We start from the raw sequence: 144,179 nt of genomic DNA on the forward strand, positions 1-144,179 counted from the left end.
TTTGTGGTGCGACGTTAAATAAACTTCTACAACAACAACAACAACAACAACAACAACAACAACAGCTCAGGCGCTTACGCACTAAACAGTCCACCGACTGAGCGAGTACAAAGCAATGGGTGTAACAGTGTTACCTGCTGTTCACACTCCTATCCCCTCTATCCACGGCCCTTCGGCCTATCACCTACCATCCCGCCTATCTAGTTGACACCTTTACATCATATATAACCCTGTGCAGTACGAATAAAGATCATTCTTTTCCTCAACCCGCAGTAGCCGGTTACACTGGTAGCAGAGGATGGTTTCCATCGACCTGACTAGTACTGGCCTTCCGCTCCTGCTGACCGTCATCGCCGTGACAGCTTACCTGGCTCTACAAGAGTTGCGACGACTCGTGGCCGCCATCACTCCAACTCCTGCGAGACCATTTCAAGTCCCATCCAGCCCAGGGCTAAGCACCAGAGAACACCCTCGCGATAATATTACCAAGCGCCATGTCAAGGAGCCCCCAGCATTTCACGGTGAGGCAGATTTGTTTCGGGAGTGGGTATTTAGCATGGACTTAGCTATAAAAGCCATAGGATTTGCGACACAGGAGGAAGAAGTCACTTATGCCTCGAGTTTTCTTGTGGGCAATGTCCGCCTATGGCTTATTTCGAACATGGAGGCTGGGGAACACTACATCAACTGGCCCACGCTAAGGGATGCACTAGGAAGTGTGTATGGCCCGCATTTCAGCAATGAGCAAAATCGGTTGAATTTATTAATTTAGTGCTCGTCAGAAGGACACCGTTGCATCATTTATCACTGACTTTAATCGTCTCAGCCTGCAGGTACCCGAGTTAGACGAACACTCGCGCGCCCTGCTGTTTGTCAACGGACTCGGGGGCCATTTGAGGCGTGAAGTACTCAAGGAGCATCCGACAACACTGTCGAAGGCTATACAAGCAGCACTGACCGTAACGGCCGAGAATCGACACCAACCAGATGGCATAGCTGCAGGATCGCCAAATATCCGAAGACCAACCAGACTGTCGTCAGAAGACCGTAATCGCTTGATGAGTGCTGGCAGATGTTTCGCTTGCCGACAGCAGGGACATTTAGCCCGAGATTGCCCGCGAGTTCACCACCACCCAAACGCTGGACGCCAGTGACAGCGGTGCGATCACTGGCGCTGAGAAGAGCACCACCCTGTCCCACTGCCGCTCCAATCGCCACGAAGAATCGCTTCAGTGACTTATTGGTTGACAAGTCGATTGCGGAGAAGATGAGCCTGCCGCGGATGTTGCTGCTGCTACCGCTACTAGTTGTGTTGATTCCAAAAAACATGTTAAGAAGAGCCGCGAAGCGCACGTCGGCAGTGTCGTCGCTGAAAAAGAGAACGAGCTACTACGGGTGGAAGCCAAACTGTACGGCCGTGCAGCGACAGTGTTGATCGACTGTGGATCAACCCACGACTTCATTTCTGAGGTGTTCGTCCGAAGACACAAGGTGCCAACAGAGTTGGGATCGGAATTACTGAAAGTCACATTAGCGGATGGAAAAACGAGCTCACACGCTATGGAGACCACGAATGCCATAGATGTTGTTGTCAGCGACTCCAAGGAGAAACAGCAGTTTACCGTCTTTCCCCTCGCCCGCTACGACGCGATATTGGGCAAGCCCTGGTTGACTAGGAACAACCCACGAATCAATTTCCGGACCAACGAAATAATCGTGGACGGGAATGGCCTGCCAAGTGCACCTTCTCAGGACAAGGACGGAGACTCGCAAATCGAAAACATGTTCATTTCTGGCTGTCAGGCCAGTCATGCGCTCAGAAACGGCGAACAAGGATTCCTAGCATGGGTCACAGCTGAGGACGACTCCGGTCTTGATCCACCTCTGAGTATCCTCAACTCTAACAAGCCCGAAGTTGCTGACTTGCTTCGTGAGTATTCCGACTTTCCTGATGAACTGCCGGACGCACTTCCACCTGAAAGATCCGTAGATCATGAGATTCGGCTTGAAGAGGGTGCACCGCCGCCGTCACGTCCAGCCTATCGTCTCCCCAAGCCTGAAATGGACGAGTTGAAGTCGCAACTGGAGCAACTACTCGCAAAGGGTTTTGTTGAGCCTAGTAAGTCCCCGTATGGCGCACCCGTGTTCTTCGTAAAAAAGGCAGATGGCAGTTTGCGCATGGTATGCGACTGGAGGGATCTTAACAAAATTACTGTGAAGAATAAGGCTTGCCTTCCCAATGTGGATGATCTATTTGACACAGTCCAGGGGAACACGTATTTCACGAAGCTCGATTTAAGATCAGGGTACAATCAGATCCGTATTCAGAAGAACGATGTGAAGAAAACGGCCATCAATACACCGTTTGGGCACTATCAATTCCGGGTAATGGGTTTCGGCCTGACTAATGCACCGGCCACATTTCAGACTCTGATGAACAGCATCCTCCGCCCGTACTTACGAGATTTTGTAGTTGTGTTTCTGGATGACATTCTCATATTCAGCAGATCGTGGTCAGAGCATCTAAGCCATGTGCGGACGGTGCTGGACGTGCTCAGGAAGAACCAACTGCTCTGCAAGTTATCGAAGTGCGAATTCGGCGCTTCGGAAGTTCTGTTCTTGGGGCATTGCATCAACGGCTCTCATATTTCACCTGACCCGAAGAAGGTGAACGCTGTCCGGACGTGGCCCAGTCCATCGAGCATCACTGAGGTGAGACAGTTCTTAGGCTTCACGAACTATTTTAGACGATTCATAGACCACTATTCGTCTATAGCTAAGCCCCTTGAAGAAATCACTGGAAAGCACGCACGATTCGAATGGGACGATTCCAAGCAAGGGGCGTTTTTGGCCTTGAAGAATGCTTTACTGAATGCGCCAGTATTAAAGCTTCCAGATGTAGACAAGCCATTCAGAGTGCTTACGGACGCAAGTGATTTTGCGGTAGCAGGCGTTCTCCTCCAAGAAGATGATAACGATGGTTGGCACCCCGTAGCATACACTAGCCGCAAATTATCATCTGCAGAGAGAAACTACACAGCGGCAGAGAGAGAGACCCTTGCAGTCGTATTCTCGCTCAAATGCTGGAGAATTTACCTGTTCAATCAATTTGAGCTCCTAACTGACAATATGGCAGTGGTTCACTTGAGAACCAAACCCCACCTTACTAAGCGCGAGGCCAGGTGGGTGGAGTTTTTGGCAGATTATCATTATTCTGTTCACCACAAGCCAGGACGAGAGAACGTCGCAGATCCACTATCACGTCGCCCAGATTTGCACAGGGCATGCCAGGATGAGATTATATCTAGCATTAACAAGCCCACCCCAACAGCCAACGTAAATGCCATCGAGTATGCACTGCAGATTAACGACCAGCTGGCGACAACGATTTCGAATGCATATTCGCATGACAAGGATCTCTCACCTATTATCGAAAGAATGCAACATTCCGGTCCAGATAATATGTATGACCAATACTATTGGGATGAGCAAATGCATCTTTTATACCTTCGAGGAACCCCCAATAACCGTCTCTGTATACCGAATTGCAGTATGCGTTTGCAGCTTATCCAGGAGTATCATGATTGTGCAACTGCTGGTCACTCGGGTCGCGACCGCACCTACTTTCGTTTAGCACGATACTTTTACTGGCCAAGAATGGGACTTGATATTAAGAAGTTTGTTAAGTCTTGCGGAGTGTGCCAACACACCAAGGGCAGCCAGCAGCGTTCTGGTTTTCTGCAATCCCTCCCCATTCCTGACCAGCCTTGGAAGGACATTTCAATGGACTTCATCATGGGGCTCCCTCTCACCCCCAGAGGCTATGATGCCATTTATACATTTGTAGACCGCCTCACCAAGTGTGTTCACTTGGTTCCTACCCACTCCACAATTGATGCCCGCGGTAGTGCTGAACTTTACATTCAGAATGTATTCCGACTTCATGGTTTGAGTTCCACAATTGTATCAGATAGAGATCCTAGATTTACTGCCAACTTTTTTCAAGAAATCATGAAACAGCTAGGAACTAAGCTTTCTTTCAGCACAGCAAACCATCCTCAGACGGATGGGCTCACAGAACGTGTTAATAGGCAAGTAGAAGATGTTCTACGAGCTTTTGTCAATCATAAACAGGACAATTGGGACACCCTTCTTCCGTTGTGTGAGTTTTCCATTAACAGTTCCCAACGATCATCTATTGCTAACACTCCTTTCTGCTTGAATTATGGATTTAATCCTCGGTCCCCACCTGAATTTATTTTACGGGGAGGGGAGAGTTCTGCCTCTGTTGATTGGCTCCAGCAACAACGTGATGCATTAGACATTGCCCGTGATGCCTCAGTGGCCGCTCAAGCACGCCATGCGCTGTACGCAGACCGTGGAAGGGTTCCCAGCCAGTTCAAGGTTGGTGATATGGTGCTTGTTTATAAGGACTTCTTGCTAACGCCAGAGGCCCGTCTTCAACTGTCCCGGAAGCTGCGGCCAAGGTGGTTTGGGCCCTACCGCGTGCAGGCAAAGATTAGCTCAAACGCATATCGTTTGGAGCTTCCTCGCACGATTCGTTGCCATCCCGTCTTCAACATTACTGCCTTGCGGCGGTATGAGGAAAACGCTATTCCTGGCAGAGAGCAACCTCCACCTCCATCATTCACTGACCTCGATGGAAACACACGGTTCATGGTCGAAGAAATTCTGGATCACCGAGAACGTAGGGGACAGCGAGAGTACCTGGTCCATTGGCAGGGCTATCCTGTCGACGAAGCTACATGGGAACCCGCAACTAATTTGCGCGATGAGTCTGGCAGAGACATTGTGTTTTTAAGACGTTATTTAAATACAAGGAATCTTCACTGATATTGCAGCTGAGTTAACTTCTGGAATTCCATTGCACTGCATTCTGTGTAATTTTCCTCGCGATTTGACTGTTGGGTTCTGGACTTATTCCGCTTATCCACATGCAGATTTACCTACTTGAGTTGCTCGTAGAACCCTATGCTTCCTTTAGGGGAGTGGGATGGTGTAACAGTGTTACCTGCTGTTCACACTCCTATCCCCTCTATCCACGGCCCTTCGGCCTATCACCTACCATCCCGCCTATCTAGTTGACACCTTTACATCATATATAACCCTGTGCAGTACGAATAAAGATCATTCTTTTCCTCGACCCGCAGTAGCCGGTTACAATGACGGCTGGCCTTGCTTCACTGGAGCGGGTCATTGCCACGAAGCTCCTCCCAGCTCTCACTGGCCAGGAAATGAGCTATGAGCTCCGCACCTTTTCTCCTTCCCCTGCCGGAATGGTGGTCTAGGGATATTGGATCCTACCTCTCTGTCGGCCCAGTACCAATCCTCGCGTGCCATCACTGCTCCTATGGTTGCCAACATCCTCACCCAGAGTTTCAACCTGGGAGACTCTTTGGCAGAGGTCGCCAGCCTGAATGCCTCTAATCGCAAGGATATGAAGGCAGCTGCCACGGAAGCCCTTCGGCAATGCACCGCCCGAGCCTCCTCTGCCCTCCAGCTCCAGCACTCCATCAACCTTGGCAGTGAGGCGGGTGCGTCCAGCTGGCTCACTTGTCGCCCCCTCAGTCGGCATGGGTTCAGCTTGTCGAAGTGTGAATTTCGCGATGGTCTGGCATTGCGGTATGGCTGGCACCTGGCACGGCTCCCTTCTACTTGTGTCTGTGGTGCCACCTTCTCTGTTGAGCATGCTCTCTCTTGCCCCACCGGTGGTTTCCCGACGCTTCGCCACAATAAGGTACTGGACATCATCGCCGGCCAACTGAAGAAGGTGGCACACAGCGTAGAAGTAGAGCCTCGTCTCCAACCCCTCACCGGCGAGCTTTTCCGCTACCGGATGGCGTCCATCGAGGATCAGGCCCGTCTGGATGTGGCGGTGAGTGGCGTGTGGGGAGGACGGTTTGAACGCGTTTATCTTGATATACGGGTGTTTAACCCATTCGCTCCTTCGAACCGTTCCTCTTCTCTCGCTGCTCGCTACCAGAGCCATGAGCGCGAGAAGCGTCGCAGGTATGGTCAGAGCGTGCAAGAAGTTGAGCGAGCCTCCTTCGTACCAGTCGTATTCTCAGCCACAGGTGGAGCCGGTCGAGCTGCTTCCGCTCTTCTCAAGCGAATTGCTGCTCTGTCTGCAGAGAAAACCGGAGAGCCATACGCAATGGTGTCCGTGATGGCGTTGCTGCGTTGTCGTCTTGGTTTTGGTCTCCTGCGTGCCAGTGTTGCCTGCTTTCGCGGTGCCCGGCGGATGCGCCGCGTCAATGACCAGTCTGCTGTCCTCGCAAACGCTGAGGCTGCATTTACTTTCTTTGCAACTCCTGCCGCGTATCCCCCTTTGCAACTGCCGCGTATCCCCCTTTGCAACTGCCGCGTATCCCCCTTTGCAACTCCTGCGTATCCCCCTTGATTATCATCATTGTGTTGCTTTTTTAATTTTGCCCGGAAAAGAGGCTGTTGGACTACAAACAAACAAACAAACAAACAAACAAACAAAACGGTACTCGGACTGTAGTGTTCGAGGTGCGAATCTTTCCATTTCTTTCTCGGGGAATGTAATACTGATGTCCTAATTAGATTGTGAGTTGTTCATTCACATTCTCCTTGGCTTTGGGTTGGGAGGCAGTTGGCAATTGAAAAAGGCAATTTTCCCACATTATAATATAATTTTGTGCGGTCATTTCCCTTCCCTGTGCTTCATCATCTCTTTACCTCAAATCCCTTACGTGCTCGGGCTATGCTTTGGAGTAAATTGCCCCCCCCCCCCCTCCACAGACTAAAACCTCTGACACGATAAGCGTCGTAAAGCGAGTTTGCGGAACCTTGCAAAGACGTAATTTGTGGATGAGAACACAAAGATGACGCTCGCGTCGAACTGAAAGGGGACAGACATGGGCAAGGTTGTACAAACATTGGGAGGGATACATGCGGTATTTGCCAAACAGGATCTACAGAAGCAGTCGATGGTGTGCCTCCAAGGATTCGGTTAGATCTACTGATAAACCAGACCACCACGTGTCACAGCAGTCAAAGATTGGTAGGATGTATGCCTTGTGAAATAGGATTTTGCAGCCGTCATTCAAGTGGCGACGGTGAGGTTGCTTCATGCCTAGAGCAGTGCTAGTACGCTTTCGGATATAGTCAACTTGTGGCGACCAGGAGAGCTGACTATCAAGAATTACACCAAGATGTTTATGCTGTGTAACGATAGACACCAGGGAAATGCAAGGGTTGGCGGGATGGGGAGGGGAGCCAAACATAGCCTCCGTTTTGGCTAGGTTCGGCTTGAGTTTACAAGTTTCCATCCAGGTCACTGTGGAATTCACCCCAGTCTGCATCATCATAAAAACAAGCTGATCGGGAGAGCTATCAGAGCACACAAGGGCCGTGTCATCAACAAAGAGACGCCATTAATATGCATGATCTTTGATAGGTTCTACATGTATCATGCAATAGCATACATGCGGCATATGACATTTTCTAATACACTTGCAGCCAGATACAAATCAGAGTCCTCCGGCTCGGGATTACAGCCAGATAAAACATTTATCTGACTGTATTAGAAATCAGGTAGGCATCTTCCAAGTACTAGTAACCACTTGTTGAAAGGTCTGAAGAAAGTACCTCTATCATGCAGTATTCTGTTCTCGAGGTTCGTGGTTTCTCGTAAAAAAAGTGTGTTATTGGCGAGTTGTTGTTATAATCCGAGGTTGACTATCACCGTGACTGTGTACCCTATATTACACTCTCACAACAAGCCAAACGGGATGGACCAAACAGATAAGAGAGAATACAGAGGAATCGGAGGATGGAACGGATGGCGAAGGAAGCAGTGAGTCGGGGAGCGATGAGGAGAGTGGTCGTGGGAGTGCCGGTGAGAGTGTTGGTTCTGTGCGTAGATTTTGTACCTAGTAGAAAGTCTTCAGTGTACAATCATCTGCTAGCTAGTCCTGATTGTTGACTCTTGTTTCACTGTACTGTGCCGTGGTCGTCATGGTTATGGACCACAGATAAAGGTTTTGGCAGCCATTTATCAGCGTTTGTACAAGCCTAATTATTTGTGTGTACAGAAAAATAGTACACTTAGGTAGAAATGTTTCAAGTAACGTGTCGTGTTTGGTGTGGCCAAGCTTGGCCGTTAGTGTTCTAGGTGAAATATGCTGCTGTTATACGTTATCAACTTATCACTTTGTCCTCTTAAGCTCTTTCTTTCTCTTGTTTTTTTCAGTTTTCATTTGCAAGTTAATTGTTAAAAAAGGAGAAGGGCAAAATGTTACGTCGTTAACAGTTATGACAAACTGTCCACCAATGTAACCAGATCTTATACAGTCAGCGAGTGCGACAAAATGGCAAAAAACTGACCAGGAGTACCGAGATATTCGGCGACCTGACACCTAGCTCCAACACTTCTCCAAGGCGCAAACCAACAACCTTCCAACTTGGAAGGCTCAGGTTCGGAAAGGTCCAAGAGAAAGCGCAACGAAGTAGAGCATGAGCTACGCCCCATGGCAACAAAGAGTGCTGAAAGTTACTGGATGATGACGGAACTAGTGAGACTATTGGACATACCTTACTACAACTCGACGATGCAAAGCAACAGACCACCCAACTAACTTAGGAGGCTCAAGTGTATGTAATAAACACAGAAAGGGGAAGCTACTAAGCGAAGACGAATTGTGACAAACCGAAACGTCAACATCCCACTGAACTCCACTATCATGTTAATAACTTAAGATGGACTAGTTATGTACAATCATGAACAAGTAGTTCCACACGACGTACGTTTCGACGTATAGGTCATGATGGCTCATCAGGTGTGCAAAGTTGAACTCGGATGGTGAACCAATTTAATTATGATAAAAAGGAGAAGGACAAAATGTTACGAGTTATGACCAACTGGCCACCAATGTAACCAGATCTTATACAGTCAGCGAGTGCGACAAAATGGCACAAAACTGACAAGGAGTGCTGAGACATTCGGCGACCTGACACCTAGCTCCAACACTTCTCCAAGGCGCAAACCAACAACCTTCCAACTTGGAAGGCTCATTCAGTAACTTTGGGCATTCTTTGTTGCCGTGGGGCGTAGCTCGTGCTCTTCTTGACTTCGTTGCGCTTTCCTTTCCCTCTTGGACCTTTCTGAACCTGAGCCTTCCAAGTTGGAAGGTTGTTGGCTTGCGCCTTGGAGAAGTGTTGGAGCAAGGTGTCAGTTCGCCGGATGTCTCAGTACTCCTTGTCAGTTTTGTGCCATTTTGTCGCACTCGCTGACTGTAAGATCTGGTTACGTTGGTGGACAGTTGGTCATAACTCGTAACATTTTGCCCTTCTCCTTTTTTATCATAATTAAATTGGCTCACCATCCGAGTTCAAGTTAATTGTTAGCACACGCATTCGTGATTGCTCACGCTTTCATTGTTAAAATTCACACTTGTAAATTTCACTGCTGTTGTTCTTGGTGCTATTTCTCTAATTTAGGTTTTCTATGATAGTTCAATTTTGTTTCAGTGTCCCTTAGTACAAGGATGATTCCTGATAAGTGTTGTACGAAAACTTGTTTGACTCCTAATTTTTCTCTACACTATTTCTTCCCACCTTCATCGTTTTGTTGCATATTGTCTCCACCGTTTTACATTGCATGAATAAAGTACACACAAATGACGATTCAGCTTGTCTTATTGATTGCCGTTATTAAAATTGAATAGCATCGCATTATCTAATAGTTAATATACCTACATTCGGAGTCATGTGCTGCGTGTCGTATATGGGTACTAGACTGCAAGCTAGACCTACAGTAGGTCACATTACCGGATTCAGCTTCAGCTATAGCATAATTATGTCTCTGCAAAACACCAACGGTTTGCGGAGGATAGAGTAATTAATGGTAGCCCTCTGGCTGTCTTACATGATGTACTTCGAAGTAGACCGCAGTAGCCAGGGTCCAGCAAGCAGGTATGTGTAGGGCGATTACAATAGACCATGCATAACTGTTCTGCACATATCAATGCAACTAGGTTACTTGATGAACATTGAATGACACAGCTGCTGGGATGGACTTTAAAGTCGTCATTACGGCTTGTACCCAGTCAATTCCCAAATCGCCTTCATTTTGTAGGTGTCAAGAGGTTCGAACAAGTCCTCCAGCAAGAAGAAGCAACCATATCGGCTAGCCTCACCATTCAGTGTGAAGTAATTGTAGGAGTCACCGCCCAATGGCCAGTAGTTGTCACGTACATCATGGATTATGACTTGCGTTATGCGCGGGTCACGCTGCGCCAATATGCGATTGCCAATGTTGGTCCGGTTACCAACGTGTGTTCCTGTTCCTGCCTCGTACGAGCAGAGCTTCAGCTTGAAGTGTTCCTTGATGGCCGCCAGCGCTTTAGTGCGGTTGACATTTTTATCACTGTCGTCTTTGAGGGCCTGTATCACATCGGACACGCTCGCACCTTCACGGGCTGCTTCGGTGTCGGAGTAATAATGTGTTCCGGCTATGCCCCACAGGTACTTGTTCACATCTCCATAGGTCGCCTCTGCCCAGGACAATGTGTTGTTATACTGCTTTGGGAAGATTGACCACCAGGCGTAGATCGGTCGGATGCGCTCCGGCACTGAACTGGCTCCAAACACTTCCTGAAACACCTGCACAATTTGATGGATCCTCTCCAGGTGACGGCGATGTCCCCAGACCTGTTCATTGGACCCGTTGACCCAGGGGACCTTGTTGTTGTTCAGCTGGCTGCCTCCTTTCTGCACTTCTAGCTTGGCTGCAGCCTGATTGTAGCCATACTGGTGAAAGCCAAAGTTCCACACTTCGTTGCTGTGTTCAAAGTAGATATTCAAGCTCTTGTCAAGACCCTTGTTGCCAGTGAACTCGTTGCCGTTCCGCAGAAGAAGGGCCAGCTGGTAAATGTAGCTCTGTTTCTCGTCGGCTGGAGTGTGCGTCCCCTTGAAGCCGGCGCCAGATGCTGAGACCGGAATGTTGATCCAGATGTCCTTCTTAACCTGGTTGGCGAGTAGGATGATGTATTCCCACGGCTGTCCATGTGCTCCAGCCCGTACCTGCAACACAGAATACCACATCAACTCATGGGCACGACCGAGCCAGCCATAGGCATGCAATAGCAGAAGCACACTGAAACTGCCACACATGCAGTCAGAGGCTACTTGCGACTGGCCTTTCTTCAACTGGAAGAGTATACCGTATGTTACAGAATGCTTGATATGTTGAAGTCTTACGGAACGCTTGGACGTACATCAGCACAAAGGATTCAAATGTATGCAAGGCGGGATGTTTAAAAACTCCATGATCACTACTAGGCCAGGAACACAAACTACTTTGAAGTAGGAAGGTCAAGTTCCGATCGGAACGGTGGAAGAGTTTTCTGTTTGTGCGGCAAGTGCAGATCCGCGGGAGTGTATTACCTGGCACACTGACTGTAGTGTAGGAAGTGGCAGAGGAGTGGTGTGTGTGTGGGGGGGGGGGGGGGGAGGGGGGGGGGGAGGCTGATGAAGATGTCGGAGAAGGAGAGCCCAGTAACGCATTGTGGACCCTTGGCTAGCGCCAAACGCCACTAATCGTAACGGTCTTTTGCTGAGTTTTGGGAAGACAGTTCTGAACAGTATTCTTGTTTTCTTTCCTGTCAGCGTAGATCTGCTTATGTCGGTCTCCCTCTGTTTACCTCCAAGGCATTATTTTGTATTGTTGTTCGTGATTTTTTGTTTGTTTATAATGTTCATTTGCTGTCAAGTATCCCATCTGAAATCCCAGTGCTAAGACCCTGGATTTCCCACAAAACAATATCCTATTATAATTATGGCTTTTGACTGCACTACAGCAGGTAGGCATTATGTCATGAACTGCAGAAAATATCAACACTGCATGTTTATGGGAGGCCCAGTGCCAGAACCATGTCCGTGGGATAAGCTATACTGATACTTCAATGATCCATAGCTCTAGCTCTTATTGATACAAATACTTGTACAATGTTACCCTGGTCACTTTTATAATAATAATTATTATACTTACTGTTGTGTCTCCAAACATAGCATCCGTGGGCAAAGGTCTGTCCTTCCACTCGATTACGCTGCAGTATACGGCCTCATCACCGCCACACATCCAGGGTTGGTAGTTGGTGCCTGTGAAGCCCATAAATCGCATGTGATCAAATGGCTTCAGCGCCTCCAAATACGGATCAAGGAACAGCTGCTCTGTATTGTGCTCATAGCCGGGATAGGTGATGCGCAGGTTGGTAAAGCCGGTGCCGTTTTCCGATTTGCTGGTACGTCGGGTGTTCGTGAACTCGATCACCATCAGGTCGGGTGCACCTTCTGGCAGCGTCACATCCGCGCTCATCGTGTTCGACGACTCGTCATACTTAGCGTTGGCGACCGTGAGTGGTGGCGAGGCCGACTTCATGTCAGCGTAGCCCTGCAGCGACAGCTTGAACACACCGCTCTCCTTGGGCTGCTTCTTCTGCGGATCGTCCTCCGGCGGCGCCCAGGCGAATGCAGGCCTTTCGTCGAATATCACTCCTTGCACGTCTGCCTTTGGCCAACCGGATTCATCGATGGGAATAGGGTTGGCATCACTGTGCGAGATTCTTCTCGCACCATTGTGGAGAACTAAAATCTCACCCGGGTAGTTCCTCCGCGAATCAATGGTTTGCCCGGGAAGGACCTGGAGAGTTCTCTCCGCCTGCAGTTGCTTCTCGACCACGCTCATTGGTGTAGCCGGAGCGCTCCACATTCGCACCGAGGCTGCATGGTTCACATAGGCCAGTGGGTGGCCGTTCGTTGCCTCGACCCCGATTGGTCCCGTCTGGGGTGCTCGGTTATTGCCTTCTCTAGCCGCTTGCCCCGGCAACGTCAGACATGCTGCCAACATCAAGATGATTGGCAAAGACTGCATCATGGGATTTGGAGCACACGAAGGAATAGAAACTGCTACAGCTGTAGTCTGTCTAAATGTAGGTCAACATGATTCGTGCCAGAGAAGCTTTTGCGAAAGTGGACCATTATGATGAATATCACAACGCTACTGCTCAATGCTAACTACTCATGTGATCATGTAGCCAATACTAATTTTTATACATGATTGTAGTGATCATGATTCATGGTGATGTACTCATGATTATGTTGTCCCCGGGGAAAATCGCGATTCCGCGGCCGCGTTTTTTTCGCGTTTTTGAACTTTTTTGTTGCACTACACGTACACACAGTGCACTGTTCGGTCAGCAACGTTTCCTCGTGGCGGCTTCGTACTCAAATATGATGAGTGCTTACACCAGAGACTTGTAACTGATTGATTTCACTACCTACTAGTACTCACTGAAAATTGCCGCATATCAATAATATTCACCGCATATTTACCGCATATTTACCGCAAATTCACCGCAAATTATGCCATATTATGCCGCGTTTTTTGCGATTTTTTCCGCGATTTTCCCCGGGGACAGATTATGTCGTAATGTAGATCTACTGCCCTGGTGTGGTACAAGTGTAGATTTACAGACTACAGGGCCTTCCCTATCAAAATAATAAATTCTACTACTACTACTACTACTACTAGTACTACTGCACCGAGAACTGTTTCTTCCCAATCCGCCAGATCTTTTTTTTTTTTTTTACTACAAAGCACTGGCCAGCAACATAAAAGGGGAGGTAGACAAAAGTGGACAAGCGAACTTTGACAACACAGAGGAGCGTGGCATGCGTGCCGATGAGGTAGGTCAACCTCCCCCGACCTAGTGGTCTCGGGTTCAACAGTTGGTCTACGCATCAGGAAGGGGAAATGGACAGAGAAAGGGAGAATGAGCATGAGGAGCTTCCCAGGAGAGGAAGAGTGAGAGAGAGAGAGAGAGAGAGAGAGAGAGAGAGAGAGAGAGAGAGAGAGAGAGAGAGAGAGAGAGAGAGAGAGAGAGAGAGAGAGAGAGAGAGAAAATGATAATAATAATAGAGACAACCGGTTATTCTCAGTGCTGGTGGACTTCAGTGGCCCATAGCCAATTGGTCTGGCGGAGGTGATGGTAGGCCTTGGTCTTGAATGTCGGCAATTTCTTGAGAGTTGGGCGTTCGGCGAGAATTGGGGCAGGCAGTGTGTTCCAGCTCTCCAGGACAAAGTATGGGAAGGAGCGGCGGATGAACTCTGGACTGGAGGCTGGCAGAGGAGTTGCGAGTTGGAAAGAGTGGCCACCGAGGGACTGGCGTTGCCGGCGCGTCCGGGGTGCAGCGTTAACTCTTGCTGGGGGAGGTACCATGTTGGTAAGCAGAGCTGGACCTGGTATGCATTGCAGCTTATACAGGTAGCACAGCCCGTAAACATGCCTTCGGATTGCCAGGCTGGGGAGCAATGAGGGGCCAATAACCTTCATGGCTCGACGCTGGACCAGGTCCAGCTGATGGAGGTGACAATGTGCAGCACTTGCCCAGACGAGAGGGGCGTACTCCATTATAGGCCGTACAAATCCTTTGTACACAGTTAGGCGCCCTGCACTGTCCAGGATCCGAGATGCCTTTCGGAGCAGGCCGAGTCGCTGGTTGGCTCTAACGGCAAGGGAACGGATGTGGGCCCGGAAGGAGAGAGTACTGTCAAATAACACTCCTAGCAGCTTGAGCTGAGGGCTCTCAGGCACCTGCATGCCATCAAATGTGAGCTGTGGGACATCCAGGGATGGTCTGTGGCGGTCAAGGAGTATTGCCTGAGATTTTGATGGCTCGAACTTTATCTTCCATTGGGCACCCCAAGTCTGCAGGCGGTCAATAGATGCTTGGAGGCTATTGCAAGCAGCAGCGATGGTATCTGGGTTTCTGATTAGGGCATAGAGTGTTGTATCGTCCGCATAGACAGCTAGACTGGAGCCTGGGGCTAAACACTGTTCTGCATCGTTTACATATAACAGGAAAAGAGTGGGACCTAGGAGGCTACCCTGGGGCACTCCAGCCTTGATCGGGAACAGTGGGGAGGACTGACCGCCAACAACTACAGTCAGTTTTCGGTCATGGAGATACGACCTTAGCCAAGCCAGGAGTTGGCCGTGGATGCCACATTGCTGTGCAGATCTAAAATGTTTGTTACTACTATACTAGTATCATGATTATGGCTCCAACTACTAGCTTAGCCTGAGCCTGATATGACTATGACTCAATAATGAGGCTGGTCTACGTCTGCAGATGAGGACAGCAGGTCACCGCGATAGGCACCGGCGGATTATGGCGGCATAATTATTGGTATAATTTGGTGGTTGAAAATTTGGAGCCTAATTATTTGGCATCCTTTCGGTGTAGGAGCATAACTACATGATTGTACCACAATTCTGGTAGTAGTATGCAGGCTACACAATTGTGTACAATGCACCTGATCAGTCCTGGTGGTCTGCATGGTAAAGGGCTTGAAGTTGGAGGGCATGCACTGCAGATACTGAGACAGTGTTTTCAATGAAAAGCAGGGTAGAAATCATGGCAATACATTATTGTATGGTCGAACTCGTCTTCTTCAAAGTTACAGTAGTTCTTTCTCACACTGATGCAGTACATGTAGCAGAAGATGCGAGTGAATCAGCCTTTATCAGGTATCCTGGGGCGGACGAGATAGTGACGAGTAGTCCGCAAACTGACTGACTCTGCGTACATGTTCATTATTCATGATACGAAGTCATGACCTCTGGATTTTAGCTGCTATATCTGTGCAGGCTTCGGACATTGCTACGGTATAATAATTAAAAAAATTGAGGCAGTGTAGTTGGTGTTCGGTCATGATGGAAGGAGAGGTGGAGCTACGGAAGAGATGAGCTGATTATTCGCAGGGTGAGGGTGACATATCGGTTGGACGAGTATGACGATTACGAAGATAGTTGAACATGGTAATTTTCAAAGGTAACTCAAACTGATTTGGCAATGAAAAAATATTTTACTGAAGTCATGTTTTCCCTTTTCCATGATAATCACTAGCATGCATGGACACCTTGGTATAGGGATACTCGTGTAACATATTGTTGTACTTATGGCCCTTGCAAGTACAAAAAAGGCACAATTTTCCGAATTTAGGGGTTCCATAAGTACAACAAAGTGAATATGTATCCCCGCGTGCCAAAGCATAATATGAGGATTTTGCGAGCATAATGCGAGAATCCATGAAAGCATAATTCCATGATTTCGCGAGCATAATCCGCCGGAGCCTAAAGCTTGCCAAGCGAAATTTTACGGGCTCCACTCAGCTTGAAGCGGCTCCACACGTTCAAAGAAGATGTCCATAAGTACATGTACCTCACGCACCAACACTGGCTGATGGCTACCGACTTCTACTGATGAACTCTTGATTGTGGCACGGGTCATGTTCCTTGGTTCGGCTATGCTGGTGATATTGGGCTTCATTAAATTTTACCTTTTATTATTACAAGTAGTTAGTTTTGTTTGTTATGATTTCTTGGTTTCCCACCCGGTTTAGTTATAATTTAAATTATTATTTGGTGCAGCTTTAGCGCTATGTGGTTTATGATTTTCCTTTTTCTTAATTTCGTATTTACACAAGAGAGAGAGAGAGTTTGGAAGCTTTGTTAATTTCTTATTTAGCGCTTTTGGGCGTCATTATTTTCTTCTCATTATTTCGCACCAAGTTTTTATTTTTGTGGCATTCTCTAGCCGCTCTGTTTGTTTTGCAGTTGTTCTTGTGCAACCCCCCCACCCATTTTTCGATGCCTAGTTGCAACGCTGACGCCGAGACCTCTGGTCGGTTGAGTTGCTCCCAGCACATCAGCACGTCGTCCCTACATCCCCTATGTGTTGTCCTTTTCCTCGTTTCTTTTTGTTCTCCACCTGTTTTCCAGTAGGGGTGAGCTGTGTCAATAGTAAAAATAAATAAATAAAATTAGCTGAACTGACATTTGTGTACTTTATTCATGCAATGATTGCGGTTATCAAATTATTGTCTCCTCGCCATGTGTTTAAACAGTAAAATTCTATTAATTTTTTTGTATAATACACGGTGTAATAATATTATGCATTTACTTGAAGTAGATGTGGTCAAGTATGCTAACATGTATGTGTACATGGAGCAATTCATGAATATGCATGAATATATTTGGGTATTGTGTACATAAATCAGTGAAATCCAGCCATATATGCACATACAAAATGATATCAGTTATCCAACATGCCTGATTCCCGAAGTGGTCGGATAAGTGACATTCGACTGTACTACTACTAGCACTGTAGGACGCAGGAGTTGGACGATACCATACCAATGCCGGCAATGGTTTCAATGGCTTTGTCATCTCTGCTGTCCTGGACTCCTCACTCAGTCAGAGCTATACTTCCCATACATTTCACAGTGCAATGTGCGCTTGCGAAATCCAATGCGGCAATGGGACATTCAGCAGCATTGATCCCCACTCACTCTCGTGAGCGCAGAGTCGTCTAGTCTGGGAATTCTGTGAACGCGTTTTCGGTGAACGGTGGTAGATCCGCACCTGGGTTTTATTTTCACGACTCTAAGTCTCTATGCTTGTCGCCCATCATCGTCGTTTCGAACGCCATTTTCCTGCACGGGAGATGCAAGCAAGCTGCATTGCTGAGTGCAAGTGCAATGTCCGATTCATGATCGGACATGGTTATGTCCGATCATGAATCGCGCGGACCTACTAGTGCCTGCAAGTCCAGGTAGGTGGATCGGCGCCGCGCGACACGGGCTCACACGGATGTAGACTTTGCTGTTGTTGGTGGTATCGGACTCAGCACTGCAGCCGGCACGGCACCTATTTGTTTCCTGCACGAACTAACTGTTTCTTCTGACAACCTGTCCGGGGGAATTCCACAGTATGGGAGAACAAAGCAAGAACCTGTCACTCTCTTCGACTTTGACTTGCAAGCAGACGACATACAGACAGAGGCAACATCCAAGTGATGTGCGATGGCAACCTACCGCATAATCCTTGACAGATTCCCGGTTTCCATTGAACTTGGCTGGATAATACTAGATCGTTCATTGTCATGTGCGAGCTAAACAAGACAAGTAAATGTCGGAGCAAGGTAAAACCGGAGTTGTGTGGTCACGATGAAGTTGTAGCTGATCCGGCATCCACGGCTGCACCACTTGCAACCATGAGAACTCAACGACCAACGGAGCAAGGCCGATCCATGATCGATTCATGACTGTAACCGATATCTTGTCCTTGTATCCGGAGGCATATAAAGGAGAACAGAGCCTTGGAATCGTCATTTCAGTCCCCGGAACATTATCTTAGTTAGCGCAATTGGCTAGAGGACAACGGAGAGTGGAGTCAGCATCAAGGACAGAAATCTTCTCAACACTGACACCAGGACAGGAGTCACAGTCTTCGGGACGATCGAGATTAACAGGTAATAACACTAGGTCTGGTTTGGTAGAGTATTGTACTGTAGTTGTAGCTACAATTGTAGGAACTGAAATCCAGGTCTATTTACGTTTGCAGCGGAAAAGGCCACGTTGTGGCCTCGCACCCGTCCAGAAAGTGATTACAATTGGTTCCCGAAAAAAACCCAAAACCCAGTCCGAACTAAATTTTGTATGGCTGGTGACTGGTGACTGGTCTTCCTTCAAGGTACACAACATTATATTCCGGGTCAACAGGTCGGTATAACGAATTGCTGCCGGCACACAATCCGCTGTGGCTGTTCAGATTTCTAATACAACTTCACTATGACGTGTAGTGAGTGTATGGATGGATGGGAGAAATTATAGCGTTTGATGGCTGGGAATTTCCTATTTCAGTTCAGGTTTGGTCATATTCCATCATCTGCTGCTGATCTCGCTTGGTTGCTGCTCCGCAGAAACCAGCGTCGATTTCGGGCTACTCACGATGGCTGTCCTGCATCCCATCATCCCCGCCACAATTCTCCTGGGTGTTATGTCCACCATTGTCATGGCTGGCCCCAGTGACCCCAGTGGGTAAGTTAGGCTGTGATCAGCACATGTGCTGATCACAATGTGAATCATTGTTGAAATCTGTTTTTGACTTTACTCATAATTTTTCGTAACGAGAGAGCCTGGAAGCTCAGGGCCCTACGTAGTCCATCAGCCAAGAACTCAGAAGTCGTCAAATTCAAGCACCCTGTTGCACTTAGAAATCGAATACTTGATTTTGGCCTCAATGGGGAGTTTAGGTACCCTGTACACCGAATCCGCAAATAAAAAGAGTAAACGACTTGCACACTCTGCAGGGGGAAGCCGACAAAGTGACCATTTTTGGCATTTCATCGACAGCCATTGTTGTGACCTAAACCCAATCTCCAATCAGTGCCATGCGCGTTTCAGGAATGAACTTTCAGATTTTTGTGAATTACGGGAAAAATCTTGCAAATCGAGAAGATTTGCAGTGTAAACCATTGCAGTTTCCGTATTACACGTGTGCCTGGATTCAAATTACAATAAAATTGTTGTTCGCCTACTTGTAGAGTGTTGTTCCATTACACATCTCTTTCACTGTTCTATTTAATTGAGCATCCGAATACATACCTTCAGGAAGATTACAATGAGCTAGCATTGAACATCATCCACCTTCGGGTTTCCGAAGTATGCACCCCGAGTCATGTCAAGCAGGTTTGAAGCGTAGTTTTTACTGTTTGGCAAAAGTGATCTACGCTTCCACCCTGAATGGAATCACCCCGGGAAGGTCCTGATCCCTGGAAAAATAAGGAACGTGGAGAGCTAAAAGTAAGGAATCTGCGGCGATGGATGTTGTACATCGAGTGAATGCCCTGCAGTTCTCTTCTCCATTACGACCAACTAGCAAACGCCATGGCTCTGGATGCTGACAGCAAACAGTTGAAATAAAGGCAAGGCTGCTTTGAACATGTTGCAACCAGGTAGTAGTACAGTTACAGTTGTACTACTTCGAAGTACGAGAGAGATCTACCACACTCGAGATCACCCAAAGAATAAAGCGATTGAATTCAAAATCAAAACAATTGTTGGGGATCGTCTGAAGCATATTCAAGCGAGGTACAGTCGGGCTTGATGACTGATCAAAGCCCTCGGGCTGGTCCGTTGGGCTTTGATCAGCCATCAATCCCTCTGTACCTCGCTTGATTATCTTCTTCATACCATTGTAGTTGCAAACGAGTAACTACAACAATTGCAGTACAATAGTCATGTAGTTTTTTGAATTAGTTATTTTGAAAATGGTGAGCATCTTCATCTTCTTCCCGGTGCGCATGTACACATATTTTTTGAATCTGTACGTGCTCCAAGCCAACTCACCTCTGCTCAAATCGACGGCGATTTATTTCGCGATGTTAGGTCGATCGCCACGGAAAACCACACCAAACGTTGACAAAACTCCACGTTTTTCACTGAAGACGCATTGGATGTCATGATAAAACGGATGGAAAACCTCGTAATGGCTGATGAAGAAGAAGAAATTTGTCGAACTTCCAAGGCGCACTGCAAAAGGAGTGCAAGAGTTTCGCCAGGGAAAGTAGGCAGGTCGGATTCAGTGATGCTTTTGCTGTCGATTGATGTCTGTTCCAGGTGTTCGATTTGTAAGTGCAACAGGGGACTCACTTTGGCACCACTGGCTGATGGACTAACGCTATGCTTTTTTGCCTTGATAACCTAGGCAAAAAAACATAGGGATGTTATAAAAAATTTCATTTCTCCTATTTTTTTCAAGACATAACCTGGGATTCGAACCCGCACTATCGCCCTGCATGCATCCCCCGATACACTTCGCATACATACTAATTCTTCCAAGTATTATTAGTTGCTTCACGTTATGATCTTGCATTTGAAAGCCCTATTTGAATTTTGTGGCCAGCTGTTTGTGGCCAGCCATCTTTGATGGTACGGTACGGTACTGGACAGGTACGGTCGAGGGTAATACGACAACGTCTACCACCTTGATGACCTAGGCACAAAAAGCATAGGGATGTTATACATTTTTCAATTCTCCTATTTTTTTCAGGCATCACCTGGGATTCGAACCCGCACAATCGCCCTGCATGCATTACCCAATATACTTCGCATTCATACTCATTCTTCCAAGTTGCTTCACGTTATGATCTTGCATTTGAAAGCCCTATTTGAATATTGTGGCCAGCTGTTTGTGGCCAGCTGTCTTTGATGGTATGGTACGGTACGGGAGAGATACGGGATAGCGCCAGGCGTGACACACACAAACAAACAAACACCAAATTAAAGCTGTGTGGACCCTGGCTAGCGCCAGACGTTACTGAAGTAACGTCTTCTGCATAGCTACGGGAATAATTATAAAACTATACCGTTCACCAGTCACTGATTTCACCGCTTTAACCGTGTACAGAACTACATCTTTGAACTTGTTTTTCTTTTCAATGGGGACGGCTAAATGATCCGAGAAGCCTGAGAATAGTAACAATACATCAATGATTGTTGTGTTGTATACAGTTACGTTGATCAGTTTCTGATGAGAGTATTGTTAGAGAGAGAAAGAGTGAGTGTGAGTGTGTGAGAGATAGAGATAGAGATAGAGATCAGGGGCGGATACAGGGGGGGGGTTCAGGGGGTTCGGACGAACCCCCTAAAATAATTTCGACCATGGGTCCAGTCGATATTTTTGTGGTATCCACGTGCGCAGCCAGCGAAGTGTAGCGTACCGCGTAGCCAGCAGCTACAAGTACTAGTAGTAGACTTCACTGGCATGCATCCTGCATGCATGCAGTACGAGTCACGTACAGGCAGTGCAGGTACATGTACTAGGTCACTGCATGCATGCAGTGGTCGGGACTGTTGTACGCGTACCGTTCGAATCAGGGAGTCGTATAGACCCCTGGTTCGAATCGAAGTGTCTGTACGCGTATCATGTGACTTGAAACGATCGACAGTTCACTTCAAGTGGTGGAGCAACAAGCAAAAGGTGGAAAAACTGCCACTTGTCCTCCTTAGGAGTAATACCTTCCTTGTCGTTTTGTTTTATTTCGCGCTGGCTGGACTGTAGGTTTCCTCCGTCGCAGTACGAAGATAATGTTTGTGCTTGTCGTGTAGTTTGCCATGTCGCGGTGGAGCAAAAGGTGGAGAAACTGCCACTTTTCCTCCTTCCCTTCCTTGTCGTTTTGTTTTATTTCGCGCTGGCTGGACTGTAGGTTTCCTCCGTCGCAGTACGAAGATAATGTTTGTGTTTGTCGTGTAGTTTGCCATGTCGCGACGTCTGCCAAAGAGGCGAGCGGCCGATCAGTTGCCATTGAGCTTGGCTTTGTTCCGCCGTGTACGGCGCGAATGTGACGACACGGAGTCCCAGCCGGAGGACAGTCAGAGAACTTCGCCTTCCGTCAGTTCGGAAAATGCTGCAGTCACGGCCTTAGTTTCTGCCTGTGCTGCAGCTCTGTACTTTGTAAGGCTCTAAACGCATTACCCTCGTCTACCCAAGCAATGCAAGGGCTACCGTGACAATAAAGATTTTGCAACTTCCGGTGTACTCGTAGTGAACGAACCGAAAACAGTTTGAAGTGAATTTAATTCTGTGCACTCGAAAAAATTTGAACCCCCCCTGAAAAATTCCTGGATCCGCCCCTGGAGATAGAGATAGAGAGAGAGAGAGAGAGAGAGAGAGAGAGAGAGAGAGAGAGAGAGAGAGAGAGAGAGAGAGAGAGAGAGAGAGAGAGAGAGAGAGAGAGAGAGGGATAGAGAGACAGACAGAGAGAGAGAAAGAGAGAGAGAGAGAGAGAAAAAGAAAGAGAGCAAGTGTGTGTCCATTTTGTGTGGTGGTGCCGGGTGGTGGTGGTGGTGGTGTGTGTGTGTGTGTGTGTGTGTGTGTGTATGTGTGTGTGTGTGTGTGTGTGTGTGTGTGTGTGTGTGTGTGTGTGTGTGTGTACATGTACAATGTATGTGTTGGCTGAGTGCCTTCAAGATTACAAAACTACTGTACTAACATGCTTCAAGGGCAGATCGTTTCTCCGCATAGCATCCGATAGCTTCAATATTCAGTAAGCCAATGTACTCAGTTCTTATGCTACCACTGTGTCTCACTGTACATCTGCAGGCCGAACACGTGTAATTACACTGCTACAGGTGTCGAGAATCGGGTTAAAAAGCACTACCGGTCATGTGGCTGGTGGGGTCGCAGTAGATGCGTTCGGCACAATACGTGAGTACACAGTGTGGCTTGCCTTGAATTTTCACGTTCTTCTTCGAATCAGTTGGGATTAGGATTTACAAGTGCAGCTGCACTCTAGGTGTTTTGGAGACGCAGATGATTGTGTCGGAATGGGCACTGTCCGTGTAGTTCAACAGATAGAGGCCTTTTTTCCTTTGCAGTATAATACGTACTGTCCTAAATTAAAAGGATAATTATTATCATGATTAAAAAAGAGGACCATAAGTTTACAAGTTATCCGCTATCCTCTTTTTTGGCTCTCCATCCGAGTGTATTACACTGCCATGTCATGATATTAGACTGTACATATATGTCTCTTTCCCTCAAACTAGTGAAGTACATATATGTACGACTGAGGGAATTTGAAATTTGGGCTGCTAGCTAGTGAGCATGACCGGTCAGAGCTTGTGGAAGCATTTGACAGAGGTGGAAAATCGTGCCCTGAACACATTCAGTGACCGATAAACGAAAATGTGGCAACTCAAATTTTTCATGCCTCGGTATGGCAATAATCAGGCAGGTCTTGTGGCTTCAAGTATGCACTGTACTTTTATGAGAATGGTATTCTATGTTTTAAATTAAACAACGCCTTGAATGTGTGATTCGGGGAAATCATGCAATGCTGCATCCCCTGATCATGAGACTGAACCAGCTGTAGCAATCAGCATACAGCACTTGCTTAACCTAATCCTACTTGAGTGCGGAATCAATTTATTTCAATCAGCTGCCCCTTATCCTAAGGGAAGATAGGAGTGTAGGGCATTTCTGCATTCGATGATTAATGCTTTGAGTATTTTGTGTGTGTGTGTGTGTGTGTGTGTGTGTGTGTGTGCGTGTGTGTGTGTGTGTGTGTGTGTATGTGTGTGTGTTTGTGTGTGGCTTTTGTGTTCAGCAACTACAAAGTGTACTCCGTTGTCCATAGGAAACGTTGCTGTACTGGTGCTCGGCAGAGTGGCAACCAATGTGTTTGTAAGCAGCCTACAGCCTGAGCTTTGTAGACAGAAGGAGTTTGTTAGGAAGCTAGTGCTATTTGACGTCCCACCTCCCTGTTATAGTTCTTGCACTCCTTGGTGCAACGCACTATCATTCAGCCTGTGTGCGTTTCATCACAATTTTTCCGCTAATATGCTGCATAAATTGTCATTGTTGTGCTTCGTCACGCTATCACCATGTACGGATTTGAGAAGTAATGGTGCGAAAGGTCTCATCGGAATGATAGTCATAGTTATTGTGCTTTTTGCTTGGTGACCTCACAATCAACACCAGCATTGCTCTCTCAGTCCGTCCCATAGTGATACCATGAAGTCTCGGCTTGCGTAGAGTACAGCCATATCTGTGTACATGTATACAAACTGAGTAACAAAATAATTTTTCTTCTATTATCAGAAAATGCAGTCATGAGTCAGGCCAGTGTCAGTCTGCCGATGGGGAGCACTAGCTCCTATGCTAGCAACAGCCAACTTGTTCAACTGTCTGCACCTGTGGCTAGAAAACCAACCCCGGTCAAGATGGTGTTGTTCTGTCTTTGCCTGTTTCATGCTGCAGTGGACTGTCTAGTCACAAAGTGGGGTAGCTGGTCAAGCTGCTCTGATAGCTGCAATCCTGGAACGCGCCGCCGCTACCGCTGTGTGACCCGGCCAGCAGATCGTGGTACAGCATGTCCACCAGAGCACGAGACCAAGCCATGCAATGCTGGTAGAAAACACTGCAACATTGAGACAAAGTGCTGGGCGGATGGATACGTCAATGCGTCTCTGTGCGGAGTAAGGAACTTACCAGTAGAGATGCTTATTTGAACACAGCTGAAGGAAAATGAAAATTAATGAGTTCTGCTCTCGTTGCCCATTGGGTGTTGAGAGGCTAAGTCGCTCATCACGGTGCTTCGGCACACTGATTAAATACACATGCGGTATGAGTTCATGGTTTGGCAGCACACGTACATGTTTGCAAGGGCACAGCACTCTGTACTGTGTAGAGACACGGCACAGACCCCGGTCGAGTCAATTTACGCTGGGTTTATATCAGAACTGTTAGACCAACTTCATTAATGAGACTCAGTACACACAAGGTGTGTATGTGCATGAAGAAGATTGACCCGATCAGATAAATATACAATACAAAGTCTTGTCACGGGCTCTTGTACGGTTGCATGCCTACTCTTTTGGTGGGGAATCTACATTGTGCAATGCTGTGCAATGATCCTGCTGCCAAATATAACTGAGCATATTAAGTACAGTAGTTTCTCGATTCCAACCAGACTTTGATCAAGAGGGGTAACAGACTTTAGTTAAAATATGAAGAGTTTAGATACAAAATGCGACAAGCACCAAATTTGAGAAATTGAGGTTTTGAGCTCAGTGTAATCAATAGGGCTGGAGGCACCTTCATCCAAAATTTCAAATCCAAAATCTGACTAGAACTGCTTTAAAATCATCTGATGAGTGTTTTTTGAACACGAAACTCGGAGTATTATAAACGAGAAAGATTTTTGGTCTCTGTTGTTCTGCCTTGTGTAGTACGCTCTGCCCTTGTTAGGGTACTGAGCACTATTTGCAGCAAGGACTTCAGACACTTTGTCTATTAAAAATTTATACGAAGGAAAAAAACGATATACAATCCCATGACCATTGGAACCGTGGGCAGCATGGAAGCCCTTCAGCCACACTGCCTATAGTTGACATTTTGTGCATGACTGCCTCCTTGCCTTTTCTTCTAACCCTGCTGTGTAGTACTGCGATGCTGGTATTGCCACGCGCAACGCATGGCAGGATCAGTCTGGAGCTAAATGCGATGACAAAAACCGCTGCACAAAGGATGACACCTGCAGGAGAGGTGTGTGCAAGGGCAAGCCGCTCTCGTGTTTGTCTTGTGAATCCTGCAAAGACACCCGCTGCGTGGTAACCAAGGGCTTCTGTCAGATTCATGGCCACTGCTACCAACACGGGGATCCGAATCCAACCAATTCACGATGCCAGGTATTGCTTTCATTGTTAGCTGTATATCTCTCTCTCTCCCCTCTCCGGCCCTCTCTCTTTCCGGCCCTCTCTCTCTCTCTCTCTCTCTCTCTCTCTCTCTCTCTCTCTCTCTCTCTCTCTCGATTAGAGCCCTCTCTTGAATAATGCCCTATCTCGAATAGTGCCCCAGTCTCTAAGCGGCAATTAAAAATATAGTCCTCCCTTGAATAGTGCCCCCCCCCCCCCCCCCCCCAGGCCTGTAACCAAGTCCATGTGCAAGTTTGGTGTTCTTTTGGCAATGTTCTTGTTCATGTCATTGAACTGGTGGTTTCAGGATCAACATCACAGTTCTTGTTGCCCATTATGTCGAGTCGTGATACTTTACAGTAAACTTAAAGCTCTGTTTTTTTGCCATCTTTGTTTTTATGCGGGCCCAGATCACGTAAACGTACCAGCATTGAAAACATAGAGCCCTCTCTTGAATAGTGCCCTCTCTTGAATAGTGCCCTCTCTTGAATGGTGCCCCATCTGTGATGGACGTTGAAAAATAGTGCCCCAGAGGCACTAATCGCGCGAGTGTGGTATGTACAAAAGGTAGAAGCAAGGGCCCGTCCTTTCTCTTGATGACGAATCAAGTTTGTTTTGTAGAATCAGTTGACTACAATCTGAATTTGTCTGTCCGCGTTATGCTTTTATTGCCTTACTTTTCCTGCAGTACTGTCACAATCCCAAGCGACCACACACGGTTAAGGGCATTGTTCGACATAGACCCAACGTCTGGACCAACCGTCGCGTGGGGACAAAGTGCTCCAGGAACGGTCATGTGTGTCTTGCGAACGGTAGATGTGGCCGCCCCGCTGGCAAATAACAATTTTATTAACTGAATATTTCAAGATGTTCAAGAGCCTGAAGTGTCTCCTTCTTATACGTATGCATTGGAGATATGGACACTTTGCTTTCTTTGGCTGTGTGCTGTGCCTTGTTTCCGTGACACTGTATTTAAATTTCACATCCGAGGACTGCTCATGCAGCCTTATCGTGGAAAGTTCACAACAGTACACCCCCCCCCCCCCCCTCCATACACATACGACCTGATCACATAATAATACTATTATCTATTCCCCGCACCTACAGCAACTTAATTGGTTTGTTTCGAACTCCCCCACAAGTAGTAAAGTCCGTCTCCTCCGAGCTACCACATCTCTGTTTGTATCGTCCCCCTTTTTCACTGCTCTTATACTAAATGGCTGGCGTTGCCCGTTCATGTCCGTCAGGCAAAGGCGCTTGAATAGTCAATATACCTGTTTAGTCTCGGTCGTCTCACGTCGGCTGTACTGCTCCCTTTCCTCAGTTATTTACCATGGTATTGGTGCACCACCACACTTCTGATTTTTTCTTTCTACGCCATGGCTGGCAAACGCCCCCTCCTCACCTATATTGGCACTGATTCATCTTTAGCCACTGGAAGGTGTAATAATAATATGTACTCAAGCTTAGCATGAATCTTGCTAGATTCAACTTCATCCTGCAGCGCCAATCTCCATTCTATTCAGTCCCCTCCATTGAGTACTTGGGCTTGCTCAAACAAGTACTGGTCCGCTAGTATTTGTAGTACTCCAGCGATGCACTTGTGACTTCTCACAATATACCATGCCGGATTGTCATTGGCATTGAAAATCAATCATTTCTGTTGTGGACCAATAGATATTTTTAACGTATTGGTGTGAACTTGAAGAGGATAGAAGAAGGGGAGGGGGTAGACGATGGATGGTCCGTTGTTCAATTTTAAACAGTGATTACAAAGTAGACTGAGTGATTGAATATTAGCGTCCATTCAGCCATTGCTGATAGATCTTTTGAAAAATACTTTGAATTATGAAAATGAAGAAACAGCTTGAGCACTTCAAAATGGTGTGCACTGTGTCTTGACTAGAATCAGACGCACCAACAAGACTGCGATGTGCTGTGTGTGGCAAGTTATCTCAGTGTTGAAGACAGAGGCATATTTTGTACTTGTACAAAGCCGGCAATGAGGAACAAAAACAATTGTTCTTTCTGGTGATGTATGGCTGATTTAGCTTGACAAGCAATACACAAATTACTACTCTGAGCTACATGATGAGGTATTTTGATTGAGAATTATTGTTCGGTAGTAGAGAAGAGTTGCAGTATTACATCAGATACGTGATATTTGCTTCTGTCCGTGTTGGTCTAGCCAAACCTAGCAGGACACACAAGATCATCAATCGAACACAACTTTGCTCGGAGTTGCAGTGAATATTAACCGTATTTTCCTGGCTGTAAGTTGCCCTAGAATTAACCCAAAGGTCGAAAAAGGGTGCAACTTACAGTCGTGTGTGACGTATTATGCCAAATCGCACGCACGGAAACTATACAACAGAAGTCTGAAAATGGAGGTTATAAGGGGGAAAACATTATACAGATTGTACTATTATGGTCTCCGTATGGACACTGGGTGAACGTACACAAGTCGATTTGCACATGCCTGGCCATAGGTCATATCATGAGCATTGCCTAACTGCAACTAATCACAGGCCGAAGTACTAAATTCCTATCCTCAAGTTCACCTCCACATTTTCTTCATCATACTGAGGTATACAAGGGGGCCGGGAAGGTACAAGGGTAAATATCACCGGCTTGTACAATGCAATCGGCCCAGGTCTGGGGCGCCAGAGGTAGGCATTTTCTCGTTGCACGTGATGGCCAAACTGGACATGTACAACATCTCACGCTACCAGTAGTATTAATCTGCACGGTAAGCTAAACAAGCACTGCCCCCCCCCCCCCCCCCCACCCCACCCCCGGGCCAAAACAGTACGTGTTCATTGTATGGCAAACTGTGCGGTTGCCACCCAGGTATGTGGTATTTGAGCTTACCTGAGAACCTGCCTTGGACATTTACGGTATCCTGGGCAAGTTAGGAAGAGAGCGGGAGAGTCAGAACGAAGCATAGATCAGATACAAATGTAGCCCACACTGCAAGGAACATGTGTGTGTGTGTGTGTGTGTGTGTGTGTGTGTGTGTGTGTGTGTGTGTGTGTGTGTGTGTGTGTGTGTGTGTGTGTGTGTGTGTGTGTATGTCCCACATGGTACAGTGGTATGTGCAGCGATTTCCAATCGATAGGTTGCGGGTTCGATTCCCGACGATTATGGTCACACACGTCTTTCTTCTCTTTCTCACACTCCTCCTGACTTTTCTTTCATTCTCTTGGGCGGTTACCAACAGCCGGTGCATGCCGGAGTATGTGGTGTGATGTGTGTGCGGGGAAAGAAAAAGAAAAAAATGACCAAAAAGTAGGGATTCACTGGCCAGAAAAAGCCACTTCATAGCTGTGTGGTGTAGACCAGGCTGAATAATGGCGGTCAATTCTTCAGCCTTGCAAGCTGTTGAATGGTGCAATCCCAGTACAAGTTGCTATGGCTTCTGCTGTAGCGTCGCTATCATCGCCCTCGGCGATGGGCGTCAAATGGTCCAAATGGTGTGTGTGTGTGTGTGGGTGTGGGTGTCTGTGTGTGTGTGCCACTCTACGACCAGCTACTGCCCCCTCAAGCTGAGGACAAAGAAGTAAACTGGAGCCTGAACAACATGTCATTACATTCTGTTCATCAGGCTAAGCACATGTCGGACTCGGTCACTTTACGATCTCAATTCTTTTTGAAATACACTTGAGGGAAAGAACACACTGTGAATACACTTCCCAGTGTTACTTCACAAGTATAGAGTTGACCGTGGTCGTGATGGTAAGTTTTTTTTCAAATCTAGTCCTAGTAATCAACTGACCTCCTTTTTTTACACCAATTAATACAACAGCATAGGGACCAGGGCAATTCAAAGACTCTTCTCTGCTCCAAATACAGTCACCAGAAGGTTCCAACTCATTACAGATAATATGATAACCTAGAGAGGCGGGACAGTTCATATTTTCTCATGACTTACTTCATCCTCATGAGTGTTTGCGGGGTTGAGATGCTGGTTGTACCTTTGTACGTGTACTGGACAGGGTCGTCTTCCTCTACTACGCTGATGAGCGCTGTCTGGGAAGATGTTTCAGGGCTAAACGGACGGAGTGGGCTGTCGCCTCCGTAGCTTGGAGTTAGCATGGTTCCATCCATCTCCAGGTGACCAGTACCCATGTTCGAACCCATGCTAAACATAGGATTGTCCACTCCCTCGCCGTTCGGTGTCAATACGGGATCATCCATTTCCAGATGTCCTGCGTCGGAGTCGATGCTGAACATCGGGTTGTCAACTCCGACGTATGGTGTCTGTATGGTTTCGTCCCTCTCCATGTAGTTGTCACCCATTGAGTCGTCATCACTGGCATCCCTGAAGGCAGCATTGGTGACACCCGTGCCCTCAGCCGGTGCGAACATGTCCTCATCTTCAGTGCCAAAATCATTATCCGGAGTCTGCGGTATAGATACACAACAGAAGAGCATCACAGGTGAAATGATCCGCTCAGTACTATTATACCATACTAGAGTAGCAATGACAGTGTGACCATGTAGACCATGTAGGCTGGCATAATGGGATGACTAAAGACCATGGTTGAGGCATGAGAAATGCAAGGTTCGGATAACTTAATTTTCAATAGATTGGTGTAGGCCGGAGACTGTTTGTAAAGAGTGTTGTGAGTATGCAAGGTAACAAGACAATGGAGGCAAAACTTATATGGATAAGATCGTTCATCCTTATATGGATATGATTGTTCATCCTTATATGGATAAGATCGTTCATCCTCATATGGATAAGATCGTTCATCCTTTTCCATGCAGGCCGTTCTGGAGGAATTCATCAGTAGCAATGTGTAACCAGGTGAGCACTACACAGAGTACTTACCCAACTGTAGGCTGTTCCACGCCTTTCCTCAAAGCTGGACATCTGTATACGAACACAGTGACCCGGGAAACGGAGACATGAACTCAGCAATATCACATACGATCGAGTGGTGGTTTGCACTCTTCCAAAAGCTCCGTGGAATAACACGGCTGCTGAGATTCAATGGAGAATGAAAGCGATGATTGGACAGCAACATTGCTCCACGTCCACTATAGACTGCTGGAGTCTATGGGTAGTATAACCCCAGAACACCATCATGTAGCCAGCCTACGGTTTATTGAGCAGTGGTCCAGTGTGGCCTTTACTGCTCTGCATCCAACTCCAAATGGATAGTTCGAAAAAAATATGTAAAACAAACTCCTTTCCTTCATTTTCACCATTTTCCTAAGGGCTCTCCAGCTCCAGTGCGTTTTCGTTGCACTTGCAAGCATTCCATTTCCAGTCCCACGAACAGGCTCTCAGCTGCACAGAAGGAAAGACCCCGCCCCTTTGTTTCCCTCGAACTCAGTAATGGATACAGAGACTCCCAGAGTAGCATCCACTTACCTGAAACGTGTCACGGTCAGGCTGGTAGAGGGGATTGTTGACAATCGATCCCGAGCGAATGTAGAAGTCTACCCAACACAAAGTGGAACAGGAAAGAAACTTTCAACAAACTTACGACACTTTGAGCAAACATTTCTGCAAGAGCTGAGTGAGTACTTTATAAAAGCCATACAGCTTTCTGAATGCACAAGCCTCAAACCACCACCTTTCGGCATGACCGCAGAGCATCATGGTGCTTTCCGTGACATAAACCCAGTGCAGGTATAGGTGAGCTGATGAGTACGTTGTATCAGGTTTTGGGTCATGTGAGCAAGTTTCAGTGGGTTATAGTGTGCACTACGCTGTCAAGATACACAGATATACATAAATATGGTAGGTTCCAATAACTTTGTCAATGAAGCCGTGTCTGATCGTAAGCGAGCAAGGTGCTTTTCTCTGCCTCAGCGGCATGCTGCCTATGCATATCCACTGACATGCTATTGGTGAGTGGTGGCTTTTAAAACAGTTACTGGCAGCGATCAACAACAACACCACAGTCTGTCCTTGTCTTACCATCCGCCAGGTCAGGATGCTCCATGGCCTTCTTGTCTTTCATGATGCGTTTGGCTTCGCGACGCATGCTGTCATACACAGGGAAGATAGAATACGCTGCATTGTGACACAACCTACCGTATACCCTGCATGCTATGATATCACATGCTGTCAATCACATTCATTAGAAGTGGATACAGCCAACCCTGCAGTTAGAGAGCAGTCCCTCCCCCCCCCCCCCCCTCTTTAAAGATCACGGTGTCGTCGGGGGGTTTCTCAGTCGGTAGAGTATGATACTCTTAATCTCAGGGTCGTGGGTTCGAGCCCCACATTGGGCGCCAGTTGTCGTCCGTTTTTTTAGTCCCGACGATGGGCTCTTCTGATTACTCTCACTCAGGCCGCTCACGTTAGTCCCACGCACACCACACTCAGAAGACCTGATTCTTACTCTTGTTCCAAGAAGAGTCTCAAGAAGAAGCAGCCAGAAAGACAAGAATTTCTCCTGTGCATGTATAATAAATAAGGCGTATGCATACGGTCGTGCAACCTGCTCAGTCTGCGCGGACACAGCGCCAAAAAAGAACCTGCGCCAAAAGGGCACCTGCGCCAAAAGGGGACCTCGGGGTCACAAATATATACATACACGCAGGACCACATAGGTGTCTCAAGTTCCCAGGCTTTATAATATGCGGCTGCAGGCCAACACGCATCTTGATCTCCGCAGGAAGACAGCTTGCCTACAAGGACCCGATTCTACGCACCATGCCGGGTGGCTATGATCCCAGGCTAGCCAGTAAAGCTGCACTGGCACTCAGCTTGCAGCCGTCAAATGGTGTGCTAGTACTCACAGTGCCTTTCTCGGGTTGAGTGATACATGTAGCATGCAGAACGTGCGCCGAAAGGGACCTCGTCGGGGTCCAAAGGACAACAAGGACAACATCAGGGTCTGCAGCGGCTGATGATGGTTCTCAAAATTGTCGGCCCGATGATGAGCTACAGTGCCTGGGTTATGCATGACTGGTATAACCTCCTAAAGGCCTGGTGATGATGTGTGAAGTAACAGGCAATAAGTCAGTAGTGATCCATACTGTGCTGCGTTCGGAGTTTGCCGCGCACGGACTGCTCAGGTTGCGCCACTGCACTGCGCGTATGTGTACATGCATTTGTTGTACCTTTTCTCCTTTCTCCCGGGAGACTTTAATGGCTTCATCTTGACCTCTTCCTCGGAAACACTAGACGGATTTGTCGCTCTGAGTTGTGTGCACATGTGGGAGAGGGAGAAACGGAGAAGTCTATCGTCAGGTCCTATTAAAAAGGCCCGACGACACTGATACATTCCGCAATGCACAACACAACTCGATTCCACCACCACTAAGAGTGTCATCGTGAATTTTATCCCATTTCTACCAGCACGCGCATTAACATTACTCGCAAACAACCTATTGCTAAAAATGCCTACCTCTTCTTCTTCCTAGTTGAGGCTGTCTTGCGTCTCCAGACCAAGAACGCAATGAGTAGAACAGAGGCCACGCAAAGAATGACAATAATAGCAATGTGCCAGCTTTCTAGCACAACGTTGCTACGAGACTCCACTGCCTTGCCGCACATCAACTCTCCAGCATCCGCTAGGTCAATTGGTTTTATCTCGTAGTCAATGATGGGAGGTTTTCCACCAGTTGCTGAGTGGGCATGGCGTGTTACAACCACTTCTAGCAGTGTCCTGGATTAGAAAAGTACAACACGTCATCAGTCAGATCATGTAATGGTACAAAAATTGCCAACACTCTCCTTGAAAGGCATATTATTGCGATACTCCTTATCACCTCTCTCTCTCTCTCTCTCTCTCTCTCTCTCTCTCTCTCTCTCTCTCTCTCTCTCTCTCTCTCTCTCTCTCTCTCTCTCTCTCTCTCTCTCTCTCTCTCTCTCTCTCTCTCTCTCTCTCTCTCTCTCTCTCTCTCTCTATCTCTCTATCTCTCTATCTCTCTGTCTCTGTCTCTGTCTCTCTCTCTCTTCACACCAAGTACTGCAACTATACAGTTTGTCTGCACAGAATATCATTGGGCAACTAAAGTGCATTAGTAGTACTCGGATAGTACTCATTAGTAGTACTCGGATAGAACTCAAATCCAGCAACAAACCGTGACAAGCAATGACAAGTCAGCTGTGAACTATCCATGATCTTACTTGTTGGCTGTTGCAGTCACATTGGTAATGAAGACGCTTCTACCTCCCAGGCTTAGGGATTTTAGCTTGGCTTCCAGCATTTTCGACGTGTCACTATCCACTGTGTAATTGCAGGGAATCGTGATGAAGGTGGCAACAGATTTCGGGTATGTGAACACATTGGCAATGACGGTTGATGACAATGATGGTGTTCCATGATCGCGTGCCCGCACACTGAATGCAAGATGCACATATGTCTCAAGGACATCGTCTGTGGTGATCTTTCCGGACTCAGGAGCGACCTGAAATATCCCTGCATCGCCCACGTTGTACGTGACCAGCGCGTTGGATCCAGCATCAGCATCAATGGCGGTGACAGTCAGGATGACACCTGGTACGTGCTGTGTTTCTGGCTGTACCAATGCAGCCGCATAGTATGCTTCTTCGGTGAACACTGGTCGGTTGTCATTCTCATCGATCACGGTCACGTTGATGGTGAAGAGTGTCGAGATATTATTGAGTTGAGGATTTGTCATTCGAAGCGTCACGAGCAGGTAAGGGTTTTCTTCTCGGTCTATCACGTCGGGAGTTGTTACCATGAGTTCGTTGGTCAAACCGGACAGTGCAAAGTGATTTCCACTGCTCTGGCCGACGATTGTGAAGTTGGCCATGACGTGAGATGGCAAGCCGCCAGGCTCCTGTACGTCCGTTGTGTTCAGCACGTTAAAACCTGGCGCAGTGTTCTCATCAACGTCGGCTGATATCCTGACTGGTACGGGACCTAAGTCATCGGGATCATCGGGACCGAGGAATGTCACAATAACACGTTGGAAGCTGTACAGTCGAACAGTGCCATTGTCAGCAGCTTCAATGAACAGATAGTAAGACACGGGTCTTGCTTCTGTCGTCTCTTGCTCCAAGACAAGCTCCCCGGTCGGCGACACAGAGAACAAGCTGTATGCATCAACAAACAGGTCATAGCTGACGTCAGCAGCATGATTCAGATCTGGATCGGTGGCGTTGGTCTGGTAGATAACGTCTCCAGGTTGAGGTGTTCGGAGAGTCAGATGAACGTTGGATGTGTGGAACGTAGGATGGTTGTCATTGACATCCTTCAAGATGATTGTAATGACGCACACAGCCGTGCGCCGCGGTGCCGGTGCAGGAGCCTGATCAGTGGCAATCACCCTGATCACCATTCCCAGAGGATGTGTTTCTCTGTCCAGAGTCTTCGCCACGATCACCTCACCACTCAACGGGTCCACTGTGAAGTACTTGGAGTAGGTGCCATTCTCAATCGTGTAGCGGACTTCTCCAGATGGACCAGAATCTCCATCATAGGCCTGCGTCTGAGCGATAGTTTCATCAATCTTGATATCTTCCTTCACAGTAACAGTGTGAGATTTCGGATGGAAGAAAGGTGAATAATCGTTGGACGCCAGAATTGTCAAAACAAACGTAGATGAGTTTCCAAGGAGCTGAGGAGATCCCCGGTCGTAAACCTGAAGCTCATACATGATCTGTGAAGTCTTGTTCCAGACCAGTTGGTCCATCAGAGTTAACACACCGCTGTTGGGATCCAGTGATACAATTCTCTCCAGCCACATCGAGTCGTAGTCGGACAGATTGTTGACAGTCTCGTACTCGACCGCTAAGATGGTGTCGTTGTCGATTCCCCAGACTGGGAAAGCAAACCCGGTCATGGTCATGTTATACCACACCGAGCCATTGCTTCCAAGATCAGCATCCGTCGCGCTGACCAGTCCCAGCGTTGTACCGAATGCCGCATCCTCGCTGACTGCTATTGACCAGTTAAAGGTGGTGAACACAGGCTTATTATCATTGGCGTCTTCAATCAGTATGCTTACATTCGTTTCTGTTGAGAGAGATACTCTTGGCGGAGCTTCATTGATCCTCGCAATAGACAGGGTGAAGGAATACTCATCCAACGTCTCTCTATCAAGGTGTCTGTCCAGCCATAGATCTCCTGAAGCAGAGTCGAGATGGAATGGAAGGCTGTCTGCGTTTCCAGATGTGATGCTGTAAACGTACGAGTTGATTTCAAAGTTTTCACGCTTCTCAGGAAGAATTTTGGCGATTGAGCCACCCACAGGAACTGCTTCTGATACCTGGCGTATGGTGGGGTTTGTTTGATTGCACTGGAATCCCCAGGCATAACTGTCATCGCAAACGCACTCGTACATGGCAAGTCGATCAACACATGTGCTACCAAGCGCACATGGATTCGACTCACACTCGTCAATCTCCACTTCACAATGAGTACCAGTGTAACCAATGCTACACAGGCATGAATAGTCGCGGTCACCACTCAGACAGAAGCCATCGTTCGCGCACAGTCTGGCCGCAAATTCACCGTCACAGTCACACAGATCGCCAATACCATCTCCATCGCTGTCCACTTGTAAAGTGTTCTTGTAGTGTATGCAATTGTCAATCACATCCGGTATTCCATCTCCATCTTGGTCAGCTGCAGATTGAACAAGAACAATGACAAGCCCGAGTGGCCAGGAGTCAACAATAATGTAGAGGACTAGAATCGAATTTTTCCAGAAAGGAATGGATATACTCATTACATTTGCTTGTACTCTCAGTACCATGACTTTCATGCCCAGTGAGGGATTTGGACTATGGAGCATGAAAACATGTCCTGCTCTACAGCAAAAGAAAAAGAGAATGTGTGTGCAGGAGAGTGTGTGTGTGTGTGTGTGTGTGTGTGTGTGTGTGTTCACGTGAACATGCTTGCATGCATTCTCATGTAGTGTATCGAAAGAAAGATTAGGTTAATTCGCGAAATGAGACATATGGTCCGGGAATTTGCAATAATTTTATCCCAGATATGCACATAAGCAGATGCACAGCCTCAGTCTACAATGTGAAACCCACCTCCAATCAGGAATAGCATGCACATACACCAGCATATCTGTGTTGTATGCATGTCAACTGCTGTAATCCTGATCATAGAATAAGTTATAAAGACAGGTTTGGGTGATGCCGGCAGGTTTGAATTTGCTCATACGTCCGTATTTGGAGACCAGCTCCAAGCATTTTTTGAGCCTGGTATCCAAGAAAAATACACTTACCTAAGCAATCTGTAGGTAATTTGCTTCCTCTGCCAATGGTTGCAGTTCCGGAAGGACACCAGGTACAGTTGCTTTGTCTTGCTTGAGACTGGTAGGTTCCTCTTGGGCACAGCTGGCATGGATCAAGTCCAGTGTCGTCTTGTGACATTGTTCCTCGCTGACACACAGCTGGAAGAACGTGCCAAGAAAACCGTCCATGCACTAGTCACATTCTCAGATATGAGGTGCTCTGACCAACTGGGCTGTATAGTGGACACTAGATACACCCCAATATACCCTTCGTTTAAATAGATCACCTGTCAGCAAGGAGCCATTGAAAAGTAAGTGACTCCCATGCTAGTACCGGCACCCCATCGGTCCCCAGAGCTGATTCAGTGTTGGCATTTTAAAATATGCAGTTTGATATCCCAAGTATCATTCTGTTTTATTTCACAATTACTGTCATGTATCTACTGCAGAACTCGGAAGACTTTGAAGTTAAGTTGAAATAATAATCCCCTCCCAAATACATCCCCATGTCTGATGATTCGCTCGGCAACATACATCGTGACGCTGAAGTAATACTCGCTCCGGGCTCGATGTGTAATGGTATCACATGAAGCCAATAGCCATTTATTTTATATTTATCTTCACAAGTTTCTGTTTTCATTAGAAAGGCAACACAAACAAGCCACCAAATACGGTCTATCACGCAACATTCCCTGAAAACGACATTGGTGAGCCGGGGAGGAGGAAAACCATCCTTGCATGTAGGTGTGCAATGGATGCCACGGTGAACTTACCACGGCATTTGGACAGCTTATCGGCTGCGGTGTTGATGGTCACTTCCTTGTTAGGACACAATGTGCAGTTGGATTCACCGAATCTTTCCTGGTAGGTGGCTAGAGGGCATGCTGTGCAGGGTAGGAAACCAGATGTACTGGCAGTGCCCGGTCGACAGCGTGATGTGAAGTTGATGGCAACAGAGAGTGAGAAGATGGAAGACAGCGACGGGACACCATGATCCCGGACGGCAAGCTGTGTGATGCACAAGTCAGACGTGTTCCAAGGCATGAGGGGCACTTTGTTTGTCGCCACACCGGCTACTGGATCAATAGACAGCCAGCTGCAGTTGCTGGACGTGTCCGAACGGTAAAATGAATATTCACCATTGCTGCCCAGGTCAGGGTCTGTTGCATTGAGTGAGACTATCACTGCACCAGCAAGTCTCACGTAGTCCTCTTGCAGAAAGACGGAAGCTGATGTTGGGTGGAATGCTGGTGTGTGGTCATTCTTTGGCATAATTGTGACGTCAGAAGTGTTTGGCATTCCAATTCTTGCACCACCAGTTACATTGGCAAGGATAACACTGAATGTTTCATTCCACTCCGGTATATCGTCATTGACAATGTAGACCTTCAGATCCACACTGGCTTGTCCCTCGGCCAATACTACACTAGATGATGTTGGGATAAAGTCCAGTTCTTGTGCCAGTGTTCCTTGCTTACTCCGCTGTATTATAGCTGAGAGGTTTGCAGACGATAGGTGACTGGAATCGTCAAGACCCAATGCTGTAGCACCGATTGCGTCCCACTGCACTTGCACTGATCCAAACTTGCCTCGGTCACGAAGTAGTGTCAGGGACAGGTATTGATTTGCAGATTCCTTGACAGCAGCTTCATCTGATGCCAGCCGTAGTACACCATGGGCATCGTCGTTTTCCAAAATGACAATTTGCAGTTGAGATTCTGGACCAAGGGTAGAATTACCTGTTGCTATTATGTCAATGGTCAATGTTTCATTCAGTTCTGGGGTATTGTCATTGAGGATATCAATGACAAGGTAGTTAGTCTCTTCATTGGCAGCAAAAATAACTGTTGGCGTAGCAACGATGTAGTCACTGGTGTTGTACGCCGAGGCACTTGACGATGTGGCTGGGTATGCCTGGTAGCGCACATTGAAGTGCACGGTGACACTTTCGGAGTCACTGCATCTCCGAGACACAGGGATGTGAAGTCTCCCAATGGTCTCGTTCACTGCCACAACTCTTTGACCAAGACTGAACTCAATCACGCCGCCTGGAAGTGCAGTCTTCAGCACAAATATGGAGGCATAGGGGTTGTCGATCCTTGCATGTTCATGGGTTGTTGTAAAGCTGACTTTGATATGTCCCACGGTAGCATTAGGCAGTTGAAGTGGCACCTCAATAGCTGGAAGCCAGTTTGCCTCCTGAACAACATGGCTTGATTGTGCATAGTTACCCAGCTGTTCATAGCCCAGTGTCTTTGTCGCCAGCCATGAGATGTTTACAACTCCATATGCACCCTTTTCACGCAGCACTTCAATCAGCGTGGTGTTTGATTGTGCCACACTGACACACTCATAGGGTTCCTTCACACCGAACACTCCGTACTGGTCCGAGTAGTTGAAGAAGGTGCCCAGCTGCAGCGGACTGCGGTAACGATCAAGGTACGACGTGGCCATGGTCTCTGTACGATTCATGAACGTCCCGGTGGAGCTGGCATCACAGTCTTCACAGGTCGGTGTCCATTCATCGGACGTCGTGTTGTACATCATGATGTAGACATCAATCTCATCATCGGGGATCGATGGATCAGTCACGTTCCTGTTGGCACCCAACAGTTTGGCAGATCGGTAGATGAAGAAGACCTCGGTGAGATTGGCACGGACCTTGACTGGCTCAGTGATAAGGCTGCTATCACTACTGAACAGTTTCAAATCAAAGGTGTAGTCGGCACTCATCAAACCCTGTACAGAACACAAATATACGCAACGAGTTAGTACATGTACATGCGCTGCTCTCGTCACACAGCCTCATTGGCAAACAAGAGGAACAATTTAACATCCCAGCATCGGCAAACAAGAGGAACAATTTAGCATCCCTTGTAAAGCAGTGCGCAACGCTTTGCCCTATACCATAATTATCTTTTTCTCCTCCAGGTTTGGTAAAATCTGCAACTGCAATTCATCACCATTAGGCATTCGCCTGGATAATTTTTCAGAAACTGCATATTTTTTATCATCAATCCAGATGTGAAAAAAGGAATTTTGACAACTTCCAACTACAATAAAATTACCAAAGCTCTACTTGAAGTACATGTAGTTCATAGTGACCACAAGAGGTTTTACGCAGAACCCAGGAGCTTTTTTAACAGTTCGAGGGCACTGCCCGCGGTCACCCAGCAAGCATACCTCCTAAAACCACCATGGCAAACCAGAAATGACTGCAATAGCATGAGCAGTGACAGCAAACCTGGTGCAGCTAAAGCCAGAAATGCACGTACATGTACACACATCACCAGCCACAGCAGTCAGAAAAAAAACATTCCAGTGATTATCAGAAACAATGGTTTTTGACACAAGGCTCCGATGTGGCAAAAAGGATAACATTGATGTTATCACATCAGCATATGGAGGGTTCAGGCAAGCATAGTAATTACAAGACAACAGACGGCAATGGCGGACATCACATCAGAGACGTGCTTACATTTGGAGCAGTTTTGGCGGGGTCGACGTACGAAGGGCCGGCACCTCGCTTCCGGCGTGATCCCGTGGCGAAGTCACGATTCTCCAACCGACGTCCGGTGATATTCAGCCCGCCATTGTAGTCAACTGCGCTGAATTTATAAGCACCTATGGAGTCGGTCTGATTGACAAGCAACTCTCCGCTGCTGTCGTTCAGTCGGTCACCACCGACACTTGAAGACAGATCGGTGGAGTCAAAATAGATGAAAGTGCTATCGTCGAAGGACACTTCCACCTCAGTAAGACTTTCACCGACGACAAAGCCATTGGAAGTCATGTTAGATGTCAGACCAGCGTAGTTCTCAGCCTCGACAGTAACGTAGTATTTTGAGTTGACCAAGAGCTTGACATTAGGAACAATGTATTGAGTAGTGACTCCCACCTCAACGCCAGAAGCCATGTCATTTCCACCTGGCGTCGTTCCGACCGAGATCCTGTACAGGCGCACGCCACTGTCTTCGTCCGCTCCGATCCAGTTGGTTGGCACAGCGTCGGTGAACACCATGCGTATCTCATCTGGTGGGAAATAGCCGTCGTTCACCACCGTCATGACAGGTGGAGTGAGATCCACGACCAGTCCATTAGATGTTGCGTTAGCTGACAGGTTGGCCCAGTTGTACGCCACTACGGTTATATAGTATGTTTGCTTGTCAACAATCCTACAGTCTGAACAACCCGACGCAAACGACGTGTTTCCTGTCGGCGTTAGTGCTATGAAGTCACACTCTCCAGGCGTTGTACCAACGCACCAATAATATTCTCTGATTCCACTCTCTGCGTCATCAAATCCACCGAATGTGCAGCCCATATCGAATGTGCTCACGTCCAAATACTGTGCGTCGTTTCCATCAGTGCCATCAAGCACATCACCGGGAATTGGAGGTGTTACATCCAGCTCAAACACAGCTGATGTTGAAGACAGCTTTCTTCCAGACGGACTAGTTGAGTTCACCTGAAGCACATACCTTTCAGCCTGGGTCAATCCAGGGCCAGTTACAATAGGCACAACTGTGTTGATACGCTTTTGATTTGGACGAAGACACGACGCAGATTTGTCGCAGAAGCGACAGTCGTCCAAGACACCACCACTGGAAAGGGAGCCACCTTCACACGGTTTACACTGCAATGGCAATCTTTGCAGATCTGATGTGCCTTGTCTGCTGTTGTTTCTATTGCAGAATGGTGCCACTTGAATGGTACTGTTTGCTTGTATGCTCGCTAGTAGCTCGTAACCGAATGAGACCGAGTCTGTTCCAATGTTGCCATCTGTTGAAGCGGTGTTCTCTGTACGTCCAATTCCAGTACACACTACACGTTGTTTTTGTTGATCCAGCTGGACATCAACCATGTTGATATAGTCCTTTTGAGTGGTATTTGATGTCACAACCAGTACTCCACCGTCACCACTGGCATCAGCCTGCCATTGCAGTGAGTTGCCAAATCGTTCCGTGCTGAGCTTTTTTCCTCTAAGTGTGCACTGTGGTGTAGAGGTCGGTGCTGGACAAAGTGTTGCTGACTGGCTGGTGAGTTTGATGACCCTGACCTCGCCGCTAGAGCTGCTGGATGCAGGGCTGCTGCTCTTGCTTCCCAGTCCCACTGCTAGATAGTTCTCTGTGCCGATGTTCATCAGCTTCACAGATTGCACTGGACCATTGAATGGCATTGTGCAGTTGTTTACAAAGCGACCACTGCTAGTCCTTACTAGTAGAGTCACACTATCCAGATGTGATTGTGAAATAGCAAGTAAGTCGTCAGTTCCATCAATGTGCAGATCATTCCTGTCCTGAACAGGTCGAGTGCACTCCGACAGTGAGAACCCACTAGAGTCAAATGGACACGGTAGATAGCTTCCGCCATTCATCTCCACAACAAAGAAAGTGTACGTGTTGGTGATGACAAGTGGCGTGTGGAGACGTACAGCATTTGGAATATCAGATACACTCAACTTTTGGCTCACTGCTGGTTTACTTGGTGTTGCTCCACTGAACACTAGGTTCTCAAGTCGATTTGCCGACATCAAGACTAGTGAGTTGCCATCACTAGCACTGGACCAACTTGTTGTGTTGTCGCTGTCAGCAGCTTCCTCCAGGCGATACAGCAACTCCGAAGGAAGATCGGCATGGAACACAAGAGCTTGGCTGGCACTTCCCAGTGAAATATATCCAGACGACGAGATCGCCACAGTGGAAAGAGCTGCATCGACACCCACCACAGACATCTGTGTGCCAAAGGCAAATGTGTCAGCAGCACGGCGTGTAGAAGCACAGCATGGCGAGTCCGAATCCTCGAAAATACCCATGGTGATGTTCTGACCTGCATAGTCACCGGTCAGGATGTAGTCTGTTGCCAATGTTGTGTCGTTGTTGGTGGTAGAGTTGCCCAATTCAATGCTTGGAATGGATAGGTGATACACGGTCCTTGGGTCGAGAGCGTGGCGACCATCAGCAATTGCGTCAGCACCAACTGCCACTGTTCCATTAGCAGTGCTGACATTTCCAGACAACACAATGGACGAGGCAATATTCACCGGGTCACTGACGTACGACGACGCATAGATTTCACCACCTGACCAACCTTCAACGCTAAACTGGGTAGCTGGTACCTCTACTGTGAAGCCATCACTACGGGCCTCCACAAACCTCTGCGCATTGTTGTATCCTCGGATCACAATGATATATCTCCTCTCTGGAAGCAGCAAATTAGAAGATGCCACAATACTTGTATTCAATCCAGCAGTGCTGTAATTCTGCACTGAAACTGCCTGTAGCCATGAATCGCCGTCTGTAGAACGCTTTTGTTCTAGAATAGCAAACTCATAACGGTCAATTCCACTCTCGCTGTCGCTGAACGGCAGCCAATTAGCACTGACTGTAGTGGCATCCACTTGATAGTCCAGCTCTTGTTGAGGATCTTGTGACAAGCCGTCAAAGACTTGGGCCGCACGTGGGGGCGTTCGGTCAACAAGTACACCATCAGACGTGACCGTAGTCATCAATCCTGCCCTGTTCGTACCGGTCACGGATACAAAGTACATCTGGTTGTGCTGCAGTTGCAATCCCGTCATCACCGCGCTTGTTGCCTTCCCAACAGCTGTCGGTTGCAGAATGTCGGCCTTCATCGGCTGAGTGCCAATGCTCCATGTGTACTCCAGGGAGTCTGTGTGATTGTGTGCAAAGCCACTCCAACTAGCGGACAACTCTGTCTTGCTAAATTGATAGTCAATGTCTTCAGTTCCAGTACCATCATATACTTCACCAGCTGGTGGAGCTTGTGTAATAACTTCAACACCATTAGTGAAGACCTCAGTAGACATTCCTGCAGCATTGGTAGCAGTCACCTTCACAACATAAAGACTCAAATCAGTAAGAGGTAGAGAGAGGGTAGCGGATGTTGCCATCTTATTTGATATCTTCTTGCAAATGATTGAGATGTTGCGATGATCTTCCTCATGAGCACAAACTTCGAAGGAATCAATCATACTCTCACTGTCCTGGATGTTCCAATTCACTGACAACTCAGATACATTGGTCTGGTAGCTTGTATCGGATCCGAGAGTTGAGCCATCATACACAAAGTTGACCTCTGGTGGCGTTGAGTCAACTGTTACAGATGAAAGAGATGTGACTTCAGTGAACAGGCCTGCTCCGTTGTATGCCCGGATTACAACAACATACGTATCACCATCTAGCAACCGAACTGAACTCGTGGCATTCATATGCTTGCCAACATTGATGAAGTTCAGTGGACATCTGCTGGAGGAGAGAGAACAGACTTTGAGCATGTAGTGTGTTATTCCACTGTCGCTATCCATGAATCCGCTCCAACTGGCTGAGATGCCCGTCAAGTCGGATTGGTATCCCACACTGCTATCCAGCCAAACCAGACCGGATCGAGGCGGTGAAGCATCAATCTTTACACCATCGGTGGACAGCTGCGTTGACCGGTTGGCTTTGTTCCAGGCTCTCACGGTGGGGTATACCGTGTCACCTGTCTTCAGTGTGCACGCCAATGTTGTTTCCAGCAAAACACCAACGTTGGTCCAATCGCGAACATCAGTCAATCCTGGTGCTGATCCTACAGCCACATCATAGTGGTCTATATCACTGATGTTATCGGAAAACAATGCCCAGGAAACTGCCACCGCTACTGTATTGCTACTGTAATCAGAGTCCACATCACTCAGGCCATCCAGAACTAGACCAGTACGTGGTGGCGACAAGTCAATCACCACAACACTTGTCAGGATGCTGCGTGTTAAGCCAGCACCATTCGCTGCCCGGACTGTCGTGTAGTATGTCGCTCCTTCCTTCAGCTTGGCTGAGTTGTAGACTGCAGTTGTCGTCTTAGTGTCCACTGGTGTACAGGGCATGACATCATCGAGAGTAGTCAGTGATGAACCGATGCACCAAGACTGATTCAAAATACCACTTTGATGGTCTAGGAAACCTTCCCATGCAGTGCTAATTTCCAGCTTGCTGACATACGTTATAGATGTTCGGTCGGCTTTCTTGCTTGCTATGACAGTCTCTGGCGGCGTCCAGTCAAAAGTAGTGCAAGCTGAGTCAGCAGTGGCGACTGCACCGGCACCATTCGTTACCTTCACCTTCGCAAAGTAGCAGACACCGGGTTTGATTTGAGAATTGAAGGAGCTGGCATTGGTGTTCTTCAGGACATTGGTGAAGTTCTGAATGCAATGCTCACCAGTGGGCGTAAGCGAGCAGATGGACCACTCGCTCTTGCCTATGCCACTTTCTGCATCAGATGTTGTCCAGTGGGCTGCAAATGTGGACTGTATGCTCTCGTAGGCACCGTACACTGCATTCCTGGGACCGGCACCCACACTGGCAATAGTCGGTGGAGAGGAATCAACGGTGAGACCATTGGACGTTATCACTTTACTTCTTCCAGCAGGATTGATTGCACGCACGGACACGAATATCTTGCTTCCACTGGTGATAGGCCTCAGCATTACATTAGCATCTGTGTTCAAACCAACACTGGTAAATGCCAAGACGTCACTGTACCCGGCTTTGGAACCGATGGCCCATTCATAGTCCACGATACCACTTTCTGCGTCGGTGCAGGCATCCCATGAAGCAGAGACGTGATTGACAGAGCTCTGGTAGTCGGAATCAGTTCGTGCACTGCCGTCTCGGATCAAGGTGCATGCTGGTTCCGTCGTGTCGATTGTGATGCCGTCTGAGTGCGAGATAGTGAACAAACCTGCTCTGTTTGTAGCTCTCACGGCCACAAAGTATGTGCCGGAATGTGCCAATGCCAGGCCTGATACACTTGCCTTCAAGTCTGCGCCCTGAACTGTGGTCCATGCTAGCACATCACACTTCTCCAGCGCACTACCAACGCACCAGTCATACGTCAGTATACCACTTTCAACATCACTGAACTTTGTCCAGCTGGCAGATGCTATAGATGCTGTACTTTGATAATCTGCATCTGCTAGACCACTTCCGTCCATCACTTGTCCAGGCAATGGTGACGTTGAGTCAAATGTGATTGGTTTAGAAATTACTGTTGTTGTTGATCCTGCATTGTTAGTAGCTCTTACCAGCACAACATAGCATTGGCCGCTGACGAGGGCAAGATTGGGATTGGTCGAATTTGTTGCCATGCCAACCGAAGTGAAGTTCTGTAGACACACCGTGTTGTCCTCGCTGTTACACAGAGCCCATTCATACGATCTGATACCAGACTGCATGTCATTGAACTGCCATTTCCCTGTGATTTGGCTGCTCCTGGAGTATTCAATGTGGTTTGTTCCGTCTTCGGTTGCAATCAAATAAACCTCCTCAGGTGCACTGGAGTCGATAATGATACCATTGGTTGACGCTTGTGTTGACAGTCCAGCACCGTTGGTTACTTTCAGCGTTGTGAAGTATTTGTCTCCTTCCGTGATGTTGGCATTCTTGAATGTAAACGACGAGACGATTCCGATGTGTTTCATTGGAACGACGTCACACAGGCCTGCCTTCGTTCCGAGACAAATCTCAAGCTTTGTGACATCAGTCTCATCATCCTTGAATCCACTCCATGATGCAGCAATGAACTGTCCATCAGATTGGTACTCCATGTCGCCCACCTCAAGACCATCCCAAAGCCTTCCCATGGCCGGTGGAGTTTTGTCAACGACAAACAGATCGGAGTATGATTGGGTGCTCAAACCAGCGCCATCGAAAGCTTCGACGGTGGCCACCAGTAGACTGCCCTGCTTCACGTTGACCTTATCAGTGGAGGCGACTGTCGAAATGGCAGCGTCAGTCCAGTTCCATACATCACCCTGCCCGGCGCTGCTCCCCAAGCACCAGCGGTAGTTGGTTACACCGCTGTCCAGGTCTGTAAACCCTGTCCACTTCAGATTGAAAATATCGGATTTCAATTCAACTGTGACCACTCCACCTCGTGGTGGAGTGTTATCAACCGACAGTGACTGCGACGTTGATGTGACTGCAAACAGTCCAGCGTTGTTGAACACTTTGACAGTGGCATAGATAGGCTGACCTTGTTTGTCGAGCAAGTTCGGTGGTATTATGAAGTCTGAGTTTTGGCCAAGATTGCTGGAATCCAGCACATTGTGACCGTGGGGATATGTGCCAAGAGATAGTAGCGAGTGAGAGATTGAACTCTGAGCGTCAGACGCCGTCCACTGCACCCGTACTTCTTCTTGAGAGCTAACAAACTTCCTGGCGGTGCTAAACGACAACATGCTGATGGCAGGAGCAGTTAGATCCACCACCACGCCATCTGATTCGGAACATTTCTTTTGTCCAATCTTGTTCACTGCGCAAACACTGGCGTAGTACGTTCGGCCGTCAACTAGCTTCAGGCCGTGAACATAACCCGCAGATGATTTCAATCCTGCGTCTTTGTACGCGATGATGTCAGTAAGACCAGACGCTGTACCGAGTCCCCACTCATACCGTGCGATTCCGTGTGTTGGATCGCGGAAACCTTGCCAGCTGCACCATGCTGCTGTAGTGACAGTTTGGTAGTCTGAGTCGGCATCATCCGGCCCGTCATTCACCACACCAGCAACAAATATACCAAACGATGCCGTCACCACGTCAGAGCTTCCGTACGATGAGAGACCGGCTCCGTTGGTGGCACGTACAATCACGCGATACTTGGCATTGTTGGTGACGGTGAAACTAGTCACCTGGCCTCTGGTAGCAATACCACCAGCTGCCGATCTGCTGACTTTCTGGTAGCTAAGTGTGCTGTACGAACTGGTGGACGTACCGTCCGTTGTCATTGCCAATTCAATGCTGTTGATGTCCGTTTCGGGATCTGTGATACCGTACCACCTGGCAGATACGTTCACGGAAACAGACGTTGATGATGTTATTGTTGTTGGGTACAAGATGTTGCCCGTGATCTTGCCACCGAAAACTGGCGGTGTGGTGTCGGTCGTGACTCTGGCGCTGTGCACATTCTTCAGACCAACCTTATCCTGGACTTCCAAAGTTAGGAAGTATTGCTTGTTGGCTTGGATGGTAACTGAAGCAAAGTCCAATGTGGAAATTGTCGTGACACTGCCGACAGTTGTAGTGGGGAGGATGTTGTCACCGCCATACTGATCACCGATTTTCAAGCTGAAGTTGTGGACACCACTGCCAACGTCAGTGGCAACCCAGGTACCAGTAATGGCATTTGTTGACTGACTGTACGCAAACTTGGCAGTGGTTATCTTGGGCGGTGTTGTGTCTACAATTACGCCATTGGTCTGATACACTGACTTGAGACCAGCTTTGTTGGAGAGGGAGATGTTCACAGTGTACTTTGTCCCCGAGACCAAAGTGTAGCCACTCACAACAGAGACATTCTCCGACAGCTTCAATGGTAACATGGCTGTTGTTGGAGTAGTTCTCGTGATAGAACTAATTCCTGACTCCGGATCTGAACACTGCCAGTTTGCTGCGAGAGTAGCAGTGGTTACTTGGTACAGCAAGTCGGTAGCATACACGGACCCGTCGTAGACATGAGTACACACTGGTGGTGTCAGGTCCAACAGTACACCATCCGATGACAGTGTTGCCTGCAGCCTGGCCTTGTTGGTGACTCTCACCGTTGTATAGTACATTGTGTTCTGCACAAAACTGCCTGGTATGTCAGTTGATGTTTTGGACGTTGGCACACTCACAAATCCGACAATATCATCCTTGCCCTGGCTAGATCCAACACCAATATCAATACTGCCAATGCCACTCTGTAGGTCGATAATGTTCCAAGTTGCCTGCAGATGAGTCTTGTTTGACGTGTAATTCGTATCCACCTGTCGACTGCTTCCATCGTTGATGAATATTGCGGTTGGCGGGGTGCTATCAAAGCCCATTCCATCACTGCTGTAGGATTCCTTCCAGCCCAGACCATTAGTTACACGAATAGTGCTGAAGTAGATAGTACCTTCCTTCATCGTGAAGGACAAATCCTGCTGTGATTTGACCGTATTAGATAGAGTAAAGAATGGCTTCACATTCTGTGCACCCGGAGACGTTCCGACTGCCCATTCCGTTTTTATTATACCACTCTCTGGGTCAGTGCAGTCAAAGTTGACGCTGAGTATGCCTGCTGTAGTGGTCCAGTCGACGTTGCCAGTCAAACCATCATGCACATGTGTACAGTTAGGTGGCGTGCTGTCCACTTGGAAGCCATTGCTTACTACCGTTGTTGACAGGCCAGCTTTGTTGACAGCTTTCACAAGACTGTAGTATTTCTTGTTGTTCACCAGGCTGGCACCATAGACGATGGCTTGCTTTGTGATACCGACCGCTTTGAACTTGTATGCACTATCTACCAGCTCTGTTGGATCCTCGGTAAGGCCCAGGTAGTATTGCTGAACTCCTGAATCACTGTCTGTGCAAGTGTCCCAGTTTGCTGCAAACCAGCTGTCTTGAGTGACCCAGGCAGCTTCACCATGCAGGCCATCTCTTATAGACCCACTGCACACTGGTGGAGATGAGTCCACAGTGATACCATTGGAAGCTGACACTGTCACAAATCCAGCCAGATCTGTTTCTCGCACAAGGAAGTAGAGAGGTTTTCCACTTGGTAACCCAGTCACATCGGTGAGAGCTTTCGACGATGTTCTTATCGATACAGGTGTAAAGGGAATGATGTCGTCGGTGGTTTTAGTGGATCCAACAGCTACTTCCCTGCTCGCCAAACCCACATTGTCACCAGTCCACTTCCACTGGCCACCCAGTGTCTTGTTGAATGACTGGAAGTCGCTGTCCACTTTGCTCCAGCCATCCGTGACGACACCATGCTGCGGCGGCGTTCTATCTGCAGTGAATCCTCGCTTCGTCACGCTTGTGATCTGATTGGCTCCGTTGCGAGATGTGATGGTAAGGTAGTATGCCTGTCCATCAAACAGAGGACCGACAGTAGCAGAGGGCTGTCCACTTGCTGGAGGCTTAGTTGGAGGGATAAAGTCTGAGCCACCACTGTATGTGCCAATGAACCAGTAGTCCTCTACAACGCCCGATTCGGGATCAGATGTTGTGAAGTGAACAGTCAGATCCAGAAAGTCACTCTTCACCATATCTAGAGGTAGGGTGTCATTCGGGTCACTGACAAATACATCCTTGACGATGGGATCCGTAGTGTCGACCGTAAAGCCATCACTCTTTCCCTCACTCTTCAGACCAGCCTTGTTGTAGAGACGTAGTGCAAACACATAGCTTTCACCATCTACCAAGTCACCTGTTCTGCCAGTCACATCAAAATCCACACTAACGTACTGCCATGGAATCACTAGAGTTCCACTTTTCGACAGAACAGCTGTCTCGGCGTACTGCAGACCAGATTCCCAGTCGTACCATGAGTCTTTGCTGCACGTTGATGGGTCAGGTGTTTTTACTGCACCCACTGGAGGCCAGTTGTCAGATGCATTCGTAGCCATACAGAGCTTGTAATTGCCAAATGCTGATGTAGCATGGTGCCAGTAGTTGAGGTCGGTACCCAGTTTTTGTCCGTCACCAACAATGCCAACACGAGGTGCGGTTATGTCGACCATAAACCCGTCCGTCTCGGTTGATGATGTCAGCCCGGCCTCATTACTGCAGTTGATTCTGACTTTGTATATTCCACCATTGTCAAGCTTCAACTCTGAGATTGTGGTAGCGGTGATGCTTTTGGGGTAGTCTGCATCAGCAAGTACAGTGCCAGCGCTATCCATTAGCTCAATGGTATACATGGTGACTGGACTTTCTGAGTCGAGGAAGACAAACTTCCACTGGGTGGATGAAGCTGCCGCTGTAGTTTGGTAGTCTTCATCAAAGCGATTGAAACCAGTGGGCAACATGTCGTAAAGATAGCCCTGAGCAATATGGGGTGCTGTAATGTCCAACATAATTCCATCGGACCACTCTGTGCGTTCCAAACCAGCTCCGTTGCTGGCGCTGATCAGCACGTAGTAGGTCTTGCCGGGTACAACTGAGAAGGAGGAGAAGGTCACAGATCCAGTGTTGTTCTTGCCAATAGATACATCCATATACGGATGCTCATCTTGACCACCCTTGAAAGATCCGATGGCTGCACGATATTTGACCAGACCACTTTCCTCATCCTGGCAGGACCAAGACGCCTTGATTTGCGGCAAGACTGCCGTGTAGTCAACATCTGTAGATAGTCCAGTTGCATCAGTGAGATCCAGGACAGGGGTGCATTCCGCAAAGGTGTAGTCAATAGTGAATCCATCTGATGTAACGTTTGTGATGAGACCAGCCCTGTTCCACACTCTGACAAACGTGCGGTACGTTTGGCCTTGCTTCATTTTCAGACCATTTGCATAGGCGTTGGTACTCAGGCCAACGGACCTCCAATCAAACAGCTCATCACCGGCATAGTCTATAATCGTCCATTCATAGTGTACGAGGGGACTTTCAGGATCACTGAAACCACTCCAAGCAACCTTGATGTTCACCGTCGAGATCAGGTAGTCCTTATCATTCTTTTGATCATAGACATATGAGCCTTCAATGACCTTGCCTGCCACAGGGTGGGTTGTGTCGATGAGCACTCCGGTACTGCTCATTGTAGTCACCATACCAAGTTTATTGGTGGAGACCACAGTGACATAGTAGCGTTGATTGTGTTGCAGATTCAGCTCAGTGTTCACCAATTCGTTTGTGTAGCCAGCATTTATGAATGGCTGCACGTCACTTGCACCAGGTTTAGTGCCTATTGCCCAGTCTGTACTGGCGATAGGTGTTTCATCACTGACAGTCATGACGGCTTGAAGGGTATCCGTGCTCCACTGATAGTCCACATCACCAGTGTGCGTGTAGTTACCATCGCGCAGTGTCACATATGGTGATGTTGTATCGGCTACGAATGGCTTGGATGTCACTGGAGTGATAAGGGTCTCTTCATTGCGACAATAGACCGTGACAAACACTTGCTTGTTGTGAGGCAGAGAGAGACTTCCGAGAGAGGCTGTTGATGCAGATGCCTGGTCGGTCTGGGCCAGAATGTTCTTTCCACCAGCAAAGGTTCCCACACTGATATCATAATTCAGTTCTTGAGACTCCGGGTCGTTGAAGCCCTCCCAAGATGAAAAGATACTATCCTTAGATGTTTGCTTGGCCTGCAATGTTCCTGGGTTCGGGTAGGTCTTATCTGGAGGCTTCAGGCAAAATGTCAGAACCCTGGCATTGAAACGGCCAACGCTGAAGGATGCCACAGTAGCATAGAGAGGGTCACACCAGTCGAACCAAGGTATGCAGATCGGGGTGCTGCCTCCGAGGCATTTCCACTTGATGCAAATCCTGAAGCTCACAAAGGCCCGCAGCGACAGTGTCAGTGCAGTAGCGTCAACGTCAACAAGCAAACAGATTTTCAGTGCACCGGAGGTTGTCAAGCCGAGGGACACGGTCGGTAGGAACTGGGTCTTCATGATGGTAGCGCGCAGCTCAATTCCAAATCGGACAATAAAAGCGTTGACCGCCAACTGGCCGGCAATATCCAGTTGAGCATAGGGGATGACTGACCCCTTGATACTGCGGTCTGCCAGGCATAAGCCAGCTGTGTAATCCACACCCCAGCCGGCATCTATCAGCATTGTGAAATCCATCGGGATGACAAACACTACGAAGTAGATTCTGTACGTGAGGAGTCTCTTCAGCTTTGGTTTGAGAAGAACACCGCCAGTAGTGAAGCAACCATCGAAAGGATCATCAGGTGACCGCTTCTCTCGCTTCTTGTTTTTCTTGGTGGCGGTATACTTATCGCTTCCAAATTTGATAAGAGGCTTAGGAGATACGACGTACTTATTCAAAACCTTCAGGTAGCGCTGATTCTTTATGACCGCTTTCTTCGGATCCAATTGCTGTTCCATTACAGGGAACGTGAATGTCCAGCTGCTGTCCTCAACATCGGCAATGGAGAGCGCAATGTTAGCCTGGTTAGCTTGCGCACCGCTGTCAAACGTGATGACAAGATTATCGTCAATCTTACCAGTGTATCCAAGTCCACATGCACCATCAGGCACACGCACAGAGCGAGAAGGATCCTTTTTGAGGAGGGATTTCATCGACACTCCTTTGTAGGGATAGGACGAACCACTGACTGGTATCTTCCTGAAGTCGGTACGGCATGCAAAGCCGATTTGCTTCATGCAGACTAGCAGTGCAGCATAGCGGCCGAAAGGACGTTCTGCAACGACCAAGTCCTGGACACCAGGACCAACGAGCAAAGCAGCAGACGGACGCATTGACCTGGATTGTATTGAGCCATCGCTGTTGAGCTTCACGCCGATGGCTATGCCGCCTTCGCCGATTTTGTGGCTCTTGGGAATATCTTCCTTTCCACGGATGTCGTAGTAGTCACTCAGCCACAGGAGGCCCTTTGATTTCTCGAAATACACGCCATACCCGTACACATCTGGATGGTAAGTGTTCTTGATCGAAACACCAGATGGACCCGGGGTGCTGAGCGTTGACAGGAAGTCTGATTTCAAAATGGCATGCAGAACACTGCGACGCTTTTTGGAGACATGATACGAACCGAAGAGGTAGATATAGTTCCCGGCTTCAGCAATACCAAACTGAGTTGTTTCCAGCTTGGACATTGGATCCGTTATTGTGTAGATTTTGAGGAATGCTCCGGTTTTCTTGTTCATTGCTACAATCAGTGGTGTTTTTCCGGCATTCAAGTCAGTGCCAAATAGCGTCTGCAGCACAATGTCCTTGTCCCTGTCCAGCATGGTGATGCCTTGAGCGTTCCAATCTTCGTACAGGCCGGGTATTATGAATTGTTGCCGAGACAGTGTGAAGAAATGAATGTACTTCAGCGGTGCCACGTAGTCACGGTAAGCTATTGTAGAGCGCGCTAATTGTCGAATACACACAGTATCTGAGCATTGGCTCAAGTCGGACCACGGCTTGAATGTTGAGGGGTCAATTGAGCGGCTCTGCCATTGCAGGCTGTCCAGGAATGCCTTCACTTTCTTTAGGATATCTCTTGGGATCTTTAGGATGTCTTGGAGGAAGCCAGTGACCTTGGAGACAATGTCAAAGCTCAGTACACCCTTCACGGCTCTCACCACCTCTCTGGCTTGTTGAAGATAGCCAGATGCTGTCTGGTATGCCCTGTACACTGAGGAGCTCTTGAACAGCTTGATTGCCTCAGAAAAGGCAACCGCTGTCAGCCAAGGTTTAAGTTGTGCTGGATTAGGTATAACCGATGACAGTCGATTGACGAAGGAGCATGATGTGCTGATGTCATTTGCAAATGTCCGCATCTTCTCCACAAAACCACCGGGACCAATTGCCTTAGAGAGAGTTGTTGTAACTGTCGATGTTATTGTGCTTCTCACAACTTCAACGCTTGATCTAAGTTTGCCAATTGTCTTTGTCAGCACACCCAACACACTGTCCTTTGCCAGCTTTTCCAGGCTCGCGAAATAGGCGATATACTTCAGTGCCTTTTGCTGGAGCGGTTTAAACGGCTGGAATGTCTTTGTCAATGAAAGGGTGCCTTGTTTCAGAAAACCCAAGTCATTATTCACAAAGTTTGACACGGTGCCAAGTTGAGATTGTAGTGTATTCATTGCCTTGACGACAACAGCCAAGTCATCCTTCAATACATCCGTCACACACACCGAGCCAGGAACGCAGACGAAGTTGACATAGTCATCCAGTTGAGACATGTGATCGTTCAGCATAAACTGTACACTGGAGCGCAGGCTTTTGTAGTCTTTATAGTAGCGCTCCACAATCGGTACTGTTGTGTTGACAATTCTTGCTAGTGTTTGTCGGTAGGTTGAAACTTTGGTAGCAATTGTCTTGAGAGCAGTGAGTTGGGGCAAAATGTTGGTTGAATTTATCTTGAACTGGACAAACTCGCCGGCCAGGTTGATTTTGGATCTGGCTTGATCTGCCACATCAGCTAATATTGTGTGGTAGCTCTTTATCCGAGATCTGATAACAGAGACGCCGTCCGAAATTAGAGAGCGACTGTAAGCTTTGAACTCCTGTACCAACGACTGTATCCTGCTCATAATGTTGATGCTGTTCCGTGTCTTCTGGATTAGACCGTTGATTTCACTTTCCTTTTGAGAGACAAGCCCAGAAACCAAGTCAAGTTTCTGATTGATTAGGGACTGTAGCGGAGCTGTCAGTTTGGTTGTCTTGTTGTAGGCATCATACAGGCGGTTAGCGATGAAGTCGATTCGAGTTCCTTCAACAACAATGTTGTTAGCCATCTGGACAAATTTATGGACGGATTCTCCAGTAGGGCCGAGAAACTTGAGATGTTTTGAGAAGCGAGCTGCACCATCCAACACATCACGTGACAGTTGCAGCACTTTTCCAAATGTGCTGTTGCTCTTATCAAGTACCCAGTTGCGGAGGTCATTAAGTTTCTTCAACGTGAACTCGATGACGACTTCTGCCTTGTCATTGATAAAGCCCTGCACGGCATTGATAGCTTTCTGTATGTAGGGCTTGATCTTCAGGGCGATCAAGTCGTTCACAAATGTTGCCAGCTTTGTCACTTGTTCCTGAAGAAGGTTGCTGGCTTTGTCCAAAAGCTGTCCAAGATTGACCCTTTTCCCAGCATCCATGAACGAGTTCAGTAGAGCGTTAGCAACATCGTCAATGAAGGCATTGACCTTGCTCTCAACGGTAAGGATCAACTCGTCAACTTTGTTCAAAAGTGCAGCACCTTTGTCTTCTGCAATTTTCACACCTTGCTGCAACTTGACCATGGCAGTCTGCACAGTTGACGACAACTTCCTTGACGCTGCAGCGTTGATGTCACTCAGAATGATTATAGCCTTATCGGCTTTTGCAATCAACGCGTTAATAGCCGGGCCACCCTTCTGATCAAGGTTATTGTAGAAAGTCAGTGCACTATCTGCAATGGTCTTCAGCTGCTCAATCTTATCATCAGCTTTGTTGATGGAGTTGTTAACGAAGGTAATGGCCGATGCAAACTTTTGCTTGATCTTTTGCCGCACTGCTATTGGTGTGCCTGAAGCTATGCCGTATGTTGTGAAGTTGTGAATGGCATCCTTGGATTGTTCAACGGTCACATTCAAGTCCGTTATGACATTATTGATCTCCGTTGGAAGAGTTGTGCTCCAGCTTACAACCAAGGAAAATTTGAATGTCGTATCTCCAAAATCCAGGGCAGGCTGCAAAGCGGTCTTTACTTGTCCCATAATGTCGATGGATTGAATGATGTTTGTCGACATGTTTTCCACAGTGTCCAGGGCGTTCACCGTCTTATCTAAGACAGTGTCCGTGATGAGCAGAGCAGAGGACTGGATTTCAGTCAGAGTGTCTTGGATGCGATCCGCAACTTTGTTGATGGCACCGGACACTGGGCCGGTGATGTTGTTGCAGACTCCTTCCAGTTTGTCGAATTTACTCTGGATTACGTTGTACACGTTCTGAAGAGTATTGAATGTCTTTGTTACAAACTGGAGCTGTGGCAATTGATCCAGCAGCTTCTTGGCCAACTTATCAAAGTCGGTCATTTCCTCGATTTTGGCAAGAGCATTGTCCACGTTGTCCACAAATTTCTTGGCCGGCTTCACAAATTCTATGAGAGGATTGGTGATGAGCTTGGCAATGGGCTGGATGTAGCTCTCGAGAAGGTCAATGAACTTGTGTATTTGCTGCATGACGACCTGCGTCGCTGACTTGATGGATGAGGCAGCATTGCTTATCACGGCCCAGGCTGAATCCAGCAGGTCTGGCGGGATGAGGTTTTTGTAGGTGAGGGCAGCGCTGAATTCCACAAGTCCATCAACTAGGTCGTACTTTGTGCCGAATGCGTTCAACCAAATTAGACCTTGGTTGTAGATGTCGATATCAATTTTGCCATCAAACACGGAGAGGTAGACGTTGAGAAGGTTACGGAGCACCAAGCTGGCCTCAGCAGACGCATACTTGAATCCCAGCTTTTGGGGTCTCCATTCTTTGTTAATACCAATTTGGGCATCAACGAGGGGCTTGAGGAATTGGCGTACTGTCACTGCTCTCTTTACGCGCTGCCTCGTTTCTCTGACCGTCTTTCCAGTCGCTTGAAGCGATTGCCAGAACTCGAAGTCCTCGTCTGTGATCTCTTCATTCTTCTCAAAGAAAGCACGTAGGGCAGATTCCATGGGGCTCTCAGAGCCAATCTCAGCAAGAGCATGCTCGCGTATGTGTTGCAAGGTGGATGGTTTGATGCCAATGTTCCGGTGTCGTGTGCGCAGGCTATGCACAATGACGGCCTTGTCGTCGCTAGTCGCATTCACGTGTTGCATTTCCGTCACGTACAAATCCTCCGCTCGCGTGCAGTTGAAATGTGCCAGTGCATGTAGAGCGGTCTGACGTACGCCAATGCGCTCATCACGCAGCCAAGGTAGCAAGCTGTAGAAAGTGCTGCACTCGCGACTGTTGGCAAGCGCTGCCAGATGAGCATGCGTATAGGACTCCTGGTCCTCGTGGGACAGGTGGACTGGTGATATAAGCAGTCTGCTCTGGATGTGTTTCAGAGCTGCCGCCTTGTGTGCGGGATGCTCGTCCCTGATTGTGTGACTCACCGATCCAAGTGCCAGTGTCGCAGCAAGTTGCACATCCAGATCAGAATGTTGCTCTGCCACTGTTAAGATGGCCGAGGCAAAGCTGTGATGAACGTCATCTATGAAATGACCTTCCAACAAGATGTCGCTAATGTGCTCATGAGGCTGCGTGCTATTCAGTAGTACTCGAGCCAAACATTGCTGAGCGTTCAGATTGAGTAGAGATGCAGCCAGTTGAACTCGGAGCTCAAGTCTAGACGAAACGTGACCAGAACAAAGACGGCTTGTTGCCTCTGAGACTACGGCATCATTCTCTGACGCTTCCGTTAGGACTTCCTTCAGACAGTCTCCTTCATCATGAGGCTTTTGGGCATTGGTCAGGCAAGTTGCAAAGTATGACAGATGCTCTGAAGGCGATTTGGCCTCTTTCGTTTCATCTTCATCAGTAGGGTAGCTGAAGTATGGCAATTGGTGGAGATCCGTTGTGTGCATTAGGCTTTCCTTCACATAAGCATCACGGACGGCGCTGTCTGTCTCACTCGAACGTCGCCATCTTGATGAGCTGCATGAGCCAGTTTTTTTCAGCTGTCCTCTCGCAAACACTTCCAAGTCACTCGCCGGTGACGGGTTTTTCTCGTATCGGCGAGCTGGTTTTGAGCCAGGATGGTTGTTGTATTTGAAAGCCACTGAATCCAGGACACCTTCCTTGATGGCAAAGTCGAATTCGTACTGAGCTGTACTTGTGCCTTCTTCCAGTGCTGGATGAGCAAACTGCAGGAAGTCCTTGCCAGACACAGTTTTAGTTAGGTCAATTGACATTTTGCCTTGACTGTTGACCTCCATTGAGTGGACGGTGTAGTTTGACCTGTACCGGCCACTTTCTCCCGTCTCCTCAGAAATGTAGCTCCGAACTTCAGGGTTTGATATGTTCAGCTGGATACTGGCCAGTAGACCTGCAGAGAAAGAAAGATGGGAAGGAAACAATGGCCATGTTTTAGCACTAGTTAACCAAATCATGTCATTCCGAGTTTACCTATTTTTACCTGAAAACTGGCACTGTCCAAGTACAAACAAATTTGCCAATGCTCACTCCCTCTATTTCTATCTCTCCCTCTCCAAATTATGACCTCGAGTAATAATCCACTGTAAGTTTTAAGGACAACCCTCTGGTGTAAAAGGCAAAGGCCCCGTCGAATTTCACATTGCCGATAATCTTAATCATATAATGGTGTTAAGTGAAGGGTGCTGGACCGAGGCAGTAATGGCGGGGGAGGCAAAAGCCTGTCCACGTGATGATTCATACTCATCTACATAACATGTCTAGAAGGGAGGTCACAGTATAGTATCACAAAACTGCATGTGTGAGCTTCAATGAAAATAAACGGGATGTAACTGCAAAACACTTTGCTCACCGGGTCCCAGAAACCATGTCCTCGACCTAAAAAACATACCTCTCTTGAAAACATTAGCGTTGACATGATCATCCTTTGGAAATAGGATGTGAGTGATATGGCCAGTGGTATCTTGTTCAAAGAAGAGTTCACCAGCTAGTGTTTCCTGCAGCTCATGGTCAACACCCTGACATTGTCCACCTATGCATGGGCGCGGACGAGAAATTGTCGCCTTTATTAGCCACATGTCTGGATTTGTAGAGACTTGACGAACTGTCTTCATTTCCACCTGTGCACGGGTATGAACACATTACAGCAGAACATATCACACAGTGATTTATTCCAAACAGATTAAAACAAAAGACCGGGAACAAAACTTCGGGCCAGTGCATGCACACACACACACACACACACACACACACACACACACACACAGGTCCAGTAGGTCTTGCAACCACTACTAGCATGTCACAGACAGGCTGGATCCAATTTCTATTGAAGAATGCACTTTCAGCACGGTTTACACCACAGCGGAATCACTCTTCTATATCACCCTCCACTAATTCTTGTGATCCTTGACTGGTCCTATAATTATTACCCATGCAGCCATAATATCACATTACGATCACCCATTCACTTGTAATAGGGCTAGATTGGGCTTTTAAGGACTGCCATGGGTCGGGTTGGATACTTACATGATTGTATTAATCCCTACGGTTTGCATCTACTCGTAAGTCAACATTTGGGTACCTGTTTAAAAGTGGTTCTCGCCAGACTTTGAATGTGAAATTTTTGCATGAAGGTACCCCTGAACCTTTTCATTACTCTAGACTAATAAAACTTTACCAGCAGTCACAGTATTAAGTCCCTGCACTTTGTTTGCTTGTTTTTGATCTATTTCAGTTTGTTGCCTCAATAGTTCAATGACTATGTACAACTTCAAAGCGGTTCAAACAGGAAAAAAAATAAATGATGGTCATCAGAAAGGGAGCTGCACTAACTGATTTTCTCCCCCCCCCCCCCCCCACACATCCTCTCCATATACCCCCCCCCCCCCCCACACACACACACATCCTCTCCATAACCCCCCCCCCCCCACAAACACACACATCCTCTCCATTTACCCCCCCCCCCCCACACACACACACATCCTCTCCATATACCCCCCCCCCCCCACACACACACATCCTCTCCATATACCCCCCCCCCCCCACACACACACACATCCTCTCCATATACCCCCCCCCCCCCACACACACACACACATCCTCTCCATATACCCCCCCCCCCCACACACACACATCCTCTCCATATACCCCCCCCCCCCCCACACACACACATCCTCTCCATATACCCCCCCCCACACACACACACACATCCTCTCCATATACCCCCCCCCCCCCCACACACACACACACATCCTCTCCATATACCCCCCCCCCCCCCACACACACACACACATCCTCTCCATATACCCCCCCCCCCCCCCACACACACACATCCTCTCCATATACCCCCCCCCCCCCACACACACACACACTGTAGTGTTATCTTGTAGATCATTTACAGTAATATTCCATATTGCACTCGGCACAATGGGTATTTACAGTAATATTCCATATTGCACTCGGCACAATGGGTATTGACAGTAATATTCCATATTGCACTCGGCACAATGGGTATTGACAGTAATATTCCATATTGCACTCGGCACAATGGGTATTGACAGTAATATTCCATATTGCACTCGGCACAATGGGTATTGACAGTAATATTCCATATTGCACTCGGCACAATGGGTATTGACAGTAATATTCCATATTGCACTCGGCACAATGGGTATTGACAGTAATATTCCATATTGCACTCGGCACAATGGGTATTGACAGTAATATTCCATATTGCACTCGGCACAATGGGTATTGACAGTAATATTCCATATTGCACTCGGCACAATGGGTATTGACAGTAATATTCCATATTGCACTCGGCACAATGGGTATTGACAGTAATATTCCATATTGCACTCGGCACAATGAGTATTGACAGTAATATTCCATATTGCACTCGGCACAATGGGTATTGTTCTCTGTAGTCGACATTAATGCGACCCCCCCCCCCCCCCTTTGTCTTTGTCTTCTCCACTAATCTTGCATGGTGCTGTCCGTGAAAATGAGTCTCACGATCTCCTACTTCAAGCGCATGATGGCAAGATGCGAACGCATGAGCGATGCACAGTGCATGTGTCGTTTCACACGACCTGCACACATGACCGCGTGCAGGTCAAGTGGACAATGCGTGTGCAATAGCGCCGAAACGCAACTCGCACTGCACGCCATTTTTAGACCATCAGCAACCTGCATTATATACTGTTGTGTCAAACATTGCCTCTGGGCCTTTGGCATCTATGCACACTCTCGCGAAGCATTGGTTCACTGTGGCGTTGTGCTCATGACCAAATAAGGAAGTCAGGGCGCACCACGAAAGTCCACCTTCCTTCACAGGAAAATCATCCTAGCAGACATCAACGACCCACAATTGAGCAATTCGGGGCTGTCGTAATGTGCTGCGCACTGCATTCATATCAGCAGGGTAGTTGACATACGTATGCATTGTCATGTGATCACCATTCACTTCGACTTGCCACAGGTGCACTAGTATGAGTTGAGGATTATGCAGAGCACTGTCTGTGGGTGGCTGCAACCCATAACCCGGTGGCAGCATAATTATTACTAGCACCAGTACTGGTAGTTGACACACCATACCCATACTAGGGCCATTGGCATAGCCACTGAGTGACAGCAGTAGTCAACATGGCATGTCACCACTGACCACACGCTCTCAAAAACATGCACCGTGATCTATCATGCTCTGAAGCCAGTGAAAGGCTATCCACAACCTTACTTGGCCACACTAGCTGGCCACAGTAGTCAGTAGCTGCTTGTCAGATATCATACCAATAGTATGGTAACGACCTTGGGCTCAGCCGGTCTAGTACCATGAACGTGCAAAATACAATTAGCAGGTAAGCATGGGGAAGACTTCAGCCGACCATATTACTAATGCCGTCATTGCATCAGCAATCAGCAAGCCAGTTCTAAGTGACTACTGAATGGACATGACTTGAAATATGCAATTAGCCAGAAAAATACTGCCCCTGATTTTCCCCACAGCATACTAGTTGACCAAAACATGTCACCATTGTTTTCATCATGCATGATGCCTATGAACAATCAGTGACCGCCGCGATAGTTATTCAAGATCAACATTGGTTGTGAGGAAGATGTGTATGGCAGGCTGGCCAACTGATAATTTCTTTATGCACTTAAGGTACGTTCAGGCCTCGTTTAAATCTGGCTTTGGAAAATTCATTTTTCACTGCTATCAGGTTCGGCCTCATTTCCTCAGTGCTTCCCTGATCACTGTCCACAAAGGACGAAACAGTTCTATCCGCAGATTGAGAGTATTCACAGTTGGTATGTATGTACTGAGGTGTACTCGTAGCGCTGAAGTCATGAATAACTCATGAATACCTGAACACCTCATGAATACCTCAATGAATAACCACATGGACCAGTGCGACTACAGATCAGTCGGGCACCTGCGACAGCCGGTGCTTAGCTCATTTCAACTGTAAGCCGGTAACAATCATTTGCGTCAATAGTTCATTCCCTGGCAAGGGTATGTACATGTACTGTCAGCCAGTCCAGCGGACAATGCAATACCATTAGTCATTACATGTACTTAGTCATACACTGATACACTGATACAGAGAACAACAACACAACACATATACATGTACATGTAGTCCGTTGATCTTGCAACGACAAAGGCAGCATCCGTCAACACCGGTCACGATTAATTATTTTCTCTTCAGTCTGGACGCTCTGATATCATGTGTGCCATAATTAGATGCTAGTTGCCGACGCTTGGCACATTCGCATGTGCATTCTACATACTATGGTATTCGCCACTTCCCAGTGTACTCGCTCGGAACGTGGAAACGTGCATCTGATTCCTTCACCACAGGGCTGAACTTCAAGAAGATGATGTTCGTGGTTTCCTCCACTAGACCGTGATGAGTAACATTTGGACGTGGCGATGTTCTGACACCAGTGTCTAGACGAAGACTGCCTACCGCAGTTCAAGTGCAAGTGGAAAAGAGCTGGCAAGCGAAATCCATTTCATGAGCATACATTGTAACATCGCCGGGTCTGTGTAGCCCTAATACCATGAACAGTGGACTGTGCAGTGAACACGGCTTCGCTCTTTTCATGTTGTTGGATTTCACTTACGACCAGGGTGGGTTGGAGTGGCGGTAGGTGCGCAATGCACTCGATGTCCCCTGAGACTGAGTAAGTGAACCATGGATAACTGCCGGACTTCTCACTTATCCACACGTATCACTGCCGTGATGTGAGGATTGAAGAGAATAGGCAGCCTCGGCATACCTCTCTACCAGCATAGCATGTTAGTAGTAAGCAGCGGCGGATCCAGCGATCTCTACAGGGGGGTTCCAGTATAGTCAAAACTGAATAGCTGATACGTGTACACAGACACTCCTATGGTTGCCAGTAGTACATTTAGGAAATTTAGGGGGTTCCGCGGAACCCCTGGAACCTCTCCTGGATCCGCCCCTTCCAAGTGAACTGCCAGTGTGGCTGGCAGACAAGTGGTTGACATGATTAGCAAGCGGAGATACACGTGTTCACAGCTACCATTTGTCAATGCTGAATCAGTCTCAGATCGTCCAGCAAGAAGAGCAGACGACCACCAAACCGCGACGAATCGTTGCTTCCCGACCACGGTTCGTTTACCATGCCCATATTTGCCAGAACTCAGAGCCTGGCAATGGAGTTGTCGCGTGCAGTGCTAGTATAGTAGTGAAGTTAGCAATCTCTGTTTTAGCCCATCAGGCAAGCAACCTCCATATACTGGCCTTGTCCCACAACGGTTGCGGGCGGGTATTTGCATTCCTAGCTCCCGGATTCCATAAGAAAGAAAATATTGACATTACCAGAGAAATGAACAGACAGTTCATCAGTTCCATGGCTCACTGCGATAGGTATAGTGTATGCCACTGGATGTCTACACATATTTGTAAGCACTTTTGAACTTTTGTAAATTACGTGAGGAAGCTTTGCTGAATCATAGTATCAAAACGGGACACAGTGCTGCCGCCTAAAACCTTGTATGCTTTGGGTAGCTGCCCTAAATTAATTTTTACGTTAAGTTTGCTACCTGAGAGTTGTAGGTTTCCAAAATTTGCCAAGATTGTCTCACAGTGCTTTACGGTATGCAGTCATGATGACCTTTCGGTCAGTGACCCTTTGTCAGAGTACATCACAAAGGCAAAACCTGGCCCAGCTACAGTGTCGATACTACTTTGCTTTTCAACAAGGAGGTTCCCTCTATCTCCAAACCAAGGTAAGTATTAGTTCGCAAGTATCCACGCAAACACACACACACACACACATCCAGTCAAATAAAACACTTGTCATTATAGTATCCAAACATTTTCGTTCCCTTCCCATCAAGGATCATACAGGGAATGGCTCAAGTTGGTTCCCTTCAGCCGGCATTAAAGCGGCTTTTCTACATTTTACTTCATTTCATTTTTGACACTGACCGGGAAAATTGCAATGCCTATTCTGCACCACTGTACAGCCACGTAGGCAGATTTCCTGGCATTACAAGCTGCACACCTCTGAACACCATCAATAGAGCATAGCTCAGCTTTATCTAGTCGAGCAACGATGAATAGAAAAAAGTTCTTCTCGCTCAATTGAAAGTGCTAGAAACCGTTTAAATTCACGAGTGCCAGCCAGACTTTTGCATTCAGAAAGACACCGTCATTGCACTCACACTCTTTCCGTAATTCATACAGTTCCGTGTTCGGGTATTCCATGTTCTCACTTCGTCATGCCCTACAATATTTTTATCAGGCTAGCGTTCATACGCTATGTTCTGCCTAAATGTTTCACATTCCTTGTGTGCACCGGGTACATGTACTTGTATTTATGTTGGCCACCCTTTCTGGCGGAAGAAATCTGAAACAGGTCCGTGGGTGTCCCCGGGCATGCGCTGAGGGGTCAGGACACAGTGCTACCACTATAAGCCAAGGCATGTCTAGAATTTTTGAAAGTGCCTGAAACAATAGACTAGGGCACTTTCGTGAACAATCCGTGTAAGAAAGTGAAGATAGGTTTCGGTCGGTGTGTCGGCATGACCTGTAAACATCAGAGCGTTTCCGAAAAATCAGGACAAGTGGCAGCCCTGTCATTGTCACAAGAAAACGTCCATGGAACCTTGTGGAGTATTCTGAGTGCGCAGTTAATGGTATTCACAGCTATTATGATTATCTCCAGATACAGATTGTTCAGATTCAATTTCGTCCTCTTTTTTTCGCAATGGGTCTTGGAACTAAAATTAATAGATTGCCCAGCCGACGATGATTTTTCAAATTTTCAATAGGTTCCGTCATACATGGATGAGCTTCACTATGTTGTGTTCGATTTTTCAATCTCTTAATGAAACATAATTTTAACTTTTCATGGAAGACCCTTCCCCCACACGAGGGGTGCAGCATCTAGAAGTTGAAGGACCACGCCGGTTGTCTTTCAACACAACAACAAGCGTATACTATTACTAGGTCACACAGTAGAATTTCCCCTCTGTCTACGTAGCTACACAGTGCTCGATGCCAAAGGGCAGACCTTCCTACACGTATCTTATCATGTGATGTTATGCGAACAATTATTTGCACTTACATCGGTGCTAATGCCAGCAGTTTGTTGACGTCTCTCATTGGGTTTGCGGCCGCCAAAGATCATATCGTACTGGTAGAGGACACACGCACCTTCCTCAAAGGACAGTCCGGGGCGGCTGTGAGCTGTGTCGGCATCTTCTTCGGACCCGATATTGCCGGTCGGCTTTGGAAGCTGTCGCGACTCATCATCTCGCTGGGTTACCTCTGCCGCATCTTGTTTCGTTTCATCGGTCTTGTATTGAATGGAGCCTGCTTTCACTGTCAGGGTAGACGACTCGTGCCAGATAATGGCGAGCATCAAGCAAAGCGCTAGCTTGGACACCATGGCAGTAGGGTCAAGAGAAGGTCGTTACGTGCTCATTATCCAACCACCAAGACTGTAAGTAGTTAGCCCAGCGTTGTAGATCCAACGGTGAACGAAACGCAACGCGCTCCTTTGCAATGGTTGAAAGAGATCCAAAAGATACTGGTCCAGTTCTGCTTTCGGTTGTGCAGACATGAAATAAATTCACTGCCTTCTCCTCTGAACTTTGGTTCAAGCCAAACTCAAAGCCAAGGACACCTGGCCATGTTCACAGCATGCGTACATGTAAGCGTGCATTGCTCGTACACTGCCCAACAGGCAACACCACTCTACGGTCGATGTCCGGCACGGGCCAATATCGCCGACTCATGGGGCAGTATTTCCGCATCCGAGAACTTCTCGCCAAGCACACGAAACTGCATTTCTGCCTGGGGTGGCGCCACGAAATCACGACGTGATCGTAGTGAAGTGGATGAGCCAGGTGTGGGGCTAGCTCCAGAGGAGACTCGTACCAGGTGCGGAGCATTCGGCACTTCTGCCAAACTGTCTTTTTCAGCTGTCAAGGCAATGGACCTCGACTGACCAGTACTCTTTAGCAGTACACTCTCGGAGCATGGATAGCAGGATACCTGGATACACAGCAAGCCGAAATGTCGACTAAGTTAGTTGCTAGCTGGTCGACATGCTTAGCTGCACTGGATGAGGAGAGACCGACGTAGTTCTGCTCAGCGAGAACGCAAAGGCACGATGATCGTAGGTCAGTGAACGTTTTCTTTCGTTCATGGTGGCCTCACCGAGCTCTAAGCCAGGGCCAAGCAAGCCCTCACTGGAGGCAGAGAGAGAGAGAGAGAGAGAGAGAGAGAGAGAGAGAGAGAGAGAGAGAGAGTGTGTGTGGGTGTGTGGAGTTAGTTTCTTCGCTAATCTTCAACTCGAGATCTGACAAGTACATCTACCCCAGAGTAGGGAAGAATCCCATCGATCCGGTCCCAAACCTCCAGCTCCCAGGCCTGCTACAGGCACCGGGACCTTTTAATTTGCGGAAAACCACCGTCTTTCGAACTAAGTGTGTTTGAACCGCAAGAGCTGGCTGCCAGGCGTCTCTGCGCCACTGGATTGGGTGTCTTTGGCCTGCTTGACCAAACACCACGTGAAGGCAATCAGGTAAGCCGTCCCTGGGTTGACTGCCGAACCCGACTTCGTTTCACTGCTATTTTACTCATTGGACTCGTGCTGTGAGCAATCCTGATAGATGCTGCGTTTGTCTTTTGAATTGGAGCATGCACCGCAGGATAACCGTGATAACGGGGATAACGGGGATAAGGGTTAGGAAGATGGCATGTAGAACACCCGGCGGCGTCTGGCACTCATCGGTGTTGATCAAGTTATAATTATTTCTTGGAAAGAGTTCACTTTGTCGCCCGCTTTTTGCTGCGCATACGAATCCTCAGTGATGGATCAGTCGACCGTTGCACTGCTTTCCGAGTCTCTCTGCCGCTACTACGGCCTTTGTCCTTGTCAATCCTGTTGCAATGGCTGACTAACGCCCCTTCCATTCAAATTAACTCTCGCCATTGGCCAATGTTGGAATGTAGATATTGCTGGATAACTAATTAGCGGTGCGATCGCGCGACCAGCCGCCTGTGTTTCTCCGTAATTTTACGGAAATGTGAAGCACGGGTTTGGCCCGGTTGGCATAAGATTTCCTGCCTAATAGAAACATAACAATTATTATTATTATTATTATTATTATTTAAAAATTCGACGAGGAGACAATAATTTTAATATGGCAATAAGTAGGACGAGCTGAAGCGACATGTGGACTACTTTATTAACAATGTAAGCGATGGAGACGATGCAAGAAACAACCTAAAGGGTAAGGAAAAATACATGTAAGAAGAAAAAGGGCAATGGAAAAAAAAAAAAGATGATTCGAACAAGTTTTCGTACAACACTCTTCAGGAATCACCGTTGTACTAAAGAACAAAATGAGAACAAAGGAAATAATATAGCAATCAAGGTAGGGTGACACGATACAATGACTAGTACTGACTGTTGTCGTACTTATTCTGATTCCTGTTTTTCTGTTTTGTGCCGTGCTCGTCATGGTTATCTTTTGCAGTTACAAGTTTTGGAAGCTGTTTGTCAGCGCATTCATAAGCCGAATTTGTGTGTCCAGAAAGATAGTGTTATTACCTTAAAATTGTTCAAATAATGTTCTGTTGTGTAGTGTGGCAACGTTGTTGCCACTTGTGCCTAAATGTGTTTTGTCACCTTCTTGTTTATTATTGTTATTATTATCATTCATTCTCACTTTTTTGTTTTTTGTTGCTGATACACACTTGTCACGCTTAGTTCTTACTTGTATACCCTTGTTTTCTGCACACTTTTGTGAGAAATCGCACCTCGATATTCTAGTGCTGTCATTGTATCGTGTCACCCTACCTTGATTGCTATATTATTTCCTTTGTTCTCATTTTGTTCTTTAGTACAACGGTGATTCCTGAAGAGTGTTGTACGAAAACTTGTTCGAATCATCTTTTTTTTTTCCATTGCCCTTTTTCTTCTTACATGTATTTTTCCTTACCCTTTAGGTTGTTTCTTGCATCGTCTCCATCGCTTACATTGTTAATAAAGTAGTCCACATGTCGCTTCAGCTCGTCCTACTTATTGCCATATTAAAATTATTATTATTATTATTTGAAACTCGGATGTTGAGCCATAAATAAATGTGGAAGAGAAAAGGACATATGGATACGAGTTAAGAGTAACTCTCCATCACTGTAACATGATCCTATATACAGTCAGAAAGTGCAATAACTAGGCACAAAACTGACAGAGTACTGAAACATTCGACGTCCTGACACCTAGCTTCAACACATCTCCGTAGCGCTAACCGACAGCCTTCCAACTTGGAAGGTTCAAGGTTATGGAAAAGACCAAAGAGGGGAAGGCAAGCGCAACGAAAACGAGCAAAAGCTACAGTCCCAACGGAACAAAGAATGTCGATTGTTACTGGACGATGACGAGACCAGTACGATATTTGACAAAGCGGTCTAACTACAATTCGAAGCAGCAAAGCAGCACACCACCCAACTTGGGTGGGTCATAAATATCAAAGATAAGTAAAGAAAGGGAAGCTTTGCGAAAACGAATTGTACAAGCCGAAAGCCAAACTCCTACAGTACTCCTCATGCATGACAATGTGATGGACTAGTTGACTACAAAACAAGTTGTTTCACACGACGTACGTTTCGCCGTATGGTTCGTGACGGCTCATCAGGTGTGCAATTTGAAACTCGGATGTTGAGCCATAAATAAATGTGGAAGAGAAAAGGACATATGGATACGAGTTAAGAGTAACTCTCCATCACTGTAACATGATCCTATATACAGTCAGAAAGTGCAATAACTAGGCACAAAACTGACAGAGTACTGAAACATTCGACGTCCTGACACCTAGCTTCAACACATCTCCGTAGCGCTAACCGACAGCCTTCCAACTTGGAAGGTTCAAGGTTATGGAAAAGACCAAAGAGGGGAAGGCAAGCGCAACGAAAACGAGCAAAAGCTACAGTCCCAACGGAACAAAGAATGTCGATTGTTACTGGACGATGACGAGACCAGTACGATATTTGACAAAGCGGTCTAACTACAATTCGAAGCAGCAAAGCAGCACACCACCCAACTTGGGTGGGTCATAAATATCAAAGATAAGTAAAGAAAGGGAAGCTTTGCGAAAACGAATTGTACAAGCCGAAAGCCAAACTCCTACAGTACTCCTCATGCATGACAATGTGATGGACTAGTTGACTACAAAACAAGTTGTTTCACACGACGTACGTTTCGCCGTATGGTTCGTGACGGCTCATCAGGTGTGCAATTTGAAACTCGGATGTTGAGCCATAAATAAATGTGGAAGAGAAAAGGACATATGGATACGAGTTAAGAGTAACTCTCCATCACTGTAACATGATCCTATATACAGGATCCAGGTATATAGGATCATGTTACAGTGATGGAGAGTTACTCTTAACTCGTATCCATATGTCCTTTTCTCTTCCACATTATTATTATTATTATTATTATTATTATTATTATTGTAGAAGAGAAAAGGACATATGGATACGAGTTAAGAGTAACTCTCCATCACTGTAACATGATACTTTATACAGTCAGAAAGTGCAATAACTAGGCACAAAACTGACAGAGTACTGAAACATTCGACGTCCTGACACCTAGCTTCAACACATCTCCGTAGCGCTAACCGACAGCCTTCTAGTTATTGCACTTTCTGACTGTATAAAGTATCATGTTACAGTGATGGAGAGTTACTCTTAACTCGTATCCATATGTCCTTTTCTCTTCTACATTTATTTATGGCTCAACATCCGAGTTTCATTATTATTATTATTATTATTATTATTATTATTATTATGCTGTAGCACGGAATGTGAGGGAAATACTGGTTGAACCATGTACATGACAACAGATTGTAAGCTACAGTGCAGCTTAGTCTTTATTCCGTTGTAGCCATATGGGTATGTATACGCCTGGATCATATTTACTGTATTTTCCGGAGTATAACAGCCGCACCCAGATTTCTTGTCATGAAATACAAACATCTATCCCGTTTACCACCGGTCACCGTTAGTTTGATCATCGTTGAACAAAAGCCGCACCAACTTTTAGGGATGCACTTCTGGTGTTCATAGTGCGGCTTGTACAGGTACTCCGGAAAATAGGGTAGGCTAACCAGCGGTAATCGAATACGCAAATCTATGAAAACGTCCGCAAAATTGCACTGACCAGCACACAAACTGGGCCAAAGAGTGCATGGTAATAGTGAGTTCGGATTCTTATTTGACTCCATATCTCCTTTATGATTTTCTTCCCACCTCGTTTGGTCAACCGTCCACACATTTACAAAGTCATATCAGCGGCAGCGGTGGCGTCGGACTACTCGCTGCTACGGTCACTACAGTATTGACCGTACCACTTGTTGCCCCAGGTAGCCAGGTGCTCCAGCTAGCCAGGTGCTCCAGCTAGCCAGGTGCTCCAGCTAGCCAGGTGCCCCGTGAATCAATCAAATGCACTGATTTGGGCTTTAAATTTCAAAAGCTGCAGAGCCCCTCCTCCCAATAAGTTAGTTGTACCTCAGATGGCTGACCACCGTACCATCCTACACAACCTTTCGACGTTGCCCCTGCACATGCACATGCACATGCAGGACATGCGACACGATGGGGCGCTCTTGAGAGACCAGACACTCACTTCACCGTCGGTACATGACGTTTGCTATGCAGACACCCTGAATGGCCCTGGGTGAAACCCAAACCCATCAATAAAGGACAACAACCCGTTGCTCATGACACAGCCTAGTGTTGACTGTAGTGGAAGGCGCTCAGCCCCCCCCCCCCCCTCCCCCCACACACACAGTGGAAGGCGCTCAGCCCCCCCCCCCCTCCCCCCCCCCCCCACACACACACATTCATGTGGTCGGTTTACACCTGCCACCGCCGTCCACGTGAATATTCGTACCGTGAGCCCGCAGTGCCACATGTAGCATCAATGGTTGCTGACTGGGCAAGCATGGTCTGGATGCTAGTGTGAGGTGGGAATGTAGGAATGTACAGTTCAAAGTATTGATACCTAACACTGCGTATGCGTTGTGTGGTTCACATTCACCATGTCTTGTTTTCACCATGCATATCCAGACGTGTCCATGAGCTGGCAAGATGCTTGTGATTGAATGGGTGAGCAAAGCACTCTGGCTGGTGGTCATCCTTACCACTGCTGCCAGAGCGGATCCCAGCGGGTAAGCAGAGAGATCGTGTAATACATGATGCTGAAAGAACAGTAATACCATACTGGTCTTTCAGCATCAACGGAACATTACGTATTTGAACAATCCCCACTAACATTGCTGTATCCCGCCGGTAGTTATACTCCATACAGCCCTTGGGTAAATACACACTTGCACACACCCTCCCTTGGGTAAATACACACTTGCACACACCTTCCCTTGGGTAAATACACACTTGCACACACGTTTCCCTTGGGTAAATACACACTTGCACACACCTTCCCTTGGGTAAATACACACTTGCACACACCTTTCCTTGGGTAAATACACACTTGCACACACTAGCCCTTGGGTAAATACACACTTGCACACACCTTCTCCATTTTTGACCTTTTCCGCCCATCGCCGAAGGCAATGATAGCGATGCTACAGCAGAAGCCGTGGCAACCTGTGCTGGAATTGCACCACTCAGCAGCTTGCAAGGCTGAAGAATTTCACTTCCTTGCCTGCTACCCTCGATGAACCCTTTGCCAGTGCCTGCGGGGACTCTGGCTGAGGAAGTGTCGCTTGCATTCCCAGTACCATTGCCCCCCACCGCCCCGATCCTCTGCCCTCAGGGCCGGTGGTGGTGAAGCGTGGCCAGCCAACAACAACAGCACCACTAACACTACAATCAACAACCCAAATTGACCTACCTACCATATTTGACGGAGTATAGTGCGCACGCTAGATGTACTATTTCAGGCCCTAGAATTGCAGGTGTGCACTATGCTCCGTACATGAAAATGCATGTACTTCAAAGCGTAGTGCAATGCATCAAGTGGTTGGTAAGTTTGCCACCTCTCACCCATGCGCAAGTCATTATCTGTGTCTACTGCCAGCTGCACTGCTAATGCGTGATGGGTATGAGACCCCATCGGTAGCATATGCATTGGACAAATGTACGTACCACTAATCTTATGATAAATTCTGACAATGGTGGCACTATAGTACCGTGTCTTTATGATCGATATTGGTCTCAAATCAAGGCTACGCATTACACTCCGGATATACATGTACCTTGAATCGCCAAAATGTTGCTCAAAAAATGGGGATGCGCATGTTACTCAGGTGCACGTTATACTCGGCAAAAACGGTACCTAGTGTGTTGTCAGTTTTTGGCATGCGAGTATTGTGTTCACATGCAGATGCCACAAGTGTCCAACCGCACCATGAACTGGAAAACCTGTGAGCTAAACGAGGCGTGTGATTACGTTTCTGTTCTGGTTTGTGACAACTAGGGCCTACACGTGTGCTTACACAGAGAGAGGTACACAGAGATGGAAGACCACCTACTACAACTCCTGTGGATGGTGGGGCAACAGCCGATGTGTTCGACACAAAACGTAAGCCGATTTGGTAGAGAAAACCAGCAGCCTGTTCAGAGCAGCCAGTAGTCGTCGATGTGCAGGCCGGCTGGTGAATATTGCCGGGTACGGAAGTAGGATGGTAGAACTGATGTGCATGTTACCTGGAGGTGCATTATACTAAACGTTCGCTGCAATTCAATGGTAATGTTTGCACTTGACCCTAACCCTCTGAGATGGCACATGCTGCAGGGTATTTCTATGTACTGAGTGCATTTCTGATAAGATGCAAAGCATTAAAAAAAACCATGAATCATGACATGTGTTGCCCTTCGTGAACTGCACATTTTGCTGGTTTTCACAGGTACTTCAACAAGAATATATTAGTCAATAGAAGGAGGTGCTGCCAGGGCTCGCGTCAGTCTGGCAACTCATGTGTCAGTAAGTCTTCATGAATTCTCACTGCATCATCAAAGAATCATATTACGGTGGCGAAGACCCACCAGGCGAAACGGCAGTAACTACAGGCCTGCCCCCACACACTCCCACAGGATGGTATTATAGTTTCATTACGAAGTACTGTTACAGAAGTGTCGAACGCAGTATAGGAATGTGGAAGAATTAGAACTTGCTTTGAAGTAGATAAGACAAGAACCACTGGAGCATGCACTCTTCTATACCTGATGGGTTCTAATCACTATGACAAAGAAGCGGGAAATACGAATAGTGAGTACAGAGTATCTTATACTGTGTGGATATCTTAGCATAACTACACATGTAACACACCTCCACAAAACTGGGCGAGTGTGCCCTACCAGATGGGGATTTTGTGCGGAAATTTTCACTGAAAGCGTCCATTCGTTCTTATAGCAGCATGTGAGAAACTGACACACTCAGAACCTATAGTCTTCGGGATGCTGAATCGAATGGTCAGTGTCCAAGCTTCAGGATTGGAAGCTTGGACACTTTGGTTACGCACACATACATGTGTGTGTTTGTTTCTTCACCCGTTAGTTTTCATTATCCTTCTCGGGGCTATCATCCGTTGTGCATACCACCAATGCTCAGACATACCGGGCATACCGTCTCAGTCGACTAGAAGTCGGGGGCTTCTATTTTTTCAATACCAATTTTGAGGAGGCTTCTATTCAAGAGGGGCTTCTATTCGAGAGGGGCTTTTATTGTTTCATTTCATATCAGTATTCCAATCACATCTCTAAAACTTTCATATTCACAGCAACTCGGCCCCGAGTTAGTTTGCACACACTACGTCGACCAGGACATGTACCAATATGAACATGCACGAGATGTTTTTTGCACACTTGACCTTCATACATGGCACTACCTGGTCACCCCATGCTTTGCGAATAGTAATCCGGGGTTCTATTCGAGAGGGGCTTGTATATTTTCAAACAGTCCTTGTAGGGGGGGGGGGGGCTATTGTTCACAGAGAGGGGCTTTTACTCGAGAGGAGCTTCTAATCAAGTGAGTACGGTATTTGTGTTGCTTGCTGCAGTTGACTGTCTTGTCAATGGGTGGAATAATTGGAGTTCGTGCACGAACAGCTGCTATCCAGGCACGCGCTCTCGTTACCGCTACGTATCCCGCAATGCTGATCGTGGTTATGGCTGCCCTACACTGGCCCAAGCCACGGGCTGCAACAGTCATCTGAACAAGTGCGACATTGACAGAAAATGCTGGGATAACGGTTACATCAACACTGTCACTTGCAGGGTAAGATTCCAGTCCTGTTATTCATATCACTTTCTGACACTCTCGGTGCCTAGCGATCATGTGTAATCCTACCGTAGCCGAATGGCCCTGCGACATCAGAACCACGACTTCCCCATGTCTATCGCCACCCCAGAGTGGCTGAATGTACAGTGAGCAGAAAGTTAGGGTACATATTATATTGATGTACTTCCTCCGCGTCATTAAAATTGTCGCTTCGCACATCGCAATATTTGTGACTTGGCTCGTCTTAGTCAGACTGTCGGAATCACTGTTTTCTGCGTTCGAACACTGGTGTGACCCTTCCTGCGCAATGTCTACTTGTCACTGACGCTGCGGTGGTCTCGGACTTTGTCGGAGCTCTCTTCCGCACCAAGCAAATTCATCGCGCTCCGCACTATTCCGCCCCAGAGCACATTTCGTTTTCTGGAGTTCGTGCAGTCCCACATCGTTCGCATGGGCATTTGTCAAGACTGCAAGCTCGGGTATAAGAATCCTGGTATCTCTCCTGAATACGAACTGCTGAAGCTAACGATGGCAAGAACAAAGTGGTCTGAAATTTCTAAAATGCGCTACTTGTGGCACATGTTGCTGCGAAGGTAGCAGGTCCGAAAACACCAACAAAATCAGCGAAGCGCTTGCCAAGGAAAGAAGTTGCGGAACTGCTTACCCTATTCCGCTGGAAGGTCGTTACAGTGTACTTGAAAAATGCTACCTTGCCTTCATCGCCTGCCACCTGGAGGCATGGATCGCTTGAAAGCGAAGTTTCTTGACCTGAATTTGAACGCGCGTCTTGTTCAGCGTATTGTTGAGTGCTGAAGGGTCTGCCTGAAACTCTGGTGAAGACGTTGACCTTAGTTGCAAGTGCAGCGAAGCGGGGGGTCACAAACTAAAGCTTGGTGCGTCGAAAATGCTCCGCCTCCATTTCTAGCTGATTTCTTTGCCCTTCGAGTGGACAAAAATAATTTCGAAAAATCGCTCTGGGAAGCGACAATTTTAATGACGCGGAGGAAGTAGTGATGTGAACACTCCAATGCACCCTATCTTAAAGCAATAGAGAAATGGTGGTTAAAGCAGTAAAACACGCCTAGGCACCATGCACAAACAGATGCAATGGTGGTGAGAAAAGGAGCACGCTTTGCCAGAATTTTGCACCTTAGAGGGTGCTGTCTGGGGCCTGGGCACACATGTATTTTGGTGCAGCCCAAGTGAAAGGGTACTTAGCTGCACTAGACTGAAACGGAAATCACAGTAGACGCATTTGAACTTAGAACTTGCCCCCCCCCCCCCAGTAGAAGCGATTCTGTACTAAATTTTGCTTCGTGGAATGTCAGAACACTCATGAATGCTGACACCCAATTGAAACTGCTGCGTCTAGATATTGACTAGTAGAGGACAGGAACTAGATATCGACTAGTAGAGGACAGGAACTAGATATTGACTAGTAGAGGACAGGAACTAGATATCGACTAGTAGAGGACAGGAACTAGATATGGACTAGTAGAGGACAGGAACTAGATATCGACTAGTAGAGGACAGGAAGATCAATACTGTTGTAACGAGCTGAAGAGACTCGATATCGAAGTGACTGGACTTCAGGAATCGAAGTGGTTTGGAGCTGAGATCTACAACGTCACGGACTCGATCGTCTTGTAGTCTGGACATCCCATACCATCTGAGAATTTCAAACCATGAGAAGGAGTCTGCATCGTCCGGAGAGGCCGTGCACGGAGCGCTTTCTCTGCAGGACGAAAACAATGGACAGCGGTGTTGCCGACAATTGCACAATACAAGTTGAAGTTCGTCCACCATGGAAATAGTGACACCTAGATTCACCTGGATTAATGTGATTGCATGTTACGCTCCAACTTTCAGATCGAGTAGGGAGTCCAAAATGAATTTTTGCATTCCTGCAAGCGAGCATAAACTCAGTGCCACCAAGCCAACAATTGATGACGCGTAAGATTCAAAGATTTTATCGCGGCATATGGCATACATTTACTCCACCTTGTTTTTGTATGATATACAATGTAGGCCACCTTACCAATTTTGAGTGTTGATGACTACTGACTATAAAAGTTGGTTCAAATTGTGCATGTTTGCAGCGCAGAGAGCACTTGCGTTAGTGCTGGTGTAGGGTGTATCAATGCTATCAAGTGGATGAGCTGGAGCTTGAGCACCTGTAGCAATATTTATTTATCCAACAAAAGAATAACTTTGCTTCTGTTCTGGCCCGTTCATCTGTTTCTACTGCAGTATTGCGATGCAAGCACTGCGACTCGCAATGCATGGCAAAAACAATCGGGAGCCAAGTGCAATGACGGCAATGCCTGCACAAAGGATGACACCTGCAGCAGTGGAGTATGCCGCGGCACTAGTTTCACATGCTCATCCTGCGAGTATTGCACTGGGAGTGGCTGTGCTGTGAAGAAAGGCTATTGCAAGATCCAGGGAAAATGCTACAGCCATGGTGCTACCAATCCAGACTCTCCCCAATGCCAGGTAAGCAACTTTTCGACAAGAACGCACCCTCCCCGGCACATCCAAGATCCTTGGATTTGGATCCTTCGCATGCACCATTGTAATTGCTAGCCACAGAATGTGTTCCTTCAAGTCTAAACCCGATAAAGAGCCCCTATAGGGGTGTTCTGACTTTGAAACTATCGTAATTCCATACGCTCAAAATGAGTCACTGACGAGGTTGGTTTCTCCTTAGAATCAAACGGCTCTAAGCCACATGCCAATCGGATAGCCCCGCTTGGTGCATCCAGATTCTTTTCTCCTGTTTTAGCTCAATTGGTCCTGCGTCATGCCCTGCGCATGCCCTGATCAGACCCCGCTGCAAAACCGACCAAGGTGAATGTCATATTTGAGCGATGTCCGAGGAATGATACAGTGCTCCCAAACACGATTATGACTGCAATGAAATGTCCACGCCTAGCAGGTCCGTCTCGGTTTGGGGACCCGACAAGTACTGGGACAATGATAGAGAGGACTTAAAAGCACCAACATTTATGTTATCATTGACACCAATACAAGAGGTTGCTAATGTTTCCAGTCTCTTTGATCACACAAAGCTATGAGGCACGTTCACCCTTCTAAGTGCAGCAGTGTGCCAGAAATGTACTGAAGTGAAGCTGCAATGTCACCGGCTGAATTCATCGTTAATCTGCTGGGCCAGTGGACATCTGCTTCTCCCGTGCTCGAAAATTCAATGTCGTCGAAGGGTTTCTTATGAGCTGATTCCGTGCTGTGTTTTCTGTTCCCTGTGCAGTACTGCAATGCGCCAACATCATGGGCTACTGGTGCCAGCTCATGGACAAACAGACCAACAGGAACACGTTGTTCGGACGGCAATGACTGTACTCGCAACGACCAGTGTGACGCTAACGGTCAATGCCAACCAGGCTATAACTACAAGCACGAGTGTGCATCACCATGCCAGGACTGCAGCGCCGGTGGAACTTGTGTCAATGTGCGCGGCTGTGAAATCGGCGGCAAGTGCGGTTGCTACATAGGCGGAAAGTGCTATGCAGACCGGGCACTGCAGCCTGGCCGTCAATGCGACCACTGCAACTACGGCGCTAATCCGACCGGTTGGACGCGGATACCGGACGGCACAACATGCACTGACGGTAACCAGTGCACGTACCAGGATGAATGCAAGACCGGCACATGCGCTGGCAAAGCCTACACGTGTCCCATTGGAGGTCCGTGTATGGATACGAACACATGCAATGGCAATGCACCTCCACACAATTGTGTACCCGCTTACAAGAGCTCGTCGGTGGTATGCTACCGCAACCAAGATGCGTGTGATCACCCTGATACCAAATGCACTGGCACCCTAGCTGCGTGCCCTGTGACGACACTAAAACCTCTCACTGCTACACCAATTGTCACTGGTTCAATCGCACTACGGGCCACTGGTACAATAACTAGTCTTGGAGCCGGTCCAATTAACCACTTCAACTTGGGCTCAATATCGGGTGTCTACTTGGCAAGTTCAGCATCGATGGACATGTTTCTTACTGGATACACAGTGCCATGTGGTGATGTGACCTATTCGGTAACTCTCTACCATATGCAAACTAGCTTTGCCATCCCATCTGGCGGAAATTTGATCAAAAACTTTAATGCGAAATCCTCCAGCAACTCACCAACAACTATACCAATCAGCACAAGCTTCCTGCAGAATAACGTATACAGGCTGCAGGTTTCAGCCAGTAATGTTCGTGGAAATACACTCACCACCTACTCGCTGCCTGTACTTGTTGATACAACTGGACCCACACTCAGCGGACAGCTCTATGATGGAAACAAACCAGTTTCCACTCCATTGTTTGCGGATGTAGACTATCAGGCAATTACTAATCAACTCTGGATTCACTGGAACATAGCAGACCTGCGGGATGCGGAGAGCGGAATTGACCTGAACAGCTACAAGATGTCCATTGGTACTTCGTCTGGAGGCGATGACATTGTGTCTCGCTCCGCATGCACTTTAGCAGACTTGTCAAAGGGTGTGTGCAGTGTAGCGGGATTGAACCTACAGAGCGGCACAAAGTACTATTCTTCTTTGGATGTGACCAGTCGCGCTGGCGTCACAACTCGGTTAACATCCAATGGGGTCACACCTGATAATTCACCACCGAATGCAGGACAGCTGTCATTCCCGAACCTGCCGGTACTTCTCTCAGACACCACTGGAGCTCAGGTGCAAAACAAAGCCACACGAAGCTTGGACTTTAAACTTGTCCACACGAGCGATCCACAAAGTCACCTGAAATCACTGGTGTGGTGGCTCTGCGACACTACAGCAGCCCCGACTGTGTGTTCAACTCAAGGATACAAGCCGTTCAGCTGTGCATCGTTCCCATGCACTACAACCATAACACAACCGGCTGATAAGATCACCCTGCCCACCCGACTGATCGACAACCATGTGTACAACTTGCTGATACGAGTCACCAACAATGCTGGACTGTCGTCTGAAGTGCGCAAGTCGTTCCGCGTCGATGCAACACCACCGGTAGTGGGCACAGTGAATGACGGTCTGACCGGGGATTTGATGTATCAAAGTAGTAAGACGACTTTCAGCGCAAACTGGAACAGTTTCAAGGACGTGGACACGGGCATTGACCATTATGAGTGGGCCGTCTACAAGAAGACAGGAAAGGTGCGCCTGGGCAATGTTCTGAATGCTGGAAAAGCAACATCAGGTACGACGACCGGATTGAACATGGTTCACGGTACAATTTACATGGCCTGCGTCAACGCTGTGGATCGAGCAGGCAACAAAGCAGAGAAATGCTCAGATGGTTTGACAATCGATGCAGTACCACCTGCAGCTGGAACAGTACTGGACATCGATCCTAGCGGAGGATCGCTTATTGACATTGATTACCAGAGCGACGCTGCCCGTCTGAAGACCAGATGGCAGGGCTTCACAGCACTAAGTGGCATACTCTCGTACTCGTGGGGAATCGGAACTGCTCCTGGCCAATCGGATGTCATTGCCATGCAAAGCTACGGTCTAGCAAGTATGGGGACAAAGTCATCCTTGAAGCTGAACAGCGGCACAAAGTACTATTCTGTCATCAAGTGCACTAGCAGATCCGGTTTGACTACAACTGTGTCCAGCGATGGAGTCACAGTAGACACGAGTCCACCTGTGGTTGGCAGTATCTTTGACCTGTGCGTTGATAACTGTGGCTCGCTCGATGACATCGACTTTACGGCTAGCAACACCAAGTTCTCCCTGCGCTGGAGCGGTTTCTCAGACTCCCAGAGCGGCATAAAGGGTTACTTCTGGAACTATGCCTACTGCGGGCGCACCATTCTCCTTCATTCTAGTGACATTGATGCTGGCACGGCAACGCGGAGTGAAGTGGCAGTGTCTGTCACTACAGGTGTGAAATACTGCATGCAGGTCAGGGTCGTAAACAAAGCCGGTCTGATGTCCACGGCCTGGTCGAATGGCGTCCTTGTTGACATCACGCCACCCGACGATTTCCTTGTCGTTGACGGTCCGACACTGAGCGACGACATTGACCACCAAGACAGCAACTCAACGCTCACAGCATCTTGGTCAGCCTCCGCCGATGCGCAGTCAGGAATGTCTCATATCACCATCGGTGCTGGCACACGTCCATCGGCGCTTGACGTACGCGCACCGGTGAGCATTGATAAAGCGCTGCTTTCCTACACGCTGACGGGCTTCAAGCTGACCGATCTGACGGAGTATCACTTGACCGTGTGCTACGTGAACAGGGCAAAGCTATCCAAGTGCTTCACAACAGATGGCAGCCTGGTTGATGTCACCGCGCCAACCAAAGGTATCATTCTGACTGGTGAAGGTCTCAAAGGTCAGCTATACCAATCTAGCACAACTGAACTGAAAGCACAATGGTCAGCATTTGAAGACGTTCACAGCGACATCGCCGAGTTCAAGGTGGCCGTTGGAACACACGGCGATGCCACTGCCATTCGTAATTACTACTCTGTCGGTCTAAAGCTGTCGACGATCGTTTCAAACTTGGCCCTTGTCAGCGGCACTTCATACATAGTTACAGTGGCAGCAGTGAACAACGCTGGATCAACCGAAACTAGTCGCAGTGCCGGTATCATCATCGACAACACACCGCCTGTATTCCAATACAAGCCCAAACTGGAATTGAAGGGCACACGTGCCACACTTTCTTGGCCCGGTGTCGTGGATCAGGAAAGCTCAGTATGGTACTATCGCTGGGCCATGGGAGTATCCTGCAATGGCAATCAAATGTTCGGTTACTTCAACGAGGCCAATGGAACGACAAGTGCACAGCGCACTCTGACATCTATCACAGGGCAGGCATTCTACGGCACCGTCGTGGCTCGAAACCGTGCTGGCCTCTCCAAGAGCGTGTGCACAGATCCAGTTTGGTTTGACGGAACACCACCCGTCATGCAGGAAGTGACCATCGGTTTGGGTGACACTTCGGCCAAGTTCTTCCGGACTGCAGGCAAGGTACCATGCTCCTGGGGCAAACCAACCGATCATGAGAGCGGTGTAACAAACTGCACAGCCGAGATCCTAGACTTCGCCTCCGGTACCATCCACGGAGTTCTGCAGCTTCAGAGCATCAACACTACATCAGGAAACGTTCCAGTGTCTGTTCCCCTGCAGGATGGCAAGCAATATCAATGCCGTGTAATGTGCAGAAACGGCGTTGGAGCAGTCGCCTCCAGTACGTCAGCTGTGCCTGCATTGTTTGACTCAAGTCCACCCATGATTGGCCACATCAACATTGCACAGTACTGGCCCAAGTCATCAGAGCTGGACTTCACCTGGGCTCCATGCATTGATCGAGATTCAGAAATCACTGACTACCACTGGGGTGTTGGAACGCCAGCCAGTCTCTACAGTACCCAGGCTAGCACCAGTGCTGGCGTCAGCCTCCAAGCTAGATCGGACACTATCCGCATGACAGAGGGAGGGACGTACATCATCACTCTCATCTGTAAGAACGGAGCGGGCTCTACCAAGACGATGACATCACAGGCCTTCACCGTGGACACAACACCTCCGGTTGTTGCCAGTTCGGTCAAGGTGGATTTTGACCTAACTGATAGCGCACTGTCTGCACAGTGGGCAGCAGCTACCGACTCTGTTAGCGGTATCCGTGGGTACGAATGGTCCATCGGTGTCAGTCCTGGTGGCTGCCAAGTGTTGGATAATACCTTCATTGGAGATGTAATGAACGCAACATGCTCTAACTGCAGCATCAAGTCTGGCGAAAAGTACTACATTGCAGTCCGCGCCATCAACAACGCTAACCTTACCACTCACATGTCCACCAGCACAATCACGGTGGACAGCTCTGCACCTATTGCCGGAAGAGTGTACGTTGCAAAGGAAGCTGCTGGAAGCAAGACAATCACTATTGGTTGTGAGAAGTTCATGGATAATGAGGCGGGCATTGAGCAATGTACATGGCTGCTGAAGAACAACTCTGCACTACTTTCAGAAGGATCTACTGGCTGTCAATGTCAAAATTGCACGTTTGACGTTCTTCTACCTGCCATCATCACCCAGCAAGACTCAGCAACATCGCTGAGCGTCGATGTGATGTGTAAAAACCGCGTCAGTCTAAGTGTTACCAAGACGTTGGATATTGATGTTAGCAAACCGGTGGACGGCACACTGAAGTGCGATGCCTACACCAGTAATACAACTCAGATCAATGCAGTTTGGTCAGGCGTCTTTGACAGCCAAACGGCCGTAAGTCTGCGCTGGGCTGTAGGTCACCAGGATATAGATGATATCTTGTCCTGGACAACAGGTGGCATTGACTCAGATCAGAGTCAGCTGAGTGCTACAGGACTGAACCTTGTCAACGGTGAACACTACAACATAATACTGGAAGCTAGTAATTCTGCAGGCATGCTGTCAACAGTGACTTGCAAAACAACTATTGATACCACTCCACCGACGGCAGGATTGGTACAAGATGGGAAAAGTACATCAATGGACATGGATTTCATCTCCACACCGGAGAGCATATCAGCATCATGGAACGGCTTCAGTGACGCCGAGACCTCTGTCACCTACCAGTGGTGCATCGGCCTGGCGAAGTTCAAGCAGAACTTCATGACATGCCGGTCTGTTGGGTCGGCCACGCGGGCAACATGCCACACGTGCATCATGTCGGCCGGTGTGACCTACTACATCACAGTGAGAGCAAGAAACAAGGCAGGCCTGGTGACATCTGTGTCATCTGATGGAATCACCCTGGACACATCGCCCCCCAACAAGGGCAGTGTACAGGAAGGAACAGACACACCAACATCGTCGGTACAGTACATGGCTGGAGATATCTCACCACTGATCTATTGGAGTGGCTTTGTGGACCAACAATCCAGCATTCGGGACTGCTCCGTGTCTATCCTAGCCGAAGACAAAACACCTCTTTGGTCAAGGTCTGCAGTTCTTGAATCACTATCTCCGCTGGCACCCAACATCACCCTTCCTGTGGGAAAGAAAATGTTCACTCGTGTTGAATGCATCAATAAGGCTGGACTGGCTTCAAGCAACATGTCGAGTGGATTTGTCCTCGATACGACACTCCCAGTGACGGGAACTGTACAGCTAGGCTGGACTGAGACAATTCTAGGAGAGGATGCTCTGTTGGTGATATGCAGTGGGTTTGACGACCCTGAGTCGCACATCACCCACTTTGATATCACTGTAGTGGATAATGCTACCGACATGACACTGCATAGTAGTCGTGTAACGCAGCTGAACACTACCTTCACCATTCCGATTGCAAATCTCAGCGACGGCGAAGTATATTCTGCAACAATTTCAGCAAGCAACCGGGTTGGCCTCTCCTCTCAAGTCACAACCGAGCCAATTGTCTATGATACCACACCGCCATCCATTGGCACAGTGCTGGACGGTCCAGTCGGTAGCAAGGATGAAAACTTCACCAGCGATAGTACTCGCCTCCAGGCCCACTGGGAGAGCATCCAGGACCCAGATAGTGACATCATTGAGTTCTACTGGGCTATAGGAACGAACCCAGGCGGCACACAGATATTGCCATACACTGCTATTGGACTGAACACGTCCGCCTGGTGCGATCCTCCTCGCTGCGTTCCTGTCAGCAGTGTGTCATACTTCACTACAGTGCGAGCAGAGAATGCCGCACGTAAACTGGCTTGGTTTACTTCGGATGGCATCACCGTGGATACAACAGCACCAGGGACAGTGACAGTAACATTGAACAACAAGGCTGCAGGACAAGATGTGCAGTTTGTCAACGAGAACACAACCATAGCCATCACGTGGTCCACGGCTGAAGACCCGGACAGTCCGATAGCAGACTACAGTGTATGCATTGGTAGTCAACCAGAGCAATGTGATGTACTGCCGTGGCAACCTACTGGACTCGCAACAGTCTACCGTCACCAAGGCCTGCACTCATCTCTCTCCATAGTCTATGCTATTGTCAAAGTAACCAATGCGGCGGGATTGTATTCCTTGACCACCTCAACGGCAATGCACATCGACAATACACCACCAGATGTGGGACACGTTATTGACGGCGGTGGAATGTCGGATGCTGACTGCCAAGATGCCTCACAGCCATTGGTTGCTCAGTGGAGCGGATTTGTGGACCAGGAAAGTTACATAACAGATTACCACTGGGCAATCGGCACTCAACCAGGGATGGACAACATACAGCCGTGGACATCGGTGGGATCCCAGCTCTCTGCCGAAGTGGCTTCCACAGCACTCAGTCAGCCGGACGATATCGTATTTGCTTCGGTTCGTGCCACAAATGGGGCTGGTCTTTCAGCAGTAGTGTCGTCGGACGGTGTTCGCATTCTACATGGCAGTGGAACCGGCACACTGGCATCTTCCGAGGTTGCACGCCTCTGCGTATCATTCGCCAAGGACCAATCTCCCTGAGCAGCTGCTGATTCAGCCACCAGTAACTACCTCAGCAGATATTTCTCCATTCATTAAGCAAGCACTGGCATTTTGATATTCTTTTCATCATTAGGCCTCAATTGTAGCTCACAAATACTCTGCCCTAAGACATTGAATGTAACAGATGCAGTACACATGCCACTGCATACTCGTCAACACATTTTTATTGAGTCTCGTTCGGCAAATAACCATATTTTCAATATCTTTTAGTTTAAATTGACGTCCACTTCTTACATTCTGCCGCAGCACGTAAGCATAGTTCCTCTTGCAGATATCGTTTGGAATGTTTTCATTGCCATAGTTACCATCGTCACATTCAAAACAAACTACTTGCAAAGTAGGAGTCTGTGGCAATATGCATATTAATTATTATGATTTACACATACTATTTAAAGTACAATCGTGTATTAATCCGATATGAAAGTAGAAGATAAGAATCTCTTGAATACTATGAATAGGTGAACTGTTGTGTCCTGGTGTTCTGTATCCGCATACCCTCCCCGGAATTAGTTCTAGACATACTGTATTGCAGTTGAAGCATGCCCATTACGGAGGGAAACGGCAGGGCGATCATAACTCCAATCATCCGAATACACTGTATTATCCCAACAGCCCCCCCCCCCCCCCCACACACACACACACTCTTGTATACTAGTACTTACTAGTGTTGCACTGCACATACGGGTATTAAGCGTTCATAACACCAGGGGGCATAACCCCAGGGGTTATGTGCTCTGGCTGATATCATGACGGCCTTGCCAATGATACTAGCAAGAAATGATAATTATGAGCAGTGTGTTCAGGCTTGTGTGTGTTTCCGATCGCCTTTTTGACTAATGAGCCTATGGCAGATCATAACTATTATTTTCAATAATTTGCAATCCTCCAAGTAAGAGTGACTATTGTAGTCTTGTGTGTCACTCAGTAAGTTACTATAGTATGTCACTATGTGCCTTTGTAAATTGTAGTCTGGTCTTACCGTACACAAAAGAGTCATGCACTCCTACTAGAAAGTAGAAGTCTAGATCCCGGCAAGTGGTAGGGGCACCGGGATGGCCGGTTGCACAAGCTTGCAAGGCAAGCTAGCGATGCTCATTCGAGTCATTGACAGCTGTGACAGTGTATGCCTACTCCGGCATTAGTCCGCGCCACTGCCACTGGCACTACGAGTGGTGGTAGGTCTCCTGCAGATCGGCACCGTGGTGGCGGTGCCCGACAGCCCCATAGGCATAGATAGACCTCAGTACCTCTGTTGTGCCACTTCTTTCCCTACTGACAGTCAGTAGTACTGTATTAGCAGTAACGGTAACACAGTTATGTAGTACTGTAGCAGTACTAGTAGATCAGCAATTTACCTTCGAAATAGCATGAATTGAACATCAGAATTTTCTGAAGCCCGCGAGCTTCTGCAGGCTTCCTCGACGCAGTGTGTCGAAACGCAAATGGCAAGCTAGATGACCCGATGACTGAGTGAGGTATCGTCTTTACAACGTGGCTTCGCCCCTGAAATCGGTGAGTTCCGCCGTATAGCAAAAAATGCTCTTTTTCAAGACTGCACTTTTGTAGGTAAGACTCTAGCTCTGGGCCATGGCGCCATGGCATGGGCCAGATCCGCGGAACAATCTTCATCCTGACCTGAGTTCATGCATGATGAGGAGTTTTCAGCACTAAAAACTCACTCATAATTTTGCTGTCCGGAGTTTTAGTGGTGGAGGTGCACAGAGTTGTCAATCAGTAGGAAATTTTTATCGGCATGCAGTCCAGAAATTTTCTGCTACACAAGATCAAGAGCTGACTGAACGCTGTGTCTTGTCCGTGTCTAGGGTAGCGGTCTAGCAGTTGCAGGCAAGTCCGCTGTCCGTCGTGTTGCCTGGGCCGCCGAGCCCGAGCAGCAACGGACCCCAGTGCCGCCAGGCTGCAGGAGCACTAGCAGAAGGAGCAGTGACAACAACATGGAGCCGCTCAGTGCTGCGACACACGACGGAAGTCGCGGAGAAGATGAGGTCGATGGCGAGACTCGAGTAAGAAAGTCTGTACATGCTCCATTGATTACACAGGTGCTCTGTTAGTGTCTTGAGTCTTAGTCAAGGCAAACTGAACGCAAGCACGTGAACGCACAGTGTGCACATGACGGTGTTCATTGGAACTAACTAATACTTGGATCCACATTTGCATGCAAGTACATGTAGGTCATTCGTTGAAGCTCAGTGGCTCATGATTCAAAATTACAATGTACAGTAACATTTAAACGTGGCCAGTTATTGCATGATGATGATGATGATGATGTTGATAATGTCCTGCACATGTAGCAGTATATACTTTATTGCATGATACGGTTTTGGGGAATTCAACAGTAAAAACATGAATAGAACTGTTTCCAGGACACGCGATGCGGCGATCATCCCGAGATTGTGGTGAACAGGCAGGCCGCACATTGAAAAGTATACGAAATGTTGCAGGTTCGCCTCCACCAGCGCTTTGAGCGATTCTGAAGCTTGTTTTTTAACACGAGTGTCAGGCATGAAGTTGAGCGCCGTACAAGTGCTTCTTTCACCTCCACGTGTCCATTTCCGTACGAACTGAATGTGACCTGGGTTTCGCCTGTTCATCATCGATTCAAACATTTCTCACACATGATCCCAATAAGTCACCGTTGGTCTCACCTTGAAACACCGCCAGAGGGATTTATCCCAGTGAAACATACTACCACATGTAGCGACAAAGCTAGTTTGATGAGGCTTTTGCCTGCCTCCTTGTGATTGTTACAGTGCTCTTATGCTTTGTGCAATCTGCGCCATCAGTTCCAACTAGTGCAGATTTTATCACCACGTCACTGCCAACAAAGCTGTACAAATTGACATTGTTTTGTTTCGGCACAATATCACGGTGTACCGATTTGAGAAGTAATGGTCCGAAGGGCCTCATCGGATTTTCAACTGACTTTGTCGCCACGTGTGTTAGTATAGAAAATGTCTGGCTATCTTGCTTCTAAACTCAACCGCACACCGTTGTCCTTCTGTTGTCGCTAGGTTATTGAGGTCAGCAGTACGGATGCGCTGAAGAATCACTTCCTGCGATTGAGAAACAACAGTCAACAGTCCGTCCGCCGAATAATGGGTTTCCCAGACCCGCCGCCTCCGCCAAAGTGAGCGGATTAACTATTGCCTTTTGATTGGTAGTATTGTGCGTAGGTGTGTACGTCGTTTCAAAATTTGAAGGCACGTGAGATGGGCATTGTTGTCGTCGTCATTGTTGTACTTTATTTAAAGTCGCATCACAAACAGGCAACTATGCCTTCTTACATGTGTGTCAAAGTTACTTGAAATTGCACAATACACGGGGTTGTGTGTATGTGGGCGGCGTGTGTGGGTGGTGGGCTGATTGTGTGATTCAGTGTCTATACTGTACTCGTGCGATTAGAGCCCTCTCTGGAATAGTGCCCTGTCTCGAATAGTGCCCCAGTCTCTAAGAGCCTGTCACTGTGAATTTTTTTAACAAAGTCCTCTCTTGAGCTGTGCTTCCCCCCCCCCCCCCCCCCCCCCCGCTTGTAACCAAGCACATGGGCTAGTTTGGTGTTCTTTTGCTTATGTTCTTGTCCATCTCATTGCACTGGTGATTTCAGGATCGCAGTTCTTGTTGCCATTTCTGTTGAGTCGTCATAGTTTACAGTAAACTTTAGACCCTGTTTTTCTTCGCCTTCTATGTTTTGTGCTGGATGACGGAAATGTACCAGCATAAAAAAAAAATAGTGCCCCAGGGGCACTAATCGCACGAGTATGGTATGTGATCTACAACGGACGAGAACTAGTCTGACATGCGTATTGACGAGGATGTACATCTGCATGCAATGTGTACTGAAGCCAACACAGAAAAAATGGTTGCTGACGATGTGGCAATTTCGAGCTTGGACTTCGCAGAGAATTTCGGGAAATTCGGTCACCCGACTATTACTCATTTTCTCTCCTAACGCTATGGTGACTATGGGCTATGGTAACTATGGTAGCTATGGTAACTATGGGCTATGGTAACTATGGGTTATGGTAACTATGGTAACTTGAAAGCAAACACCCAACGTGGTACTCCAAACCAAAGGGAAACAGCAGGTCATGTTCCAGCCCCATTGTCACACCTTGGAAAAGATAATAGTGAACTTTTGAATCACTTGTTTAAGTAGTTTTAGTAACAACATGTGCTTGTACGGTGTATTCGTGCCTTCGTCATCCGCAGATCTTTCTGGGAGCGATTGGCTCGGTTCTTCGGCGTAGATGAGGACCAAGCGGAGCTGAAGAGCTGGAGAATCCGCCATGCACTTGCTCTTCAGGTATGCACATACATGTATATCTGTGGTGTAAGTGAGGAATGTGCAGTGTATATCTGTTGTGTAACTGGCGGAGCTTAATGGGCCCCACCACCACACTCCATCATTCACCCCAGTGTCTGGAGATATGTGGATTTTGTAGAAAAAAAATACTGAGGAATGTGTATATCTGTGGTGTAAGTGAGGAATGTGCAGTGTGAGGGATGTGCAGTTTGCATTCAGTGTTATATACATGTAGCTGTATGCTTGATGCTCATTTTGCTGCACAGTGAACACGCTGATTTATGTATTCATCTTCTTTATAACATGGGAATATAACCTACTTACAGGGCTATCTAAAGCGGGAACACGTACCCCAACTGCGCGACTACGAGACTGACGAGGTGGATACAGTCTGCTTCCGCTGGAAGGTGAAGACACAAGACCAAGAGCGGCTACACCTAGACCCGGCGCATTCCACGGGAAGAAGCTTTGAGTACCGGGAACTGTGCAGGTGAGCAGCATGAAATGAGATATTGACATTATAAAAACATCATGCATTTTGAATTGGCCCGCCACAGATAAATTCGACATCCAGTTCAAACTGTTTCGATTGTAATAACCTTTTTGTAAACCGTAAGCTTGGTATAACTAGTACATGCTATTTCCAGTATTTTTGTCAGCTCAGTTTCAACAGCATTAATTAATATTTAAAAAACGTGACTATGGACGATGAGTGGGCAAGTTCAAATATTGCTGTCAGCCACAAGTTTGTTTCCATTTCATGTAGTTCATCAACAATGGTGTAGTCCAGCTATCAGTATCCTATAATCGCTGACCTTGATGTTTTCAACTGTGCAGGCCGAATCCGCCATCGAAAGCACATGTGTGGGTCATGTTCTGGGAGTTTCTGGAGTATATCGGACATCGAGTGAGTCAGACTGCTCAGAATGGTATTCATCTTGTTCTGTTATCACCTATTTCTGTCTTTCCACAGCCTTGACTGGTGTATGGGGTCTTGGTATTGGGTTGGAGCGCCAAGATACATGCATGTTCGACCAGACACCATTGATCCACCAGTATCCATGCTCACCGTTCATCATTGTGTTGATCATTACGTCACTGTGGACACCCCACCTCTCCAACTCCCAGACTAGCATCATAAAGACATCCGCGACGCTTTACAGGGTACAGCACTTCAACGTTATAGACTGCGTGGCAGTACACTGTTTGGCAAGAGCAGAGAATGTATGTCTGTTGTTGTTTTGTTTTACGCAATCTCCTCCTGCCTAGCTGAATATCTGGAGAAAGAACCGAGCTGTGCAGGTGAGTCTGTCGCGGTTGGTTATGGCTGCTGGTGCTGGTCTGCTGCGTCACTGGCTGGCTTGCCCTTTAGCCGGCTCACTTGCAATACCCATGTATATTGCTAGCTCATGCCCAGGGTGTCTTGTGTAGTCACATGAAGAGCCTGGGGGCCCCGCTCGTGAGTCATGCCGCTCTTGCATGCCACCACGTGGGTCAGTCGAGGGCACTGAGATTTGACTGCGGGTATCCACCTTGCACCTGCAATACTATCGCGCACATCATCCTCGTTATTATCATAACCTCAATAGCTGTATGACCGCACCCCCTTTACTATATAATCTCAATTTATGTGGTCACCGCCGTGACATGTTTAATTACAGTATTATCGGGCGCCAAAGAACGACCAAGCTAGAATTTCACCAAGCACAGCATACCAATGTATACACGGTGACTCAACCACCGTGCATGGACTGTAGTACATGAAGATAGGAACGGTCTAGGCTAGGAGGTTGACCCCCCCCCCCCCCCCACAGACACACACACACTTAATCATGCCTGACAAAAGAGGCATGCTGGGCCTTGCTGATAGAAAGCACTTGTGCAAGCTTTGCCATGACATTGTGATGTGTTACTGCTTTACCGCTTGTCACCAGGTCAGAGCATTCGGAGACAACATTGTTGAGCAGTTCCAGACACTTGTGGAGGATATCAAGTCAAGAGACAGTGCCGACGGAGCTGTATCTGAGGTAACGTATTCATGTACATGCAGGGTTCTAGCCAAAGGGGGTAGCACCCCCCCCCCCCCCCCCACTCTGTTTGTGCCCACCCCCCCCCCCCCCCCCTTGTGAAAAAGTGCCGCCACGTACTCATTTTCCGATTTTTGTGTTTTTTCATGCAATTCAACGAAAATGCAGTTGATAGACAGTACTACAGGGTTCATAAAGGCACATTTGTCTGGGGTGAAGTCAGGTGTTCGCCCTGTACGTTGCATTTCGCATTGTAAGACAGTTATTTTGAAAATGGAAAAATGGGTTACGGGGAACTGTAATTTCACTAATTTTCGGTGTACTTTTATTTTCGGTACTTTTGGTGCATCTGTTTCATACCTAAATTTTCAATACACCGAACAAACGCCAACACACATAATCCAATAGGGAACTGCTTTTCTGTACCTGGAATTTCTGTTCAACTAACCTGTCCTTTTGCCCTCATACCGAATATATTGAGCACTGAAAATTTCTGAAATTAGAGTAACTGTTCCCCCCCCCCCCCCCTACTATTTACCTGGCTAGAACTTGACCCTGACATGTACTCGGCATTGTGTGTGGAAAGATCGTCTCGTGGGCTGCCTATTTCAACTGAGTACTGATTACACATTTGAGCCGATGTGATACCGTAATATCTTCTATCGTGATGGGGGGGGGGGGGGGAGGGGGATACTCAGAGGAACAGAAACATTATTGCTAGTCCCTTGTACTCTGCTTCTGATAGCCACCGGATTTGTTCATGCTGTTTTGACACAGTGTTTGAGTGGAGGAGAGAATGATAAGTTAGGAAAAATTAACTTGACCATACCATAGCTTTAAAGAGCATAGCTGGCCATAAGCGAGGGTCCCTGGTTCGAGTCTTGGTGGTGACAGTCAATTTCTTGAATTTTTTCATCAGATGTTTCCAGTTTTCAACTCCCTCAAACTTCTGAATAAAAAAAATAAAAAAATCGTGCCCCCTGTGAGGATCGAACTCACGACCTTCAGATTATGAGACTGACGCGCTGCCTACTGCGCTAAGGAGGCAGCTACTTATACGCCAGTGCAGTGTAAGATGAGATCGCATAATATCGCAGTGCAACTGTGCTTCTTTCTTGCAGAGCCTCTACTTCATTTGCGTACACTAACGTGTTAGCATGGTCATTCTACTGCACAGGAGGAAGACGAGGAACCGGAGGAGCTGACGTTCTTTGACAGCCGCTCGTATCCGCTTTCCTTCTCGGCGGATGGTGAGGATGAGACCGACGGGCCTGAACTGATGTCGTCCAGTTTGGCCAGGCCTCTGTAAGTTTTGTAACCATAATAGTACTAGTAAAGCTATGTGAAACCCAAACTGACAGAAGGTTCAAGGCTTGGGAGGAGACGATGGCTGAGCCTATGGTGTCTTGGTGCGTCACCCTAAATCCTTGTGTGCGTGCCTTGTGTGCGTGCCTTGTGTTAGAGTTCCCCATACGGTAGGTGGTCCGAGTTTAGACCCCTACTGCATATCTCGGCGACTAACATCATGGCATTGACTGGACAATTGCTGACCATGTGGAGAACTGTGCTGCGTGACGCAGGATAGAGAAGCCTTCAGAACCATAGCTGTCACCCATCGGCTAAAGGACGACGTTTAGACAGAGATAAAAAGCCTGTAGGTGCGTCGGAAGTGCCGTGGGTTACTTTGAAAGCATTCCAGCGTAGCTATCTCGTTAATTTGATCTGGCTTTTCAGCTATGGAACCCGTGGTTACTTCTGACTCTTCGTGTGGGTTTTGTTCTTCTTCTGTAACAGGAAAGATGTGTTCACAGAGCGTGCGGCGGAGCGTCAAGCCACAGATGGTAATGCTCGCCGCGGACATCGCACCATTGAGCAGGAGAAACCAGCCCGGCAATCAGACCGCTCCAAGACCAACTTTGGCCTGATCTCATTCATTCTCGGCCGTAGGTACAAGCCAGGAACAATTGACTCTGCCACGGCTGACAAACTCAGCGATGTGTACAGCTACCGGTAAGCCTTCTGTGCTGAACCAGCTGCACTCTTCATCAGAGCCGGGGAGTTGATTTTTAAGATGTGTATTGCTTGTCTGCTTAGTCAAGATCTGCATGGGAAGTCAGGCTATGTAAACCTTGTTGCTGGTAGAGAAAGAACAGCTGCCAGACTAGCACCTAACATGCATGTAGGTTATGTTTGATTTCTATCCACCTTCATTATATTGCATCAACCACACATAGCCATAGAACACCATCAGCAAAGCAACACTTTGTGAAAAGTGTAGACTGGTTCCAGTGTAGACTATTTACTTGGTGTATTCTACTGTGTTTCATTATGAAAATATCTGATGGGTGCTTTCGCACAAAACTTAGAGTAGCAACGAATTTTTCGGCTGTCCATTGCCTGATGACTTGTATGTACTACAATTATGTGTTCATGTGTGGTCATGTGTGTGTGTGTACGTGTGTGTATGTGTGTATATATTGCTGCATGTGTATGCGTTTGTACATGTGTGTGTGTGTGTGTGTGTGTGTGTGTGCGTGTGCGTGTGCGTGTGTGCGTGTGACATGCCATATGTGCATCAGGCCATACTTCATGTACTGGGCATCCACTGTACACATTCTCGTGCTGATTATTTCTCTGGCACAATTTGGATTTGCACCCGTCGGTGTTGGTAACAAAGTGGAGACAACGAATGTAAGTACTTCAGTAAGACACACCGAACGTGTTCCTGTAGTTTGGGTATCACATCGTGTGCAGAACAGGGAAGTCTAACAGTGACCATGCTCTGATTTGCACTTGTTTTTCTTTCTTCTCTTTTTGCCATGGCTGGCTATAATCGCCCTCACCTCCTCCTTGATTGGCCTTGGCCATGAGTGTGTGCGTAATAATAATAATGCTGTAGTGCACAAGGAATGATGCATTGTCTTCTCGCTATGTCCTCCCACTGTCTCTCTGTCTGATTGATGTTTAAAGCTAGTGCTTTTCCGTCTTTTTTTTGCGATGCTTTTATTTCTGAAACTCAGGTTGCCGCAGTTACCGGTGGCTCTGTGTCTGTGGAGCGAGAGATCGAGCGCAACTTCTGGTTTGGACCAACTTTTGTAAGTGTGTGCTGCTGCTGCTGCTGCGCCGGGGCTTGTAGTATTTGTGCACGTACTTCCCTGTTCAATGTCAGGCACTTTGGCTACTGCCTTAACCCTTTGTCCTTTCGCCCATACTTGAACCGTACACCTGTGTACGGTTCAACCCACGCATGTTCAAAGCGACCTGGAAGCTACGCGGATCACCCGATCCACATGAAAATTCACGTGCACACAGCCTATGCTATGTAGAGGATAATACACGGGTCGCTGGGGCTAGTTGCCATTTGAAAAATTTCAGGAAATCAAAGTCGAAGTTTGCTTGCGCCGTAACTTCCGACATGGCAGCACGCAGGTCGCTTGATGCAGATGAAGCGCTTGTTTGAGGATAGCTGGAGTGACCCAAGCGACAATCCTATGTCCTCTGATGAAGAGAACGAACTGGACGAAGCCTTATTAGAAGGTGTTGATTCTGATTTTGATGAAGACGCGGATTATGATGTCGTAACCGTCGACCCAACTGTCGGACATGTCGACCGCTCCGATTTGAGCGCAGGATCGGCAGAACAGCACTCGCGTGGTGAAGAGAGTGTACCACCGCCGTGTCTTACCCGTCGTGGAGCAGCAGGGTCAGCTAGAATGCCGCAGCATGTGGAGCGGGAGCGTAGTCCGATCCCAGAGAGGTCCAGATCTCCGTCACCTGCGCGCCGTCAAACTCATGGTCGACAGCCGCGCAGAGCGAGGAGAGTAGCCGCACGGGGCCGCAATGTCGAGCATGTTGCCACTGGCACTCCTCTGGCTAATGCTCCGTGTTTGCCCAACATGCCAGGGGTGCTACTCCAGGTCATACTTGTACAAATTGCACATTATTATACATAGGAAAGAATTTGAACTTAGAATTTTGCTAATTTTTGCCAAAAATCATTTTTGATACTCTTGTTTAGCCACGCCTATCTGAGGAATTCAACCCAAACTGCACTTTTAGTTCACAATTATCATAAGCTTTCAGGAAAATATAAAGTGTACATACAAAATATCAGCTGCTTGGGAATGGTGAGTGGATTTGTTGAAGCAGTTACCCCTCACATACATTTTGGGCAAAAGGACAAAGGGTTAAGTCAAAACACTGAGATGTGTTTAGCAATGCTTGTCACATTTTTTTCACAATGACATGCTCTTTGTTCGGACTAAGCCTTATTCCTCCTGACTCATTGCAAAGGCATACACTGTACAGTGTGTTCCATTACGATGCATCAAATCATTCGTTGCGCTATGTGTGATCTATGGGATGTGTGGGGTGCTTGTAATCATGGCTAACTGTGATCTATGGGATGTGTGGGGTGCTTGTAATCCTGGCTAACTGTGATCTATGGGATGTGTGGGGTGCTTCTTATTTTGCAGACAAACCTCATTCACTTGGGTGCCAAGTACGGTCCGTGTATGCGGCAAGACAAGCGCATATTTGACGAGATTGTTCGAGAGCGTGGTGTGGAGCGCGACTTGACCGCATGCTGTGTGCGTACCGACTCGCAGATCTGCTTCCAGAGTACGCAGGCCCAATGCACGGAGGTTGGTCATATTGTCTGGTCTGTTTTCTTTAGGCATGTGGCCTGTGGGATGTCCCACTTGCATCCAGAATACATAGTGAACTTAAGGGTATGCAACTATACTCTATGGAGTCCACGACGGTAGCAGTAAAGTTACATGTTCTTCACATGACATGAAATCCATGCAGACTGCCTGCACTCTGCATTTTGTATGATACGTTGCTACCTACAGGCTTGTAAGCGACCCCCGCTTTGAGTGCAAGTCTCCGATGGCCACTTACTAGCGGCACTGTTTTGTTTGCGCACCATTTTGAACGTGTTCACGATTGTGTCACACTCTGCCGTTGCAGCAGCACTGGGCAGAGAATGTGTAGGCAATGTGTAGGCAGTTGTACATTCTTTGCAGGTTTTGTTCTCTTGACGAAAAATATCCGAGTCTTCATCAGATGTGGCCAAGCGGCATGATGACTGTGTGCATGCCTCAGTGATTCTTGTATTTGGAAATGCACACATGCATATACACACATACAGTATAACCTAGTTTAGACGACCACCTCACGGTGCAAGGAAAAGCGGTCGTTAAACGGCCAGGTGGTCTTTAGAACCAGGTCCCACAGTGTCGGTGTAGAACTGTCCGTGCATGGAAAAATGGTGGTTAAGAGCAGGTGGTTGCTAAAACGAGAGGTGGCTTACACCAACTTTTACTGTACATGTATGTTGAGTCTAATCATAGCACTATCATGTGATCATGCTATCATGTGATCATACTATCATGTGATCATAGCACTATCATGTGATCATAGCACTATCATGTGATCATGCTATCATGTGATCATGCTATCATGTGGATGACCAAAGATAGAAAAAAAACTGTGAAATACATGGCACCCCGTTGAAATTCATTGTACCTAGGCCGGCGTGTGTTTTAAAATTCTTGTGCGAACTTCTTGTACGCCGGTGCTGCAGAACTTCTTTCGTTGGCTGAAGTGGACTGGCAATGCTACAGTGCAGTTCACGAACAACATACCCGTGGCTGTGCCCACGTACTCGACGCCCAGCCTAGTGAGCCAGGCCAATCCAGCAACGTGCTTCACCGCTAACAACGTTACACGCTGCTACCGCACGTCGGGCTCTGTGTGCGGCCAGGATCCCATGTAAGCACGCCATGCATGATACCGTGTCTATGGGCAAGAATCTACAGATTGTTGCGCAGTGCTACAATTAGTCCATCAGTCCCTTTATTGTCAAGACCCGGATTGGAGACTTGCCGTGTCTGCTCGGCAAGATACGTGCCTGTTGTTGGGTTGTGAGCTGGCAAGGAATGCTCACGTTCATTCTCTTCCAGTGCAATCGTATGTATCACTGTGGCCTACAGGATAGCCCTGTAGATGCCTCTAGAGTATTATTTGGCCTGCTGACAGTTGCTACTGTTGCTGTAGCTCCCCCTTACCGCGGCTCATGCTCTTGAGGTTGTGTATGGATATGTTCCTATGCATGGATATGTTTCTATGCATGGATATGTTCCTATGCATGGATATGTTCCTATGCATGGCTATGTTCCTATGATATGTTCCTATGCATGGATATGTTTCCATGCATGGATATGTTCCCATGCATGGATATGTTTCCATGCATGGATATGTTCCCATGCATGGATATGTTCCTATGCATGGATATGTTCCTATGCATGGATATGTTCCTATGCATGGATATGTTCCTATGCATGGATATGTTCCTATGCATGGATATGTTCCTATGCATGGATATGTTCCTATGCATGGATATGTTCCTATGCATGGATATGTTCCTATGCATGGATATGTTCCTATGCATGGATATGTTCCTATGCATGGATATGTTCCTATGCATGGATATGTTCCTATGCATGGATATGTTCCTATGCATGGATATGTTCCTATGAATGGATATGTTTCCATGCATGGATATGTTTCCATGCATGGATATGTTTCCATGCATGGATATGTTTCCATGCATGGATATGATATGTTTCCATGTATGGATATGATATGTTTCCATGTATGGATATGATATGTTTCCATGTATGGATATGATATGTTTCCATGTTTATAAAATTATGTTGTCATGTATGGTTATGTGTTGTTCAGGTCATGCATCAGGCCAGCATCAACAGCTCCGTTTGAATGGGTGGACGACATCTCGCGATGGCCTGTAAGTACAGCTTTTGAAACCTCTGAGGCCGACATCCATCAGGGGCGTAGGCAGGGGGGGGGGGGGGGTGCTTTGGGTGCCAAAGCACCCCCTCAAAAATTTCGACCATGGGTCAGGCTTTTTTTTTTCTTTTTTTTTTTTCAACCGGGACAGTGCATGCTACGTAGATCTGCGAGTACTGCATGCATTGTACTACACGTGCTTGCACTTTTCCGTTCCAGTCAGTGTGCAGTCAGTGTGCAAGTATTACTCCATGCAGCCGCGTGGCGCGTGATCCGGCCTGTAGCGTTGGTCACGCTACAGGCTCAGCATTTGCGTATACGCTCAGCGTACTGTTCAATACGACGTTCGCTACAAGCTCAGCATTTGCGTATACGCTCAGCGTACTGTTCAGTTCTAGAGAGAGAGATGGAGAGAGAGAGAGAGAGAGAGAGAGAGATTGTTGAACGCTTAGTCATATTTTGATCGACGACGATGTCCTTGCTCGAGTATTTCAGCAAAGCGAAGCGGAAAAAGGTAGACGTGGTAGAGAGTTCTGACTCTGAAACTGTTGAACCTGGAGACTCCGAGTCCGAGTCGAGTGCCCGAATTCCTTCTCCCAGTATTCCGAGTCAAGTGTCTGCAGCTGCTCCCGTTGCTTCTTTGATCTCCAGCATGCCGTGCCGTCTCCAGCTGCACCTGTTGCTTCTTCTACCAGATTCAGCTTAAACTGTGGGTCCTGACTTGATTTCCAGTCACCAGTCACCTGCATACTATTTATTTTTGCTTGCTCTAAATACATCATTAGTATCGGATATCTACTCCCAAACTATCACTTTAAGAATAGCATAGTATACAGTACACTAGCTGTCACACAGAAGAGGCCCAAATTTTTATTGAATGTTTTCGCTCTATTCACATCATGACGATACATAGAGAACAGTCGACAATGCAATGCAAATGTGTAATTATATAGATTGTTGGAATGGGAAGCTGGAGACATTCATAATACATAAATTCAAGGTGTACACCGCACTAGCATGCATATACAAGATTCCTCAAAAGAACTATGGAAGAAATTATGGGCACCCCCCTAAACCATGATCCTGGCTACGCCCCTGTCCATCCAGTCAAAATCTCAAATGTAGTTGGCGCCGGAGCTCAAACTTCCTGCCTACTGCCTGACCCTTGGCAGGAAGCACGGGCTCCAATGTTAGGAGTAGTCGCATTCATCTACAATTACCGCCAAAGTCACAACATCTCAGCTTACCCTGTTGATCATATCCCCAGCTCGTGTCTGCCAAAGCGAGCATTAAGCGCGAACAAAAATGAGTTGAGCTCAACCAAAAAGGGGTTAGTCTCAACCAAAACAAGGATTTGAACTCAGAGTCACTGAATTCCATCATGGCGGCTATTGAAGAAACAAGTGAAGGAAGTCCACCAATTCCGTATCTGTACATAGTTGTCAGTTAAAGCGACCATATCTTCAATGCTGGGAAGTTGTACTGCTGGCTTAGGAAGAGCTGTACTGGTGTATGCCAATGCTACAACTGGCCTGCATGGTGCTCGGTTGACAAGCAAGTTAGCAGCTCTGTCATGATGTGTATGTAAGTGTGTGTGTGTGTGTGTGTGTGTATGTGTGTGTGTGTGTGTGTGTGTGTGTGTGTGTGTGTGTGTGCTTCTATAGGTGTGCGCTGAGGATGATTCGGTAGTGAACGTGCCCAGTACAAGCTGTGAGGTCACCGGCCGGCCCTGCTGTGTTGGCAAGCAGGGTGTGTGCACCATTGCTACAGAGGAGCACTGCAACTATGTGAACGGATTCTACCATGGTGACAAGCGCCTTTGCTCTGAGGTATGCTAGTGTTTGCACTAATAGTCTTTTGATAAGCTTCAGGGCATTCACCCACTTCCGCCAACGGATGGACACCTGGGAAGCTGGGCCTGACGTATCAAAACTCTGAAGACGCTTGTCGTCTTCCATCTTCGTCGCCAATGTTACATTCCCACTCACAAGAACACACAGTTGTGGAATGTATTAGGATTATTCTCTTTGTAAATAATCCTAATACATTCCACAACTGTGTGTTCTTGTGAGTGGGAATGTAACAGCATACACATAGGGTAAGGTTCATCTGCCTTTGGCCAGTGCTCTTTCAGTACATGCACTCAAACTTGAAAGTATACAGCAATCCTAATTGGATCTTTGCCTCAATACCTGTATGTAGATACTTGCAAGTACATGTGTCGAACTTGAATGGAAATAGCTCAGTGTTTGGTGGCTTGCCAGCATTCTTTACGAAACATCTATAGTGGCGGGCCAGGGCTTGAAGCTTTGCGGTGGCTAAAGTTGCAAAGCCACAATGCCTTCCTATCTGCTGTGGATGCTCTGTTTTGTTAGGTGAACTGTCTGGAAGACATCTGTGGTCTAACATCGTTCTTGAACCAGGACCATCCAGATCAGTTCTACCGACTGTGGACATCTCTCTGCCTTCATGTTGGGTAAGTAACTTGACTGAGGGCTCTCAGCTTTCTCAGCGGGGTCAAACTCTGTACTACTACGTAGAAGGGCTGTCAGTGGCCAAAGTCTTGGTACAAGCTTCAAGGGCTCTGGTCAAACTCTGTACCAAGTGAGATACTCGCAGGTGGCTTAGACAGAAGCTTCAGGTGGCTCTCAGATCTTTGTGTACCAGTTGAGCCACAATGCGTGCAGAAGCCCATTTCTTATGATGCTTTGCTATAAACATTTATTCCGTGCAATCTGTGCACTTCTCCTGTTGTAAGTACGTGTCCTTGCTTCGACAGCATCACAGTCTGCGTCTGCTTGTTCTGATTTTAATCCTGGCTTCAACAGCATTTTGCATCTCTGTGTTCTTCTGTCTTTGTTTCAACAGCATGTTGCATCTCTGTGTTTTTCTGTCTTTGTTTCAACAGCATTTTGCATCTAGTTCTGACTCTCATAATGCACATGACTATTGGGCGTCACATTGAGAAGTTGATTGGATGGTTTCGTGTGGGAATGATCTATGTACTAAGCGGCATAGGCGGAAATTTAGTCAGCGCCGTCTTTGTACCGTATCAAGCTGAGGTGAGTCGCCGCTGACTTCTTACATTATAGTGTGCGTATGGTGGTGGAGGGGGTGGGGGGGGGGGGAGGGGGAGGAGTGGGTTGGAGGCTAGGTTTGGGGGAGGGGATGGGGGGGGGGGGGTGATGTGGAGGCTAGGCGGTGCTGGTGAGGGGGGGGGGGGCATGATAACTGTGGATAAGTGTGTGCGTATGTATGTATAGTGTGTTGGATATGTGTGTATAGTGTGTTGGATATGTGTGTATAGTTCAACACTGTTTACCCTACTAATCTACTTGAAGTAGTGACCAGGTGTATTGCTAACGGTTGAACTGTCTGAGAGATTGCATACTTGGTCCGCGTCAGCAATATTGTCGCTTATCTTTCGACAATTTGAACTTAGGCTTTGGACATGAACGCGTGCACTTGAAGTGATAAAACTTGGTACGATGGACGGTAAGGTATAGAATGACAACTAGCTGCGAGGAATTTATTGTCCAAGGAAGGGTTCATACTTTTTTCGGTCCTCCTCGTCGCTGCTCTCGGCGCTGGCGACAAATATTTTTGCTCGGGATCGACTCTCTTGCTTTTGCAAGCTCATCTCTCTTCTTCTCCGCTGCCTGGCTATTTTCTAAAGAGAAGTCGATCGTGACGGTCGCCTTCTCTATAGGACTTCGCGCGGGCAGCACGACAGCCTGTGTGGTTCAAATCAGACGCCGTTCTTTGCAAGATTTTATTTTGAACGACGACGATGCGTACAGTACTTGCAAATCTCCACGACGCGCTGGATACTTCGAGCGTTGAGGTGGAGGTAAGGGAGCTGCGATCTCAGCTTGATGAGCGATCCCTGGGGTGAGCGATCTCAGCCGTTCAGCAAAATGGAGCAGATTCCGAGTAGCCGATTACTTTCTTGTGGCTTGCGCTGCTGTTGCCTGCACAGCGTAAAAAGATAATCTATTTTGATGCGGCGCTGTATCAATCAGAATCACCCACCTGTCGCTCTCGAAATCCACTCGAACTCTAGCTAGACCTTTCAGGTACTAGCAAACTAACTTGCTAACAAAAATTGGGATGAAATGGGCTGCCAAGTAAGCATTGGCGACATATAAACAAAGCTGAAAGATAAGCGACAATATAGCTGACGCGGACCAAGTATTTTTTTATCTTCCAATGCCGTATATGACACCTCCTGGTGTTTGTCTCTAATAGCATAATTGATACATGCACTGCCTAGTGAAAAAGGTAATAGTATTCCATAGAGCAATTGCATGTGACCATGGCTTTGCATGATGGTGGCTATTTATCGGTTTGCTATAATTCCATAAAGATATGCTTTGTTTGAGGCCTATTTTCTCTGGTGCACATGGATTTGATGATGCATTATCCTTGTATGCTGTACTATACATAGATGAGAATGACCATACTACCTTGTTGAGCTGTATTTCGTGCCAGGTTACCATTCATGTACATGTACAGTGCATTTCAAAACTATAGACGCGTAGGGTTTTTGAAATATTTCAAATTTGGCTGGAACTTTTTGAGAATAGTTTTCGGAATATTGCTCAGGATCGCTCCACAATTACTCTCACATAGTTTCTAAAGGATTGGATAACAGACGCCCAATTTGGAAAAATTTATGCACAAAGTGATCACAGATTTTATGTGGTATAGATGCTGGCATAACGGTTTTTGCCTAGGTACGCGTCTATAGTTTTGAAATGGACTGTAGTTCTTAGTCTAGTTCTCTGTGCCATTTCACTTCACCATGCCGTTAAAATGATATGACTTTTAAATACTTCAGTATGTCCGTTGCCATGTTACTATGATTATGACGTGTACGTCAGTACCCGGTCTTGCTATCTCGATGACATGGGCCTACTTTGAATGCCAACACTCGACTGAAGAGCATGATACTGTCTTCTCTTGCTTGGCTAACTGTTGAGTAACGACACGCATCATCGGTTTGTTGCCCGCAAGGATCTCTCTGCATCCATGTTGGTCTCCGTGTATGTGACTGGTCTGCACAATGGTATGGGTAAGTGCTTGACATTCTTGCATTGAGTGATTCATAAGTCAGGTCGTAACCCAGTACTGACTCATGATGGCAACTTCACATCCTTATGCACTTTGTGAAATGGCCATATACTGGTGACCAGTGAGCGCTAAAGCCTAAATGCAGTAAAGGCACAGTTGAGTGTCCGATTCCTGCATGACCATTCGGCATGTTCTCAGGATCCTGTTGTAACCTCTTCAAATCTGTGCATGTGTTAATCAGAGTGCATATGCCTGTATCACTGACTGTATCACTGAAACCTATCCGGCATGTACAGGTAAATGCAATTTTCATGCACTTTCTATGACTGATGTCTAACACTATGATTGGTAGAACCTCTGTATGGCTAGGGCTAGCGTAGCATTGCAGACTATGCTAGTTGTCACTGAAGTAGGCATGTACTTGTTTTGTAAATGGAATGTTTTACAATCCCGTCAAGTTCTCATGACCTAAACCTATTAACCATAGTGAGCAACCCCTAGCTAATAACGATAGTGCATGAAACCAAGAGTGTGCCGCTTCAGTGGGTTGCTGTCAAATCAAAATTCCTTGACTACATCATTAAATGATGTTGTGACGTAGTACATACAGGCAGGATTCAAGCAGGTCTCCCGCTGCACAACTGCAGCTCAGTCGTACGCACTATGCCACTTACCACCGCTTATCTGCATCAACGATGATGTAATCAAATGATGATGTGATCAAACGATGATGTAATCTAGGAATTCTCTGTGATAGACACCCATGCAGAAAGAGGCACGAGCGTTTCTAACTCCTGCCTCTGCACATCTTGTACAGCCTTGCTAATATGTAATAACCACGCTCAATAGTATTGTGACATGTACATTGATACTAGCCATGGTAACCAAATGGCAATTACATGTACTCATGCTTAGCAAGTACAGTCATGTACATTGCTATGAATCCCATGTGTAAATGCCGTAGCGTATCTTGCCTAGAGATGCCACAATGTCTACCTTTACCTCTTTGATGTGCATGAAGATATTTTGTTATCCATGCTAAAGATGTCTACATATGAACTATGCATGAGTGGATGTAGTTAGTCTCTCGACCAGTGTACTCGATTGAACAGAGATTGAACGGTGGAAATTTTAGCGCTGTTGTACATACCGGTGCAAATCTTTACATAGAAATGCTTTATCGGATTCTTTATTAGTACGGTAGGTACAGGTGCTCCATCATGTGATCTTCAGCTATAGATGTCTGATTGTGGTGTGTGCACATGTGTGCCTACCTACCTGATTATGGCGTGTGTGTGTGTGTGTGTGCGTGCGTGCGTGCATGCCTGCCTGCCTGTGTAGGTTGGTCCCGGTCCAGCTTTGTTTGGACTGATGGCGTGCCTGGTTGTGGATGCTGTCAAGGAGCGCCACCTGCTGGAGAGACCGTGGAGAGAGGTCACCAAGATCTTGGCCATTGTCACCTTGGCAATCTTCATGGGCTTTCTGCCATTCATTGACAACTATGCTCACGTCGGTGGCTTCGTCATGGGATTGTTTACATCGGTGCTTTTCGTCCCTTACATTGGGCAGTCTCTTGCTGGCGTCAATGACGAAGGCCATGCGTTTAGCCGCGTGGAGAAACGCTGGTTCCGCCTGTACCACATTGGTTCTCTGGTTGTTGCTTTCCTTGCCATTGTAGCGTTCTTCTTGCTATTCTTCCTGCTGTTCTATGACGTCCAGCCGGCTTGCAAGAACTGCAGCTACTTCAACTGTATCCCGCTGACGAAAACGCTTTGTGATGATCTGGCGGTGGACCTTTCGACCAGATCCTGCCATGTGTGTCAGAACTAACCATGGCCAACATGTACTTGAACTTTCTTGGGTTTGTGTGGGTACTCTGGTGATGGCTATGGTATCACTGCAAGTGTTACTGCATGGTCGACGGTGAGATCGGCGGTATGTCAAGTTCTCTCAGCCTAGCTGTGCGTTCCACGTCTCTGTCTCTGAAAGCTGACGCATTTGCCTATGGTGCCATACTGTGTGATGGTGTGCGCGTGCGCGCATGTGTGTGTGTGTGTGTGTATGTGTGTGTGCGTGTGCGTGTGTGTGTGTGTGCGTGTGTGTGTGTGTGTGTGTGCGTGTGTGTGCGTGTGTGTGTGTGTGTGCGTGCGCGCATGTGTGTGTGTGTGTGTGTGTGTGTGTGTGTGTGTGTGTGTGCACGTGCGTGGTTTTGAGGTTGATGGTTTGTCACAGTCCGTATATCTCAACTCAGCTGTGCACACACGGTGTGGAAGTGCAGCTTTGATGTAGAGTCGTGTTCGGGTCAGAGTGGACTCTGCATTGCACAACCCGGCAAATGCCTACCACCCGGTCGGAATATCTTTCTACTGCCTGCCATTTAGTCAGTCTATGTACCAGCTGCTCTACCGACACCAGCAGTTTACATAGTAATATCTGCCCAAAGATCAACGCCACCGAACAATGGTGGTGCCGTGCTGGACGATCCCAGTATACAATGCTGTAGTTACAAGGAATCAAAGCCTGGGTTTTTATTTTTAGAAATCACTACAAGTACTTGTGGAAGTAATCTTCTGAGTTGAAATTTATCAATCCTTAGAGTTTCGGATTGGGACTTGTTGCCAGAGTTCTCCTGCACATACCTTTTCTATACGTGTACTTGTATCAAGTTCCTAGCTTCTGCCATCAATTCCAATTTTCGTTTCTTAGGATGACACCACATCAAGGGAGAGATCAATCCACCATAGGTACGGCTGAGAGCCAAATGAAAGTGAGCACTACGTACAGGTCATGATCTCAGTGTAGCTCCCGCACGTAGTGCAACGGTACTAGGAGTGTACTGTGTAATGGGACATTGGAAGCTGGTGAAGCATGAACTCTTCTTGAGCCACCGCCCCTTGCCAGAGAACAGTGCATGGGCGAGTGAGTTGCGCAGAAATGTGACCGCAAAACGAGTGGGACCAAGCCAACCACTCGTACATTGCTTCAGGTCACTCCACAGGTCTCTCGCTTTTTCTCAGGAACCACATTTGCGATGAACGAATCACGGTTCTCACCATGTTTTGTGGAACATTCTGATGTGTGTGAAGGCACGTACTGGAGGTGCAAGAGTAGTGCTCTATTCTGGGACGCCTGCAAGTCCTTGTTACCGGTTGTTTTGTGTGTAGTCTGTGAACTTCAATAAGAAATATATATTTCTTATTGAAGTTCACATTTGTTGAGTATTGTGTGTGTGAAGTTTTACCAAGGTCTTCGAATTTTGGGAATATCCTGATGGGGTCAAGTTTCTCTGCGCCTCACAGTTCTGCTCATCTCTCATTCTACAGGGGCGTAGCAACTGGCTCGGCCGGTCCGGCCAAAGCCGGACCACTTTTTTTTATAACAAAATGCCGAAAGTGCCCAGAATGCAGGATTTTGCACCCTATTTCAATTTTTCCCGGAGGAGCCCCCCCCCCCCCCCGCACCCCCCTTCGGCCGGCTCCAACAGCGGTGCTATGCGCCTGTATTGATTATCTGATTCACTAGAAACAAACTCAGAGGATGCTGTTCGTTCTCTGTGGTGGTGAACTAATAACCATGCCGGTCAGTGGGAAGTGAGGATACCGGTACCTGTATTGTGTAAAGCATGTCATTACCATGCTTGACTGTAAAGCCATTATCCGTCCGCACAGTCAAAAATTGACGACTATCCGTCGAAGACTTTAGCAAGCGGTAACTCTCTAATTTCTTATCCGATTTGCACCATTTTGATCTCAAAAGAAGCAGGAAAGACCCATCTTTCCTTTGCAAAACCCGGAGTAGGCCTTGGCGGATAATGCCGGCAGAAAAATTGGCAGAATTCGGTATTTTTTCTGGTAGGTTTCATGCATGTTTGGTATGTGGATAAAGAAATGGAGCCGAATTCGAGGAATTGCCCACCATAAGGTTTGTATGGTTCTGCCGATTTCACTGCTTTTCGAGCAGAATCTGCCACCTTTTCGAGCATTATCCGCCAAGGGCTAACCCGGAGCACCGCATCGGGCTCCAAAGAAAAGTTACACGCCTCCAAAGTTGGGAAATTTTCACACCATGTATGAAAAAAGGTTCCGCATCATGAAACCGTTTAAAATGATAATGGTGCCATCCAAAAACTATGCCGGGAGGCTTCACTGATAGTAGATTCAAAATTTGATAGCATAAAAGTACAAGTTTGAGACCACAAACAGTCCACATATTGATAAGCCGGACTTCTCTTCAAAAATTGGGGCTGGGGAAGGATTTCTGTTCCTCTTACGAATAAATGCTAAGAAAGGTCGCTAGAGAACTCCTCATGCCCGGTCAAGCTTTCCAAAAAGCCCAAGAGTACCAATTTCCCCCAAGGGAAACCGAAGTTATCATAAAAATGGTACGCGGTGTGTCACCGGAACTAAGAATTTTTCCCCTTGGTTCCCCTTGGTCGGACGGATAGTCTTAAAAAGAGTCAAAATGAACATGTGAAATGTGTTATGCATGATGCTATGTGGGAATTCTTTCAAATTTTGCTAAATCCAAGTTTGAGTGTACTCTAGAAGTCCGTGCCATACACCCGTGGGTGTTTTTCATTGCACTATCAGGTTTCCACGGTCGTAGTCTATGTATGGCCTGCAGAAGTAAGCATGACGGGGGGGGGGGGGGGGGTGTCATCTCGTTGCCTCTGCTTCTTATTCATTTTTAATTAGTCACTCGTGATACTGGCACTGATGCATGACCCAAGTGCTGTGTATGCATGGGTAGGCGGGTTGACCCTTTGCTGGGTGGAACTACCTACAAGCACTTGTTTTCGCCGGTGTTCTCATACAATTTGTGTTACAGGTTGGACCAGGTGGAGCTCTCTTTGGTTTGCTGGCCACTCTGTACATCGAGATCATACAGCAGTGGAGTACGCTGGAGACGCCAGGAGAGGAGCTCTTCAAAGTGTCTGCTGTCGTGCTTTTCCTATTCGTGGTCGGCCTACTGCCCTACGTGGACAACTTTGCCAACATCAGCGGCTTCATATTTGGCTTGCTGCTGGCCGCCATCTTTGTTCCGTTCCTGCAAGTCAACCGCAATCCACATGCGGCTCTCTCCGGCGAGGCCCACGTCGAGCCGGACTTGCGCAAGAGGAAGATCATCATGATTGCCGTGGCAACGCCGATTGTCATTGTCCTGTTCGTCCTGCTCTGCGTCTTCTTCTGGGTGGTGCAGGACTGGAACTGCAAGTGGTGCCGCTACCTGAACTGTGTGCCGCTAACGGAAACTCTGTGCCAGGATCTCAGCCAGGACATACGGCAGCCACGCTTTGTGTACAACCTGGCACCATCCCTCGGCTAGATCCTCTTGGCCCTCTTGATAGCCTATGAGTTTATAGACCTCATTGACACTGTTTTAGTCCTGACATTAGCTCAAGAATTATGATTTTGTCCGACTTAGGTGGATTCACATACTGAACGAATTTAATTTAAGTGCATGTATGCATCCTGTTGCAGCTTGTCAGTGTGTTAGGCCACGGTCACACCTAACAAGCCGTTTCCCGCTTGCGCTGAAAGTGGCTTGTGATGAATGGGGTGGTTGGTCACACCACTTCGCGAAATCGGCTGGACTTTTTTGTGTGCTAGAGTTTTTTTCTTCCCGCTCATTTTTGAATATGATTTTCTCTTGTTTTCCCGTCCGCCTTCTCCAGCACACTTCTTCAGTTCGTCCAAGATCCACGCTCTCTTTCTGGTATTTTTTTTCATAGTGGTCTCATACTTGGTTTTTGTTTCAAACCAAAGCTCCAGTAGTCGCCGCTCCAGTGCTACTGTCCAGGATTCCATGATGACCGACAAAAAGGCAAGGAGAGAAGCTTCACCAACAACGAAAGCCGGAAGGTGGCAGAACACGATGCAAGCTGCAAGATCATGCCAAGATGCGCTTTGAACGAGTTTATTTTTCCCGCCACTGTACTGCGCCAGAATGGCTGAAAGTGGCTGAATCCATTCAGCGCTCCCATTCAGCGCTTTGAAAACGGCTGACTGCTGAAAAAGGCTGAAGCCGAAAATTCAGCCGTTTCCGTAGCGACGATGACGTCAAAAAGCGCTTTTTTCTGCTGAATGGCTGAATTGCGCTTGGTGTGACCGCGGCCTTAGGCCAGAACCCGCCCAGCCACCACCTCCAGCTGCTGCTCATTTATGGTGTGCTGTATCTGGAACCGATTTTGATTGCTGCATTTTAGCCAACACACGTGCATTGTGTTGCTGTGCCGATCTGCAGAATGCTCCCTGGTGCACTAACAGAGGTATTTGACATGACAACGAGTATGTCTAGCCCTACGCTAAGCAGCTGTTTTTTGCCTCCCGCTGTGACTGAAAAGCCTCTGCTGATAACTACACAGTAGACGGCGTTGCATCCTTCTGCCGGATTCTCTGATTTCAAGTACCGGCATGTAACGCCATGACGTCATTATCAATTTTGATGCTGCATCATCAGCTAGGTGGTTTTGGAACTTTTCAAGGAAGGTCCGGGCGCTGCACTGGCTGTAAATGATCTTTGTGGCAACAAAACATGATTGAACCGTAGATTTGTGGAATGTACTGGGAAATGTGTCACGGTTGGATTGGTAGTTTTAAGGGGCGAGCCTATTCCGAAACATGGTCAATATGCTTCTATCGCCATTGGACCCACACAGCAACCGTAAATGCCAAGTCGCAATCGCCAAACCAAAATCTTGAATAATTTAGTGTTGACACAAATTAGGCTTGTACAGACGCTGATAGATGGCTTTCAAAACGTTTAACTGTAGTCCATAACCATGCCGACCATGGCACAATACAGTGAAAGAAGAGTCGGAAGACGAATTGCAACAATCAGGACTACCTAGCAGACGATTGTACCCTGAAGACTTGCTACCACTAAACCTACGCACAACACTAACATTCTCACCGGCACTCTCACGATCACTCCCATCATCGCTCTTTGAAAGTACATTTTCCGGCGAGGAAGATGCGTTACACGTGACGGCCAAATCTATGGAAGAAGTTGATATGCGTACACCGTCTCGGTAAAATGAATGGAAGTATCAAGATGAATAATTTTAGTTGTCATCTTGGCAGGAATGACTGTCAACATCAAGCGAAGTAACATAATGATACTAGGAAGTGGGGTAGAGCATATCTGTTCAATCCTTCTGCAACTATCAAACGTGGTTTCATCATACAATGTAACTATGGTCAACTCTTTACATATCGACATGCCCTCGAGTCATCAGGTTTGAAACAGTGACAGGAAAAGAGCAGGTTCGCTCCATGCCACTTCCGGGGTATTATGAGGCTGCAGGAACTTCGCGGCCTTGCCGCTCATACTAAAAATACTAATAATATACATCCGCTCATATCTTACATAGCAACTGAACAACTGTTTACATGTACCGGTACTTTTTAACTTAAATAAGAGTTTTCAGTGTGACGTGCCAGCGCGTCCATCATCAACACTACTATTCAGAATATAGAAGTAGAAGGATAAGAGAATGTTAACAGTAACAATTCGTTATGAGTAATGGTCCACCAATTCAAGCAGAAAATAGACAAACAGATTGCACAGCAATTGGTGTTGTCACTAAACTGATTGCATGGACTGTTACATAATTATGCAGTCACATGACACGTAAACTCCAACCCCGGATTGCTCCTTTCTATAATGACTGTTGGGCTCATCCCGTGAGTTCAATTCAAGATCGTGCTATGATCATGAACAATTCACGTGGGGGCTAAGCCTGTGCCAAGAGCAATGTTGACTCGGTATGGTTTGTGGCGTTGATTTGCGTTGCCGGCGGTGTTGGCGTTTCCTGGTCTTCCCCATCAGCGGCATTGTCAGACCGCTGCCGCAGTGTGCGGAAGATCTTCCAGCGATGCCGCTGCCGGTAGCTGTAGATAGCCACAAGCAGCAAGATGACGAACACGTTGGAGCCACCGAAGACGGCAACATAGAGGCCAGCGCGGGCTGTGCATGTGCATTTGATGGTGGCCAGGATGCCACCTGCAGGCTGACTCTGGGCCCGTGCTATCACGACCAGCTGCGACTTGTCACGGTAGTGCAGCGGCACACTGCACGGCGTGTCCAGTGTTGCGCACACTACGTCGTACTCGGTACTGTTGTGTACGGTCTGGGACACCACGGTACCGGAGAGAGACAAGTACACGTCCGCGCTGACACTTTCCACGTTGAGTGCCACGACCAGGCTACCCCCACTGGCAATCTCTACTCCCCAGTCAGTATCGCCTTCGCACTCCAGGTTATGACGGTCGAGCCAGCGACTTTTTCCGGTGGCTTTCCAGTCCTGCAGGTCAGCCTGACTACTGAATAAGAATACAGTGACAACTGCGCAGCCACCAGTCATGTATGCACTCAATGCTACATCAGACGAGTCACTCACTGGCAAGATGAGCTCATGCAGGCCGCCTCGCTGCAACTCAACAGCAGGCCACGTCACCTCGCGCTGATGCGGCCTCAGCACATCATCGGCGTTGGCAACCCGCACCACCGCCGTGCTGTTGTCGCCGTCCGTTGCCGTGGTAGTGTCATGGCAACTCAGCGTGCTGCACCACGTGTTTGAGCAGACCGTGCTCTCTGCATCGCCGCTGTACACGGCCAGCTGGATAGGGCCGTACACAGTGAACACCATGTAGAACGGGAAGGTCGTGATGAACGCCGTCGCCGTCAGTGCCAACAGGAACATGCACAGACCGCCACGTGATATTCTTCCAATGTAGGAATCATTTCCATGGCTACCACTGCCCGACCCAGCAGCACCTACACTGCCATTGCTACTGCGTGCACTTGACGACACCGACTCTGGCAGAGTACGGAAATTGCGTATGCCTTTCACCGATACCGACCTTGTTCCGGGCTGACTGGAGCGACGGCCAGACACCGTCGTTCTGGACCTATCCGATGACGCAGATTTGTACGTACCAGCGCGACCCCCGCCATCTCCACTTTCGCTCCGTCGCGGTGGAGATTTACTCAGCTTTATGGACTCGTGCCGTCCCATGAGAGCTGGTGAGTGGCCTGTCGATTCAAGTTTCTTGCACGTAACTAGAAATTAATCCAGACTAGGTGAACCATAGGCCATGTACCAATATTCATTCCACGACCTAGCTGTCACAAATCTCACTAAAATTATTTGAAGAAACCCTGTGCACAGCTGTCCATTCACGACTATCGCGTTGCTCGTCGCTAGCAAAGCTCAGCTGCGTCTAGACCCTCACGAAGTACGCAATCATGCCATGGTGTTGCTTAGCGCTCGCAAACACCGGAGTTATGGAGAATACAACTGCCGGCTAGTTGGGAGTCGACATTCATTTTTTGGGAAACGTCAAAACGGCACAAAGATTGAAAGAAGCCAATACTAGCACTTGCACTGCTACGATACTTAGCCGTGTACTGACTGACCTAGTACAGTGTACAGTGCTGGCAACTGAAATCCGACCCCCTGAGCGATGCGCTCACATCGCAAAGAATGAACCCGGCCCACCGCTCAGGGGGTCGGGTTTCATTTGCCAGCACTGTAGTCACTGTAGTCAGTGTAGATCTATGATTGTACATGTACATGACTTTGTAGTGACTGTAGCCATGGTAGCTGTGTAGAAAGAAGACTGAGTCACCAAAAACGACTACGAGTAGACCCAGGTGCTCGAAGTCCGTACATGGTATCCTAAGTTCGTACGCCCATAATTTCATGTTCTGTTATTGTATTCGACTCAAATATTTTATGGAGGGGACAGTGTGGTATGTTCTCCTCGCGTACCAATTTTCAGGGATCTACGATCAGCAGAAGTCCCATACCACGGGAGTGGGTTTTCGAGTGTCCATACGAAATACAAATTGGGTTTACATTTCATGCAAAAATCAACTTTGCCAAGACCGATTTCGAACGGACACAGCTAGCGTCAAACAGACCTTCACTCAATCATCAAGAGCCAGCTTAGAGCTGACAATGGCCAGAGGAGAAGAATTTACAGAGAACCACCAATCCTTGCAGAAAGGTTGACACTCCTGGCATCTCCACCACTGTTTTCCCGCGGTTTTCACAGCGCAGCTGCTTCTTCTCTGAGCCGACTAAAAACAGCTTGCATTTCGGCAACAAACTACGCTTTTGCAAGAAATACCGGTGGAGGCACATGCCAAACATATCCCTTCGGTGCTTTCGTCGTAACCGAGGGATTGCAAGTTAGCAATTAGCAGAAATATGTGTGTATTTCGAGTCACCTCTGATCAGTACGGACTTAGAGTACCCTCTGCGACACCAAATTTTGATATGAAAAATGAGCGAACTCCAGAGAAACAGATCGGATCGAAAGATGGCCTGGTTCAATCGAGCCTGGCCTCAAAACAAACTTGGACAAGATACCTTCCATCCACGAGCAGGATTCTGGCAAGTGATCATTGCTAGTGTGAGTTTCAGCTCGGCAAACACACACTGTAAACGTGTACGGACTTCGAGCACCTGGGTCTACGAGTAGATCTAGTACTGGACACTCGCACTTCCAGGTGATCTTCTGTTCTGTAAAATGATTGTACATGTACATGACATACTGTATGGTTTTCCTTGTACATGCAATCTCTGAAGTAAAAAAATGCGAGAACTATCCGAAACCCTCGAGCCTCCATCCAGACAGCCTGCAGACTACACTTTGCAGTGCCAGTAGGTGGTTGTTTCGGGGACTTCACGACATGAGGTCACATTTTTTTAAACCTGGACCATCAACCAACTAGAAATAATAATAATTATTAGAATGGACCTGCAGGGTATTGTGTAGCAACGGCAGGACCCGAAGATCAAGATCAGAGATCGTTGTTATCGTTCCGTAGCCGACGTCGGACGACGAAAAAGCTGAGAAGGCCAGAATAATATTATTATCAATCAACCAGTCCGAAATTGAATTGAAATTGAATTGTTTTTGTGACCATTGTCACCAACCGCGGATTGCCGGTGCGTAATGGAGTCGACTCTTCGCTCCACGGCCTACTTCTTGCTGTTGTTGGTTGTCGTTGCATTCTTCACGAGTTTGGGCGAGACATTGCCCTCGCCCTTGGCTAGCGAACAGCAACGGAATGAAGCATCATTGTCTTCGTCGCCAGATTCGGTGTCGGGCCCTAACGGATTGGTATGTGCGTTCTGTGAGATGATTATAAAAGAGGTCCTGGCTTACACCGAGTTGGACAGCACCGAGGCGAAGATCATGGCTCACCTGAAAGGTGTGTGCGGCAAACTTTTCAACGGCACGCTGCTGAGCGAATGCGACCAGTTCTTCGTCGAGTATGGTCCGACAGCGCTCAAGCTGGTGTTACAGGAAGTGGATCCTGCTAAAGGGTGCGACGCGTTGATAGGAAAGAACGTGACCTGCGTGGACGGCCCAGGTGTACTGTGAGTGTAACCGTGGAAAAGATTGTGCCTGCTCTGCCCATGCAGGATCATGATGATCATGAACCGTCAGAACGTGATGATGACGATTTCCTATTATTTTACGCACACTTGAAATGATATCTTCCAGTGCAAAAGTTGAGATGATTTTTTATTAAATTATCCCCAGTTATTCCTCCCCCGGCTCCTTCCCCTCATATCACTCCCTCCCTGGTTCCTAGATCTTCAAACAGCTAACTTTCCGCACGTAAAACTGAGCTGGTCTACTACTACAAGTAGCTACACCAGCATTACAACAATAGCGTATGTTTTACCTGACGACTCCCTCTGTAAGGAAATACACAGTGTAGTCGTATTTGCTTGGATGCACTGTTTACTACAATCAGGGAAACGTGAAATGTACCGGTATTTTACGACTCCCTGATTACAGTAATTCCTATGCCACACAAGATCAGTAAAAGTTTTCTTTATTGAAAAACTTACCACAGTGAAAGAATTGAAAAGCCGAAATCGCTCAGGAATTCTTTAAAGTGTAAAATATGCTGATCAATGCCTGACAATGATGGGAGTGCATGGAGTGTGTGTGTGTGTGTGGGTGTGGGTGGGTGGGTGGGGGTAAACTGTGCATTCTAGAAATCCAGAAGAGGAGTGTGATGTGCATAATATTATTGGTTTGAAGTAGAACATTCTTCCAATAAAAACGTCAATTGAGAAAATGAGGCACGACTAGTCAAAGTACACTCACTGTACACCACCAATTTTCAAAGGAACTAAACTGAGGTGAGACCAAATCCAGAACTAGTGTATGAAGCGGAGATGGCAATAAATAAAAACTGGCGAACGAAAGGAGTGGGGTTAGTTGGTCTAGTGGCGGGCAGTCTTTTCCAATCCGATGCGAAATCACATGCAGCAGCATGCTAATTTGGTACGCTGGCGGACTTGTCGACTAAAAATAGTGTGCAAGTGTACGTCTGTGCGGGAAAGAGGAGACAAATGTCACGGTGTGTATGCGTGCGTGTGTGTGTGTGTGTGTGTGTGTGTGTGTGAAAACGAGTGTCGTGTCGAGTGCAGAGTGTGTGGTATATTGGAACTTAAAAATAGACCCGAGCCTAGCAGATAGCAGATATGTTGATAAAAATACATCTAAGCATAATCTGAGCCATGAATCTTCAAACTGAAGGATACAGTGGTTACCTTGATTGATACGAAAGAAGAAGACAAAACGACAGGAAAGTGGGCAGAATATTGCTAGCACGGGCTATTCAGTACCAGCACCGTGATTGTAAATCGGGTCGGGAACACTGCTGCCAGAAACACAATCATCTATGTATTTTGCGTTCGGCTTCTCAGGTCGATGGCTTGAATACAGGTCAATATGGTGTGGCATGGTGAGCCGTGGGGGTAAGTAGAATAATACTTTTAAAATGGAAATGAAACAGACGACAACGTACACATGCAGTGAAAAGAGCAAAGAGGAGGCAAGAAGAAAGTGCTATTGGCTTAGTACTGGGGCCGGCACTACAACGAACGCAGGGGAGTATGATTAGGACGGGAAGGCGTCGCCACGGCAGCATGCTACGGAGTTTATTCAGAATGGCTTGCTGATCATCACTGCAGGGACTGAGTATGTCCAACCTGTGATGCTTCTTGCCAAGACACACGGCAACTCGATCACAGAGAGAGAGAGAGAGAGAGAGAGAGAGAGAGAGAGAGAGAGAGAGAGAGAGAGAGCCAATTCTTGTTATAACACTCCACGGAATGTCAGGAAAGGGGAAAGTTGAACGCTGACGACTAAAACAATGGCAGGGACGGGATAACTGCGATTGGGTTGTGATGAAATGTGTGCCGCCCGCGGTTACAGAACATTTGGACAATTACGGATCTACACTGTACATTGTGAGAAAGTGGTTGGGGCTGCTCACTCGCGGGTAGTGCTCCAGTGCCGATATTGGCACAGGAACACGCACACACACGCACACACACACACACACGCACACACACACACACACACACACACACACGCACGCACACACACACACACACACACACACACACATGTATATGTATATAGCACCTGTTGCTTCTCACATCCGCTGGCTTGGATGAATCAGTCTTGCGGTGCAATGGGAGAGGCACGAGTTACGCTGCATTCCACGGAAACCTATTTGTGCTGAGAAACCCAGGCTGATGTACACTGGTGACTTCTGGGTGGCTACTCGACAGCCCATGGATCCACGGGTTGGACAGACAACTCTTCACCAGGTTGGAAGTCTAGGATTTAGTTAACAAACTGGCCCGAGCATTGGCCGTCAGTACAGAAGACATCACTATACCTGGCTGAATGTGCACAAAGACCATCGCAATGACTGGTGCCGGCCGACATAGCACTACACTCACTGCGCCACTCTTTCAGCCAGTCCAGATCTCCGTCGCCAGGAAGCCTGAACAGTGCATACAGAACGAAGGCGGACGGAATAGTGCAGTTAGCTTAACTTAATTGCACTCGATTTCCACTATGGGTGGCATTAGCAGTTGCAAAAAATCAGATATGAGTAGGACCGTTTATACAGCCGATCCTTGGGACCTCATTGGAACTTTCTTGTGCAAGCGCTAGGAGACTCAAATGATGACTTTGCGTCACATGTTTGCCGTGTTGCCAACTATAATTTGTCACTCTCAACATCCCAGGTATAGTGTCTAAGCACATCTTCAGCATAGGCAAGATGAGTACTCCTACAAACGCCGCTATTGACAACTGAAAGAGCCGATCACTTGTGAGCTTTGATCGTTACGCAGATAATCCTATCGCTATGGCTACGGTGTCAGCCAAGCCACTGAGAAAAACGTACTGTTGTTTTAGCACTATTGCAAAAGGTTCAGCGATCCTGAAAAGTATATGGAGTTCACAGTGTGCTTTGCCACATACACATGGTCAGGGCGTGACACCAAAGTCATTTCACTGGACGTAGACCACGGTAGACCTACCACAGCCGCTGAGTACAGGGTACACTGACTGTGCAGACTTGTAAACACTGACAGTGTATACTGAGATTCCAGTTTCATTCTGAAGGTTCACAGCACAGCACAGCACAGGCTGCTCAACAGTTCATGTCTGTTTGTTTCAGTTTTTGCTTTGTTCCTGGGCGAGAATTTCTGCCCGAAGGCTCAAAGTTTTTCCTCAGGCATCCGGCCTTGAACTTATTCACAGTTCCTGATCCAGAGTTCACAGACCCTGGTCCTGGCAGAATGCCGAGTTCATACTTCATAGGCCCGCACCCTAGTCCAGAGTTCACAGACCCAGGCCCTAATCCAGGATGAACAGACTGGGACCCTCAGTGGTCCAGAGCCTTTCACAGACCCGCACCCTGGTCCAGAGTTCACATACCCAGGCCCTGGTCCAGAGTTCACAGGCCAGATAACACTGAATAATATAAGTCAGGAGCTGCTTACTGGTCAACTTGAATGGCCGAGTCGCTCGAGGCCGGGCTGGGGATTCTTCTACCAGTGCTGCCAGTGGATTCACAGCCGGTGCTTGTGGCGCTGGTCAGTGCGATCAAATCAACCCTGTCTCCCCACGTGCAGTCTAACTCCTGCAAGATGGAAGGTGAAAGAACATGTCATTAACAACGACTACAATGGCACTTATAGTACACTGCATACGTACCGCCTTTTTTCTCGTTAAGCATACACAAACTCCAGTGCCGCTACTAAACATGAAAAAAGAAAACCTACCTCGAATCTCACAGTTTTGGGAGGCCTTGCAGATCAGATCAGACAGTCCGTTGTCTGATGGTGATGAAAAAAGACGACGGGGGGGGGGGGGGGGGGGTCGAGGCATGCTTTGCTCAATTAGCAACATCTACACCGGGTATAATCATACTATTACTTATAATCATACTATTACTTATAATCATACTATTACTTATAATCATACTATTACTCACTGAAAAGGTGGTTGGAATAACATCATCCAGCGCTTGGGTGTATTGTTGATCCTGGCCACCTCCTGCGGGGGCTTCCCTGTCACAGGTATCCTCAGCAGGAATGTCTGAGGTTGGATCAAAGAACTGCTGTGGTTGTTGCTGTTGTTGTTGTTGCTGCTGTTGTTGTTGTGAGTCCTCTGCTGGAATCCACCCTCCGTCTATGACGGTTTCCGAAAAACATAGTTCCTCACTACTCTCTTCACTCACAAGCCAACTGGTTGCCATGATAGGTAACGAACCAGTTGCCATGGTAGGCAATGAACTGGTTGCTATGGTAGGTAATGGCTCTTTCTCAGTATCCAGTTCATTAAGATGCCTCTGTGACAGTGAAAGTCAAAATCAAAACACAGAGATGCAAGCGCACACACAGGCACACAGGCGTGCGCTCGCATACGCACATACACACACACACACACACACACACACACACACACACGTGCATGCGTATACCGTGCGAAACAGGCTGCTATGAACAACAGGGAATATCCAGAGGTCGCATACAGGCCAGTGGATACGGGAACGAGGCTCACGCATCTTTCAAAAATCCACACAAGTAAAGAGTTTGGTAATAGAAAGAAATCATAGTAACTGGTTGTTTACAAACAAACAAAAAACCTAGCCTGTACTATTTAGAGCTGCTTCAGTTGTGCTCCCAGGGTTTATTACTATGATGTCATGCTGTGAATCATGCATAGACTTACAAACAGATCAGTGTCAAGTGTGACCAGCTGAACATCCTAATCAGACATAGAATCAGAAACAGTATCCATGAGCGATGGGGGGGGGGGGGCTCACAAACAAGCGTGTGTGTGTTTGTTTGCGCACGCACGTGAGTGTGTGCGTGTATGTGTGTGTGTGTGTTTGTGTGTGAGAGAGAGAGAGAGAGAGAGTTTGTGAGCATGCACGAGAAACTGACCAGAACACACATCTTCAAGTTCCTACAGTGTGACTACCTGTAAAAACCTTCAAACTAGATGTTAAATAACTTTCTTGGAGACAGCAAGCTTATCACGGAAAGAAAACCTACAAAACTCAAGCTATTCTTCACCATCATCAGCAATAAGGACTCCGAAATTCATGAACCAGTTTTCGATTCCTCGCTAAATTTATCACCTAGCTGTAACGCTTACCACCCTTGTGATGCTACTTATCCCTATGGCTCGGCATTGGTTCTGGTTGCTTGTATTTCATTTGAAAAGAATGTCCGAAAATTGGTTCATGAATTTCGGTGTCCTTTTTGATGATGATGGTGAAGATTAGCTTGAGATTTGTAGTTTATTTTTCCCTGATAAACTAGATGTCCTTTTTCTTTTAATGGCCCACTTACTGTAAAAGAATGGACTCAGATGGAGAGCCAAGGTTTAATTTATACAAAAGAGAAAGACCAAGGAACTGCAAGTTACGCTATACTGTCCACTAACACCACCAGTTACTAAACAATCAGCTCATGTTATGTTATTTCTATAACTTAGAACCTCCCAAGTTGGAAGGCTGTTGGAGTGCGCATCCAAGATGTGCTAGAGCTGTTAGCCAGTTAGTTGTAGAACATCAGTACCGTCGGTCAGTGTCGTGCAATGTTATCGCATGAGCTGATTGTTTAGTAACTGGTGTTAGTGGACAGTATAGCGTAACTTGCAGTTACTGTAAAAGCCTATTGTTAGAACGAAGTGCTAATTCTAACGAATTAACGAGGAGAAATCTGTCGTTAAAATAGAAATCGTTACTGTAAATATACAAAATTTCGGCGCTGCAAAACTTCGGCACTTCACGATTTTTGACATTTCGGCGGCGATTTATTTTCGGCGTGGGGTAGAGGGCATGGTATAGTGCGACAGATGCTGTGAAAAATTTCATCGGCGTTTTAATTTAGGCGTTTTGGGTCGGTGCCGAATATAGCCGAAATTAAATAGCTGCCGAAAATTTGTATATTTACAGTATGCAGAAATCGATACATACCGGTATACTGTTGCTATTGAGCGTTGAGAATGAGTGAGAATCGTTACCTTTGGTACACGTAAACCAGTCAATTTTAGGAAATCGTTATAATTATATACGCCTCGTTAGAATAATGGCTTTTACAGTATTCATCTCTTTTGTGTTGTTGATACCGGTATGACGACTCAGGTGCACTTCAGATTCATTTCACGTACAATGTATACTTCAGGATGATTGAAAGCCATGGCTATGTGTTCTCAGGTGAGCCGGATTGAGGTCAGGTTCACAAAGAGTTCAGACGAATAGAAATTCATAAAACGCCCGAACCGGCATCGATATAGCCTACGCACAGTATTTTTCCAGGTTTCTTCTGCACATGAAAGTTAAAAGTTGGGTCTCAGGCAAAGTGACTGCAGGCTTACTCTATCTCATCTCATCTCTACTCTGACTCTGCGTAGAGACGAACTGATTTTCTTCCACTCCGGTTCGACTTACTGAAGTACAGCTATAATGCAGTGTTAGGTTTAAGCTTAAAATGCTGATGCTGAACTTACTGGCGGGGTCAATGGTGCGAACACCAATGAACTGGCGTACGTTTCAGTGGCAAACGAATCAAACCTTGAAAACTCGCCCTTGCCTTCAGCATCTGGAGAGAGGAGACACTCCTTGAGTTTCGGGCACACGTCACCCGCCACACCTGAGACAGCACCTTCGTCGAGTAGTGAAGCTGGTGACAGCATCTGGTAGGTAGACGGCCCCAGCTCATGGATGACACCCGCCATGCCGTGCTTTCCAATTGGTGCTGGCGAACTACATAGAGGAGAGCTGGTGCTGAGGAGCGATGGCAGTATCTCACCGCATGACATGCTAGTCACTGGTGCTGCGCCACTGCCGGATGATCTGCCAGCCAAACACGTGGCACCGGCTTTCGAACGATAAGGGCCACGACGTATGCTGGACGGCTCGTCCCTAGAGTCGTCCGATGAGTGGGCAAGTCTCAGGCGGTCGTCCCGCGTCAGCCAGATTTTGGCCAGGTGTTGGTGATGACGGAAAAGCTCCAGATGACGCTGATATTCAAAGTATGCACACAACAGGAACAGAACATTCCACCAAATACAATCTAAAACTTTTCATTGCCGGATTATGACCATGCACATCGTAACAGTGACCTTAAAACTAAGAGCAAGCCTAAGAAGAGAGAGGAACATCTGCTTTGGAATGGGGGGGGGGGGGGGGGGGGAGGGAGGGATGCAACGTCACCATGATTGCATGAAACACTTTGTAGTCCACGGAAATGTTTCTATTGCTAATGCTTACTTGTGATGTGGATGGCGTGGACACAGGTGGCTGAATGAAAGATAAATGCTCTCGGCTCGTCGCTAAGCCAGATGCAATGACCACGTGCTCCTGGAAGTCCACAACACCAGAGGTCACAAGATCCTTTACTGGCAAAGAGATATCCTGTTCCAAGCGCCGCGACTCCTGAAGAGTTAACCTTGCATCGGCTAGTGTCCTGTCAAGCGCCCGTTCTTCATCCAGAAGATTGTCAAGCTCCTGCCTCAGACGAATAAACTCGCAGCTAAAACTGCACTTGTGTTGCTCGCTGCAGAAAATTGTGAATAGAATAGGCAAGGTCGCAATGCATGCTAGGCAAGAAATGCTTTCGGAAAAGCACTTGTATAGTTATCCTGTTGTCTAAAGTACAAATGCATAGTACGGGACATCGCATGTGACTTACTCCATTGCGTGACCATGATCACCAATGTGACTTACTCCATTGCGTGACCATGATCATCAATGTGACTTACTCCATTGCGTGACCGGCATGATCACCACTCCATTGCGTGACCATGATCACCAATGTGACTTACTCCATTGCGTGACCATGATCACCAATGTGACTTACTCCATTGCGTGACCATGATCACCAATGTGACTTACTTCATTGCGTGACCATGATCGCCAATGTGACTTACTCCATTGCGTGACCATGATCGCCAATGTGACTTACTCCATTGCGTGACCATGATCACCAATGTGACTTACTCCATTGCGTGACCATGATCACCAATATGACTTACTCCATTGCGTGACCATGATCACCAATGTGTTAATCTAAGGAGTACAGACTAATCGTGCTGGGAAGAATGCAACTGACTTGGCCTAAAGCCATGGCTGAAAAAAAAGACGGAACCCACCGTCTCGTCAAACCCGTCAATTTCATGCTAATAGGTCTCAGTTGGCGGTGGGGTCACTCCACAGCTGCATACAATTCGTTTCACCTTGGAGCTGACGCATTTCTGGAATCTCTCGCTTCTTAATCGCGGTCTTAGACCAATCCACTCTAACTCTGGCTTCGTGCAGCATAGTAACAAACCTAATAGTTTTAAAAAATCCCACGTTTTTAGATTTAGAGCCTGATAACAGAGAAAGACATGCCTAAACACAGCTGAAACAGGGATATATTAACCTTAATGATGTGCCTAGCGATCTCGAGAAGAGTTTGTAGGTGCTATATACAATGCTGAGTGAATGATTATGTGAGAGAAGAGGATAAGAAGGAGAGAAATGAATTTTCTTGTTAGGAATGTTATCAATTTATCTCTTTTGCAGCTGTACTTATGTACGTATTTCACTCTTATCTCTTTGCCTATACACTCCTCTGATGAGATATTTCCGGAAACGTCTTTTACGGATTAGGTTGTTACAGCTAAACAATGGTCCGTGTTCCTGGTGCGCATGTCACTTTATTTATTTATAGCCATAATTTGTTTCTTGTCTCCACATTAGCTACGTGTCTATATTTGGACTCACAAGACTCTCATAGTCAGAGTTCAAACGCGTGCAGTTGCATTATACTTAGCATTAGATCCCTGAGACCGCCTGCCATGGCAACTAGTGTTTGTGTGCATGTCTCTCTCTCACATCACACGCACAGAGTTGCAGAGCCTCTTTCGTACTGCTTTCATGATGTAGTCGATCATCGCTCTGTCCCCCCCCCCCTCCTCTCTCACCAATTCCCCAATATCAATGTCATCCCATACCTATCCCATGTTTGCTGTGAGTGCTGCAAATGAGTACTTACGTTAGCTCAACATTCATCAGAACATGGAATGAGGGTTAATAGCTCTACCAAAGAACACCAAATGCATTGCGAGAAGGGGGTTTCCCCAGTTTGCGTGCTATCAACTCACCACCACTGGACATTGTTCTTGGCTGTCTTCTCGATGAGGTTCACCCCCTCGAGCACATTGACGATGTCGTACACGCGCCGTTTCTGAACGCATAGACTGGCCGTGACCGTGTTCAGGTCCAGCTGCCCGGGGCCGGCAACAAGCAACAGGTCCAAGAACTTGCGCGTCAGGCCCACCAGTGAAGTGCACGGTGCTGCCACTGGTACTGGTGGCAATGGCGGTGGTGGTGCACCCCGGTTGGCTTCATGCGCTACAGGGGGCATACGGTACACTGACATGAATACCGGCACACATACAACATAAAAGCAGCGGTGAAGAAAACACAAATATCATTGAAGCGTCAACGCTGGGCAGATGACGACATGCACTGCAGACCCGAACAGGGCGGCACCCAATTATAATGCTGTGCTCTCGCCCAGCAGCACACAAAGGCCATGCCCCATTCCAAACAACCAACACGCCAGAATGCACGCAGGATCTCACCTCATGCCACCACTACACCAACACATGCACACCGCAAACACTGTGACTACGGAAATGGGAATCTGATGATGCTCCCACGATGAACTCCGCAGCACCTACTCTGCACTCATCACATACCACGTACCTCTTACACCACCCAATGCGTGCACCCGCTCGCACCGCGGCAGATTGGTATTCATCACCATTGCTTGTGGTTTTGGTGCTCATGAAAGAACCTGCATCACGAGCTAGTCTGCATAGTTAGAGTTAGCCTGATTGATGGTTAGACTATATACAGCGTAGTTAGACTGCTTTGTGATTGGAAGAAAGGCAATGCACAAGCACCTGCGGAGCAGAACAGTGCCAGCAGTGTACATTCTACTTCATCTCCTGCTCCGCTCTCAGGATCACTGTGCAAGCTTAGATCGCAGTGTGCATTCTCTAACCTTGCACACTGCGATCATTAATGCTTAGAGGAGACTGGAAGAACCGTCTGACTGGAGTTCGCAGAGGTTCCTCCAATCTGTGTGGCCGGTGAGTCCAGAACGGACGAAAGAGCATGCTGTCCGCCGCAGATACCGTGCACATAGAGTGAAACCTGTCCAAGGCGACCCCTCAAGGGACGAGAAAAAGTGGTCTTCTTATCCAGGTACAGTGGGTCACGTGACCATATCCACGTCATAATACGTGTGATAATATCTTTTGATCAGTGTATAACACTGCATACACTTATGCTACTCTACAGTTAGCACGACTCATGTGCCTGGGGGTTCCTCAGACCTCTCAAGTGTTGTCGTGCATGCACTTCATCAGGTGCATCTACACTTCCTGCGCTGATGTGTAGATCTACCATGCATGGTGCACCATGCAATGCGTACATAATCATTATCACTTTTTTTTATTCAAAACCTCCCTTTTATGGAATTGTCTCCCACCCACATTGACTTCGGAATCTTCTGTCCATGTATTCAAGAAAGAGCTGCGCAAACATTCTTGTCAGTATTCATGTCTACTCGCTGGCATGCCGTTACCCTGTTCATCGTAGTCCTCCCCCCCCCCCCCCTTCCCAATCTGCACTCTCTTGTACCATCATCCTTCAATGCGACGGACCCCACGATAGGCGGTCAGCCTTTGGGTCATCCTAATAAAGTTATTATTATTATTTACATGTACTAGCAGGGTGCAACGCGGTCGCGGGTGAGTGCATGGTCGGCGGTCGCGTTGAGCGAGTGGTCGCCTTATCCGAGCTGTTTTGAATTTGAATGCGTCCTTGACATGGAAAAGTGGTCGCCATGGTCGAGTGGTCGCCATGGTCGAGTGGTCGCCATTACAGGTTTCACTGTAACAGTTGCAGTGTATGTAGCCAATATGCATTCTGATGATAATGGTGATTGGAGCGGACTGCATGAGTACCAGGGAGCAGGGATATCCCCCTCCCCAACCCCCCCCCCCCCCCCAACTTGGTATTGATTTATTTATTTGAATTCGGTATCTCAACAGTACAATGATTATTAGTGTTGAATTCTGACAGTAGGTTCAGGATTCTGGGACTCTTCCCCTGTTCTTTTCGAAAGCCTTCCAATGGCTTCGGAGCAAGTAGATTTGAGCTCTCTTACGAATGAGGACCTAAAGGAGCTGGCCCGGCGAAACGATCTGCAGTGGGTCGGGCAGAGTAAACCCGAAATTGTGCGAGAATTAAATTGTCGATTATCAGCCACGAGTTGGGACTGGGACCGCATCTGGCGACCCGCACGAGCCTGTCAGTACTCTTTCGCTTTTAACCATTCTTGTGGACACGGTGAAGGTACTGACAAACCAGGTAGAAGAGTTGAAAGTAGCGGTGGTTAGTCAGACGACGGCAAAGAATTCCGCCATTGAAGCCCTGGAGAAGAAGGTCCTTGCCTTGGAGGACAAACTTGCCCGAGGATCACGTACGACGTACACCACCGTACCAGCCAATCCCGCTTATCCCCAACAGCAATCTGCGTACTCACAGGCGGGAAGCCATGTACCAGTACCAGTCGCTCATCCCCAACAGCAATCTGCATTGTACTCAAAGGCGGGAAACCACGTACCAGGTGCGTCATCGTCATCCCCATCCTCTGGATCCCCAGCTCCTCGTGGTGTCACTGCCAGTGTGCCCCAGCCCGCTGCCGACATCGTCCACTCTGTAGATCTAGAGTCTGTACGTGACCAGGTCACGTGGGAGCAGCCTGGCAGACGACACCGCTTCCGCCCCCGGCAGTCATGGTCCGGCTGTACAGGGTCAAGTTGCAAGCGACCCCCTGGCCCGTGCCACCACCTCGGAGTACCGGAAGCCAGTATGTACCGGTAAGACTGCAGATCTGAAGGGTGCTGAGAGGGTTAAGCGTAAGGTGTTCTATTTAGGCCAAGTTGACCCACAATGTACTGCAGCAGGCATAGTCAAGTGGTGTTCAGAGAGAGGGGTTGAGGTACTGTCTTGCAACATCTCGGAGTCTCGCTATTTCGCGACAGCATACGCACACTTGGTATTACTCCAGGACCAATCATCCCGTGTATTGGCCACAGATTTCTGGCCCAACAAAATTACAATTCGTGAATGGCGTTTTGCGTCAGATGGAGCCTTTCCTGCCACCGAGAATTCTAACTGATGGCGTGCAAAGCGCTAAATCCATCAGCGTTCCCTTTTTTCCCTAAATCCCTGCGTGATTTAACCCTAGTATCTCTGAATTGTCGCTCTGTTGTCAACAAGTTGTCTGAGCTCTGCGTTATTGCAGAATGTGCTAAGCCTGACATAATCTGCCTAACAGAGACGTGGCTCTGTCCCTCGAACCCGCTCTCACTGTCAGGCTATATCTGCATCCGCAGAGATCGACCTCCGGAAGACAATCGGTCTGCACATTGTAGCCGTGGGTATGGGGGTGTTGCCGTACTTGTCCGTTCGGATTCCTTTCCATACGTCTCCCCTCGTGCCGACCTTCAACGCGCCTGGCTGCGAGTCTGTGTGGCTTGAACTTGGCTCCCCCTCTACTCAATCTCAGAATCCCATCTTACTACTTCAGTATGCTGCATGTATCGACCACCCTCACAGAGCACAATGCAATTGTCGTACTTTTGTGACATGTTTGTTGAGGCATTACAGTCAGTCTGTTTGGATTCTTATGATCTGTTAGTGACTGGCGATTTCAACACCCACAACTCAAGCTGGTGTCCCACCGATTCTACCTCGAAGGCTGGTGATCTCCTTAGCACAGTACTTGCTGCTCTTGGGCTCCACCAGATGGTTGACTTCCCCACTCATTCCTCACCTAATGGCTCTGTTTCATGTCTGGACTTGGTGATCACCAACCGACCACGCCTCGTGCGCTCAATTGATCAAGCACCTCCCTTGGGTATGTCTGACCATATACAGATTGTTTGCACTTTATGTTACGCCCCTATTTCGAACTACTTCCCCAACTCTTCCACTGGTCCTCCCTCTTCACTGTATCGCTTCAAACAAGTACCTTCGCACCTTTGGCAATTAATCAACGCTGATTTAGCTGGCTACAACTGGTCCTCTCTGAACTCGTACACTGATGTTTTAATGACGCACTTCATCACTTTGATAGTGAGCTCCAGTTCGCCTTCCGTCGTCACCTCACCTCATTCGGAGCCACCCACACTGTGACATCTTCACGACCCCGCATGCAGTCTCCACCATGGGTTACTGCTGAGCTCAGGTCTGCTGTAAAACGCAAGCGTGATCTATATAGTGTGTACAAAAAATATCCGACAGCAGTAAATCATGCAGCTTATAACTGACAAAGGAATGCTGTAAAGCACCTGTCTCGGCAAGCACATCGTCAATATATACGCTCCATCCAAGCATCACTAACGTCACCGAATCGACCTACGCTCTTTCAGTTTGTGCGAGCACAGCGGCACACTTCCGGCCGTGTCATGCCCCAAACGATGATAGCATCCGACGGTACGGTCGCCACATCCCCCAAGAGCATAGCTGATGTTCTGAACACGCAGTTCATCTCATTTGGGCTACCTGATGATCCTTCGTGGCGCATTCCCCCTTTGTCCCAGTTGCCTTTCATATCTGTTCCGTTCCGTACAATCACTGTCACTACGTTTCAAGTTCGGAAATATCTGAAGCGCCTGAAATGTGGAAAGTCTCCCGGCTCAGATGGGATCCCGAATGAAGTGCTGCAGTCTCTTGCACCATCAATAGCCTATCCTCTCGCCATTCTTTTTAATATGTCATTTCGAACTGGTACATTCCCACAGGATTGGAAATCCGCCATTGTGACACCGCTTTACAAGAATAAAGGCTCCCGTGCTTGCCCGGCAAACTACCGCCCCATCTCTCTGCTGCGCACAGTTTCCAAACTTTGTGAGCGTATTTTATTCGATTCCCTCTACCTGCACATCGCTCCGGCTCTCTCACCAGCTCAGTCGGGATTCTGCCGTGGTGACTCAACTCAATACCAGGTGACTCGACTTGTCCAAGACATAGCGACAAAGAGGAACTGTGGGGAGCACGTGGGAATGGTGTTTTTCGACTTGGCTAAGGCATTCGACACCGTATGGCATCGTGGCTTACTTGCCAAGTTGGAGGTCACCTTCCGGGTGGAGGATGCTGCCTTGCGTTGGATATCATCGTATCTGTCTGCTCGTTCTCAGGCTGTTCGCTTGTCCCATTTCTTGTCTGATCCCCTCCCTGTAGCGTCTGGAGTGCCCCAAGGTTCCATTCTGGGTCCTTTGTTATTCTTGCTTTACGTTAATGACCTACCTTCAGTTGTCCCCGATGTTAGTTTGTATGCGGATGACACTGGCCTTATCTGTTCTGATTCCTCCCCTGCACATTTCTCCTTGCCATGCAGCATCTCATCAACAGCACTGTCATGTGGATGCAAACGTGGAAACTCCAGCCCAATTTAGACAAGACAGAAGCCATGTATATTTCTTCATCCCCTCCTGGTGAACCATTATACTTCCCTGACTCGACTATGCCTATCCGTGTTGTTACTCAGCACAAACATCTCAGTGTGATGTTTGACTGCAAACTCTCTTGCGCTGCACATGTCAACTGTGTATGCAAGCGAACCAGTTCAGCATTAGGGGTACTACAACCACATTGCACTCATTTGCCCATCCAGTGTAAACTATTATTTTATCAGTGCTATATTCTCCCTATATTCGACTATTGCGATACCGCTTGGTGTGGCCTTTCTGACGCAACTCTGAACCAATTAGAAGTCCACCATAGATTTATACTTAAAATTCTTTACAACAAGGATCGATGTTTTCCATCGGATGCCCTTTATCGACTTGCACACACTTCTCTTCTCTCCGTTCGTCATAAGCACCATCTCTGTACACTGGTTCATAAAATATTTCTTCATAAAACCCCTTCACACATGATGAAGTACAATTGGTTTTCGACAAGCTCAACCCGTAACGCGCTCATCCTGCCTCTTGTTAAGTCAGCCCAGTATCTAAAGTCCCGGGCCCTTGTTTTCCGGTTACTCTCATTGGTTATCATTACCATACGGTCTGAAAACTTGTTCTTCTATTGGTCAGTTTAAAGATCTACTATCGCAACTAGGCCTCGGCAGGTAATGCTAGTTATTTCAGCTCAAAATGCTTTTAGCATTGCTAGTTATTCGGTCATATAATGCTCGTTAGAATGCTAATTTGGACTTGTAATGCTAGTTGAAAAGGCAATGTGAACCACTCATATGGCATTGTGTCATAATGTAAGTCACACTGCATGGAATACTGCTATTGGAAGTACCTAGTACTTTGAAAGTAGATTATAATTATGGTGATGCTATTTCAAAATGATGTGGAACTGAAGTTGCTATCATGAACTAGCAGTGAATAACAGTAAATCAGAACCCTACGTCGACAGTCTTCAAAGTACTTTGAGGGTGCATACGGAATGCTATTTTGGAAATTTAGTATATTGTGTGGTATGAAAAAGTACAATATAAGTGATCTAACCCTCGATATGCTTGCTCCTTTGGCTTTGGGCAGTCGTGCGCATGCCTCACCGGGCTCATCCTCCACCTCTGCCTCGTTCTCGTCTTCCTTATTATCCTCCTCCGTCTCGTACTCATCTTCCTCACTCTCTTCCTCCGAAGAATCAGAGACTTCCAACACATTTCCATTTGATGTACTCATGGTGCAAGCAAGCCAGCACTGCATGACTCTGTGAATAGGAAAGACAAGGTTTCTTTCCGTTTTCCATGATGGCATCAACGTGGTACGTCTATACCTAGCAGCTGCCACTAAGATTCGGAACAATAGACGCATGTTGCGAAGTCGCAGGCTAACGTTTAAGCAAAACTGCCAAAAGCCGCTGGTACAAAGTACAGTGTGTACGTTACACTGTAGAGCTCCTGTTTTATTCAGTAATGCACACTCATGAAGTGAGAAAATGACACTTTTGGGCGCTAATGCTTGTTTTGGCTCCAAATCCGGGTACAATGCTGGAGCATTGCTAGTTCTCAAAACGATGCTCGTAATGCCAGTTACAATGCTAGCATTACCCGCCGAGGCCTAATCGCAACTGAACTAGACGCAATAATTATTATCGAAGAACATTCTCGAATACCTGGGTGATGCACGAATTTTGATTGTGCTCACTTCCGTTAATCGTTTTTCTTTGTAATTTTCCATTCATTTTTTTTGCTTTAATTAATATTTGCTTTGTTTTCCTAGCTTACTATTGCCGTGGCTGGCTCAACGCCCTTGTCTCAGGGGATTCTGTCCCTGCATTAGCTATGCTTGTCACATGCTATGAGATTGTGTCTAATAATAATTAATAATAATGTACAACTTGGGAAGATCCGAATGACATATAAACATAAAAGTGGAGTAGGTTTGCAATGATGTACAGTGGAACCTTGATGTCCGACCACCTCACTGATGCGACCATGCACTTTCGCTTGGTCCAGAATTTCCTCCATATAAGCAACCAATCAGGATGGGAATTTTCTCAACTTGAAACAGACCATCCCACTTAACTGTCGAAAATCTGAACACTTTGCTAAACATGCTTCTCTTTACCAAATAGTTAGGCCTGGTCCACCATCAGGCGACAAGCCTCTGGGTCATCCTAATAAAGATATTATTATCATCATCATCAGCAGCAGCAGGGCGGACACTAAAACCATGACTTCCTTTCCTTACAGATTCATTGCAGTCACGCATTAGGAAAGGACAGGAAAGCACCTAAAACAATTCCCTGTCATATAAAGCCACGCTCATAGCCAGTGGCTTTATATGGCATCGCGCCGCTACATACGGCAGAGAGCGTGCTCCATCCGATATCAGGTCAAGCCAGGGAGTAGACTCTACTACTACTTCACTGCTCTCCGGTTGGATTCAGAATAGCTTAGTACTTTTGCTGGTTCAAAGCAAAATAGAATGCCACCTGCTTACCAACTCTCACAACATTGCGACTTGTGCTAGTTGGAGGACATCTTCGCGGTCGTTTTGGTGGTAGTGGCTGTGGCTGGTTGTAGGTTGATGCATTGGAGGCCTTCGAATGGCTACGGCGCTTGGCCTGCAGTGTAGAAAATGGGCAAGCGACAAACCTTATCCCAACTGGACAAACACAGAGAGCTTAGATCTACTCCGAAATGCGCGTGGCTCACCGAGCTTGCCATATCCATCGGCTGAAAGGTGTCTTTTGGTCCAAAGCCTTGCGCAACTGCCATTGTGTTCTTCTCCCTACTACTCCTCCTCTGAACTGCGCCTCAGCCCACTGGACAGCTCACAGCGAACTGTTCTCGCTCACCCAACCTCAAGTAGCTGCCTTGGTGCAGCTTTGCAGCTTGACGATAGCACCAGGGAGCCTTGAAAATTGTTCAAGGCTCCTGCATGTTTGCACCTCTCGCTTCGCTTCCGTCACAAGCCCCGTTTCGTGTTGTTTTGCTTTCCCTAGGCTGTACTATGTAGAGTATACCGCTGCACTCTTCGTACTACCAAGAGTACACGTCGTGGGGTTGATTAGCCAAATCGGCGGCGGGTCCGCTCCCTGTCAGGGCCCCGATAATATGCCAGAGTTCCGAGGAGGTCCGGATCGCGGAGGTCGAGGAGATCACGAGCGGACGGTTCGGGTGCCACTGTACTTCTGTACTCTGTAGTACCAAAACTACTACAAAGCGATGAAAGTACAGTAGCAACCAAATGTGCCTTCGGAACTTTTGTTTCTTCGGTAGATCTACAACGGTAGTTCATGGGTCCTTCGGTGAGAGTCAATGTCATGCACTTGGTGATACGATAATACTGAGGATCATGAAATTACTTCTACACTTTTTACTGCTGTCCAGGCATGCCGCGACGCAGCCCCCTTCTCTCATGCATTTGGTGTTCTTTGGTAAAGTTATTTTAAAAACTCTCGTTCCATGTTCTGATCAGATGAATGTTGAGCTAACGTAGGCAGCGACGCAGTCACACAACTCCACAAGGCATCCAAGAAGGACGTGTTGATACCCTGACTGAATTAATTATTTACCACCTTGAAGAGACTGCAACTAGAGTGTAGTTCTTGAATAACGAACCTATCTAATCCCAATCTAGGGACTTTAAGGACGAGTCTTGGTTTGAAACTTTGGCAACGTCTGGGAGTGAGTGGTCCCCGGGCCCCGACATCGGCGATCACCCCGACGCGATGTGTACATATGGTGTACGTGTACGCGCGTAGATCAACACTTCTTTTGTGTCTTTGTGGTCCACTTCACAACAATAACACACACAGAAGTCTCTGCTGTGAGCACGGTGGCTCGGCAATGGCTTTATTATTGATATTATTATATCTCCTTCCTGATATATTTTTCTTTTCTTTTTTCTTTTTTGAATAATTGTACGCATAGGGCCTATCATAAGAAAAAATAGCACAAGACACTGCTGCTACTATAGTCGCACAGCAAAACACACAGAAAACGACAAAATGTTACAATGAATGTAACAACACCCGTCCAAGCTAAAGGACCGACATCCCTGCCCCAGGACGGCATCTCGAAACCCCCACACACTCACCACACGGTCATCATCCAGCTTCAGTTCAATCACTGTATTCTTCCCCTGCAGACTCAACCCCCCTGTCACTAGCCATACAATCTGAAGCTGTATGTAACCATACAATGGCCCACGACGCACACACCGCCCCTACGTTTTTTAACTAAAAAAGAAAAGCAGTCGTAACTGCAACAGCCACATGGCCAATAAGAAAAACCAATACGATAATATATCGATAAACACACACCCAGAAGTCAGGGGTGGGAGGGTGGGATACAAACTGCACCAACGAAAAGCCACTGCGAAGTGACAGGAATGCGGTCCAGCACAACATTTTTGCGGACGCAAAAAGTTGTGGGGAAATCCCAAAATCGGTGCGATTTTGCATGAGCCCAAATGTTCAGGTTACCCACAAAGACACAAGCTTTCCAACTCTCTTTGGCCGTTGGAAAGCGTACCAGACTGTGTACGGGATCGGCGCTGGGGGCAGGCCGCAAAGGTTAGTGCCCAACTTACTTTCCAACACCGCCGGTGGTTGTTGTTGTATAAACAAGCATAAAGCCTAAGAACAATGGACCCACTAGTGATTCACATTATGATTAATGTTGATACGCCCTGCACTGGTTCACATAGTAGTAGTAGTATTTATTTTATTTACCATCGGACATAAACGCAACTCGCCGGAAGAGGTTGCAAGAGGCACTCATTGCACTCAACAATTAACCCAACCCCTAATATGTACTTTTGATACTGCCATTTTTTACCACGCTTTGCGGCAACGAAGCAGATGTGGCCAAGGACACTGCATTCATCGTCCATAATCAACTACGAGTTCGTAGAAAAAGTTGGATTGGCTCCATGTACAGCATCCAATTTTGTTCCCTCGATTTGCATGCACATGTACAGTGCAATCATGTAAGTCATGCACAACCACACTGGAACTCAGTTTCGGCATTGGTCCGCATCGCTGCTTCACGAAGTAACTTCACCAAGTCACCCTGGACTGGTTAGGGTATTTTGCAGGGAGACGATAGCCTAGGAGAAATATGGATAATGAAGTACACTGTACTACAAAGTATACAAAATACAAGCCTAGCTTTCCTAATGATAGTTCACCAGGTACTAGGTAATGAGGTATGATGATGGCAGCTACATCACAAGGCAGAGGATCTAGAACGCACTGTATGGGGAATAGTGCTCTTGTAATTGTATGAAACCGAAGTGTTCCCGACTGCAGCAAACAGACCCGGTGGGTAGGGTCCCGGTTGTGTGATCAAATCCCGGAGGGTCGTGTTACTCGTGGCCCCATTTAGACCCTCTGTATTCGCATACGCTCCACAGGCTGTCAAGGAAGGCACCGCCTACATGTACATGATTGTACAAGTCGCTCCATAGTCGAGTTCGGCACTCAACCACCGATACCGGTATCTCTGAACTCTGAACCCTGAACTAACTACTTGTTGAAGACCCTCTCTCACGTACCTATTCACAATAGATGACTTGCACAAAGATCCGAGCCGCGAGTGAGACGGGGCAAGTGCACCCTGTGCACCCAGGCTATACTGCGGGCACCCTACACCGTCTGTAGACTAGTGCAGTGTACTTTTTTTGTCAGCATGAATGAACGGTCCACGGCATGTACATGTACATGATCAGTACCGTCACTGTCTTCAGCAGCTCATGAGTCATGCATGTGCACTTGTAGGGTTAGTGGAAGCAGGTACATGTATTGTACTACTCCCTGAGTGGAAGTACAGTACATGACTGTATCATTATGTGAAGAGAAGCCAGGCGTCCAAACCAACCCAAAATACTCTTGCCTTATTCTTCGGTGAAATAGTTATAAAAAATTGTCTTACTAAACAACAGTGAGCATAGAAGCAACCTCGATGCACCCAATAATATGGCATCCGGGAACAGCAAGTGTTGCACGAGGATCCCAAGAACACGTCAAGTTCCATGCTACCCGCCGCCATCAAAAGAACGAAGGATAACTGTGCTAGCCTAGTTCATATTCAATGTAACGCCAACGGTACGGGATATAGGAGCCTGTTGGGAAGGCGTGGGTGAGCTGTAAAATCTTGTACGGTTCGCACAGCACAACATACATGCAGCAGTTATTAATAATAATCTTTATTTCAGGATTACCCAAAGGCTAACGCCTATCTGGAGGATCTCCTATTATTTTGATTGCGACGGTTAACGTCGACGGACGAGAGTCATAAAGCACAGTCCATGGGGGTTGACGTTTCTGGGCTTCCTTTCCGAAAGGAAAGTTTTATTTCTTCTCAAAAAAAGCAGAATCATGCTGATTATACCAGTCTGTTATGAAGACAAGGAAGCAGCCATGGACATTGTGCCATACTAAGGCCGAGTAAAAAAAATTACTAGATGATCGTCCTTTTTTTTGGAAAAATCGGGGAGGGCGGGAGGATTTTATTTTTATTTTTTTACTTTTTACCCTCTCATGCACACAGTGTACACAACAACATCAAGGTTTTTTTTCTCTTTTTTTCTTTTTTTTTCTTTTTCTTTCTTCAGCAGATCGATACTGACGTTGTGATATACTAGTAGTATGTGGTCCATATAGTAAAACTCACGATTTAAAAAATAAAATATTTCTTGGGGCGCTGACAAAAACTGGGGCGGACGGGGACGATCATCTAGCTTTTTTTTTTACTTGGCCTAAAGGAACGACAGGTAAAAGATAAAGCACTTCATCTGAAAACTCAAGGACTATCCATAAAGACAGCAAATGATAATCCTAGCCTGGTAATGTCCAACTCCGTCATGTGAGCCATTCGGTGAGTTATCATGGGAAGCATAATGTTCGAAATGCTGAAATTTGAACAGTTGCAGTTGTGTTCGTCGCCACACAATGCCATCGCCAGTTCACATTTGAAATGTAGCCATTTTTACGCTTGTGTCCCTGTACACGGCATGGAAGGCTGAGCAGTTTCAACTCTTCCATCTTCCTGATCTGTACAGTAGTGCGGTTGCGTTCCCGTTCCTGACACATCGGTCTCCGCTAACCAGCATCATGAGCACTCCAATGGTTCCCGCCGCTCCTTCCGTATCGTCCCAGCGCGCCCCGTCAAAATGTGAATTACTGTAGGCAACGGAGCCAGTGTATGATGAAGGCGAATGCACTGTTTGATGATGCTCCAACAAATCCTTTCTAAGACTGAGACCCAGCCGGAGCCGCATCGTCGTCATTACCAGCTAATCATGGGGAGGTATAATGTGACTTTCCACCACTCCCTGATTCAATCATAGTTTGCGAGCCTGCGCCAAACTGCTTTCTCACTAGAGCCAGGCATTGGATACATAATGGCTTCAGTAAGGTTTACAATGCTATGTCTCTGGCCTAAGTCCAAGTCTAGATACAGCTGCTCAGAGTCAGGGCTGATGAAGTGTTCATATCGGAAGTGAGACTTCAACAGTAGCTAGTACACATCAGGACTGAGGACTTCGCAGCGTTTCTCCAGCACACTTGTTCTCTCCTTCAACTCAGATCACAGTACTACTTGAAGTACTACTAAAGGCCATCTGGCTCACACACTCAGTCCTTCCACCCCTCATTTTCGTGGTTTGGGCTTCCACTCTTGACTCGACAGGTTCCTGGCCTCTCCGCAGTCTGTCCTCAGGAGACTGGGGTCGCTCTGGAGCTAGTGCAGCCGAATCGAAGGGAATCGAGTTCTTTCTCAGACGTCCACAAACTTTCGTTGTGCTTGACTTCGCTTCCACTGCGGGAAAGTAGTCACACTTCAGGACCACGACGTGCTTGTTGCAGCCTACACCAATGATACTAAAATAATATTCCCTCATTTTTTCTGCCTCCCGGCCGGCCGGCTCGAAAAGGAACGTATGGAATGGGAGCCTCAGTTCCATCTCTCGTCTGCTAGTGCATTCAGGAGCGTAGCAGCGCTTCGGCATGACGATACAAGCTGAATCAAAACAACTCTACTCTCTAGCCAAAAATACTAGCTCAGTGTTCGTCAGGCAAAAAGCGAAACTTCGAAAGTCACGAACTCAAAAGGTGGGGAAGTCAGAGTCAGAAGGTCCACTTGCCCCGTCTCGAACCCAGACAATCTTTGTGCAAGTCATCTATTCAATGTGTCATGTCCTGGAGTCCTGGACCCTCGAGCAGTCGAGGCCTCGGCTTCCGCCTTGTGAGATGCTGTCATCATTATGGCAATTTTCATAATGTGCTCGAACGGAGAGCGCGAGCCAAGGATGGAGAGCTGTCAGCCAGTTAGTTGTAGAACGTCAGTACCGTCGGTCAGTGTCGTGCAATGTTATCGCATGAGCTGATTCAGTGATTGTTTAGTAACTGGTGGTGTTAGTGGACATTATAGCATAACTTGTAGTTAGTTCCTTGGTCCTTTTTCTTTTCTATAAATTCATAATGTACACAGACGCAGAAAAGGTGTTTAGATCTACCCTCCGTCGCAGCAGCGCTGAAGCGATTGTCGTCCGTTTTTACAATACTCAATAGCGAATATGTTTATGTACTGCAGTCGTACCAGTGTGTACTTTTGGTTTGCAATTTGTACATATCGGGGGGGGGGGGGCTCGAGCGAGAGAGGGGCTTCATTTGGTTGGTTGGTTGCAACTAACTTGGTATATCTTACTTCCGAAGTACTTCGAAGTATTATACTTCGCCAGGATGGACAGGCATTGCTGCCTTCTTGCCTGGACAAGTGGATTGTCCAAGCTCTCACAAAATGACGAAGAAAGGAAAGAAATATTACATGAGAGTGTGATGCTGCATTGCATGCAACCTTTTATAAGAGAAATACTACATGAGAGCATTTCCCGATCGCGAATAGTCCGTAAAAACAACCTGGTAGACCCACAAGACCGCGCAAGAAGAACTGTCCGTTCATGACCCCAGAGCTCTTGGCACTCATCCGCCAGAGGAAATCAGCTTTTCGTCGAGATCGCGCCAGTGGCTGCATTGACACTACATTACAGCGATATTTTACCTCTCTGAGAACTGGGTACAACAATCTCTACCCTCGACTTAGAAATTCTCATTTCCAGAATGTGTGCCTAAAATATAAACAGAGCCCAAAGCTGTTGTGGTCCACTATAAACCACATAACTAATCGATGTCGTTCCCACATCCCTCCTGCGGTTGCAGCTGACGAGTTGAACACCTTCTTCCATAAGATAGTGACTGATCCAAACCCCAGGTACGACATCCCAGATGGACCCCCGCCTCAATCTGCATTTGGTATGTTTAAGCAAGTCACTGTAACAGACGTCAGGGCAAGACTTGCCTCCCTCGACAGCAGCAAAGCACCAGGACCCGATTGTCTTCTTCCCAGTATCCTGAAGACCACATCCAATGTTATTGCACCTTCTATATCAGTCATTTTCAATACTCCTCTTCAATCTTCGACTTTCCCTCATCTTTTTAAAATCGCTAATATCACCCCCATTTTTAAATCCCGGCAGGGTGATCACACCTCTCCGTCGAACTATCGCCCAGTGTCGCTTACGAGCATTCTCAGCAAAATGCTCGAACGTCTTGCCCTTGATCAACTGCTGCGGGACTTCGACCAAGTACCTGTATACTTGTCTACAAGTACACGATCATCAATTTAGCTTCCGGCTAGCCCTTTCCCAAAGGTGCTCTTTTAATTCGCACTTAGTGCTTTTCGCGTCCCTCAAAATATGCTGAAAAAGTGCTCTTTTTTCAGTGAAAACAGGCAAAAAGTGCTCTTTTTTCAGTGAAGCATAGCCATGATACATGTTCAGATATGAACCGAAGTTGAGAAATGAATACGCACTCTTCCATTTATGGGTCCACGAAAGGCAAAACAGGAAGTAAAGTTCAAAAAACCCACTTTTTACAGCATTGTGTACACCGGGTACAAGCTTCACCAACTTATTGCCCCCCAAAAAAGCGGCGTGCCAACTTCCAAGGCCCATCGATATCGAGCACTTGGAAACTGTGATCGCATGCATGATATGAGCAAACAGATTTTAGCACTTTCTCAGCTTAAAAAAGCTCAAAAAGGGCAATATTCCCCAAAAAACGCAATAAAGGGCGAAAGAAACGGGCTTTTCCAAAAAGGGCGAAAAAAGGGCGAGCACCTTTGGGAAAGGGCTACTTTCGGCCCCAGCAATCAACAGTGCAGGTCATGACCTTGGCTGTAAATGACTGGACGTTGGCTAGAGATTATTATTATTATTATTATTATCAAATTTTTGATAGGGCAATCCCCACATGCACAGGCCTAAGGCCTTCTTACAGGGTACCCTAGAAATGAAAGATGTGGGTTATACAACCGTTGTAGCATTGACCTTTGATCGAGTTGTGCACCAGGAACTAATAAAGTTATTATTATTATTATTATTATTATTATTATTATAATATAGCTATGAATAGGATGAAGGCCGCAGACATCACGCAACTACGTTACTTGTTTGACATGTATTACTGTGTATTTTATAACAAAAATATTATTGAAAACCCAGAATCGATTTTCTCGTTCCTATCATCAGTGGGAAAAAACGGAACTAAGGATACAACCAAAGAAACTGAAGTTAAGTACTGTAAATAGAAAGGTGTTAGAAATAACATCAAGATACAAGTGCAATAAAACCACTAGAGGAAACGCAAAAAAGGTAACAAGATTACATAACCAAAGGCGAGAAGGCACTGAACGAAGTGTCAACCTACGAATACAACTTCAGTGCAACAATGTGCTCTTTCTGCTTACACAAAACAGGCTTATGAATACGTATACAAACTGCCTCTAGGACTTTCAACTGTTTCAACTGTTGTTACCTTTTTTGCGTTTCCTCTAGTGGTTTTATTGCACTTGTATCTTGATGTTATTTCTAACACCTTTCTATTTACAGTACTTAACTTCAGTTTCTTTGGTTGTATGTAGTTCCGTTTTTTCCCACTGATGATAGGAACGAGAAAATCGATTCTGGGTTTTCAATAATATTTTTGTTATAAAATACACAGTAATATGTCAAACAAGTAACGTAGTTGCGTGATGTCTGCGGCCTTCATCCTATTCATAGCTATATTAAAATTATTATCTCCACGTAGGTTATTTATTATTATTAACTTATCTTTACTTTGCACAACTTAAGCATTCATAGTTCTGCCCTGAAATGGTTCGCTTCCTACCTGAATGGCCGGTATCGTAAATTCCCCTTTCTTTTCCTCCTAATCCACGTGGCTCCAACTGCCTCCCAGTGTTAGACAAGCTCCAGATATGCCCAAATTCCGTACCCTCGTCAGACAGCACTTCACTGTCTTCAGTATCTCCCAGTAAAAAAAATCACAGTCACCACTTCCGCTGCATAGCTCGCTGGGCATCCCATTGCTTTGTAAGTTGCTAATCCCTTCCCACTTTGTGTACGTGCTCTTCATTTTCTTTTTTCTCTTCTTCCGTGGTTGGTCTCACCCTTTCCTCAATTCAATTGGCTGTCTTGACATGCCACGAGGTGCAGAAATAAATAAATAAATCAGCGTGTATGTATAGCCTCTGGAACATCATCTCTTCTCCCTGTAACCCGAAGGGTTCCGCAGGGAACAATCTTGGGTCCTAAAAGTTATCTTATAAAGGCTATATGTGCGACTCTTACCTGACCTGGCTGCAGGGAGCGGTGCAAAGCTGCTCATGTTTGCCGATGACAAGACTTTGTACGCTTCCTCACGAGATCCAATAGTATGCGCCGATGTCGTGTCCTCGGCTCTCGCTAAGCTACACAGTGAACTAAGATCACTGGGCATGAGCGTTAACTGACAAAACCGTGGTCATGAGGATCTTGCCAGAATGCTCCTGTCGTACAAAGACCCGTTCTTGTTGAGCTGGGTGGCACTACCAATTAGGGGAAGTGAGTGTAATTCGCTGCCTTGGTATCCTTATCGATAACAAGCTCTCATTTGTTCCACACGTAGATCACCTCACCAGCAAGGTGTCACGCAAGATAGGCGTGTTGGGACGCACCTTCCGCCAAATGGCAGCATTTGCCCGTCGCCAGTACCTGCTTAGTACAGTGTGATTCAGCCCGACTTTGAGTATTGTTTCCCTGTTTACGCATCTCACCTATCACTATCAGCTCAGTCCAGGGAGAGATTGTTTACCTTGTTCCGTAGAGCTGTACGAGTTACCTGCGGTGCTTCATACCATGCTGCTGTACCACCCCTTCTTACTTCTCTTCAAATAAAACACCTTGAATATTGATACATTAATTTTATCAATTTCTTACGTTTACGTTTATTTGTCATATTGTTCAGCCTGCATCATGCTTACGCAGTCTTTTCCCTTTGCCCACCTCTAAGCGGTCAACTCGTGGAACTACAACAAACAATTTGTCAATTTGCTTGTATAAATCCATGGTAGGGTACAATTCCTTTTCCTCCAGAGCATCCCTTATGTGGAATGCCCTCTCTGCTCACTTGAAAGGAAGTGAGGACATTAGATCATTTTCTACAGAACTTTTGCACGCTCTAAATGACGACAAATTGACTATATCCCTATATCCCCTCCTTTTTGAAAATGTATTTCACGAATAAAATAAGGCTTGAGATTTTTAAACATGAATATCGACGGACTTGCCCCTTCTGTTCATGCATTGCCCTGCTCTAGTAATGGTTCATGAATCCGCCCAGTCCACATTCCTTCTCCGTTTCTCTCCGTTTTTTCTTTCCTCTCAGTTGCATCTTCCTCTCTGCCCTGTTTTATTTTCTCTTTTCGTTCGTCCCTCTTGATATTTGTACTTTGTACTGTTGAGGCAACGAGCTGAAATTTTTTATTATATATATTTGAGGATTTCCCAAAGACGTAGTCTAAATTGAAGGGAGTTCCATTATAATGGGAGGCTGTAGGGTTGGGATAGCAGACAGTGGAGGGCTAATGATTGGTAATGAAAAGCCTAGCTAGAGAAATACAATTATGCTGAATGTTCCAGAATGGTCCTTTGCTCAATAATACCTATAGCCTCGGGGTATGCCTTGAAATGCGAATTATACCGAAACAGAAACACAAAAATTAATAAGAATAAGCGCAACGTTCAAAGAAGGAGGACAGAGGCATGTCAGTGAGGAGTGGCATTGTGTTTGGTGTCAGAGAAGTGCGTGCAAATGTGACTGTGAAACAGGGACTGCGAGGCTGTGGCTCTCAGGTCTGCGGGCAAGGCATTCCAGACAGTAGCGGTGCGGAAGAGAAATGACCTCCCGGCGTGTTTCCCAACCCGTGGCAGAGTGAATGCGAGTTGGCGGCGGCGACTACGCGTGAGGGAGTATCCCGCTGCTTCAAAAAGTTCTGGTTGGGTGGTGAGCAGATGGAAGAATTCCATAAGGCAGGCGATCTTCCTGCGCCAGGATAGACTTGGCCACCCAAATAATAAAAACCAAACCAAACCAACCAAACCAGCAAGGTAAAGATAGACAAAGCTTTAACTGTAAGGAGAATGGATCAGACACAGGGAGTCGTCGTACCTCGTGGGTATGACTCCTTGACCAGAAAGGATATCATTTTCCATGCCTGGATGAGTCCCGCTCAATTTGCCTTCCATATTGTAGAATCGAGCTGTACGTCGGATCATTTCCAAGCTCGAGAAATTCGTTCTTTCTATGGGGCTTCCCTATAATTTTTGAATATACGGATAACCCATGATGATGAAAGTAGTAGTAGTAGTAGTAGTATTTATTATTGTTAAAAGTAAAGTAAGCGCCCTCATACCACGAGAACAATGGAATTATGATTTTAACATGGAAATTGTGGGCACAAGTCATGCCCACAATATCCACGTTACAATTTTTTCCTTGGCTCACCATCTGACTTCTTAATGTTATGATTTGAACGTCGTTTTCAGCACACGAAGCACAGAAGCCATAATAATTTCGACTAGGCCTTTCGTACAATTACTCTTCAAGTCGAATACAATCTTTCCTTTGTTATCCAACTCTCAGTGTGATGACGATTTCTGATGATTATCACATGAAAACGACGTTCAAATCATGAAAATAATTGTTCCATTGTTCTCGCACTTTACTTTCATCGATATTATTAGGTTTCTTGTCTCCACGCCGACTTTTTAACCCATGTCATGATGAGATGATCTTTTTTGTGTTTTCGTACTTTGATGAGGGAGTTTACCTTTTCTTGCAGGCAGGCATTGTGGGATGGTCTAAGACCAAGATTGAGAAACGGAGGGTACCAGATTCAAGTCCAAGCTGCTTGGAAGAGGAAGGATTTTTCCAGATGTGCTGCGACCTCCAGCTACACGTGTACAATGTAATTGCATGGGAACTCGTGGCCTGGCAGGAGGGAAAAATGGATGCAGCGAATGGGCTT

At 47.2% G+C, this 144,179-nt stretch overlaps 5 protein-coding genes and 1 non-coding gene across 11 annotated transcripts; 3 read left to right on the plus strand and 3 right to left on the minus strand.

Moving 5' to 3' along the window:
- Positions 1-9,651: 9,651 nt before the first annotated feature.
- On the minus strand, positions 9,652-13,056 carry LOC135805558 (uncharacterized). The gene is made up of 2 exons (XM_065319609.1): positions 12,038-13,056; positions 9,652-11,070 (listed from the first exon to the last, which is right to left on the minus strand). The coding sequence occupies exons 1-2, from the start codon at positions 12,920-12,922 to the stop codon at positions 10,078-10,080; spliced, it is 1,878 nt and encodes a 625-aa protein (XP_065175681.1). The 5' UTR covers positions 12,923-13,056; the 3' UTR covers positions 9,652-10,077.
- A 5,150-nt stretch (positions 13,057-18,206) lies between these two features.
- On the plus strand, positions 18,207-27,783 carry LOC135805562 (coadhesin-like). The gene is made up of 7 exons (XM_065319619.1): positions 18,207-18,363; positions 18,814-18,931; positions 22,998-23,102; positions 24,004-24,080; positions 24,657-24,874; positions 25,841-26,086; positions 26,781-27,783. The coding sequence occupies exons 2-7, from the start codon at positions 18,843-18,845 to the stop codon at positions 26,931-26,933; spliced, it is 888 nt and encodes a 295-aa protein (XP_065175691.1). The 5' UTR covers positions 18,207-18,363; positions 18,814-18,842; the 3' UTR covers positions 26,934-27,783.
- Positions 27,712-66,783, minus strand: LOC135805559 (uncharacterized). 2 transcript variants are annotated; one of them, XM_065319610.1, is made up of 14 exons: positions 65,983-66,783; positions 59,273-59,501; positions 40,755-58,774; positions 38,050-40,015; positions 37,268-37,435; positions 34,188-36,654; positions 33,463-33,723; positions 33,176-33,253; positions 32,025-32,092; positions 31,473-31,540; positions 30,927-30,968; positions 30,024-30,496; positions 28,964-28,994; positions 27,712-28,286 (listed from the first exon to the last, which is right to left on the minus strand). In XM_065319610.1, the coding sequence occupies exons 1-13, from the start codon at positions 66,304-66,306 to the stop codon at positions 28,985-28,987; spliced, it is 24,174 nt and encodes an 8,057-aa protein (XP_065175682.1). In that variant the 5' UTR covers positions 66,307-66,783; the 3' UTR covers positions 27,712-28,286; positions 28,964-28,984. The 2 variants fall into 2 exon arrangements, with proteins under 2 accessions (XP_065175682.1, XP_065175685.1); XM_065319613.1 differs by lacking the exon at positions 33,176-33,253 and having other exon boundaries at positions 65,983-66,780.
- A 152-nt stretch (positions 66,784-66,935) lies between these two features.
- Positions 66,936-86,105, plus strand: LOC135805560 (uncharacterized). Its single transcript, XM_065319614.1, has 7 exons — positions 66,936-67,446; positions 72,000-72,100; positions 73,369-73,473; positions 73,799-73,875; positions 74,951-75,168; positions 77,422-77,667; positions 78,440-86,105. The coding sequence occupies exons 2-7, from the start codon at positions 72,021-72,023 to the stop codon at positions 85,619-85,621; spliced, it is 7,908 nt and encodes a 2,635-aa protein (XP_065175686.1). The 5' UTR covers positions 66,936-67,446; positions 72,000-72,020; the 3' UTR covers positions 85,622-86,105.
- Positions 86,106-86,853: 748 nt separating this feature from the next.
- On the plus strand, positions 86,854-110,424 carry LOC135805561 (inactive rhomboid protein 1-like). 5 transcript variants are annotated; one of them, XR_010551149.1, is made up of 20 exons: positions 86,854-87,154; positions 87,466-87,663; positions 88,672-88,787; positions 89,870-89,963; positions 90,290-90,453; positions 90,801-90,870; positions 91,233-91,265; positions 91,898-91,990; positions 93,168-93,295; positions 93,785-94,000; positions 94,570-94,681; positions 95,011-95,085; positions 96,466-96,633; positions 97,578-97,765; positions 98,738-98,801; positions 100,468-100,632; positions 101,179-101,279; positions 101,712-101,865; positions 108,704-109,372; positions 109,996-110,424. XR_010551149.1 is itself a non-coding variant. In XM_065319615.1 (19 exons), the coding sequence occupies exons 2-19, from the start codon at positions 87,595-87,597 to the stop codon at positions 109,199-109,201; spliced, it is 2,508 nt and encodes an 835-aa protein (XP_065175687.1). In that variant the 5' UTR covers positions 86,854-87,154; positions 87,466-87,594; the 3' UTR covers positions 109,202-110,424. The 5 variants fall into 5 exon arrangements, 4 of the variants coding, with proteins under 4 accessions (XP_065175687.1, XP_065175688.1, XP_065175689.1 ...); XM_065319615.1 differs by having other exon boundaries at positions 108,704-110,424; XM_065319616.1 differs by having other exon boundaries at positions 87,471-87,663; positions 108,704-110,424.
- On the minus strand, positions 92,965-93,037 carry Trnam-cau (transfer RNA methionine (anticodon CAU)). Its single transcript has one exon. It is a non-coding gene; the product is annotated as a tRNA-Met (tRNA).
- Positions 110,425-144,179: the final 33,755 nt, after the last annotated feature.

This window comes from Sycon ciliatum, chromosome 1 (genome assembly GCF_964019385.1).
Source record: "Sycon ciliatum chromosome 1, ocSycCili1.1, whole genome shotgun sequence".
Lineage (NCBI taxonomy): Eukaryota > Metazoa > Porifera > Calcarea > Leucosolenida > Sycettidae > Sycon > Sycon ciliatum.

Coding starts and splice junctions, on each gene's coding strand:
- LOC135805558 (XM_065319609.1), bottom strand. CDS start 12,922: ATGATGCAGTCTTTGCCAATCATCTTGATGTTGGCAGCATGTCTGACG. Junction 11,071..12,037: donor CTATGTTTGGAGACACAACA/GTAAGTATAATA, acceptor TCTGTGTTGCAG/GTACGGGCTGGAGCACATGG.
- LOC135805562 (XM_065319619.1), top strand. CDS start 18,843: ATGGCTGTCCTGCATCCCATCATCCCCGCCACAATTCTCCTGGGTGTT. Junction 18,932..22,997: donor GGCCCCAGTGACCCCAGTGG/GTAAGTTAGGCT, acceptor GTACATCTGCAG/GCCGAACACGTGTAATTACA. Junction 23,103..24,003: donor AGATGCGTTCGGCACAATAC/GTGAGTACACAG, acceptor TTTTGTGTTCAG/CAACTACAAAGTGTACTCCG.
- LOC135805559 (XM_065319610.1), bottom strand. CDS start 66,306: ATGGTGTCCAAGCTAGCGCTTTGCTTGATGCTCGCCATTATCTGGCAC. Junction 37,436..38,049: donor TAAGCTGTCCAAATGCCGTG/GTAAGTTCACCG, acceptor ACGTTCTTCCAG/CTGTGTGTCAGCGAGGAACA. Junction 33,724..34,187: donor GTGACTGCAACAGCCAACAA/GTAAGATCATGG, acceptor TTTCTAATCCAG/GACACTGCTAGAAGTGGTTG.
- LOC135805560 (XM_065319614.1), top strand. CDS start 72,021: ATGCTTGTGATTGAATGGGTGAGCAAAGCACTCTGGCTGGTGGTCATC. Junction 72,101..73,368: donor GCCAGAGCGGATCCCAGCGG/GTAAGCAGAGAG, acceptor TGTGACAACTAG/GGCCTACACGTGTGCTTACA. Junction 73,474..73,798: donor CGATGTGTTCGACACAAAAC/GTAAGCCGATTT, acceptor TGGTTTTCACAG/GTACTTCAACAAGAATATAT.
- LOC135805561 (XM_065319615.1), top strand. CDS start 87,595: ATGGAGCCGCTCAGTGCTGCGACACACGACGGAAGTCGCGGAGAAGAT. Junction 90,871..91,232: donor TGGAGTATATCGGACATCGA/GTGAGTCAGACT, acceptor CCTCCTGCCTAG/CTGAATATCTGGAGAAAGAA. Junction 96,634..97,577: donor CGCAGGCCCAATGCACGGAG/GTTGGTCATATT, acceptor CCGGTGCTGCAG/AACTTCTTTCGTTGGCTGAA.